Here is a 110,649-nt window from a genome sequence, read left to right on the forward strand (position 1 = left end):
TACACACACACACACTCCAAATAGTAAGGATTGGCAAACTTTTAATGCAAAGGACCCTATAAGAAATATTTAGAATTTGGACTAAGATGTAACTCAGTGATAAAGATCATGTCTTGCATGTATGAAGTCCTTCTGCTTGTTCCAAGCCCCACTACAGCAGCACTTGGTATGGTCCTGGTGGCTTCTGATCACCTCTGAGTATGGCCCCACTATTTATTTATTTATTTATTTATTTATTTATTTATTATTTTTAGTGAATCACTGTGAGGTACAGTTACAGACTTACAAATGTTCGTGTTTACGGTTCAGTCATACAATGATCAAGTACCCATCCCTCCACCCATTCTCCACCACCAATGTTCCCAAATCCCTCCACCACTCCACCCCCCCTTCCCCCGCCTCTGTGGCAGGCACATTCCGTTTTACTCTCTCTCTCTCTCTCTCTCTCTCTCTCTCTCTCTCTCTCTCTCTCTCTCTCTCTCCTTTTGGGTGTTGTGGTTTGCAATGCAGGTATTATGTGGCCATCATGCTAGGTCTATAGTCTACTTTCAGCACACATCTCCCACCCCAAGCGGGTACTCCAAGTATCCTTTACTTGGTTTACTCCCTTCTCTATCTGAACCACCTTTTCCCCCAGCATTTGAGGCCAGCTTCCAAGCCGTGAAGCAATCCTCCTGGTCCTTATCTCTGCTCTCCTAGAGTGTTAGTGTCCCATTCTGTTACTTTATATTCAATAAATGAATGCAGTCCTTCTATGTTTGTCCCTCTTTTTCTGACTCATTTCACTGAGCATGATACTCTCCATTTTGATCCACTTATATGACTTCATCTTTTCTAACAGCTGCATAGTATTCCATTGTGTAGATGTACCAAAATTTCTTTAACCAGTTATCTGTTCTCGGGCACTCGGGTTTTTTCCAGATTCTGGCTATTGTAAACAGTGCTGCAATGAATATACAAGTGCAGAAGTCATTTCTACTATACTTTTTTGCATCTCCAGGATATATTCCCAGAAGTGATATTGCTGGGTCAAATGGAAGCTCAATTTATAATTTTTGAGAAACATCTATACTGTTTTCCAAAAGGGCTGAACCGGTTGGCATTCCCACCAATAGTGAAGGAGAGTCCCTTTCTCCCCACATCCATGCCAACACTGGTTGCTTTTGTTCTTTTGGGTGTGTGCCAGTCTCTGTGGTGTGAGATGATATCTCATTGTTGTTTTGATCTGCCTCTCCCTGATGATTAGTGATGAAGAGCATTTTTTCATGTGCCTTTTGGCCATTCAGATATCTTCTTTGAGAAAGTTTCTGTTCATTTCATCGCCCCATTTTCTGATGGGGTTGGATGTTTTCTTCTTGTAGAGTTCAACGAATGCCTTGTATATCCTTGATACCAATCTCTTATCAAATGAATATTGGGCAAACATTCTTTCCCATTATGTAGACTGTCTTTGTATTCTGGTCACTGTTTCTTTTGAGGTATAGAAACTTCGTAGTTTAAGATAGTCCCATTTGTTTACCTCTGTTTCCACTTGCTTGGTCAGTGGCGTGTCGTCTTTGAAGATACCCTTAGCTTCAATGTCATGGAGGGTTCTGCAGAACTTTTCTTCAATGTACTTTATGGATTCTGGTCTAATGTTGAGATCATCAATCCAGTTTGATCTGATTTTTGTGCATGATGTTAGGCAGAGGTCTGAGCCCATGTTTTTTTTTTCACATAGCTGTCCAATTTTGCTAGCACCATTTGTTTTGCTAGCACCAAGAGGCTTTCCTTACTCGACTTCACATTTCTCGCTCCCTCATCAAAGATTAGATGATCATATATTTGAGGGTGTGTTTAAGGATATTCAACCCTGTTCCATTGGTCTGCGGCTCTGTCTTTGTTCCAATACCATGTTGTTTTAATTATTACCGCTTTGTAGTAGTTTGAGGTTGGGGAAGGTGATGCCTCCCATCTTCTTTTTCCCAAGAATTGCCTTAGATATTCGTGGGGATTTGTTGTTCCATATGAATTTCAGGAGCGTTTGCTCCATTTCTTTGAAGAATTTCATGGGTATCCTTATAGGGATCACATTGAATCTTTGGGGAGTATTGCCATTTTGACAATGTTAATTCTCCCAATCCATGAGCAGGGTATGTGTTTCCTCTTTTATTTCTTGAAGTAGCGTTTTGTAGTTTTCTTTGTACAGATCCTTTGCCTCCTTAGTTAAGCTGATTCCGAGATACTTGATTTTCTGAGGCATGATTGTGACTGGGATTGCTTTATTTTAAGTCACTCTCTTCTTTAGCATTATTTGCATATAGGAAAGCCATGGACTTTTGGGTATTGATTTTATAGCCTGAGACTTTACTGTACAATTCTATTGTTTCTAGGAGTTTCTTGGTAGAGGCTTTAAGGTTCTCTATAGCATCATATCATCTGCAAATAGTGAGAGCTTGATTTCTTCCTTTACAATCTGGAAGAAAAAAATATCTTTTTCTTCCCTAACCACTATTGAAAGGACTTCCAGTACTATGTTGAACAGAAGTAGTGAGAGTGGGCATCCTTGTCTTGTCCCTGATCTTGGAAGGCTCTTAGTGTTTACCCATTGAGGATAATGCTTGACAAAGGCTTGTGGTAGATGGCTTTGACTATATTGAGGAAAGTTCCTTCAATACCAATTTTGGTGAGAGTTTTTATCATAAACGGGTGCTGGATCTTGTCAAATGCTTTCTCTGCATCTATTGATATGATCATGTGGTTTTTGTCTTTTTTTGTTGATATGATAGATTATGTTATAGATTTCCCAATATTAAATCATTATTGCATTCCCAGGATGAATCACACTTGGTCGTGGTGTATGATCTTTTTGATGAGTTGTTGGATTCTATTTGCTAATATTTTGTTGAGGATATTAGCATTCCTGTTCATCAGGGATATCGGCCTGTAATTTTTTTTGTATGTGTGGTGTCTGTTTGATTTTGGTATTAGGGAGATATGTGCCTCATAGAAACTGTTTGGGAGAGTTTCTGTTTCTTCAATTTCCTGGAAAAGCTTGAGAAGAACTGGCAATAGGTCCTCTTTTAATGTTTGGAAGAATTTTCTAGTGAATCCATCTGGACTAGCCTTGTCCAAACTAGCCAAATCCATTCTTTTGAGAACAAAAGGGAATGCCCTGTCGCAGAGGCAGGGTGGGTGGTGGGGGATGGTGTGGGGGTGGCGAGAGGGATATGGGATCATTGGTGGAGGAGAATGGGCACTGGTGGAGGGATGGGTAAATGATCACTACAATCACTGTATGACTGAAATACAGACACAAAAGTTCATAAATTTGTAACTATCTCACAGTGATTCACTAATAAATTTTTTTTAAAAAATAGTAATTTCTTCTCTAAGATTTATTATTTCTTTCCTTCTGCCTGGTTTGAGCTCCTTTTGTGGGTCCTTTTCTGAGATCTTGAGCTGTGAAGTCAAATTAATTTGGTGTGGCTCCCACATTTTAAAATAATTTTAAATCTTAATTTATTTTGACTTTTGGGCCACACCTGGTGGTGCTCAGGGCTTACTCCTCACTCTATGCTCAGGGATCACTCCTGGCAGACAGTCTCAGGGGACCATTAGTGGTTTAAACCTGGGTTGGTCATGTGCAAGGCCAGTGCTTTTACCTGCTGTACTATCTCTCCAGCCATGATTTTTTTTTTCAAAGATGAGGAATATTCAGACTTTGTTGGTCTTGGGTGTTCGTTACAATTACTCTGCCTTCGTGGTATGAAAGCAGTCATGGATGTTTATGGGTATGGTTTTTCCCTATAAAACTTTATAATAGCAAGAAAAGAGCTTAATTTAACTCCGTTAGCAATTTATTAACACTGGAGCTAAAATAATTGCAAGTAGTTGACTCAGAAGCAAATATATATATATATATATATATTTATGTGTGTATGTGTGTGTTCGTGTGTGTATAGCGCAGTGGGTAGGGCATTCGCCTTGCACGCGGCCGACCTGGGTTTGATTCCTCTGCTCCTCTCGAAGAGCCCAGCAAGCTACTGAGAGTATCTCGCCCGAATGGCAGAGCCTGACAAGCTACCTGTGGTGTATTCGATATGCCAAAAACAGTAACAAGTCTCACAATGGAGATGTTACTGGTGCCTGCTCGAGCAAATCGATGAGCAACAGGATGACAGTGATACAGTAATATATATATATATTTAATTAAAGCAAATCAATGAGTACACAAAGAAATAGAGATCATTATCTAAATTTCTGTCAAGTGTAAATAACATTCTCTACTCAAAGAGCAAGCTCTGGAAACTAGGGTTAGTATTTTAGTTTAAAGGTGGTTAAACAAATTAAATCAGTATGCCTTGTTGATTGCTAATTTGCAGGTGATATCCACCCATTGGTAGTTAGGGGCTGTCTTTGGCTCTGTGTTCAAGAATGACTCCTGATAGTTCCTTGAGAAACCACATGTGGTGCAGGAAATTCAAACCAGGATCGCCTCTGATGTAGCCACACGCAAGGCAAGCACCTTATATGTCTATACTATCTCATGTATGGGCTAGAGTGATAGTACAGCGGGTAGGGCGTTTGCCTTGCACATGGCCGATCTGGCTTCCTCCATTCATCTTGGAGAGCCCAACAAGCTACTGAGAGTATCCTGCCCGCATAGCAGAGCCTGGCAAGCTACACATGGCATATTCCATATGCCAGAAACAGTAACAAGTCTCACAATGGAGACATTACTGGTGCCTGCTCAAGCAAATTGATGAACAATGGGATGACAGTGCTACAGTGCTATCTCATGTATATTATATTATACTATCTCTCTGACCTCTTGGTAGCTCATTTGAAAGCCATTTCCAACAGACCAATAGTATAGTTTATTGCTTGTCTTCTTGGAAAGTCAGATGTTTAGGGTGCTGTCAAGGATACTAAATCAGAAATTAGGACACATGGATGCTAGGAGTCCCTTGACTCTTACTAGCTCTTGTGACCTGGGTAACTCTCTGACTCTCAAAGTTTGTTTCTCCATTTATAAGGTGAAGATAATAGTGTTGAGACTGTCTACCTTACCAGCTTGTTGGGAAGATCAAATGAGGTAGTATGTAAAAAAAACACTTGAAATTAAAGCACCTGTGCAAATGAACAATATTAGTTAACTTACTTTCCACTTTAAGCATGATTGAAAAGGTAGCATTCTGAAAAGTTTTCTCCTCCTGCTGCCTAACATGCCATTTGTATTCACAAGTGAACTCTTTATAAGCTTGTTCTGAAGCCATCAGGACGTGTAGCTATCAGTTTAATATCTTCAAGAACATTTTTCCTAGAAATGTGACTGCAAATGCCCTGAAAAGTCCCCTTCCAAATATGAAACTGGCTTATAGGTTACAACTGGGCATGCGGTCATCCGAGAAATGAGGACTGTTAATAATACTGCCGTCTTATCAGAAAAGGTTAAAAGGGACCTCCAGTCTCAAATTACAAGCTGTTTGGAACACATCACATTTTGTCAACCAAATAAAGAAAATGAAGTTTAATTTCCCAAAATTTTATTAAAAATGGGCTCTGTCATCAGATATCTTATTGCAAAGATGAAATCTCACAAAAGTGCAGTAAAGTTTGCTGTAATAACAAGCTTTAAACAACTATAAATTCTTTTCTGCAGTTCTTGAACTTAAGAGACTTTTGTCATACAAAAAGAGTGTTTTACCCCCTCACCCACAACCACACACCCTCTAGGAGTATGGACATTTTCTCATATAAATTTCTATTCATTGAGTTGACTTTTAAGTTGTCCAGGTAAGTGGAGGGTGAGAGACAAGAAAGAGAAGAGGAGGTATTCATTTAATTCTTTGAAAAAATAGAAAAAATAATTCCCAGTTTTTCCTCAAAATCTTTATTATTACATGGTCTCTTTTTGATGTAAAAATTGTCTCAACCCCTGGACTTGTCTTTAATTTTACTTTAAAAGAGTAAAAGTTATTCTACCCAATAAACTGTAACAAGTCTTATTGCAGATATGAAGCTAAAACTAAAGGAAACTTTAAAAATATGTTCTATAACAGTCATGTGGTTATGGCTACCTAAATTGGATATTTTTTCAGATCAAATTTCTCTGTAGGTAACACTTTTCATTTTAGAAAGTGCTGAGGTAAAAGTCTGGGAGCAAAATCTGTTTATGTGGCACTTCCTTATAGTTGAAAATATTTTATAGTTAAACAAAACCAAGCATGACAAAAGTATTCTAAATATACTTCCAGTTCCATTAACATGTTACTGAATTTTAATTGGGGGATGGGGGGGACAATTCACCCAGTAGTGCTCAGAATCGCTCCAGGTTCAGGGACTCATGTGAGGTATTAGGCTTCCAATTGAGGTCAGACATCTCACTGGTGATAGAGATCTTACTGATGTCAGAGATCACACTGGTGTCATCAGGTTCCTTATTCCCTGCTCTCTGTATCCAGCATATTCCTGGCATTTTGGCATACATAGAGGAGTCAGCCTTGGAGGGCAATGGGGGTACAATAGCATCATTTAACTTTTCACTTAGCACCATGAGAGCTAAACAGATATGTATCCAGTGGTAGAGGTACTCAGTGATAATATTGTTAAACTCCCAGACTTCCGATCGAGAATGACCTGCAATAATAACAACAGAAAGGTGACTGTGGGTCATTTGATATTCTATAACTAAAATATAAGTTAAGACAAATGTTTATTAGTTCCGTTTGAGTCACAAGCAGAGCAGAAACTTCTTCAAATTTGTTGTAACAGGGCCGGGAATATGGCTCAGTGCGAGTGTGTGTGAGGTCCTGAATTTGATACCCAGCATGGAAAAATAAATAATTTCTTAAAAATTAAATTAAAAGGAGGATTTTAAAGAATATTGGAGCCACAGAGCTGGCTCAATAGGCTGAGTGCATGCTAGGCATGTGGCAGGCCTGGGTTCAATCCCTAGTAATTCACAGTCCCTTGTGCACAACTGGAAGCAACCCCTGAGCATCCACAGGATGTGGTCCATCAAAAAACCCAAATAAACAATGGGGGTCAGAGAGATAGTACGGCAGGTTGTGTGATTGCCTTGCATGGCGGCCAACCCAGGTTGGATCTTAGGTATCCCATATGGTTCTCCAAGCAGCAGTGCCACAAGTGATTATTAAATACAGAGCCAGGAGTAAACCTTGAGCATCACAGGGTGTGCCCCCAAAAACATAAACAAAAATAAATATGTGATTTCAGGAAAACATCAAATTAATTTTGGTATATTTACATCACAAAAGACTATATAGCATTATATATACATATACATGTATATAGATATATAGATATTTTTATGGCTAAATCTCAAAACATATTGATTCCCAAAAGCAATTTTTAGAATACCCTCTACTTTTGCATACAATTAAAAAGTAGTTAAGGGGCTCAGGGAGACAGCTCAAGTAGTAGAGCACATGCTTAACAAGTGTGAGGTCCTGAATTTGGTTTCTCATACTACATGGCCTCCCTAAGCTCTGATTATTGTGACCCTGGTAGCCCCTAAGCATCATAAAGATTAGCTCTATGTCCCCTGAATACACTGGAGATAGCTCCTATTAAAAAAATTGAATCTACAAAATAACATTATATTGTGGTCAAGGATGTGGCTCAAGGGCAGAGCACTTGTCTTATGTATGTGACACCTTGAAATTGATTCCTGGCACTGCCACCCATTACAAACTCTGTCCTGAATTCATACATATGTAGTATCACTGTATCACCGTCATCTTGTTGCTCATCAAGTTGCTCGTGCGGGCACCAGTAACATCTCCATTGTGAGACTTGTTGTTACTGTTTTTTGGCATATGGAATATGCCACAGGTAGCTTGCCAGGCTCTGCAGTGCGGGCGAGACACTCTCGGTAGCTTGCGGGGTTCTCCCAGAGGGGCAGAGGAATCGAACCTGGGTCGGCCACATGCAAGGCAAACGCCCTACCCACTGTGCTGGAGCTATACATATGTAGTAAGGAAATGAATTATGCACAAAACAAATAAACACAAAACTCATAATATATCCTCTTTAGAGAGGATGAAAAGAGAATGGAGTTCAAGAGTGGTACACAATCTCAATTGTATGTAATAATTTTAATTTGATCCCCCACACTGCATGGTCCCCTGAGCACCACTATAAATGACACCTGAAATGTAGCCAGGAGTAGTCCCTGAACGCTATTGAGTATGGCTTCTACACAAAAAATATATGACAAAATTCCACCATTCTACACCATTATGAATGTTTGGTTAAGTTTCAAACTTTTAAACTGACATTCATAAGCATTTTTCACAAAGACAATATCTAATATTCAGATAGGATGATCCAATGGAAAGAAAATATACTTTAGAGCTTGGGGTTACAATCTTGAGTATCAGACCAGTTTTGTGATCTTGAGCAGGTCACTTAATAGCTCTGTCTCTGTTTCTTTTTCTCTAAAATGTAGATAACACCTCAAAATTGTATGTGGGTTGATGAGAAAATATATGTAAAATTATGCCATGGAATAATAGCTCAGAAAAATATTTTCTTTCTCTTTCACCTTCAGGTCTGGTTTTTTTATACATTTATGTTACCTCTAGTATCTTACATAGTATAATAAACGTTTGCTGAGTTGAGTTGGATAAATTATTTAGTGACAACTATAATCTATTATTATTATTATTTTGACATACCTGGCAGTGCTCAGGATTACTCCTGGCTCTAAGCTCAGGGATCACTCCCCACTTTATGTAATTCCAGGGATCCACTTGAGGTTGGCTGTGTGCAAGACAAGTGCTTTGCCTGCTGTACTATCACCCCAACCCTGATACTTAAAATTAATGAGATTTTTTTTTTTTTTGTGGGCTGGAGCGATAGCACAGTAGTAGGGCATTTGCCTTGTACGTGCCTGACCTGGGTTCGATTTCCCCGCCCCTCTTGGAGAGCCCGGAAAGCTACCAAGAGTATCTCGCTGGCACGGCAGAGCCTGGCAAGCTACCTGTGGCATATTCAACATGTCCAAAACAGTAACAAACAAGTCCCACAATGGAGACATTACTGGTGCTCGCTCAAGCACAGTGACAGTGTTTCTCAGGGGTAACCACAGTCAGCTCTGGGTGTGAAGACTGCCTGTGATGATGCTCAGGAAACATGTGGGACTGGGGATGGAACCCAGACTCCCACATGTAAAACATGAACTTCAGCCCTTTGAGCTACTGATATATTACCCCTGTCCATTAACAAATGGTCTTACATATTAAATATTCTACTCAGATTTATTAACAGCAACGATAATTATATTACTAATATCTATTGAATAACAAATCAGAACTTAAAATTGTTTTTTAAATTTGGTGTGTGTGTTTGTGGGGGGGGTGCTTTGGGTCACACCTGGTGGTGTTCATGCTTACTAATGGCTCTGGGCTCCCTCCTGGCTGGTGCAGGGGAGTATATAGGATGCTGGAGATTGAACCTGGGTCAGACGCCAGCAAGGCAAGAACCTTACCCACTTCATTATTGCTCTAGACCCAAAACAAACTCCCCTATAATCAATTGACTCCCCTATAATCAATCAACACGAAGGAACAGGTTTCCTTGAATTAGCAAGGCATATCACTACATCAAAAGGTACAATTGTGGGAAAGGAAAGGCATGGAATGTGTGGAAAATGTTCACAGCTCTCAATTTTAATTTGAGGTTTATCTTACAACATTTGGGGACGGTTCTCTAGAATTCTCTATTTCAACATCCACAGTGATACAGTCTACTCTCAATTTTAAGTGTTCAATAAGAGTGGAATTGAAAGCAATAAATTGTTGAAATTTAAGTTGGGTTTTTCAAATACCAAATCGTTTTTTTCAGACATACCCTAGCAACATTAATAACAATTATGAATTCAAACCAAAAATAGATATTTAGTTGTGAGAACACATTAAAATATGTGTTATGTCATAAATATAAATCATGTTATATTTATGGACCAATAATATACATTTAAGATATTGAATTGCTTTTGTTACCATTCTGATTCTTTTTTGTATTCATTACCTTCCTGCAATGGTTTGAAGTTAATTCAATCAGTTGCAAAAATTATTGTGCTTATCTTAATGTCCCAGCATTATAAATCTAAACTAAAGTAGTATTCACCCTAGAACACTCCCAAAATCATTTCTAACCAATTTTCTAAAATACAACTCAGCTACCCTTCGCAGCTTTTATTCTGCCTTTCCCAGATCCCCATTAAGAACTCAGTTTCTTCAATAACTGCCACAGTGTTCTTATCTGAACAACCAAATGAACAGACCCCTATCTGCAGCTGTTATTAAGCTGCATTAGCCATAGCGTCTCCATGGTAATTCAAGGACAGGAGATGGGAGCAAGGTCGCTCCCTTTTACAAGCCCTCTTGCTTGTTTCCTGTCTTATTGTTACTGGAGATAGATAGAAACTCTGAACCTGCATCCACGGTGATCCTTATTTGCCAGCCCTTTCCAGTGAGAGATGGATGCTTTAGCAAGTGGCTTTAATGATTCTTCTAATGAAGCCTCTCTCCCTCCCTTGGGTTTGTGTTAACAATGGTTGAGTGCTGCTGCTCTCTTGTGGTGGAGTGAGCTCAGATCTTTGCAGCTTGGTAGCCAACCATAGCAAGAATTTGCACAGATATTTCAGAATTCTCTCAAGCAGACATAATATCTTTATTTTCTTCCTTACCACAGAAATTATGCTTCAGGGAGGGCTTTGTAAAGTTTATACTAAATGATCATTTATCTGAGCTCGAAAGAATTAGGTCAAGTCAGGGATGTCACTCTGTGGTAGAGTAAACATATGTCTTATGTTTGAGGCCCTGAGTTTAATCCCTGAACACTTCTCTCTACGACTCCTTGCACACACACCCCCAAGAAGGATAAGTCAGTCTTTGAATATTTGAAGTTGTTCATTTAGAGGACTTTCAAAGTGTTTATCTAGGTTCTGGTTTAATCAATCTTATAATTACATGAAGGATTGATTTACTATGCTGAAAACATGGGGGTTTCATATAATATTTCTAAAGTAAAATTTGATTTACAGATCCCTACTCTAGTACTGCTTTAGTTAAGTCCTTTGGGAGTTATGAGTAAAGTTAAAAATGGCAAAAACAAAACAAAACATATAGTACGCACTTAAGTTTCAAGTACAAAAGTATAAAATGTATAAAGTATAAAATGGGGCTGGAAAAATAGTTAAGTAAGGTGCTAGCTTTGCAGTGGCTGAGCATTGCCAGGGTGATCCTTGAGCATAGAGTTAGTTAGTCCTGACTGAAAACCACTAGAGAAAGAAATAAAGAAAGAAAGAGAAAGAAAAGAGAGAGAGAAAGGAAGGGGAGAAAGAAAAAAAAGAAAGAAAGGAGAGAAAGAGAGAAAGGAAGGGGAGAAAGAAAGAAAGAAAGAAAGAAAGAAAGAAAGAAAGAAAGAAAGAAAGAAAGAAAGAAAGAAAGAAAGAAAGAGAGAAAGGAAGAAAGAAAGAGAGAGAAAGAAAGAAAGAAAGAAAGAAAGAAGAAGAAAGAAAGAAAGAAAGAAAGAGAGAAAGAAAGAAAGAAAGAAGAAGAGAGAAAGGAAGAAAGAAGGAGAGAAAGAAAGAAAGAAAGAAAGAAAGAAAGAAAGAAAGAAAGAAAGAAAGAAAGAAAGAAAGAAAGAAAGAAAGAAAGAGAGAAAGGAAGAAAGAAGGAGAGAAAGAAAGAAAGAAAGAAAGAAAGAAAGAAAGAAAGAAAGAAAGAAAGAAAGAAAGAAAGAAAGAAAGAAAGAAAGAAAGAAAGAGAGAAAGAGAGAAAGGAAGAAAGAAGGAGAGAAAGAAAGAAAGAAAGAAAGAAAGAAAGAAAGAAAGAAAGAAAGAAAGAAAGAAAGAAAGAAAGAAAGAAAGAAAGAAAGAAAGAAAGAAAAAGAAAGAGAGAGGAAGGGAGGAAGGAAGGAAGAAAGGATGGAAGGAAGAAAGGAAGGAAGGAAGGAAGGAAGGAAGGAAGGAAGGAAGGAAGAAGGAAGGAAGGAAGGAAGGAAGGAAGGAAGGAAGGAAGGAAGGAAGGAAGGAAGGAAGGAAGGAAGGAAGGAAGGAAGGAAGGAAGGAGAGCTTCTTTTAACTAAGAACTAAACAATGATCAGGGGTATTTCTCCACAACCTTCCCTTCCTTTTGTTGTTTTATTGTTGTTGCTGCAAAGACTGGAGGTCACACACATTGGTTGTGTTGTAGGGGTTGTCTGACTTCTTGTGTTACTTGTGGGTTTTGCATGTTTTAGTGTCTTTCCCCCACAAATTCCAGTGTTTTGTTTTTTTCTTCTTTTTTTTCCCCTTTGGGTCACACCATCGATGCACAGGGTTCACTCCTGGATCTGCTCTCAGGAACTACCCATGGCAGTGCTCAGGGGACCATAGAGGATGCTGGGAATCGAATCTGGGTTGGCCATATGCAAGGCAAACATGCTACCTGCTGGGCTGTCACTCCAGCCCCACAAATTCCAGTGTTAATGCTCACCAGGAGTCCCGCACACTTGGTTACATGGCTCCAGAATCAGACCCTCTAATGGGGACCATGCCCAGTGCATGTGGGTTATGAAGGGAATCACGAGCCTCACATTCATGCTTTAGTGCAATAATATCTGGCCTGGTAATTTTTGTTTATTTGTTTTTTGGAGGGCCACACCTGGCTGTGCTCATGACTTACTACTTACTGGCTCTGTGCTCAGGGATGACTCCTGGGAGGGCGGGGGTAGGGCAACATAGATGGTGCCGGGATCAACCTGGGTCAGCCACTTGCAAGGCAAAGAGCCTTACCTACTGTACTATCTCTGGCCCAGCCAGCAGTGTTTTTTTTCACTGCCTTGCTCCTTCATCAGTAGCGTTTATAGTTTTAAGTCTCATTTCTATTGTTCTGCATACCTTATCTCACTCCCTAGCCTTACTGCAATGTGAAAGAATTGAACATGCAACATTATTCACTGAAGCAGGCTTGTGTGAAGATTTCAATCTATTTTTAATGAGGAGCCAGAGGAACAGAACAGCAGGCAGGATCCCTATCTGCAGCCGACCTCAGTTCAATTCCTGACCCACATAACATCACCAGGAGTGATCTCTGAACACAGAAGCAACAGTAATCCCTGAACACTGTCAGGGATTACTCCCCCCCCCACCCAAATTAGGCAGAGGAACTCATATTTGCCATAGCAGGTGGGCATTTAAGTTACTATTAATTTAAGGTGCTCCCAAAGGCATTGTAGAGTGCAGTTTATCAGGAATTAGTATTTAATAAGGGAGGTTAAAAAGGCAAAATTTGTTTGTTTGTTGTGGGGCTACACCCAGTGGTACTTGAGGCTTACACCTGACTCTATGATCACGGGTCACTCCTGACTGCACTTGGGGGAAATATGCGGTGCCAGGATCAAACTGAGATTGGCCCATAAAAGGTAAGCGTCTTAATCTTTCTGACCCTAAAAAATGCAATTTTTCTTCATTGGAGAAAAGTGAAGCTGTTAGCTTTGCATCCTATCAACTCCCAGTTTTATCCCTGAGCACCACCAGGAGTCACTTCTGAGTAAAAAGCCAGTAATAATCCCTGAGTCCACAGGGTGTGGTTTAACCTCTCCCTCTGCCAAATCAAACAAATCAGAGTTCCAGGTTGAATACTGAATTTTTCAGGTATATTCGTTTCATGCGTATTGCAGGGAAAATTTATGTACAATATCACATTATTGGCTTTTTTTCATGACATAGCTAAAAATCAAATCATGTATAGATTGAAATAAGTATAATTCATTTCTTATTTTTCATTTACTAGAATAGCTTTAGAGAAATATAAGAGAGAGAGAAAGAGAGAGAGATACATGCTCAAGAGAGAACACTATCCAGAGTGATGAGAGCGGAGAGTATATATCTCACATTGAGATGGTGATGAACCCCCAAGTTGTAGAAAGTACAATGCAATTTACTTTATAGAAATTCAGTTTAATACAACAGTGGCATTTTTTGATCACACACCTAAGTTGATAGCAAAAGTAGAGTAGGGCTCCCATACATGTCTATTAATTTATAATTTATTTTTAAAAATCTAAACAAAAAGTCAAAATTAAACAATGAGAGAATAGATCATTAAAAATGAAACTCACATGATATTTTTTGTGTACTCCAAATATATATGTGTGTCAGTTATTTGCTCCTTTGCTTGCTTTTTTTCTTTTGGAGCTTGAAAAGGGAAGTTTATAAAGGTTCCAGTCATCAGCGTATGTACTTATGTTATTTGTTTGTACCATGACACTCTTTCCCTCAACTATATCTGATCTCCCCCATTTTGGAGACTTTATATCTCCAAGGAATTAATTTCCAGGGCATGGAAGGGAGTATACTAGTGGCATGATGTAAAGAAGATGAAATACAGAGACAGAAACAGTAAAATAGAAACAGAAGCAACAGGGAGAAAAAAACTTCCAAAAAGTCATCATGGGCCAGGGAGATGACTCAAGGACTGGAGTGCATGCAGGAGCCCCAAGCACCACATGGTTCCTTGATCACCCCTAAGAGCCCCCTAAGCACCGGGCTAAATGTGTTCAAACTCCTGCTATCAGTTATTATGAATGTCCTCAGAAAGAGAAGGCATTGCATTCATGAAACATGAACAAGGTGTTGTAGAAAGTAAATAATTAGAGAACAGTAATAGAAGTTCTAAATCCTAACACATGCAGAAACAAAAATTAGTAGGATTAGTAGGTAAGGTTGACACTGCAAAAATCACCACCATGCCTCCAGCTGGACTCAGGATTGAGCCTCACCTAGAAATTAACCTACTGAAAATTTAGGTTTGCGGGTCTTTTAGACTGAAATTTCCAGACTTTCTCAGGGTTGGGATGGGCTATGATTCCCCCAGCTCCCTGTACTTCTGAAAACCTTGGCAGCCATGCCAATCAACCACCTCCAGTGCCATGTAAGCTCATCTGCTAGCCTTGCTCCAGAGACTCATAAATAAATCTTGAAAAAGATCAACTTGCCACAAAAAATCTTATCAGCCACCTACTCAGGCTGAGACATCTGGGGCACCTCGGAGAAAGGCAGGTCATCTGCCCAAACAAAGTCCCAGCAGACACTTGCTCTGCTCATGGGACTCATATCGAGTCATTGTCTTCATATCGAATCTCACCCAGAAATTAACCTGCTGAAAATTTGAGTATGGGTCTTTCTGACTGAGATCTACTTGCCTTCTTGGGGTCAGGATAGGCTACCTCCCTCCCCCTATCTCCTTTACTTCCACAAGCCCTAGCAGTCATGCCCACACCCCAAAGTCACCATCCAGTTAAAAATTTAACTCCAGCTGTATCACGCAATTAAAAATTCTGAACTTCCTGGAGTGTATGTCTGTGAAGACATGCCCAAACTCTACAACAGTGATAATACAGTAGTACCACACCAGATTGGATGGGATGTAACATAGAAGGCAACCAATCTCAAGTAACCAGACAGTAACACAGAATGCTTAACCTGTAATGACATCTTACATCTTGTAACCCCTCATACAAGAATTTAAGGTTTCCATAATAAGATACAACAATTTACACTACTTTTCTTCTAAGGAATTTTAAAAATTATTCTGTTAGCAATTTATTGATAACAAACAATATAGAATAAGTTATTGTGGGCATGTTATGGAGGCAGGCTTGAGAAGTGGTTGGTAGAATTGGAGACAATAATGGAGAGACAGTGACAATGATGGTGGGACTGGTGTTGGAATGCTTATAACGAATCTTCATGAACAAGTTTGCAAGTCATATGTTTATATAAAATGTAGGGGTAAAATTTACACAAGTAGACTTACCTATTTCATGTGAACTCCAAAATATATTGTCATAATTTCTTTAAAAGTTTTATTAATGACAGCTAGGGAATGGTTCATACCATAACAAGATCCAAATAGAAAATGAAATTTAATTCAATGTATAAAAAAGAAGATAAGGTTGAGACAATGTCTCAGAAAGTTAAGCAAAAAGTTAAACTGATGAAAAAGCAGGAGATAAAATAAAGGAATCTTTGGAAACTAAATCTAGAAAATTCAGTATCTGAATAACAGGGGCTCCAGAGAGGGAGCACAGGAAGAGGAGCACAGGGCCACTACCACTCTAGACCATCTGTGTAAATGAGAAAAGACAACTATGATGGACGAATGCTTTCTGTGAGCACACAGTATAGGGAGCAAAAGATGTGTCTCCTTTAGGCATACAGTTTTTTGTTTTGTTATTTTGGCCACACCTGGCTGTGCTTAAGACTTACTTCTGGTTCTGTGCTCAGGGATCACTCCTGGCAGTGCTTGGAGGACTGCATTAAGTGTTGGGATTAAACTGGAGTGGGCTGCATGCAAGGCAAATACCTAAATCCTTGTACTATGTATGTCTCTGGCCCCCAGATAGTGTTTTAAGCTAAGACATGAGTTTAGTGAATAGAATCTTTGTTGGACTGAAATTCAATTAGGGCATCTTGTGCAGTTCACAAATCATACTAATGTAAGTAGCAACCTTGATGTTGTGGAAGAAATTCTGCAGGACATAACTAAAAAGATTCAGTTAGTGTTCATATCAATGCAGGAAAATATCAAGGAATAGTATTATGAGATTTCTAATTAGGGGGTTAAAAGAATGATTATATAATTTCTAGAGAGAAATTAACCACACTGAAAATTTAAAGTACACAGGCAGAGAGAATCAGAAATCATAAACTCTTCATCTTTTTTTCTTGTTTTGTTTTGTTTTTGTTTTTGGGTCATATCCAGTGGTGCTCAGAACTTACTCTTGGCCTTGCACTCAGGGACCACTCCTGGCAGGGCACAGAGGACCATATGGGGTGCTGGGGATTGAACTTGGGTCTGCCACATTTAAGGCAAATGCCCTATGTGCTGTACTGTCGCTCCAACCCAGCATATTTTTTTAAAATAGAAATCAGCACAGCAGGTAGGGCGTTTGCCTTGCACACTGCCGACCCAGTTTCCATTCCTCTGTCCCTCTTAGAGAGTCCGGCAGGCTACCAAGAGTATCTTGCCCACGCGGCAGAGCCTGGCGAGCTACCCATGGCATGTTCGATATGCCAAAAACAGTAACAAGTCTCACAATGGAGACATTACTGGTGCCCGCTCGAGCAAATCAATGAACAAAGGGATGACAGTGTTACAATGATACAGAATAGAAATCCTGGATATTGTCAAGTTTCTTCTGACGATTAAAGTATTTTCTTAAGAAACATACTATTCTGAAACTGTATGAAAATTAGATGAATCTCACAGGGAACTTATTTACAAACTGGATAAAGTTAAAGGCCAAATCGGTTGGTCTCTTTGGCATTCTTTGATTGTCAAGCAACTCTTAATTATTACATGTTAATTATTTATCTTGAATTGTTTCATATTACTTGGTTGGTTAAAATACATCCATGATCACTAAATGTTTCACATCATTCTCCTTTTCACGGTTTTAAGCTGTCAAAATGATTCCCATTTTTATTTGGCTCCAAAAATAAGTGTCACACCAATACAGAATAAAATTATTCTCGCTCTTACTGTCAAAAAAAAAAGTATTTTCTTAAGAATCTAAATATAGATGGGTCCAGAGGAGATAATACCCTAGCTCAGTGCCCAAGGGTAGAGTGCTTAACTTGATTGTGGCTGATCTAGGTTTAGTCCTAATTACTGCATGTGGTCCTCCAAGCATTTCTAGGAGTGATTGCTGAATGCAGAGCGAGTCCTGAGCACTGCCATTGTGGCCACAAACTCCACCTCAAAAAAAAAATGTCAAACATAGTTTCCATGGGGCCCAGGATTTTCACTCAAAGACTGAAAACATATACTCACACAAAAATTATAAGCAAATGTTCAAAGAAATATTAGTTATATGACCAAAAAGTGGAAACTAACAAATGGATAAAATGTGGTATAATCATAATCACTAAGTCATAAAAAGGAATGATATATAGAAACATGCTAGTATAAGGTTCATCAGGCAAAAAGTGAAAAAGATCAGTCTCCACAGGCTAAATTCCAACAGGAAAATCTCCACAGGCAGCTAAGGGTCAGGAGTAGCTCTGAGGTAGAGGACATGCCTCACGTGAGGCCTGTGGTTCAGACCCTGGCATCTAAAGTAGGGTGGGGAGAGGAGAGTAACTAGGCAGGTACTGGGCTTCTCTTTGGAGTGATAAAAACGTCCTACAGTTAGATGGTGAAGGGATGACTTCAAGAGAATAGGAAACTGGAACTAAGACACCCCCCGCCCCCGACACATGATAGAACTGACCTTTTGGGGCTGGAGAATTGTACATCGAGTAGGGTGTTTGCCTTGCTTGTGGCCAACTCGGGTTCTATCCTAGCATCCTATATAGTCTGCTGAGCACCACCAGAAGTAATTCCTAAGTGCAGAGCCAGGAGTAATCCCTGAGCATTGCCTGGTGTGACCCCCAAAAGCTAATAAATAAATAAATAAATAAATAAATGTTTAAAAAATAGAAATCAAACTAAGATCTTAAAAATGACCAACAAAAAAGCCTAAACTAGGCAGGAAGAAAGAAATAATAAAACTTAGAGCAGAAATCAATGAGCTGGATTTCCAAAAAACAATCCAAAAGATCAATGAAACCAAGAGCTCATTCTTTGAAAAAAATAAACAAGATTGATTAACCACTAGCAAGACTCATAAAGAAACAGAGAGAATCCTAATAAACTGAATCAGAAATGAAAAGGGGAACATCACAATAGAAACCAAGGAAATTCAAAAGATCATCAGAGATTACTTTGAGAGTCTGTAGCCACGAAACAAGAGAGCTTAGGGGAAATGGATAAATTCCTGGATTTTTATAACCTACCAAGACTGAATCAAGAAAATTTGGAATACCTGGATAGACCTATCACTATCAAGGAATTTGAAACAGTAATCAAAATTTTCCCCCCAAACAAAAGCCCAGGTCCAGATGGATTCCCTAATGAATTCTTCCAAATCTTTAAAGAGGATCTACTGCCAGTCCTTTTTAAGTTTTTCCAGGAAATTGAAGAGGCAGAAATACTCCTCTATGAGTCACATATCACCCTGATACCAAAAGCAGACAGAGACACCACAGAAAAAAGAGAGAGAAAATTACAGGCCAATATTCCTGTTGAACATAAATGCAAAGATTCTCAACAAAATATTAGCAAATAGAATACAGCAACTCATAAAAATGGTGATTCATTAAAAAAAGAAAGAAAAATAAAATTGAGATTAAAGAAAGAGAAAAAAGGTTATATGTAAAAATTTTGAAGGAAAAAAGATCATACACCATGACCGAGTGGGCTCATCCTGGGGATGGAAGCATGGTTTAACATTCACAAGTCAACAAACACAATCCATCATTTCAATAAAATAAGAGATTAAAAACCATATGATCATATCAATAGATGCAAAGAAAGCATTTAACAAGATCCAGTACCCGTTTATGATGAAAACTCTCAGCAAAATGGGAATTGAAGGAACTTTCCTCAATATAGTCAAAGCCATCTACCACAAGCCCACAGCAGCATTATTCTCAATGGGGAAAAAATAAAAACCTTTCCTCTAAGATCAGGGACAAGACAAGGATGCCCATTCTCACCACTTTTATTCACTATTGTATGAAAGTACTTGCCATAGCAGTTAGGGAAGAAAAAGATATTTTTTTTTTCTTCCAGATAGGAAAGGAAGAAATAAAGCTTTCACTATTTTCAGATGACATGATTCTATACTTAGAGAATCCTAAAGCCTCTACCAAGAAGCTCCTAGAAACAATAGGTTTGTTTAGTATTTGTATTTATTTAGTATTTGTTTACTATTTGTATAATAAATTGGCAGCCTACAAAATCAATACCCTAAAGTCCATGGCTTTCCTATATGCAAATAATGAAAAAGAGAACATGATACGCAAAAAAAAATCCAATTTCATTCACAATCATGCCTCAGAAAATTAAGTACCTCAGAATCACCTTAACTAAGGAGGTAAAGGACCTATACAAAGAAAACTACAAAATGCTACTTCAAGAAATAAAAGAGGACACAAGGAAATAGAAACCCATCCCCTGCTCATGGATTGGGAGAATTAACATTGCCAAAATGGCAATACTCCCCAAAGCATTATACAGATTCAGCACAATCCCTGTAGAATACCCATGACAATTTATATGTCAATAAACCTCCATGAATAGCTAAAGCAATTTTGTTTTTGCTTTTTGGGTCACACCCGGTGATGCACAGGGGTTACTACTGGCTTTGCACTCAGGAATTACCCCTGGCGGTGCTCAGGGGACCATATGGGATGCTGGGAATCGAACCCGGGTCAACTGAGTGCAAGGCAAACGCCCTACCTGCTGTGCTATTGCTCCAGCCCAGCTAAAGCAATTCTTGAGGAAAAAATGATGGGAGGCATCACCTTCCTCAACTTCAAACTGTACTACAAAGCAGTAATAATTAAAACAGCATCATATGGGAATAAATACAGACCCACAGACCAATGAAATAGGGTTGAATATCCTGATACACTCTCTCAAATAGACGATCATTTAATCTTTGATAAGGGAGCAAGAAACATGAAGTGGAGCAAGGAAAGCCTCTCTAACAAGTGGTGCTGGAAAAACTAGACAACTACATGCAAAAAAAAAAAAGGCTCATACTTCTATCTAATTCCATGCACAAAAGCCAGATCAAAATGGATTAAAGATCTCAACATCAGACCTGAATCCATAAGGTACATTGAAGAAAAGGTAGGCAAAACCCTCCACAATATTGAAGCTAAGAATATCTTCAAAGAGTAAACACCACTGACCAATCAAGTGGAAGCAAAGATAAACAAATGTGCTGCCTTAAACTAAGAAGATTATGTACCACAAAAGAAATAGTGAGGGGCCGGAGCAATAGCACAGTGGATAGGGCGTTTGCCTTGCATGCAGCCAACCTGGGTTCAATCCCCAGCATCCCATATGGTCCCCCAAGCACTGCCAAGAGTAATTCCTGAATACAAAGCCAAGAGTAACCTCTGTGAATTGCAGGGTGTGACCCAAAAAGCCAAAAAAAATAATAGTGACCAGGATACAAAGACAGCCTACAGTATGGGAAAGGATATTCACCCAATATCCTTCTGATTAGGGGTTATTATCAAAGATATACAAGGCACTGGTTGAACTCTACAAGAAAAAGAACATCAAATCCCATAAGAAAATGGGGCGATGAAATGAACAGAAACTTTCTCAAAGAAGAAATTTGAATGGCCAAAAGACACGTGAAAAAATATTCTTCATCACTAATCATCAGGGAGATGCACATCAGAACAAACAATAATGAGATATCATCTCACATCACAGATACTGGCACACATCCCAAAGAACAAGAGTAACCAGTGCTAGTGCAGATGTGGGGAGAAAGAGACTCTCCTTCATTGTTGGTGAGAATGCAGAATGGTCCAGCCTTTTTAGGAAACAACATGGACATTCCTCAAAAGACTAGAAATTGAGCTCCCATTTGACCCAGCAATACCACTTTTGGTAATATTCCCAGGGGGGCCAAAAAACACACAACAGAAACACCATCTACACTCCTATGTTCATTGCAGCACTATTCACAATAATTAGAATCTAGAAACAACCTGAGTGCCCAAGAACAGATGAATGGATAAAGAAACTATGGCATATCTACACAATGAAATACTGTGCAGCTGTTAGGAAAAATAGTCATGAAATTTGCCTATAAATGGATGAACTTGAAGAGTATTATGCTGAGTAAAATAAGTTAAAAGGGGAGGAACAGATATAGAATGACTGCATTCATTTGTGGCATATAAAAAATAATATAGTAGAGGACTAATGTCCATGACCAGGAAAAACAGGGGCTAGGAGGACTGGTCAATGACTGGAATCATCAAGTGTGTGGGGGGCAGAGGGTAGAGAAGAGAACAGTATGACAATAGCTGGGAATGATAATGCTAGACAAGAGCTGAGTGTTAGAAGTAGAAGAAGGGATATTCTTGATAACCTTTCAGTACCAATATTGCAAACCACAATGCCAGAGAGAGACAGACAGCAGACAAACTGAAAGACAGAAACAGAAAAAAAGTGCCTGCCATAGAGGCAGGTGGGGTGGGTGGTGGTGGCAGTGGTGATGGGAGGGAACCTGGCGACACTGGTGCTGGGAATTGTACAGTGGGGGAGGGGTGGGTGTTGGAGCACTGTACAACTGAAACTTAGTGATGAACAGTTTCTTAAGGGTCTCGCTCACAGTGATTCAATAAAAAATAAAATAAATAAAATAAAAAAGAAAGCAAGTATAAAGTGAAAAAGGAGCAACCTAATAAGTGGCAGTGCTCAGTTGTGGCTAATAATTATATAGGCAAACTCGTGTAAGCGTTGTGTTTAGTTAATCCCAAGTTGTAATATAAGAGGAAGGTAGGTAAGAAAGCAGTGATAGAATAGAACTTTCATCTATAATAGAGAAATCATTTAACAGGATTTGTTTTGGAGTTTACACCCAGTGGTGCTCAATGTTTGGCCAACCGTGTAGTGCTAGGATTCAAAACTGGGCATCCCACCTGCAATGCTTGTGCTGAATTGGGACTATCTCCTTGAACTCAATTAACAAGCATTATATCTGTTAATTGAAAGGTAGTGATGTTGGGTCAGGGCTATGGCCCTGTGTTAGATTCCCTGCAACACAGAGTGGGGGAGGGGGCATGGAGGGAAACATTGGTGGAGAATATACAGAGGATCTAAATTAATCAGATAAAATAATGTTCTTAGAATCTTGTTGCCCGTTTCACTCTGGTTCACTAAAAATAACCCAACACAGTCTCACAGTTGTCAATTCAGTTCTGTGCTATATTCATATTTGATATTTCTGGATGGCTGGTAGAATTCTCTGAAAGGTTCTAATGTCATCTTCATCTGTTCTGTGGGGAGTGAAGAGAGAGTCTTATGCCATATTTGGAAGGGAAGGGGACAGAGAGCAGTGCTTGCTAGCCTCGTCACTTGTGCTGGCAGCAGATTCCCTTGGGAAGGGGAATTTTGGTAGTTGATCAGTGCTGTGACTCTAATGTCCTTGCCCTGATGGTGGGGCAGCTCCCTCCATGTCATCCATGGAAGAGTACGGTGGTGAATTCTGTTGACTGGTTTTTTGGTGCCTGGGATCAAACCCAGGACCTCTCACATGCAAGGCAAGGGCTATTTTGCTGAGCTTTGTTTCAGCAGACCTGTTTTGTGTTTTTCTTTGGGGCATGTGTAGGCATAGGTGGGGAGGGGACAGGGGAGGGCTCTATAGCAATGAAGGTTCCACTAACTTCCAGAGGTGCAAAGGAAGGTCATGAAATGCCAGGGATGAGATTTAATGCTTTGTGCATGACAAGAAAGTGCTCCAGTCCTTTCCTTCAGTTCCCCAGCCTCATGGAGGTGCTTTGAGTATGCTGCTGATTTTCTTTTTAGATGGTGAAAATACTAAGGCTCTACTAATTTGGTAAAGCGCTCTGGGGGCCTTGCATAAAAAGTTGAAGGTCTGTGAACTCATGCTAGGACTGGTGTCTGTGGACTGAGAGGTCATGGATTTATGTGTGGGGAGGAAGTATGATTATTGGGAAGAAATACAGATTTTAGTCTGTGCCGTGATTCTGGTCACACTTGGAAGACAGTCTTCCTACATTTCGATCTGAGAACATCTCCTGGAGACAATCTGTGAAAACTCCTGGTAGGGAGCCATGGGGCAAGTTTGGAGAGAGAGAGAGATAGAGAGAGGAAGAGAGAGAGAGAAAGAGAGAGCAGGTATGTTTGGCAGCTTGACAGAAGGAGTCCAAGTGGAATGGAGAGAAGGGATATTTGAGAAGATGAGAAGATGATCAGGGCATGGTCTTCAGATAGAAGAGGTCAAACTCTGGGCAGAATGACTCTAAGCAAACTATTTTAGGATAAGTGACAGTGGGCAACAGATGATTGATGCTACAGTATGCCAGGGGCCTGAGGGTAATATATCAGTAATATTCACATACAATGACATAGACCTGGTATTTAAGACAACTGAACAAAGCTGCCCGGTACTTCTACATGGAGGGTACCTCAATCTAAAGGTGGGGTACGGTTCAGTAGTTCCACCAGAATGTAAGTGCTTCTTTCTAAAAATGCAAACCAAAGCCACAGTGAACTCTCACCTGTTAGAAGAGTTATTACCAAAAAGATTTTTAAAAATCACAAGTGTTGGATAGAGAATTTGTGAGTACTCCTAATGGGAATGTACATTGGAAACAGTAGGGAAGTTCTTTTAAAAAGTTAAAAATAGAGGGGGGGGGGCTAGAGATATAGTACAGCAGGTAAGGTGCTTGCCTTGTACTTGGTTGATCCAGGTCAATCTCCAACACCACATATGGTCCCTCAAACCCTCCCAGGAGTGATCCTTGATTATAGAGCGTGGAGTAAACCCTGAGCACCAGTGGGTGTCACCCAAACATCAAAACCCAAAGAAATAGATCTACTATATGATCACTAATTATACTCTAGCGTACAAGTATATAAAGAAAATTAAATTGCTATTTCTAAAAGGTATCCACAGCCCCATATTCATTGCAGAATTTTTCACAATAGCTAAGATATAGGAATAATTTGTGTCCAGCAATGAACGAAAATGCTTGAAGTGTGGTATGCTTGTGATGTGGGTTCCATGCCTGGGTTGATAGTCCCAATGGGCTATATGGTCTTGTGTATAGTAGAGTACACTCTGTAGGCTTTGTAAATTATATTCTGTGATGGTCCTGCAATATTTCTTAGAATGTCTACCTGTCATTGAACAATTTATGATTAATGCAATAGAAAATTATTCAGCCATAAAAAGAAGAAATTCTGTCATTTGTAGCAATATGATGGATCTCAAGAGGATTATGATAGGTGAAATAGGTTAGACCAGAGAAAGACAAATACTTTATTATTTAACTTATATAAAGATTGTTGTTGTTGTTGTTTTCTGGTTTGGAGGCCATATCTGGCATTGCTCAGGTGCTCAGGAGACCACATGGAGTACTAGGGATTGAACCAAGGTGGCAGGTAAGGCAAGGGTCTTATACTCTATACTATCTGGCTATTTAAATGGAGTCTTAAACACTGAGCAGCAACTAACACGGCTCCAGGATTCGGGACTGGGACACATCCGAGCTGCGGGGGGGCACTGGAGTGGGGTGGCGCCAGCCCAAAACTCCAAGTGGTCCCGGCCGCCGGAAGTCACGCCCTCGACCCACCCTCGGCGCCATCTTGCCACCATCCACAGAGAAGCGGCAGGCATTCTGGTGAGCAACGCGGCCCGGAAAATGCTCCGGACCCGAATTGGGGCCAGCAACACCGGGGTGCCGGAAAGAGGAGGTACCGCCAGCACACCTTCTCCAGATGGAGCCCTGGCGACACTGAGCAGCAACTAACACGGCTCCAGGATTCGGGACTGGGACACATCTGAGCCGCGCGGCCGCAAAAACATACAATCTTTTAATGGAAAACAAATTATCAAATGCTTCCTTGTTAGGGTTATCTTTGGGTATAACTCCCACAACAATAGTGAGTTTTGTGTTGAAATATGGAACATAATCAAGGTGAAGAGAAAATGAAGTGAAATTCATCAGTTATACAGTTGGGGTGGGGGGTAGGGGGTATACCGGGGATTTTGGTGGTGGAATATGGGCACTGGTGAAGGGATGGTGTTTGAATACGGTATAATTGAGACATAAACCTGAGAACTCTGTAACTTTCCACATGGTGATAAAATTAAAAAAATAAATAAATTAAAAAAATGATGAACAAAAATAAATAAATAAATAAATGGAATCTTAAAATATGTATCAGAAATGATGGGCATTTAGATAGTTTCCAGAGGTGGGAAACAGGAAGTGGGGAGAATGAACATAAGTGTTGAAAGGTACAAACTACAGTTATATCTTAAATTAGTTCTGGAGCTGTAGTGTATATAGTATCATGAGTGCAGCAGACAATACAGTATATTTTAAAGTTGGGCCAGGGAGATGGCTCAAAGACCTAGAGCATATTTTTTCATATGGGAGCCCAAACTCAACTCTGGCATGTATGATCTCCTAATCACAGTTGGTGTGCCCCCCAAATCTTGGACACACACCTCCAAAGGGGAGAATGGAGGGGCCTGCTCCTTATTCCCTGCTCCCTTCTGTCTCAGAGATGGGATTGGACACTGGTACATACCCAGGATCCCCATTCAAGAAGAGGAGCACCCATCTGAGAGGGCGTAAGTGACTCTGTCTACAGGATCTGGCTCTAAGTCAAGGGGTTGGCAATATATGTGGGGACAAAAATGGAGCAGGGCTCAGGGAGAAGGTTGGTTAGATGAACAGGTCACACAAGGAGCAGAAGTGTTGGGGCTCTTGGCAGGAAACATTCTCCCCCTTTCCCTTCAAAGGAGCAGCAGTCAATCACTGACAGGAAGGATTTCTTCTGGATATTTTGTTTTTATTTTTGCATTATCATCATCATCATCCTCATCATCATCATCATCCTCATCATCATCGTTATTTATTGTGGACTACTCCCAACTTCATCTGGCAGTCCTTAGGGGGCCCTATAATGCCAGAGATGGAACCTGAGCATTCTGCATGCAGAACTTATGCTCCAGTTCTTTGAGTTATCTCCCCAGTTTTTTCTGGATTTTTAAATCCTCAGTCACTCATAAACAAGTGTGTAAGTATGCAAGAGTATAAGTAGTGTAGACTAGTACATAACACAGGTATAATAAACATTTTTTTGCTGTTGCTAATGTTATTGTTTCCTTTCAATGGCACCTTTGCAAAAGTTAAGTCAATGACACCTATGAATGCCCGTGGAGCAGCCATATAAACAGACACAACAAAGTCCAGGAACCCTGGGTGTGGCCAGAGTTGCTCTTCAAAGAGAGTAGGAAGTTGAAAAGAGGAAGAGAGGGGTAGTCATAGAAAGGTTCTACAGAGTCATTTTCCCCAATGAATGATTTTTTAAAAAATAAATAACAAAAAGAAATAATTAAAAGTCATACCTTCAACACTCACATAAACCACCAGAGGTCTCTAGTGAAGCATTAGACACACCACTCACTCCCCCACCCAACCCCGAGAAGCACAATGAACTTGTGTATCTACAGGCTCAAATGTGGCCAGTTATTTTAATTAAAAATCAAAAACAAAACATTTTTTTGGGGGGTGGCCATTGGTGGACTTTAATCAAACCCAAAAAGGCCAAATAAAGTGGCAGCTAAATTCTCTCTGGTTTATTAATACATGTTACATTTAGAAACAAACCTATCCCAGGGCTCGAGAGATAGTATAGCAAGTAGGATGCTTGTCTTGCATGCTGCTGAACCCGTTACAATGCCCTGCACCCCATTGTGGGACTTCTGTCCCTCAGTTGTGATCTCTGAGTGCATAGCCAGGAGTAAGCCCTAAGCACTGCCGGGTGTAACCACAAAGCAAAGCAAAATAAATGAATAAATAAATACAAATTTGCCCACTTGGTGTTTAACTTCTGCACTTCCCTCCCCCCCCCCCGCCCCCGCTCTGATAGTCTTATCTGTTCTGTCCTCTTAGCCTGACTCCCTACCCCCCAAACTGCTGGGTCATTGGAGTCCTGGACAATGGGCCAGGACTGAATTGTTTGGGGCCACTACTGGGCTCCTACTGGGGCAGATAGGCCAGGCCCCATCATTCTCAGCACTACACACTTCCCTGGTTTTCCTATTGCTCAGCTTTGCTAAACTAATACTTCCTTATGTTCATAGAACTAACTGCAAAGTGTATGGCTAGTCTTATGTGCATATTTAAATTATTTATTTATTTATTTATTTATTTATGGACTGGAGTGATAGCACAGCGGGTAGGGCGTTTGCCTTGCACGCGGCTGACCCGGGTTCAATTCCTCCATCCCCCTCAGAGAGCCTGGCAAGCTACCCGTGGCATATTTGATATGCTAAAAACAGTAACAACAAGTCTCACAATGGAGACGTAATTGGTGCCAACTTGAGCAAATCGATGAACAATGGGACAACAGTGCTACTTTGCAGTGCTATTTATTTTTGACTGGGTATGCATTCCAACACCTCAGCTATCACCAGTGTGCCCACCTCTCTTCCCCCAAGGATTCCAATGCTTCTTCCCAAGAAACCCATTCCCCTCCACCCCCACACCCCCCTAATTCAGTTCTGTGCATCAGTTCTCTCATTGTGTTGCCTTTGGCCCTTTGTTGTGGCCTTGCTAGTTGGAGTTTTTTTTTTTTTTAATTGAATCACCATGAAATACACAGTTACAAACTGTTCATGGCTAGGTCTCAGTCACACAACACCCATCTCTCCACCAGCTTACAATTCCCATCACCCATGTTCCCACTTTCCCTCCACCTCCTTCATCCCCCACCAGTCTGCCACTATGGCAGGCACTTTTCCTCTCTCTCTCTCTCTCTCTCTCTCTCTCTCTCTCTCTCTTTCTCTCTCTCTCTCTTTTTGGGCATTATGGTTTGCAATACAGGTAATGAGAGGTAATTCTGTGTGTTCCTTTTTTCAGCATGTGGCTCTTTACCTACTCTCAGCATGCAGTTCTTTACCAGAGTGATTATTTCCAGTTATCATTATCATAGTGGTTTCTTCACTATCTCAGATTTTTTAAATTATATTTTAGGCGACTTTTTGTTTTTGGATGCAGAGGACAGATTTAGGGCTATCTACTAAAGTTCTCAGGAGCCATTCATGATTCTATGCTCAGGAGTGAATCCTGGAGGTGCTGCATTCAGATATCACCTCTAGCATGGGGCGGGGGGTGTTTGGGGGACCATATGGAGTGCTGTGCTAGGGATCAAACCCAGGTCAGCCACATGCAAGGCAAGTAAACTGCCCTCTATATTATTTCTCTGGCCCTTGCTTTTGTTTTGTAATGAAAACACATGTAATCCACGAGTGGGAACTGGATATGCTTCTGAATCCTACCTGTGGCTCAGATAGTCATTAGGAGAATGCAATCAATTGGAGACAGTGCCTTTTAGAAGACTTAAAATCAAAATTATTTTTATCCAAACATTGAATTTACACACCACATGTTTTATTCTTTTTTCTTAGATTTTGGGCCACACTTGATAATGCTTAAAGGTTACTCCTGGCCCTGCACTCAGGAGTCACTCCTGATGGTGCTTGGGGGACCATATAGAATGCAGGGATTGAACCTGGATCAGCTGCATGCAAGGCAAGAGCCCTACCTGCTGTTCTATCTCTCTAGCCCACATGCTTTTTTCTTCTTCTTTCTTTTTTTTTTTTTGCTTTTTTTGGTCACACCTGGCATTGCACAGGGGTTATACCTGGCTTTGCACTCAGGAATTACTCCTGGCGGTGCTCAAGGGACCATATGGGATGCTGGGAATCGAACCCGAGTCGGTCGCGTGCAAGGCAAATGCCCTACCCGCTGTGCTATCTCTCCAGCCCCTCACATGCTTTATTCTAATAAAAAATTCTGAAATGAAATTGGTTTTTTTTTGCTAGTACAGATTTAGATCATGATTAAGTGGAAATTTACCTCTGATATATTCATCAATGAGCTGTAAATTAACTTTCTGATACTCAGCAGTTGGATCAAAGACACAAATTTTCTCAACTAAATATTTGTCAACATGCTGTGAACAAAGAATAAAAATCAGAGGATTATTAGCAAGCTTAAGGAAAGGGCCCAGTTCACCAGTTTGCAAAATTCTATTTACATACATTCTAAAATAGGCAAAACCAATCTCTGCACAGAAGTCAGGATTTTGGCTACCCTTGAAGTTAGAATTTGGGTACGTTGGTGAAGGGGAGAAATGGTAGAGGGCACAATAGGGGAGTTTGGGGGGTATACTAATGATATTTCTCAATATGGAATGCTGATTTTTAATGTTTATTCTGTAAAAGTTCTTGCATCTGTGCTCTTTGATTTGTACACTTATGATTTATATACTTCAACTTGCATGGTTTATTCTTCAATTAAAGGAACATTAAACAAAAACTTACCAGTTTACACTTTTCCCAACTTTCTGTGTCCAAATCAGGATGAAAGAACAGGAGAATTGCCATTAGGATGTTATGGACTAGCTTTGCATGGGCTTCTATCTCCTGGGACATAGGAGAGAGAAACAGGGACAAGAAATCCATGAAGGAGACCGTCTGGAGGCCTTCCTGTAGTTCTTGCAGCATGATGCGAAAGAAGAGAATTCCTGCCCTTTGGACTTCTCCATTTCTCTCAATGGCTGGAATAGCAGAATGGTAGTACACATATATTACTTCTTTAAAAATAAATTTCGGGGTGCACTATAGTCAAAATCTTCAGGAATAAAGACCTCACTTTAAGGTTTTAAACAGTCTTCGTTTTTTTAGGGAGGGAGAGATAGTACAGAACACCAGTAGTGTGACCCAACTTTTTTTGAGGAATATATTTAAAGTAGTTGATACATACCAGTGAATTTAATAAATGCTAGTTCTTCTTTTCCTTTATGAGTCCGTTCAGTTCTAAAACCATATGACTCTAGCCCAGAAACTGTGATTTGCTCCTCTTTTACATACCATATGCATCATCTAAAGACTGAAGAATTCCTTATGCATAATATTGATAATTTTATTTTTTAATTTAATTATTATTTTTTTATTTACTTTTTGCTTTGGGGTACCATATGTGGTACCAGGGATTAAAACAAGGTCGGCTGCATGCAAAATAAGAACCTTACTTCCTGTACTATCTCTCTGGTACAGATAATTTTAAAGCGCTCATTCTAGAAAATGTATTCTTCATTGCATTGTCACCTCCCCAAATGGATTAAACCCATGCACCTAGAGTTAACGCATTTACAATACCTAAGATATACTTTTTCTTTATCTCTCCAGATAATTCGCCCAGTATTTCATTGCAGGCAGCTTGGATCACCTTCACCATTTTCTGTAGATCTTTAAATTCTCGATAGCACAACATCTTTTTCTTGCCAAAGTTAAAATCCAAGACTCCCAAAACCTCTCCTCTTATTTCACGTAGTGGAACTGCCATGTGGGTCTCTCCACAAGCAGAGGTCAAAATAACTTCTGAAGTATCTGCACACTTAAACAGGAAATCTCTGAAATCAAAACCAAGAAAGCAAAAAGACACAAGACATCAGCCGGTTTATCACACTCTACCCAAATACACTGAATCCCTCTCTTCAGTGCCTACTATACCTCAACCACACCAGCCCATATTATTTTTTCATTTGCCTGCACCACTCCACCCTTTGATCTCACAGGTCTTTCTCCCCCAGCTCACTCACCTCAGAGAGGCTTCTCTAGCTAGCAATCCAGAGTAGCAACCCCTGACTCCATCTAACCTGACACTTACTTGAAAGTATCTGTCTTTTGATTCTGTTTCCCAGCAAGTTATGGTTGAATATGTGAAGTGTGCTGGGTTTGCTAGCTTAAGGGGTTCGGGCCTGAGATGGAGTTGCTTATCCAACATTCTGGGAGCAAGGGATACAGGTCAGTTGGAGGGCATGTTTAGCACTTATGAGGTCCTTGCTTTGATCCCCAGAAGCAAGTTTGTTTAAAGTTTTTTTTTTTTTTTTTGCTTTTTTGGGTCTCACCTGGCGATGCACAGGGGTTACTCCTGGCTCTGCACTCAGGAATTACCCCTGGCCGTGCTCAGGGGACCATATGGGATGCTGGGATTTGAACCCGGGTCGGCCGCGTGCAAGGCAAACGCCCTACCAGCTGTGCTATCTCTCCAGCCCCGTTTGTTTAAAGTTTTTTAAAATAAAATTTTTAGGGCTACTTCTGGAAAACAATATGGACGACTCTCAAAAAATTAGATATTGAATTCCCATTTGACCCAGCAATACCACTGCTGGGAATATATCCCAGAGAGGCAAAAAAGTACAATCGAAACAACATCTGCACATGTATGTTCATCGCAGCACTGTTTACAATAGCCAGAATCTGGAAAAAACCCGAATGCCCCAGAACGGATGACTGGTTGAGGAAACTTTGGTACATCTATACAATGGAATACTATGCAGCTGTTAGAAAAAAGGAGGTCAAGAATTTTGTAGTCAAGTGGATGGGCATGAAAAGTTTCATGCTGAGTGAAATGAGTCAGAAGGAGAGAGACAGACATAGAAAGATTGCACTCATCTATGGTATATAGAATAACAGAGTGGGAGACTAACACCCAAGAACTGTAGAAATAAGTACCAGGAGGTTGACTCCATGGCTTCGAGGCTGGCCTCACGTTCCGGGGAAAGGTCAACTCAGAGAAGCGATCACCAACTACATTGTAGTCGAAGGCCATGTGGGGGAAGGGAGTTGCGGGCTGAATGAGGGCTAGAGACTGAGCACAGCGGCCACTCAACACCTTTATTGCAAACCACAACAGCTAATTAGAGAGAGAAAACAGAAGGGAATGCCTTGCCACAGTGGCAGGGTGGGGTGGGGGGGAGATGGGATTGGGGAGGGTGGGAGGGACACTGGGTTTACGGGTGGTGGAGAACGGGCACTGGTGAAGGGATGGGTTCCAAACTTTGTATGAGGGAAGTATAAGCACAAAAGTGTATAAATCTGTAACTGTACCCTCACGGTGATTCTCTAATTAAAAATAAATAAATTAAAAAAAAAATTTTAGGGCTAGAGTATAATGAGAAGGATGCTTACCTTGCATGCAGCCAGCCTGGTACCCCATATAGTCCCCCAAGCCTTGCCAGGAGTGATCCCTGAGCACAGAGGCAGGAATAAAACCTGAGTACAGCCAGATATGAACTTTTCAAAACAAATAAATAAAATAAAAAATAATATTCTCTACCTCTTCCCCAACTATGTTCCAGTCTACCTTTTATAAATATAAAATTCATATTTACAGGCTAACTAACATAGAGACGATGAGCTCTGAGAAGTGATGTGGACGTAATTTTCTATTTTTATTTTCAGTTATTGGGCCATGCCCAGCTGTGCCCGAGCTTTCTCCTGGCTCTGTGCTCAGAAATCACTCCTGGAAGGGGTCAGGGAACTGTAGGGACTAAGCCTGGGTCAGCTGCAGGCATTGCAGGCATATTTCTGACCCTTTCTATACTATCTCTTGAGCCCTGGGTATGTTATTCATAATCACAGTTGGTAGTTGTTGAATTCCATGTTTATAAGAAAAACATAGGAAATAGAATATTAATATGCTAAAATGCAATTTTAATGTAAATTATAAGTGGAAGTTGTTTATTTTATTTGGTTTGGGGACCATACCCTGCTGTGCTCTGCGCACAGGAATCACTTCTGATAGTCATTGGCGGACTAAATGTGATGCTGGGGATTAAACCTAGGTCAGCCACATGCAAAGCAAGTGTCCTATCTGCTATACTATCACTCCAACAGGAAAACTATTTTTAAGAGAACTTGAAGGGAAAGGAGTTAATATACCCTACGTAGACAGGACTTTTTTTACTTAAATCTTCAATCAGAATGAGAGTCATTGTATATGAATAAGAGGCAGAAACTGTCGCTTAAATCTGCTCTCACACGAGAACTGAGGTGGGGGGTGGTGAGTAGAGGGCTAGGGTTTTGGGAGTCAAATAAAACAGACATAGCCACTTCTCATACCTGAAGATACATGTCTTCCTGAAGATGGTAGGAGGATTCTTGTAGATATCTGTTAGACCTTCGTTCCTTGTTGTCATCATATTGCGTAGCACATAGTCTGCATTCTTGAAAAAAAGGAGATTTCATTACAGAGAGGAATGATAGTACCTTACACTCCCATTAAGGTTTTGGGGCACAAATAAAGAGAAACAGAAAAGTTTATATGACCTCCAGCTTTATACTGATATTATACTTATTTAGAATCATTAAAGAACAAAGTTTCCACATATTATTATCACACTCCACACTATGTGGATAGTGATCTTTGTCCTTGCCACTTTACCAGTACTGTTCTTACCCAGGTTACAGTGACTCTGTCAAACATTTTGTCTCCAATTCTCAATTTCTTCTATTTCTTGACTGTTTATGACACAGTTTTGGGGCCACTTTTGGTGGTGCTCTGAGGTGACTCCAGGTGGGCTTCAAGGGGACAATATGAGGTGTCATGGATCAAACTCAGGTCAGCCACATGCAAGGGAAGGGCCTTACCCTCTGTATTATCTCTCTGGCCTTTATGCTTCTTCTTCTTTTTTCTAAATATCACTTTATATTGTCCTCATTGTTGTGAAGTCCAGGGGTCACATACCTTGTTCACTTGTTTGCAGTGTCCACCAGGGGTAGAACCCCTGGCAGTGCTCAGGGACTACTTCCAGCTTGCTGCTTGGGGGTTGATTTTGACAGTGCTGGGATTGTGATCTGGACCTCTGGCATGCAGAGGTCCACTAGCTTTCTCCCTGGCCCTTAAATATCTTCTGAAAAAAGACCCAGGGGGTGGAGTGATAGTACAATGAGTAGGGCATTTGCCTTGCACAAAGTTGACCTGGGTTCAGTTCCGGCATCCCATACAGTCCCCTGAGAAACTCCAGGAGTAAATCCTGAATGCAAAGCCACGAGTAACCCCTGAGCATCACCAGGTGTGGTACAAAAGCAAAAACAAAAAAACCCAAAACCACATACAGCTTTATTGAAGTATGACTGGCACATGAAACATAAAGCATACATATTATACTTTAGATACTTATTTATATTATTTAAGTTGAAGCATAAATATTATTTCAGACACTTATACTATTTATATAAGTATAATACTTTATACTATGAAGTATTGAAGGATTAGTCTAGAAGCATATATAGAAAATAAGGGACTTTAATAATAATAAGCCTGAAAACGAAGTTTTTCATGTCATTTTACTTAGCCCAATAAACTATAAATTCAGCAAGTGTATTAGCAATAATCAGTAATACAATAATTGCTTCTAGTTAAAACTTCCCAGAAAAGTCCACCTCCCACAGCCATTGCCATGTCCATTTACCTGCCAGCCCTGCTCTTCTGAGTCATAACAAAAATATCTAAGGAGATTAGAGTCAAGCAGTTAAAATTCATGGACACACTGGCCTCCTAGTTGAAAACTCTGGGTGTCCCCAAGAGGGGTTAGGTCAAGTCCCAGCCTGCTGAAGCCCTGACAGCCCACCTACACCCTACTGCTGACCCACCATTCCAATGGCTCACCTCTACCACTTCACTAGTAATCTCTGCAGACACAAAACTAAAATTCCAGGTACTCAGATGTCCAGGATGAGAACTCTGGAGTCTCCTCGGAGTGGGGCAGGTAGCCTCCCCCACCCCACCCCTCATATTTCAACAGCCATTCACACTTCCCCTAGCCAGCAACATGTCAACTCATTGGCTCAGTTTTACAGATCCTGAAGTTTTGGGAATGGGTGGTCTCATATGCCAAATATGACACCTACAAATTCCACAATACTGAAATTCCAGTAGGAGCACACAAAATTAGATGGGAAAGTAACACATATGCCAACTTAATTCAAAAAACAGAAACAATGCCATAGAGAGCTGTTGGTCTCATGAAAGGAAGACACTGTTTCATCCATTATCATCAAACCCAAAATTCTAACATTAAAAGTAATTGTAGAAACCGGAGAGATAGTACAGCAGATAAGGCATTTGCCTGTGTGTGAGAAGTCTGGGTTTGATCCTGACATTGTATATAGTTCCCAAGTACCTCCAGGAGTGATCCCTGAGCACAGAGTCAAGAGTTAGCCCTGAACACTGCTGGGTATAGCCCAAACACCAAAAATTGTTAATCAAGTAAGTGTAAAGAAACAAAACAGGCTGGGGTGTCCTAGGAGTTAGGTTGCATGTTATGCACCCCAACCTGGTGCAATCCCTCTCACTGAACTATAAATTCACTGTGCACTGCTGAATATGGAGGTCCCTGGCACCACTGGATGTGGCTCTGGAAACCCCAAAATCACAGGACTGAGCAGCACCCAATTCACCAAATATTTCTAGAAGTGCCCTCTAGGATTCCTGAGCACACTTGGGAGGCCTCTATCCCCCTAAAAAAGAATCAAAGTGAAAGTTCAAAAAATATTTTCACATGATAGATATGGAACTTTAAAAAAAATGGAGTGATGTGATGTGTCCCTCTAAAACAACAGTACCTCATTCCTCCCCACTTCATTCCTAGGAACCTGAGGCTGTTCCAGTCACTGTGAACTCCCCACCTTGGCCAGGGAGGCTTACACCAAGATAGATCAACAAGAGTTTTCTTTGGGGGGTTTCCAAATAAGAAGGGAAAAGAAACATTCTTTTCTAGTTATTAAGCATCTGGCTTGCCTGTAGGGAAAAATATCATGAGCCGAAGTACAGAGGGAAATAAACCTGAAAATTGGGAAGAAAGAACACAAGAGAGCTGTGATGGTTTTGAGAGCCCAGATCTGGTTATCCCAGAAGCCAGCCTGACTCCTGCCCATTCTTTGTTCTGGTTACGTGAACAAATCAATTCTTCCCTGTGCGTTGGGCAGCTGGATAGGAGTCCTTTCAATTCCCGCCAAGGATCTTGAGGTGGAATCATGGGAACTAGGAGAGTGAACTGCTAAGCAAACTGGATGCAGTTTTAAAGATATAAACACCAAGAAATACTCTGGGGTGGGCCAACACTGCCCATCCTTGCCTACTTTCTCTGGACTGGGCTCAACGAAATATGTAGTGATGGAGGTGATGTTGGTTGTGATGTTGTAGAGCCATCCGATGCCAGTGATCACAACATGCAGAATGTGCTCCCGGCTGTGGACATAGTGGTAAGCAGTACTAAAGATATTGGTAACTCCCTGTAGAGACAAAAAGTTTAAATTACACCTTTTTAAAAATAACAAAATCAGGGTCAGAGTGACAGTACGGTGGGAAAGACACTTGCCTTGCATGTGGTTGACAATACTTCAATTCCCAGCTGTACATGTGACCCCTTGAGCACTACTAGGAGTGATCCCAGAGCACAGAACTAGTAGAAAACCCTGAGCACTGCTGAGGTGTTGTCTTTTTTTGTCAAAAAAATAAAAAAAGCATTGTGATAAAAATGAATAGAATAACAGTAGTGGGAATCTGTTTCCTACAAGTTATTCATCAGCTCTCAAAAGGTAGAGTTGAGCTTTGACTATGAAAGAAGGATCATCAAGAAATCCAAGGCGAAATCTACCATAAGACCCACATAATTGTTTTTGATAATTACCAATGAAATCTGTGACATGTGCTATCATCAGAAAATACTGACACAGTAAGATAAACTCTGAAATGAGGAAAAAAGCCAAGAACTAAAATCAGTGTTGAAGACATGTGTGCAAGTTGACCTGCTGTGTTGCAATATTAATATTTCTATCTTTATATGACAACTGTCATCAAATCAGCAGTGGAGGATGTGCTTGGTTCCAGGCCTGCATACATGCTAACTTAAGTCTTATAGACATAAAGAGAGCTTGTTCCGCAGACATATGTGGGGCTTCCTTAGAACCCACATGTGGTCTTCTTGTAAAGAAAACTCTAGGGTCCACAAATTCGTTTTCCCCCAACAAATTCTTAAAAAACATATGCACCTTCTATTAGAACCCAAGTGTCTTATTTTAAAAATTATTATTATGATGATGATCGACCAGAGTAATAGCACAGCGGGTAGGGTGCTTGTCTTGCACACGGCCGACCAGGATTCAATTCCTCCGTCCCTCTCTCGGAAATCCCGGCAAGCTACCAAGAGTATCTTGCCCACACGGCAGAGCCTGGCAAACTCCCCATGGCGTATTCTATATGCCAAAAGCAGTAACAACAAGTCTCACAATGGAGATATTACTGGTGCCCACTCAAGCAAATCGATGAGCAATGGGATGACAGTGATAAAGTGATTATTATTACGGTTTGGGGGACCATACCTGGTGGTGCTTAGGGATTACTTCTATGCTCAGGGATCACTCTTAGTGGAGTTTGAATGATCATATATGGTGTCAGGAATCAAACTAGAGTAAGCAATGCTAAAGGTAAGCATTTTTTTTTTTAAGAATTTTTGTTGGGGAAAAACTAAGAGCATTTCCTCTAAGATCAGGAACAAGACAAAGATGCTCACCCTCACCACTTCTATTAAATATAGTACTGGAAGCATTTGCAATAGCAATTAGGCAAGAAAAAGATATTAAGGGCATCCAGATAGAAAAGAAGAAATTAAGCTTTCACTATTCGCAGATGATATGATACTATGTTTAGAGAATCCTAAATCCTCTACCAAAAAACTCCTAGAAACAATAGACTTGTATAGTAAAGTTGCAGGCTATAAATTCAATATCCAAACGTCCATGGCTTTCCTATACGCAAATAATGAGAGAGAAAAAAGTGACATCATAAAAGCAATCTCTTTCACAGTTGTGCCTCAAAAGATAAAGTACCTCGGAATCAGCTTAACTATACGAGGTAAAGGACTTGTATAAAGAAAACTACAAAATGCTACTTCAGGAAATAAAAGAGGACACGAGGAAATGGAAAGATATTCCCTGCTCATGGATTGGAAGAACTAATATAGTCAAAATGGCAATACTCCCCAAAGCATTGTACAAACTCAATGCAATCCCTATAAGGATACCCTTGACATTCTTCAAAGAAATGGAGCAAGCACTCCTGAAATTTGTATAAAACAATAAGCCCCCACGAATAGCTAAAGCAATTCTTGGGAAAAAGAAAATGGAAGGAATCAACCTCCCCAACTTCAAACTCTACTACAAAGCGGTAGTAATTAAAACAGCATGGTACTGGAACAAAGGCAGAGCCGCAGACCAATGGAACAGGGTTGAATATTCTGACACACAATCCCGAATATATGATCACCTAATCTTTGATAAGGGAGCAAGAAATGTGAAGTGGAGCAAGAGAAGCATGTTTAACAAATTGTGCTGGCAAAACTGGACAGCTACATGCAAAAAAATAGGCTTAGATCTCCACCTATCACCATGTACAAAAGTCAGATAAAAATGGATTAAAGACCTCAACATCAGACCAGAATCCCTAAGGTACATTGAACACAAGGCCGACAAAACCCTCCACAGCATTGAAGCCAACGGTATCTTTAAAGCTGACACGCCACTGGCCAAGCAAGTGAAAACAGAGATAAATAAGTGGGACTATCTTAAACTAAGAAGCTTCTGCACCTCAAAAGAAACAGTGACCAAAATACAAAGACAGTCTACAGAATGGGAAAGGATATTTACCCAGTACCCATCTGATAAAGGGTTGATATCAAAGATATACAATGCACTGGTTGAACTCCACAAGAAGAAAACTGCCGACCCAATCAAAACATGGGGTGATGAAATGAACAGAAACTTTCCCAAAGAAGAAATCAGAATGGCTGAGAGGCATATGAGAAAATGCTCTACATCACTAATCATCAAGGAGGTGCAGATCAAAACAATGAAATATCATCTCACACCACAGAGACTGGCCCACATCCAAACAACCCAAAGCAACCGGTGTTGGAGTGGATGTGGGGAGAAAGGGACTCTCCTTCACTGCTGGTGGGAATGCCTACTGGTTCAGCCCTTTTGGAAAACAATATGGAGAATTCTCAAAAAATTAGAAATTGAGCTTCCATTTGACCCAGCAATACCACTCCTGGGAATATATCCCAGAGAGGCAAAAAGGTATAGTAGAAATGACATCTGCATTTCTATGTTCATTGCAGCACTGTTTACAATAGACAAAATCTGGAAAAAACTGGAGTGCTTAAAAACAGATGACTGGTTAAAAAAACTTTGGTACATCTACACAATGGAATACTATGCAGCTGTTAGAAAAGATGAAGTCATGAAATTTGCATATAAGTAGATCAACATGGAATGTATCATGTTGAGTGAAATAGTCAGAAAGAAAGAGACAGACATTGAAAGATTGCACTCATATGTGGAATATAAGGTAGCAGAGAGGTACGAGCTTGCAATGATGCAACTTCTGGCAGAAATTTCTCTCGACTTAGTTACTAAAGTACTAAAATACAGAAATCCAAAACTGTGTGGCTACTATTGTGGCTGCACGACCTCATATCTCTTCATTCTCAGCAATGGAAAACAAATTATCAAATGCTTCCTTTTCAGCAGGTCTGACTTTGGGAGGGGAAACTCCAAACAATAATAGTGAGTTTTTTGTTGAAATATTGAATGTAATCAAAGTAAAGAGAAAGTAAAGTGAAATTTATCAGCTACACAGGCGGCGTTGGGGTGTGGGGGGATGGGGGGAGGTATACTGTGATTCTTGGTGGTGGAATATGTGCACTGGTGAAGGGATGGGTGTTCGAGCATTGTATAACTAAGACTTGAGCCTGAAAGCTTTGTAACTTTCCACATGGTGATTCAATTAAAAAAAAGAAGAAGAAAAAAAGAAAAAAAAGGGATTGATGTTGAATCAGTGTCTGAAACAGTATGTGTCTGAAATTATGAAGTTAATAACTTATATTTATTTATTTATTTTATAATAAATAATTTTATTATAATTAAAAATTTATTGTTCCATATGAATTTCCTGAAGAAGTGTTTTGTCTATTTACTTATTTATTTTGAATAAATTTTATTTATTTATTTTTGAGTCACACCTGGTGATGCATGGGGGTTACTCCTGGATTTGCACTCAGGAATTATTCCTGGCGGTGCTCAGGGGAACATACGGAATGCTGGGAATTGAACCCGGGTCGGTCGCATGCAAGGCAAATGCCCTACCTGCTGTGCTATCGCTCTAACCCCTAATAATTTTTATTTTTGGTTTTTGGGTCACACCCGGCGATGCACAGGGGTTACTCCTGGCTCTTCACTCAGGAATTACCCCTGGCGGTGCTCAGGGGACCATATGGGATGCTGGGAATCGAACCCAGGTCGGCCGCGTGCAAGGCAAACACTCTACCCGCTGTGCTATTGCTCCAGCCCCTCTAGCCCCTAATAATTTTTTTAAAATATAGACCAAGTTCATCTATCATTGTTCTTTAAGAATTCTTCTTTTACTTACCTGATAGAAATTAATCTCATGATGTAGAAAGATATTTATTTTCTGAGGATCTCTTAGGGTGTCAATAGCCATGACCCCAAAGATCCTTAGATGTGCATCTTGGAGAGGGAGAGCCAGGAAGGACCCGTTACAATCATTCATCTTCCGGGAATGGTTCCAAAACATTATGTTTCCATGGTGCTGAACTTGGGGGACATGTATTGGCTTTCCTTCATCGATAACTGTAAAGCTGAGAAATAGGAATATGAAAACAGGAGAAAGGCACAGGAGGGGCTTTGAATTAAACCCTGCAGGAAACTACATCAGTCCTTTGTCCATGATCATTTCATTATATGCTAGCAAATTAGACTAAAATAAACGACCAATTTGAAGAGTCTGACTTAAAAGGAGAACTGAAAAAAAATAAACAACAAAAGCAAGCTTAGATAGAAACATAGAACATAAATTAAGTTAAGAAGACATATAACTTACAGAGCAAGTAGAAATAACTAAATAGAGAGTGCTGAGCAGAATCCCTACCTTGTGCATCAATGCCTAGAAGTAAGCTCTAGAAACAATCAGGAGAAATAAATGGTAAAGCACTGGTAATGTGACACATTTCTCTCTGGAAAATCTCAACAAGATTTCAGTGTTAATTTACTTCAGAAAGGAAAAATACTTCTTAGAAGGATAAAACCAGCTTCAAGAAATTCTTACTTTGGGGTGAAAGAGATTGTATAGTGGGTAGGGCATTTGCCTTGCATATGACCAACCCAGGTTCAGTATCTGGCATTCAATATGATCCCCCCAAGCACCACCAGGAGTAATTCTTGAGTGCAGAGCCAAAAGTCACCCCTGAGCTTTGCTGGGTGTGGCTCCAAACAAAAAACTAAAAACAATAACAACAAATATTCTTACCTGATACCCTTCATATCCCTATAGAGCACTTTGTTCAGGACAAACGGTGCATCATCCAAAGTACAAGCCACATTCCTCAATAGAACAGTCCCTCGATCGGGCAGTCGTTTGTTTTCTTCCAAGAGGGAAATATGGGCACTGATTATCTTGTTTCCATGGGCTCCAGCATCCTATGGCAAGGTGTTTTGGACCAAGTATTTGCCAGTAGCCAAAAATCTGCCTTCTAATCATTTCTCCCCTTAACCAAATAGTCAATTTGAGCTTCTTCCCCTAGTGATTTATTTTTCCTGAACAACAGAGGTAGATATTAGCATTCACAGACAGTGAAGGAAAGGCTGGCACCACAAATCAGAGTTTTGGTGAATGGAATAGATTCACTGTGTTACCTAGACTAGTTTACTCAAAAATAGAGAAGAAGAAGAGGAAGAAGGGGAAGAAGAGAAGGAAAAAATAAGAGGGGGAAGAGGAGGAAAAAGCCCCTTAGTCTGCCCAAGTTAGAGCTCTAAAACTTGGATCTATTTGAACTATAGCCAGGGTGATACTGTCTGGGTTCCAGTGAAAATTATTTTTTTATGGGCCAGAGAAACAGCACAGAGGTAGGGTATTTGCCTTACACTTGGCCAGCTCAGCATCTCATATAGCCCCTGAAGCACCACCAGGAGAGCAGAGCCAGGAGCACCACTGGGATGGCCCCCAAAACAAAACAACAACAAGAACAACAACAAAATAAACAAACAAAATATCAACAATAAAAATGTACTTAGGTTTCTCTTAGGGCACCATAAATCTCAGAAGCAAGCTTTGCTTGATGGTTTTTCCTATTTCTGAACACATAATTTTCAACTATATTGAAAAGTTCAGCCATTCAGGGAGATGATTCCAATTAGTAAATTGTTGCTATTTAACCGAGATGTAATGACACTGTTTCCCTGGATGAATGTAATCTGTGATATATGTGGAAGACAACCAGGCTATTTCCGCCCAGGGGAAAGAATCAAGTTATGTGTTTGGTGTGATGGCAAAGCTGTGGGCAGTGGTCCACCAGTGCATATGTTTTCACTGACAGAATACTGAAATAGTCTCAGGTTGTTTCTATGCAAGTTTGTAACTTTTGGATTATACTTTATAATTACTTTCTGATTTAAAATAGTTCCCTTTAAAATTCAACCACAAAATATCATGCAAGGAAATTACAGTTGAACTGCTTGTACATTTCCTAACTGGTATTTCCCAATATCAGTTGAGTGTCTATTTTAGACTTATATAACTCTCAGTATAAAGAAAGTTAGAAAGCCCAGTATGTAATTCTGTTATTTATTCCTTTTCTCTATGTTCTACCTAACTGACCTATAATCATTCCAATTGCATCTTTCCTGGCTTTGGGTCACTGTAATGTACTTAATGAATAAAACATCTATAGGAGCCTGGGGGTTACATTGAGTAATGTGCTTGCCTTGAATGTGGTGGACCCAAGTTTTATTCTAGGCCCTACTACGCACTGCCAGGAGTGAGCCCTGAGTACAGAGCCAGGAGTAAACCCTGAGCATATCCAAACATAGGCCCAAACCCATACATTAATTAATTAGATAAAACAATCTATAGAAGTACACAATGAGGACCTGGAGCCTATAGCGGCCTTGTACACAGCCTACTTGGGTTCAGTCTCCTGCACTTCTTGTGGTCCCTGAGCCCACAAGGAGTGATCCGTGAGCACAGGGCCAGGAGTAAGCCCTGAGCACCACTGGAGGTGATCCCAAAACAAGCAAACAAAAAAAGAAGTACACAATGATTTTTTAAAAGAGAATTTAGTTGCGTACTTCCTCTAAAACCACTGTGTATTATCTACTATGAGGAAGTTTTTTTCTCTTACATGTTAGGAAACATACCTGGGTGAGGGCCCTAAAGGTTTGATTGTAAACTGGTTCCAGGGATACCCCACTTGTCTCAGCAGCAAGTTGGATTTGGTGCAGCCACTTTCTCCTGATCTGATTCCTGAGATTTTCAACATGGGTCTTTTGCAAAGAATTCATCAGAAACTCCACAAGGTTTTCCAGAACAATATCTTCATTACCCCTGAGCTCAGATACAACCAATTCTAAGTATTTCTGAAACTGTTTTGAAGATAACTTCACTTCCTGCCCATTGTGTGGTTTTGGAAATGCAATGCGTAGTTTAGCTAAAAGACATAAAAATAAAATAAAGAGTTAATGAAATGTTTATTCATTGTGGAAACTTATTGCAAACAGAATCCCTGAATATAGCACCCATAGAAAACCTAATCTCTCAAAGGTCAGGTGAAGTCCGGGAGTCAATTTTGACTTCTTGCCTTTGACTTAATCCTATCTTGTCAGCCTTTAGCATTGTAGCTTGTGATCACACCTCTCATTTTCTACTTAATTCCAAACTACTATTAATTACTCTTAAATTGGATTACCAGAGGTCAGAAAGATAGTATAGGGCTTAAGACATTTATTTTTTTTTTCTTTTTTGGGTCACACCTGGCAATGCACAAGGGTTACTTCTGGCTCATGCACTCAGTAATTACTCCTGGCGGTGCTGGGGAGACCATATGTGATGCCGGGGATCAAACCCAGGTCGCCGAGTGCAAAGCAAACACCCTACCTGCTGTGCTATCACTCTGACCCCTTAAGACATTTATCTTACACATGGCTCACCCCATATTGAATTCCGGCACCACCAGGACTGATCGCAGAGCATAAGGTAGGAGTAAACACTCAGCACTATGGACTGTGCCCTCTAAACAGAAACGACCATGATTACCAATAGACTAACACATATTTATATTAAATTGCAACATAAATTGCATTATGAAATTCTGATTTAAAGTTGCACGGAAGGGGGGCCAGAGTGATAGCACAGCGGGTAGGACGTTTGCCTTGCATGCGGTCAACCCGGGTTCGATCCCTGGCATCCCATATGGTCCCCCAAGCACTGCCAGGAGCAATTCCTGAGTGCAAAGCCAGGAGTAACCCCCGAGCATCGCTGGGTGTGACCCAAAAAGCAAATAAATAAATAAATAAATAAATAAATAAATAAACAAATAAATAAATAAAGTTGCACTGAATCTTTGAATTCAGCTCATTTTCCAATAATATCTTTCCATAATACTAGATAGAAACTATTTGCTCCGGTACCCTCAACTCTGCTCATGGCTTCTGGCCATGTTTTGCACACTGCTGCGTCCACAGTTCTTTTTAAATTTTCCTAAAAATTAGTGATAATGAACTTCTTTTCATATACGTATTGACCATCTCTTTAACCTTTGAGGGTTTGCTGTTGTTGAGCTTTGCAAGGGCTTTATACGTTTTAGAAGTCAGCCCTCTGTTTGATGTATGGTATGCAAATATTTTCTCCCCGTCAGTAGTCTTAATTTTTGGCCTCATTTCTTTTACAGTACAGAAGATTTTACTTTGATATAGTACCATTTTCTTATTTCTACTTTTGTCTCTGGGATCAACATCTTAGAGAGGGTTAGAAAGATAGTACAGGAAGCAGGGTGCTTGTCTTGCATGTGACTGACCCAGGTTTAGTCTCCTGTACCACATGTGGTACCCTGAGCACCACAAAATCCCCTTAGCCTGCCACTAGTGATCGATGAGTGCAAAGCAAGAAGTGAGCCCTAAGTACAGCTGGGTGTGCACTCTCCCATCCCAAAAAACAATCCCAAAATAAATTAAATAAAAATGAGGTCTTGAAGATAGTAAAAGGGTTAAAGCACATAAGTTTGATTCCGAGTACCACATGGTTCCCCACCACCACCACCACCACCACCACCACCACCACCACCACCACCACCAGAGTGGGTGAGGTATCCTGGGCACCACAGGGTCTAAGCAGTATTACTTTGTCCAGCCCATGCATTGAACCACCTACCAGGTTGGCAGAGAATTACCACTGGAACCCATGGATCTCCCGTGCAATGCTTAGTAGGCTGCCCTCCTGAATAAATAAACTAAAATAATCTAAAAAATGAAAATACTATATGATTTTCAATACTAGTTCTAGTCATCTGAAAAATATGAAAAAATACTTTCAAAAATATTAGTACATTATGCTCATGGTAGTATTATGGATGACTAGATAAAGAAGCTGTAGTACATATACCAATGGAATACTATTCAGCAGTTAGAGTCCAGGGATGTGTCTTAGTGGATGATTCAGCAGATGTAACCAAACTTGCACCCACAAGACCACAAGTTTGATCCCCACCCAGTAAAGTTCTACATTGCCAAATGTGATCCCTGAATCCTTGGTAGGGTAATTGAGTGTTTGACCCTTGGCATGTTAACTGCAGTCAAGTCTGTAAGTCCCAGGGCACCATAAATGTGACTTCAACACTATCACCACTCCTACCAAAAATAAAATTAAAATTTTGCCATTTATAACAGCATTGCTGGAACTAACCTGATTATGCTAAGTGAAATAAGTAAGGAAGTGAAAGACAGTTATCAGATTTTTACCCATATGTAGACTATAAATAACCAAAGCAAATGAATGGCCAAATACAACAAAAATAACTCTTAGATTCTGTGAAAAAACATGACAGTTAACAGAGAAATGGAAAGCGAGTGGGAGGAATGGGTAAAATGAGTCATTTTGATAGTGTTGGCATTAGAACTTCGGTGGTGGGTGTGATGAGGATATATGCATATATACCAGCAGTGTATATGTGTTATGTATGTACACGGTTATGAAGTTGCATACCCCAAATTTCATGATATTGTAACCCAATGGTAAATTAATAAAATGTATCAAAGTTCACCCATAAGTATGTATATTATGAAAGGAAAATAATAAATTAAAAAGGGGAGGGTCTGCCAGATATCTTGTTATCTTGGAGTTTCTAATAGGATTTGATGAGAGCACAATATTACTTATATGTTAATCATAACAAAGACTAGTAACCTGGTGGCTGGAGAGGTAACACAGGGGTTAAGGCACTTGCCTTGCATGTAACTGACCCTGGTTTGATTCCCAGCACTGCCTATGGTCCTCTGAGCAGCAACAGAAGTGACCCCTGCTGAAGCAGAGGGTCAGGAGTAGCACCTGAACACAACTGAGTGCAGCCCCAACCACCTCTCACCCCCCAATTAAAAACCCAAATTTAATAATGAGAAAACATACAAATGTAAAAGATGAACGTGCTATGGCCAGCCTATAATCTTCAGAAGTGTTAGTCATAGAAATCAAGGAAAGACTGGGTAATTTCTTTAAGATCCTTGAAGAACAAAGAATTAGCCTTTGTGTTATACTATCACCTTGTCCAATTTCCAGCTTCATTAGAAAATACATTGTGAGGTTTTTTGTTCTTCATCAAGACTTTCTAAATAAATGTGACTCTTAAGGCTCACAGTTTCTTTAATTCACCCAAAGAACATATCACACCAAAAAGTTTTTTTACTGGGAGCTAAATATTCTAGTTCAGTTGAAATTTATAAATTAAGGCAACTCTGGACATTTAACAGAAGATGAGAGAACACAACCAACCAATATTAATAGTTTTTCTATGGGAAATAATGGGAAAAGAGTGATTCTTTTTCCACCTCAGTACCAGAGAGTACAAGGGCCAAGACACACTTGCACGTGACTGACCCCAGTTTGATCTCTAGCACCACATGGTCCTGTGAGCATTGCTGGTATATCCCCAGAGTTCTCAACCACTGCTGGTGTCATCCATGTTGTTCCCCAGAATTGCAAGGCCCAGGCAGCTTTTGCATTGAATCATTAGGACCTGCTGGGCTGAGAATTGTCAGAAGTTCCTGAGTACCAGTTGGGTGACCCAAGAATAAAAAAATAAAAGCAAACTGTTCCACCAAAAATATAACTGTAGACTGATCATATGCTCTAGTTTTTCGTTTATTCTCAAAAGATTGGCTATATTAGAAAGGAATAAAAGAGGGGAATTACAGGGCAAGAAGCTTTAAGTTGTGCCTTCCATACAGAAAACTTGCTTTTTGGACTAAAGTGACAATATAATGGATAAGGCACTTGCCTTGCTTGTGGTCAGTCCAGGTTTGATCCCTGGCATCTCATATCAGACCCTGAGCACTGTCAGGAGTAATTCCTGAGTGGAAAGCCAGGAGTAACTCCTGAGCATTGCCAGGTATGGCCGTAAAACAAAACACAGACAAAAGAAATATATGAACCATACTCAATAGTTCTCAGGGACCAGAAACCACTCCTGGTTTACTGGGCCCAACGGGACAGGCCTGATGACTCAATGCTTGTGCCGGGTACTGAGGTACTCAGGCTTAATGGTGCTGGAGGTGGAGGGAATCAGAGAGAGAGGGTGGGTGTGAGGCACGGGTATATCCGTAGTGCTTTTTCTCTCTTTTTTTGGTCACACCTGGCGATGCACAGGAGTTACTCCTTGATCTGCACTCAGGAATTACTCCTGGTGGTGCTCAGGGGACCATATGGGATGCTGGGAATTGAACCTGGGTCAGCCACATGAAGGCAAATGCCCTACCCGCTGTGCTATCGCTCCAGCCCCTATATCCGCAGTGCTTAGAGGTGGAGGAGCAGCTCGGGGATGGAATACAGGCTCTCATACATGCCAAGCATTTGCTCTATCCTGTTGAGTCTGTCAGATCCCCACCCGAGTCCTTCCTTTTTCAGGAAACTAAATTTGCTTTTCCTCTTCATTGTGGCTATCAGCTCAGCAATCATCTCTGCAGACCAGGTGGCTGACAATATGTGTTCTGAGAGATTCATTTTGTATACCTACCCTCCGGGAGAATAATTTGTTCTCCCTGCTTGGAGACATTCTTCTCGCAGCAGAGCCTGTCTCCTCACGGCTTTCCTCTTTCTTACTTGCTGAGATTAACTCATTTTATACTCTCTGTCTGTTCCCCTTGCTCTACTCCATTCATATCTTGAAACCTTCTTATATCATTGTCATTGTCGTGTTCATTCAGCCCTGGATTTTGCAAGGCTTAAGTCCTTCATTTACAAATAAGGAGCTCTGGATGTACAGGGGTTCATCAACTTACTTCATCACATGATCATTTTGTGAAAGATATGGTACAAGAACCTAGTTCTCCTGGCAAGAAATATGTTATGAAATTTACCCGCCTTGTAGATGAAAACCAATTTATAATGCCTTTTGAAATTTCATTAAGTTCTCCTTTTTGTATGCAGCCTAAGACAAGTAATGTAGTATATTGTAAAGCTTTCAGAACACCGTTAATGAAGAGACTATGACAACTAATAAAGAATTAATTGAGGCCAGAGTGATAGTACAGAGAGTACAGAGAGCATTTGCCTTGCACAAGGCTGACCCAGGTTCAATCTCTGGCACCCTATATGGTCCCCCAAGCCCATCAGGAGTAAGCCTTGGGCACTGCTGGATGTGGACCCCTCAGAGAGATGGGAGGGGTAAATGGCAGAACTGGATAATTGAATCTTTAATGCCAACTGAGACTCATCAGAATAATCTTATGGAGACACAAGGTGCAGACAAAGCACTCAACAACATCTTCTACTCCTGATGACACTGACATTTTCTGCAAGCCCACCAGCAAAGCACAAGGGTTCTGATTTCCCAACATCTTTGTTTTCCATTAAAAAAAATTATAGCCATGTTACATAGCAAACAAAAGAAAAACAAGTGGGACTACACAACACCAAAAAGTATCTGCACAAAATGGTTCTGCACAACAAAAGAAACAATCAATAAAATGAATGGCGACCCATCAAGTGGCAGAAATATTTGCAAATCATACTGCCAGATAAGGGGTAGCTATTCAAAACATAGCAGGAATGCATACAACTCCATAGTAAAAACTAATTCAGTCTTTAAAATATGGGGAGAGGCACTTGTCGTGCATATGGTTGACCCGTTTGATCCTAGTACATTTGGATCCCTGAACACCACCAAAAGTAAGCCTCAGCCCCAATCCCATGTAAGCCAAAATCCCTTCCTGAATAAAGAAAATAAGTGGGAGACAGAGGAATTGAAGAAACGTTTTTCCGAAGAAAATATGCAAATAGCCAAAAGCTGAATGAAAAGAGGCTTAATATCTAACCATCAGAGAAATACAAATCAAAACCATTGGAACATAGCTCAATGGTAAGAGTGTGTGCATTGCTTGTAGGAGACTCTAGGTTCTTATCCTCTCAAAATAAATATAAAGTGAGATTACCTCGCACACCTGTTAAAATGGTTCTGCAAAATGCAAAAAATAGAACTAATGGACAGGAGAGATAGAATATGGGTTAAGGTGTTTGCTATACATGCAGCAGACTGTTGTTTCATCCCTGGAACCACATGTAGTGCCTTGAGCACCACCAGGTGTGACCCCTGAGTGCAGAACCAGAATAGCCCCAGGGGTTGCCCAAAACCCCCTTTACCCTTGAATAAAAATGGAACTTCCATATGACCCAGCAATTCCACCATAAGGTATATGTCCAGAGCAAATGAAGTCACTGTGTCAAGGAAATAATCTGTATCTTCGTGTATATAAATGAAGTATTCACAATTAATGAAGATATGGAAAAAAACCAAAGTGTCCACTGATAAATGCAAGAGTAAAGGATATGTGAGGTATATATCTCACACATCACAATAGTAGCACTTTTTCTTTTTATTTTATATACTCAATAGAGTATTACTCAACATGAGAAAAATAAATATGATGGCTTTAAGGATTACTATACTAAGTAACTTATGCTGTGTTACTAAGTAAAATAAGTGGAAGCTAAGTACTGCCTTACCACTTATATGTGGACAATTTTTAAAAAGTCAAACTCATAAAGCTAGAGTACAATTGTGGTTGCCTGGGACTAGAGGTGGGGGAATAGGGAGATGTTGTTCAAAAGGTACCTTTAAGATAGATACATTCCATTTATTTATTTATTTATTTATTTATCTTTAGTTTCCTACTATTTTGTATTTTTGTACTTGGAAATTAGTATGAGACTAATATCCAAGGCCAAGAAGAACAAGGGCCAGGAGGACTGGTCAATGTTTAGTAATTATCACAAGTGTGTGTGGGGGGTGGAGAGTAGTTAAGATAGAGGAGGGGGGCACGGGGCACATATGCTGCCTGAGCCCATGTGCTGCTTGTGTCCACATAGCTGAGCACATCTGGTGCCCGAGCACATGTATCATTCGTATCTCCTCTCATGAAATGTGAGGAGATAATTTCTCACATTTGAGAAATTTTCCTATCCAATGTTGGGATGTGTGTAGGGGCTCTCTCTGTCCTTGGAAAAGCCCACACTCTCTTCTTGAGCGCATTACACACCCTTTACAACTTTATTTTCCTCCTCTCCTTCAAAAATCCTCCAAATAAAATCTGTTTTACTTAAAAAATTTTTTTTAAATGATAGAGGAGAGTCTAGTATGACAATAATAATTGTAATGATCATTCTGGACAAGAGTTGAGTGCTGAAAGTAGGTAAAGGAATTTTCAGTATCTGTATTGCAAACCATATGCCCAAAATGAGAGAGAGACAGAGAGAGACAGAGAGGTGCAGGCTGTGTGTGTGTGTGGGGGGTGGGAGTTGGAAGAGGGCAGGTGGGAAACTGAGGACATTGGAGCTAAGAAATGAACACTCATGCAGGGATGTGTGCTGGAACATTGCATGACTGAAGTCAATGATGAACAGCTTTGTCATGCTCCATCTCATGGTGATTCACTAAAATAAACTAACAAATAAGTAAATAAATAAAAGATAAATTCCATGAATCTTACTGTGCAGTATGGGGGCCAAGGATGTTACTCAGTAGTAGAGCAATTGTGTTGCATGTTTGATTCTGTTTGATTCCCAGCACAACAAAAACAATGTACAACATGGTGATTAGAAGCAATGATACTCTATGAGATACCTGATAGTTGTTAATAGTTGTTCTCACCATGAAAAGGAAATGATAATTATCTGGAGTTATGGAGTTAACTAACATTGCTATGATAATCATTTCAAAGTATTTTCTTTATTTCAAACAGTACACTATTTTTTATAGATTTTTTTTGTTGAATCACTGTGAAATAGACCCTTTCAAAACTGTTCATGATTAGGTTTCAGCCATACGGTATTCCAACACCCATCCCCCCACCAACAAATAGTACACTTTAAACTTACACAATATTATATGTTAACTGCTTTTGGTTAATAAACCAAAAGAAAAAAATACAGCCATGTTAGTAGATTATAAAGTGGTATCTCATGGCCTTAAAACAACCAGTGTGTATTTGTTTGGAGGCCACACCCAGCTGTACTCATGACTTACTCCTGACTCTGTGCTCAGGGATCATTCCTGGCTGACTCAGGAGACCATATGGAATGCCCGAGATCAAATCCAGGTGACTACATGTGAGACAAGAGCCCCGCCCACTGTACTATTGCTCCAGCCTCAAACAACCAGTGTTTTAACTGTGCGTCACTGTAGTGAGTAATTTAAACCCCAATATTACGGTAACTTAGGTAAGATAGTTGTATTTTTACCCTTTTTCATGGATTCTTTTTCCATTCCTTCTTTGTATGTATACAAGAGGTTATCAACTTCATTCAGATTCAGGAAGCCTGAGGCATCACTATCCCATTTCTGAAAGAGAGCTTCTAGAAGAAGTTCCCGTATGATTCTGGCAGTCTTTCGTTGAGCCTAGCATACAAGAGGATGACAAAACTTATATGGCTCATTGTGCTTTCAGTTGTCCTGTATTTAGTTCCCCTAAAGTGCGGCACTTTTAATCTCACACACACACACACACACACACACACAGAGCAACTTTGGGACTAAGCTTTCTATTAAGGGGAAAACAAACTATTCAATCCTCTACCATTTCTTTGTTTCACCTCTAAACCAAAAATTGGACTGTAACTCATTAACTAAGGAAAAGGTTTACACTTAAGAATTTTGATCCCGTATTGAGTGGCCATCATGTTCGGTCTATAGTCTATTTTTGGTTGTTGCAAACTACAACACCCAACAGGAGAGAGAACAAAAGGGAATGCCCTGTTGCAGAGGCAGGTTGAGGTGGTGGGGGTTGGGGTGGGGGTGGTGGGAGGGATACTGGAAACATTGGTGGAGGAGAATGGGCACTGGTGGAGGGATGTAAACCAAATGCAAACATGAAAGTTCATAAGTTTGTAGCTGTACCCCACAGTGATTCATTAATTAAAAAAAAAAAGAGAAAAGAAAAAAGAATTTTGATCCCTTCCTCTCCATGACTTTATTGGCAGCTCAGGAGAGGACAGACACCTTGAGAACTCTGCTTGGTGAGCACAGGGGGATGAATGACAATACTCAGTTACTGAGCTCAAAGATTCTTTTTCATATTGAATGTTGGCCTAGTTGGCACTGATTCTATTTACCTTTTACTGCATTCAAGTAAATAACACAATTAATCAATTAAATAACATCATTAATGGCTAGGTAGATTTAATTGCCCTCCCAGCAAATAAAAAATAAATGGATACCATTTGGTTAAATGAGGGGAGCAGAAATCCAAGAAGCAAAGTGCTACCAACTCTATAATGAGGTTGAGACCAGTTATAAGTCTGGTGGGGTTATTTAAGATGCCTGGTGAACCTAATTTATATTTCATACAAGAGCGCATCATTTAGTTAAATGTGTATATTTATTTATCACCCAAGTAAATAGAAGTTTTTAGGAGGCATATACTACACATGAGTAAAAATACATATTTGAGAGAAATTGGTTTGTGCATTTGTAAATGCACTCACACAGCAGACAAACAGTGAATAGACAAGTCTTGGCAAAAACAGAAATTCACTTCTCAGTATTTTCTCTTTAAGTTTCTGGGGATAAAAAAAAAAAGCTGTACAATAATCCATCACCTGAACCAGCAATCATTAGGGGAAGGAGTTCTCTGGTGTACGTTCTTAAAATATTTGACAATAAGATAAAATGTTAATGGATATTAAAAACAGAGATCAACAAATGGGACTACATTAAACTAAAAAGCTTCTGCACCGCAAGAGATACAGTGACCAGAATACAAAGACTATCCACAGAATGGGAAAGGATATTTACACAATACCCATCAGATAAGGGGTTGATATCAATGGTATATAAAGCACTGGTTGAGCTCTACAAGAAGAAAACATCCAACCCCATCAAAAAATGGGGCAAAGAAATGAACAGAAACTTTACCAAGGAAGAAATACGAATGGCCAAAAGGCACATGAAAAAGTGTTCTACATCACTAATCATCAGAGAGATGCAGATCAAAACAACCATGAGATACCACCTCACACCACAGAGACTAGCACACATCCAAAAGAACAAAAGCAACTGCTGTTGGAGAGGATGTGGGGAGAAAGGGACCCTTCTTCACTGCTGGTGGGAATGCCGACTGGTTCAGCCCTTCTGGAAAACAATTTGGACGACTCTCAAAAAATTAGATATTGAATTCCCATTTGACCCAGCAATACCACTGCTGGGAATATATCCCAGAGAGGCAAAAAAGTACAATCGAAACAACATCTGCACATGTATGTTCATCGCAGCACTGTTTACAATAGCCAGAATCTGGAAAAAACCCGAATGCCCCAGAACAGATGACTGGTTGAGGAAACTTTGGTACATCTATACAATGGAATACTATGCAGCTGTTAGAAAAAAGGAGGTCAAGAATTTTGTAGTTAAGTGGATGGGCATGAAAAGTTTCATGCTGAGTGAAATGAGTCAGATAGAGAGAGACAGACATAGAAAGATTGCACTCATCTATGGTATATAGAATAACAGAGTGGGAGACTAACACCCAAGAACTGTAGAAATAAGTACCAGGAGGTTGACTCCATGGCTTCGAGGCTGGCCTCACGTTCCGGGGAAAGGTCAACTCAGAGAAGCGATCACCAACTACATTGTAGTCGAAGGCCATGTGGGGGAAGAGAGTTGCGGGCTGAATGAGGGCTAGAGACTGAGCACAGCGGCCACTCAACACCTTTATTGCAAACCACAACAGCTAATTAGAGAGAGAAAACAGAAGGGAATGCCTTGCCACAGTGGCAGGGTGGGGTGGGGGGGAGATGGGATTGGGGAGGGTGGGAGGGACACTGGGTTTACGGGTGGTGGAAAATGGGCACTGGTGAAGGGATGGGTTCCCGAACTTTGTATGAGGGAAATATAAGCACAAAAGTGTATAAATCTGTAACTGTACCCTCACGGTGATTCTCTAATTAAAAATAAATAAATTTAAAAAAAAATAATAAAGTTATAAAAATTAAAAAAAAATGTTAATGGATAACCAGAGAGAAAGTACAGAAGGTAAGCACTTGCCTTACTGTGATTGACCCTGGGTTAGCCTGCAATGCTACAAAAGGTCCACCAAGCACCACCAGGAGTCACTCCTGAGCACAAAGCTAGGGATAGCACTTGAGCACTGCTGGGTGTAGCTCTCCCCACCTTCCCCATCATAACACTTTAATGGCCTTACTCACTGAAATGAGATGATAAGCTTTTTTGGTAAATGTTTTAAGAAAAGTCATACTAGGAACAACTGAGTCTGAGAGGTTTACTAAAAGTAGTAAACTTATACTTTATTGGTAATATTACTTACCCCTTCTAAATCACTCATCTTCTCTTCTCCTGTTTCAACATAGCTCAACATAAAGAAGGAGATGAGATTCTCACTGATACTCAAGGGAGCATCTTCACCAACAAACGTCTCCAGGAGTTGCACAAATTGGAGCAAATCGAAAGAAACTCGATTGAAGGCACTCCTACCTTTTATGTTCTTGTAAGACTGAATATTTCTGATAATTGGATGTAGACCTATCAAGCAGAAAACATACACTGTAAAGAGAGAAATTGTCTCACAATAAAGGGGAAAGTACTTAGATACTTACTGTGATACTATTTCTTTCTGATTTTTTTTTCTGCCAGAAAACATATGTCTTCTCTTATTTATTGCTGGATGATGGGCACACTGTGAGGTGCCCAGAGATTACTCCTGACTCTAAATTCAGGAATCCCTTGTGGTAGGGTTGGGAGCTACTTTGCTCCCATGATGGGCTCAGAAATTACTCTGCTCTTAGGAATTACTACTGCGCTTCTTTTGCACACAACTGACGCTGGATTCAATTCCTGCCACCACATATGGTCCCCTGACAACCACCAGGAATTATCTCTGAGCACAGAGTCAGGAGTAAGCTCTGAGTCCTACCAGGGATAGCCCCTGCCAGTGGGGGAAGGTAAGGAAGGGGGAAGTAGTCACTCATGTGAATTTTATTCTTGTACTTGAGGCCACATCAAGCTGTGATCAGGTCTGATTCGTGACTCCATGCTCAGGGGTCCCTCCTGGTGGTAGCAATGCCCAGGGGGTCATATGTGGTATAGGGGATTGAATTGGACAAGCTGCATGCAAGGCAACAACCTTAGTCTCTGTACCATCTCTCTTGTTCCACAATTTTTACATGATAAAGCAAAAAAAATCAAAATTAAGAAAATCTAAGACTAGATGAGTTTGTTTGGGGGCTATGCTTAGTAGTGCTCAGGCTCTGTGCTGGACTGGGGAGTGGGGTGTCATTCCCAGTGGTGCTCAGGGGTCCACATGCAGGGGATTGAATTGGGCTTCATGCATGCAGACCATGCACTTAGCTCATTGAGCTATCTCTCTAGCTCTCAGGACACATGCTAAGAGTATGAAGGCTGTTATTTCACACACACTTGAATGAAAAAAATAGTAACAGAGAAGGAAAAATATTCATCTAATTAATTAGTTCTATTACTTGTTAATGAAAAGTAAATGATAAAACAGCATAGTAGTAAGATATGCTGACTTTCAATACATAGTTTTCTGAAAGTAAAAAGTTACTATTTATTCTCTGTATTTATTAGATGCTTTGTAAAATAAATTTTATTTAGAGAAATATGGAGGAAAGAGAGAGAGAGAGTGTGTGTGTGTGTGTTTGTGTGTGTGACAGTGAGTTATGTACTCAAATGAGAGCATGGGCTTTTGTAGAGGGGAGAGAGCTGAGAGTTTCACATGTCATTTCACATTGACATGTCTGTCCAAAATAGAGAATGTGATGTTCACTCAATATTTCTTTATAGGTATTTAAAAAGGAGTATAGACTTCACCTGTCTTACATGTCTGAATATGAAACTACCTGCAAGAGGAATAGCTGAAGATACAGTGCAGAAGGTACACAACTGATCCAGGTTCAATCCCCCATCCCATGTGGTCCCCTGAGCACTTCCAGGAGGGATTCCTGAGTGCAGAGCCAGAAGTAAGCCCTAAGCACTGCTATGTGCCTACACCCGAAACCCCCATCCAAATAAATAAAGAAAAACTAGGGAAAATCCCAGTTAGAATAATTTGTATTGATTTATAATATCTAACATTCTATTCCCTTGGTTAAAGATCATAAATTTGACAGAGGTTGTAGTGACTATATTCAGTGATGCATATGTTTTAAAAACAAAAGAGTATTTATCAATAGCACATTCTTATATGTGTACTATAGGCAAAAACATTCATCTTGTGTTTAGATCCATCATTTTAGGGACAAAATAAGATCAGCTTTCCATTACGTCATAGAAGTCCAGCCTTTAGCAAGGAGTAAGTACATCACAGAAACTTAAATTAATCAGATTGCCATCTATCTCTGTTAGTTTTATTCATAAAACATACTTTTGAAATTGGTGTTTTTGCAGATTAAATTTGCCTGTTCCTCCTCTTCGTCTTTGGCATACTTCATCTTCCAGTTACAAGTCCACAGTTCCCCTATAAAATACACATTTTGTAACATTGCCAATATAACTTAACATTCACACTGTTTGTTCCAGAATATAAACGAAAGGATAATTAAATGGAGTCACCTGCCCATGACTTTCCTTCTATTTGGGAGTACTTGGGTTCATAGGATTTGTCTTCTGTTACTTTCACAGTTTCTAGAAGGCAGAAAAGAAAATGTCTATAAATTGGACAATATACATTATATAACTGATGAATAAAGAAATACCTTGCATAGTGAATTCCAAAAATGTTCTTTTTTTTACTTTTTAATTGAATCACTGAGAGACCATTACAAATCGGTTCATGATTGGATTTCAATCATACAGCATTCCAATACCCATCCTTCCACCAGTGTACATTTCTCAGCACCAGTGTCCCTAGGTTCCCCACCACCCCCACCCCGCCACCATGGCAGACACTCTCTCCTCTCTCCTTCTCCTCTCTCGTCTTTCCTCTCTCCTCTCTCTCCCTCCTCCCTCCCCCCTCACCACCCACCTTTTGTTCTGCATTATCCAAAAATGTTCTTCAGATGCCTTCCTAGAGATGTTGTGTCATAATCAATCCTAATCAATTCACTTGATCACTAAATCTGTTGTGAGTAGCTCTGCACTCTGTACTGTTGGCCACACAAAATGAGAGGTACCTTTCTGATGATCCTCCCTTACAACTAGGAATCCCTAGTTGTCTAGATTCTGACTGAGGAGTTGTGAAAGGAAGTGTAATATGGTAGCTTTCCTTTTTTTTTCAGGGTGGGCAGGGAGGGGAGAAAGGAAGGGAAGAGAGAGAAGGGAGATGTATCTCTCCCTTCTTTCTCTCTACCTGCTGTTCAGAATGTGAACTTAATGGGGAGCCAGCATGGACCATGTGATTGGAAGAGACACAAGACAGAAAGCAGCTGAGCCACTGAGGATTTCATGGGTCTAAGCGTTTTGGATTTTGGATTTGTTTGAGAAATAAAGAAGAAAACTCTATCTTGTTTAAACAGATTTTGTTTTGGTTTTGTTTATGGTTTGTTTTTTCTTTTTAGACACTATCATTTTGGATCACAGTTGCACCTAGCCAAAATTAAGTCCTTACTAATATAATGTCTGAGTCACTTCTATAATTTTTAAAGCATTCCTTCTCTGGACAAAGAACTGAAATTAGTAATCACAATCTGTAGAGAAATAAATATAATGCTAATACATTGAGCTATTTCAAACTAGTTAATCATAGTGTAAATCGAGGATACAGGTTACTCATCTCTGAGGGATTTTAAATGAGAATTTTTGTTGGGTCTGTGGACTATAGAACAGAACTTCAGAAAATGGTATGTGCAACAGAGATCTCAAATGGAATTGAAATTCGCTTTCAAAAGAGTTAAAATTTTTCAACAAAAAGGCATAAATTAGCACAAATAATTCTCTCTTGAGAAATCAGCTACCAAGTAACTAGTTGATATACAGGATATTTCTGTTTTAAATATGACTTTCAGGGCCATCGTACAAGACTTAAGATGCTTGCCTTGCCTGTGGCTGGGCCCGGTTTGAATCCCAGCAGCACCTATAGTGCCCCAAGCACCAAGAGTTGTCCCTGAGCACAGGAGTAAGCTTTGAGCACATATGTAAATACATATATTCATATAAATATTTATAATAATTAATTTCATAAATGACTTTTAGAAACTTTTGGAGCACATATATAAGTATAAAAAGCAGGATCAATTAAAAAGTTGAAGTAAGAGAAAAAATTTGCAGTAGTTTTAATATCAGATAAAAACATACATTTATTTACTTTTTTAAAAAATTTGTAGTTTGGTGGCCACATTCTGTGGTGTTCAGGATCTACTCCCAGATCTGTGCTGTAGCTCTCTGACCCCCATATTAAAGTAAATAGGCTTCTCTGAATTTTCAGAGGTTCAATGAATATTTCAATGTGTTATATTATTAGATAAATTTCTTACAAGTGGACTTGTGCTATAGTTCCATGCGCAAAATTCTAGGTAATTTGACAATGGATGCATCTTGGTTTGCATCAACTGATTGTTTAAGGTCTAGTCTCAAGATCAGAAGCCAGATATATCTGAGGTTTCCATGAACTGATGTGCCAGAGAAGATCTTGGCTGAAATAATAATTATTTTGTTAAGATTTGAAAAGCCATGGCACAAAGCAGGTTTTGCTTGTAGAACTACCTTATCACCTGAGTGATGCCCTTTTCTACTTGTTATTGAAGCATCCTCTTTGAGCTCAGAACTCACATCTAACTCTTTTTCACCTATCTGCTCTCACTTCCTGTGAAGAGATTTCATTGGATTTGTAGGGAGTAGCTTTCTCAAATTTATTACCCTCACCTGAGATACTTATTGATGGCAAGTTTGAATCTATGTCCTGTTCTGGGTCTGTGTCTGGAACGGTCTCTCCGTGTGGTTCTTGTTCTATCACTGATTCTTGTTTGGTGTTTGACCCTTTGTGTGTTTCTGGTTCTGTTGTTAACACTTTGATTTGTTCGGGGGATGTTTCTAATTTTCTGGCAAGTCTGTCTTTATCTAATTCTCCATAGGTCAACGGTTCTGGCATTGATCTTCTTTTTTCTGTTGAACTCTGTGGAGGTTCTCTGAGTAAAGCTGCTGACTTTACTCTTGGTACTGATTCTGAACCTGACTGTGCTTGAATTATTTTTTTTTGTGATTTTTGCTTCAGGTTTTCTTCTAGAGGCTGACTGCCATTTTCTTTTTGGTTCCTTGAACTTCCATATGTTTCTTGTTCTATACTTGTCTCTTCCTGCTGTTCTGGCTTGCCTAGTGCTAGTTCATTATATTTATGCTCATCTTCTAAGTAGCCTGAAAATTTACTTTCTTTATAATGTTTTTGAGGAATGTCTAAGAGTAGTTCATTAAAGTCTTCATAAATGTGTTTCTTATTATCCTTGTCTCCCCAGAACTCAGACAATCTTATCTCTTCAAATTCAACAAATGGCCCTGTACAGAAAAAAAAAACAAAAAGCCTAAATAATTGATCTTATAATGCACAATCAGTAGGTAGATCATAAATGCAAAAACTTTGTTCATCCTCATTCTGGGTGTCACATTCATATCTCAACAGGGGATGTCATTTCTTTCCTTTACTTTATGGAGTACCCTTGGTTCTGTCCCCTTTGGTGAAACTGGTGTTTTTTCGTGAACACTTTTTTTTTGTTTGTTTTTGGGTCACACCCGGCGATGCACAGGGGTTACTCCTGGCTCTTCACTCAGGAATTACCCCTGGCAGTGCTCAGGGGACCATATGGGATGCTGGGATTCGAACCCGGGTCGGCCATGTGCAAGGCAAACGCCCTACCCGCTGTGCTATCGCTCCAGCCCCGTGAACACTTATTTTTATTCACAAAAAATTTTTCTACTTAAAAATTTTCTACTTTACTTTATCTAAAAACTTATCACAGTGATTTAAATATATGCCTATTGGATTTTTTTTCCCATCTCCAATACTTTGGGATGGTCAGAATTGCTGCACATGGACACTGAGCCATCCTCCAGGTCCCTTCTTACTGACAGCAGGACTGTTTGGACTGACCCAGATAACTGCACACAGCATCAGAGTTTGCACTCATGACCTTGAAGCGAAGAGTCATCTTCTGGACCTCCTAGGTGGATCAATTTTTATTATGTTTTCTCTGCAACGTAATAAAAAGAAAACATTTCCAAAGGAAGATAAAAGATGGCCATGACTGTAAATTAGAAACCATCTGTAAAAGGAACTAGAGAAATAGTACAGTAAACAGGGCATGTGCTTTGCATGCAGCCAAGCAGGGTTCAATCTCCTGCATCCCATATGGTTCCTCAAGCCCATCATGAGTGATTCCTGAGTGCAGAGCCAGGAGTAAACGCTGAGCACAATCAGGATTGGCACACACACACACACACAGAAATATACCATCCATCCTAAAAGATACAGCTTTAGAAATTTTGTATAGTTCTTCTGTTGCAACTTGGAGAGCTGTTTAAATCATATGAAATACAAAAGAATTTATTCTTTACTTTTGGTCCCCATATTAATTGTAGCATGGCCAAGATCCAGAGACTATAAAACAAAGCTCTCAAAAGAGAGTGACACAATTTTTCCTGGAGTCTGTGAGGATGATTAGAGTGCCCCCCCCCCCCCGCCAAGAGCCTCCATCCCTCTCAGAGAGCCTGGCAAGCTACCGAGAATATTCTGCCTGCAGGCAGAGCCTGGCAAGCTACCTGTGACATATTTGATATGCCAAAAATAGTAACAGTAACAATAACGTGTTCTTCATGTTCCTGGAGCGAGCAGATGTCATTGGGCTATACTAGCACTCTACAGGGACTAATGAAGACGTTACTGGTGCCCGCTCAAGCAATCAATGGACAACAGGATGACAGTGACAGTAACAGTGATTAAGTGTAACATAGGAGGAAGAAGAGGACACATGTCTTCGACCTTAATATCTACAGTAGCAAAATAGAAGCTGGCCTCTCTCTATGGCAATCTTTCCCTGGCTGTGTTTTTCCAATAAGGATTTGTCTCCCTTCCTCACCCTCCTTTCCTTACTATCTTCTTTATTTACTCCTTAATCATTTCCCTTCACAACTGGTTTTAACACCTGATGCAAAATTCTAAGGAAGGATTTAGAGAGACAGTGCAGGTATTAAAGCACTTTCTTGCATGTGGTCAACACTGGTTCAGTTCCCAATACTGTGTATGGTTCCACGAACCCTGCCTGACTCAGTCATGCTAGAGGTTTCCCCCACTGAACAGCACTTACATTGTCTTGGGTTTCGGAGTAAGCCTCTAATATTTTTTGGACTTCCATCATAGTATATTTCCAGCAAGGCCAATGTCCTCTGCCGATTCAAAAACCCTACCTAAGCAGAACACTGTGATTAGTTGTTGGAGAAGATTTCAGACTTTTAAGTAGCTGAAATAGTACCTGTTGAAGTTTTTATCGTTACCACCACTACCATCAGCAGCACAGAAGTAAAACCTGCATCTTATCTGTAATTTGTCAACTGCCTAGCACTTAACAGATGTTTAACAAATTTTTATTGGTACCAATTTAATTTCTAAATACAATATGTTCAATTCTTGTTTGTTTGTTTTGGGGCTATACTCAAATGGTACTCAGGGCTTAGTTTGAGTTCTGTGCTCAGGGATCAGCCATGGTGGTGCTGAGGGCTTGAATTGGGTCAGCTTCAAGCAAGGCAAACACTTTATCCCCCTGTATTAACTCTCCTGCCCCCGCACCACTTCTGATGACAAGGAATTCAGAGATGTTTACTGGCGCCCCTTCGAGCAAATCGATAAACAACAAGATGACAGTGATAATATATATAACATCATCATCATCATATCATCATCATCATCATCATCATCATCACCCTGTTGATCGCCAAATTCCTTGAGTGGTCTCAGTAACATTTCCATTCGTCCTAGCCCTGAGATTTTAGAAGCCTCTCTTTCCTCATCCTTTCCAATGGTGCCGCATTGGAGGCTCTTTCCAGATCAGGGGAACGAGACCCATCATTTTTACTGGTTTTGGCATATGAATACACCATGGGGAATTTGTGAGGCTCTCCATGTGGACAGGAAACTCTCAGTAGCTTGCCAGAGGGAGAACTAGACTATAAGATGTCACTTCCGGGAGTTTGGTTTTATAGTCTCTGGATGTTTGCCATTGGTGGGTTATGGGGTGCCAGGGGCAGTCCCTGGGTGTGACTGCCTAGATACTGGAAAATGGGGAATCTGGGCAGAAGAGGTTCAGTCCCAATCCGAACAGCCTTGGAGGTCTCAGCCCTGGGTCCCACACACCTGGGTTCCTCTGCCGGTTCCTTCATGCGTGAGGCTCATCCAAATTTGTGGAGAGGGGCCTTGAGCATGGCTGTGGCTAGGCTCCAGAGGTCTTGGGCCATGGGAGCTCTGCTTGGGGCAGGAAGGGAAACTGAAACTCAGCCCCTCCGAGGGACCCTGGGGAAGGAGCCAGGCTCGGGGAAAAGAGACTCTTTGTCACTCTCTTTTGGAAGCTTGGTTTTATAGTCTCTGGATGTTGGCCGTTGGTGGGATTACAAAGGCGCCAGTGGCATATATATGTGTGTGTATATATATATACATATATACATATATATGTATAAATAACATATTTATATACTTTATAACAATTTTTAAATATCTTTATATTTTATTTAAAGATAAAGTTTTAACTTAATCCAAATGTAGTTTCAAGTCTCAAAGTCCCTCAGTCTAGATTATATTTTGTGTGTCCTTTGCCCCACTCATAATCCAGTTTTAGTCCATAACATATTGGAAAGTTAACACATCACCACTATCAACAACCATCACTTACAGATGGATCCTTCACAAGACACAATTTGAGAAATGCTCCTTTGAGAATCTTCTCCTACCTTCCCATGTTCACAGTACAGAAAGAGTTCAGCAAACATCTGCCTCTGTATGTCAGTTTTTACAACCTGCTGGAACTCATCTGCATAGTGACAAAAGTGCTTCAGCAGTTCCTTAAACATTTCACTTTCAAGGTCTGTTGCCTGCGAAGAGATGTACTGCAGAGGAAAAGAGGATCATTAATTCATTTAAAATAATAATTTTATGTGTTGGAGATCCCACGCGGGACGGGAGATGCGTGCTGAAAGTAGACTAGAGACTGAACACAATGGCCACTCAATACCCCTATTGCAAGCCACAACACCCAATTGAAGATGGAGAGATCAAAAGGGAATACCCTGCCACAGAGGCAGGGTGGGGTGGGGGGGAGATGGGATTGGGGGGTGGGAGGGATACTGTGTTTATTGGTGGTGGAGAATGGGCTCTGGTGGAGGGATGTGTTTGTGAACATTGTATGAGGGAAAAACAAGCTCAAAAATGTGTGAATCTGATCTGTACCCTCATGGAGATTCACTAATTAAAGAATAAAATAAATTTTAAAAATTACTATTAAATAGAAATCCTAATGTTTAAAAAAATAAAAATAAAATAATAATTAAAAAATCTTATTTTAAGTTCTGCATTACCTGGGTTCCGTGGAACTTCGCTCATGCGTGAGGCTCGCTTGGCCACCCTCATTGGCCACCCTCTAGAACTCACGGCTGCTTTTCCCAAAAGGGAGAATAAAATGAGGCCCCATAACCATGCCACCAAACTCCGCACCAGGGGTGCCCCGGAGTGGAGCAGGTGAGAGCCCTACCTGGTCCAAGGGACCCAGCCCCGCCAGCAGACCTCCATTACCCCACTGCCGCCATGCTCCAGGTCACTTTCCACACTCTCGGGCCAAGCCTCACGCATGAGTGAACATATTCCTGGACCAGGTGGCCGCATCATAAAGGGAAATATATATATGTATATATATTTATATATGCCTCTTGGAGAGCCCAGCAAGCTACCAAGAGTAACCCGCCCTCATGGAAGAGCTTGGCAAGTAGCGTATTTGATATGCCAAATACAGTAACAATAACAGGTCTCATTCCCCTGACCCTGAAAAGAGCCTCTAATCATAGGGAAAAACGAGTAAGGAGAGGCTGCTAAAATCTCAGGACTGGGATAAATGGAGACGTTATTGGCACCTGCTTGAGTAAATCAATAAACAACGGGATGACAGTGATGATAATGATGACAGTGATCTTATTTTAAACACTATGATTTACAATACTATTCACAGTATGGTTTCATGCATAAAATATTCCAGCACCATACTGTCCACTGAAGTTTCTGCTTCCCTCCACTATTGTTCCATAAAATCACAACTTTGCATTTTTGCTTTCGATTTGGGAACCACACCCAGCGATGCTCAGAACTTACTCCTGGCTCTGTGCTCAGCGATCACTCCTGGTGGTGCTCAGGGAACACATGTAAAAATCATAAATTAAAAAATATTTTTTAAATCCTAGGAACTGAGAAATAGCTTAAAAGACAAAGCATATGCTGTGCATGTGGGAACCCGAGATTCAATTCCTCGGACCACATGTTCTCCTGAGCACAACAAGGAGTCACCTCTGAGCAATCTTGCCCTTCCCTCAAGATTTTCCTAAGAATTCCTTCAGTGTGTTTGAGATCCTAGCAATGCTCAGAGACTCTTGGCTCCGCTTAGGAATAATCCCTGGATGTACTCAGGAGACCATATGTGGTGTGAGGGATTCAAACCAGTATTATCACTCCAGCCCTTGGCTGCAATTTCTCCCCCTATCATTTGTCATTTACTTGAGGCATTTAAAAAAATTTTTATTGAATCACCGTGAGATAGTTACAAGCTTTCATGTTTGGGTTACAATCACACAATGATCAAACACCCATCCCTCCACCAGTGCACATTCCCCACCAACAATATCCCGGGTATACCCCCCCTTCCCCCCTGCCTCCATGGCAGACAATAGTGACCATACTCTATCTCTACTTTGGAGCATTATGGTTTGCAGCACAGACACTGAGAGGTCATCATGTTTGGTTCATTATCTACTTTCGGCACACATCTCCCATTTCTACTGATTCCTCCAGCCATCATTTTCTTAGTGATCCCTTCTATATTCCATCTGCCTTCTCCCCTCTGCTCACCAAGAATTTTTTCATGTTCTTCTATTCTATAGGGTGTGCTGCAGAGAGAAGTGGTCAATAATATTCTGGAGGGACAGTTCAAAGGTGCTTGTTTTACATGTAACTGACCCTGGTTTGATCCCTAGCGCTGCACATGGTCCCCTGAACACTGCCAGCAGTGACCCCTGAATGCAAAGCCAGGAGTAACCCCTGGGCACTGCTGGGTATGATTCCCAAAACAACAATTTTTTAGAAAAAAATTCTCAACACCACTGGGCCTAGATGTGTGTCTACTCACTCCAGACAGTTTTCCGGGGCTAAACCCAGTGGTGCTTAGGTGGAGAGGCCTGGGGTGCCTCAAACTCAGGGCTTGGCACATGCAGTTGAGCCAAATCCCCAGCTCATAAAGATTTTTTAATGTATTTACTTTAGTTTGGGGACCACAACCAGCAATTCTAAGGGGTTACTCCTGACTCCCCACTCAGGAATTACTTTTGGTGGTGCTCAGGGAACCATATGGGATGCCAGGAATTAAACCTGGGTCACCCACATGCAAGGCAAGTTGCCCTACTCACTATACTATCACTCTAGCCCCTGAAGCCTCTTTTTAAAATGCAAATGTAGACATAGGTCTGTTTGATGGTCTTAGACAATGTGATTGATATAAAAGACCAGTATAATAAAGTGACCTTTTCTGGGCAGGCCACTAGAGAACAAGAGCAGAATGATAGATATTTAAGTATCTGCATAATAAATAAGAGAAACAACTTTTTTAGATGTAAAAGATCATCTGAATAGACATTAGAAGGACATTAATTATTTAAAGAGTATAAAACCCTTACCAAGCTATGAATAACAAATCTTTCTTAATATAGTAGAGAGCAACTATAAGCACCATGAATGAATGAAATAGCTTAACGGAGAAATCTTGAGAAGTTTGTCTTTTTTTTTTTTTTTAAAAAAAGTTCCTTTAAGGCTTCTTGCAAAACTGGTTTCAAGGCCATGAACTGTCTAAACTGTTGCTTGTCCATGAAACCTTACATCATTCCTTCGTATTTGAATGATTTTCTAGCTGGATAGAATATTCTTGTTGAGGAGTTCCTTGATTTTTTTTTTTTAACTCTATCAGGTAGGGTGTTTGCCTTGCACGTGGCCAACCCAGGTTCAATTCCTTCGTCCCTCTCAGAGAGCCTTGCAAGCTACTGAGAGTACCCCGCCTGCACAGCAGAGCCTGCAAGCTACCCGTGGCGTATTTGATATGCCAAAAACAGTAACAAGTCTCACAATGGAGATGTTACTGGTGCCCGCTCGAGCAAATCGATAAACAATGGGACGACAGTGCTACAGTGACAGTGCAGTGCTACTCTATCCCATCATTCTCCTCTGGCCTGTAGAGTCTCATTCAATAGATCTGATATGAACACCCAGCTTACTCCTGGCTCTGTGCTCAGGATTCATTCCTGGCTGTGTTCATAGAACCTTATGTATGTGGTGCCAGGGATCAAACCAGGATTGAACACATGTAAGGCATATGTTTAATCCCTGTTCTAATCCCTGTTCTAACTCTAAAAATCTACTGTGATTCTCATGGGTATTCCTTTGTATGGGAGTTATTTATTTGATCTTGCTGCTCTCAATATTCTATCTCTGTCTTTGATTTTCAGCATTATGACTATAATGTATCTTGGAGTTTTTTTAAGTTAAGGGTCTATTTTTACTGAAATACTTCAGGCCTCTTGGATCTGAGTGTGAACACTTCTCAATACTGGGGATTCTTTTCTATGATTTCTTTGAGTAGTGTTTTTTTTTTTGTCAAATTCACTTCCTGTTCCTCAAGGACTCTCATGATTCTTATATGATTCCCCTTGAACTCATCCCATAGTCTCTGGTGTGCTGTTCATTTCATTTTCAGACCCTCCCTCCCCAAATTTTTGTTATTTTCTAGAGGTTTACTGAATTGCATCTTGGAGCTCATGGATTTTTCACTCAGCAGCTGTTACTCTGTTGCTGAGGCCTTCTACTGAGTCTTGAAATTCCATCTATGATGCTCATCATTTCTGTCTCTGTCACTTCTGATTGTAATTTTCTCATTTCCAGTCTCATCTTTTCCTGTGCTTTCTTGTGCCATTGGTTATGGGAGCTCATTGAATAACCTCATCATGGTGTCTGTATAGTCATTTTCTGAGAGGTAACAGAGCTGGTTGTTAGCGGCTTAGCTGGTTGTTAGTGAAGATTGATTCTATGCAATCATCTTCACTCTACTTGGTAGGCTACTTCAGGGCTGTCTGGTTGTGTCTGCTGTGCTCTGAGGGTGAATTATTGCAGAGAGCCCTGCAAGAGCTCTCTGAATGATTAAACTGAGGTTTTTCCTTCCATACTAGTCCTCACCCAGTGTGCACATACTGAGGTGTGGCCATATGATTCAGGGTACAAGCAATGATAAGCAAAGTTACAGGCACAGGACATGGATGTGGGCCTAGAAAGTTGAATGAGGAAGCAAAGGCTCTGGGAGATGGCCATGAGTCAAGTGGAAGAGAGGAGAATCCTCTTCCAGTTCTGAGAATCTCCCCAACCCCAAGAGATATCAGTGGGAGGTCAACCTCACTTAGAAAGTAGAGTGAGCACTGGGATGTGGATGGGATAGGATGTGGATGTGGTCTGGATGTGGGATGTGGGTCTGTGGACACGGAAGAGGTTTGTCATAGAGGCTGCTGGGACCTAGGTGAAATGCCAAGTCAATGTCTTTTTTTAAATCACTATATAACTGTATCACTATAAAACATTTGGGCTGGAGAGATAGATCAGGAGTTAAGGCACTTACCATGCATGCAGCTAATGCTGGTTGGATCCCTGGCACTATGTACATTGTTCCCTAAGCACTACTAGGAGTCACCCCTATGTATAGAGCCAGTAGTGATCCATGAGCACTGCTGGGTGTAGCCAAAAAATAAATGAAATGTTCAAATATAGATTTTGCTTTTTCCTTTTTAAATAATTAAGGAATGAGTGAATAATACCCCCAAAAATGAATTGACATGTACGTTCCAAAGTATCAGTCCAATTCTAAAGAAGCAGGATCTAAACTTTTACTTTGAGGGTAGGCCCATCTCTCTCTCTCTCTCTCTCATACACACACACACACACACACACACTCACACACACATACACTCTTAATTGGTGTAGTACATTAATGTTTGTATTGCAACCTTGCTAATGTATGGTCATGAGTTAAAATTCCCATTAACTCATCTGCCCTGAGCACGATGGGGGACCATGGCAGTCTCTTCTCTCCTTCATTTCAAGATACCTTTCCTTCTCACTCCATGAACTCCCTCCCTGTCACAATAAATTTCTTATATGGGGTCATCACTAAGAATTTGGACATAGGAGCTGGAGCAATAGCACAGCGGGCAGGGTGTTTGCCTTGCATGCGGCCGACCCGGGTTTCAATTCCCAGCATCCCATATGGTCCCCTGAGCACCGCCAGGAGTAATTCCTGAATACAAAGCCAGGAGTAACCCCTGTGCATCGCCGGGTGTGACCCAAAAAGAAAAAAAAAGATTTGGACATAAAGTTTCTCTCCCTGTGGTGTATTACTATGACCTTTTCCTCAGGGATCATTCCCTCATCCATACCCCAGAAATAACCTCTCTTATTAAGAACCCTCTTTTAGATAAATTGAAACTAAGAACTCTGGCTCCTATATTAAATATTGTTTCTATTTGGAAAATGAGTTCCAAGTTTCAATCTACTTAGAGAAACTTTTTTTTGAGAGGAACACACAGCCATTTATGAGACTGCCATTTAAAAATTATCAGCACTTTAACAACTAAAGATAACCTTTGCCTTAAGCTATGCCAAGAAACATTTAGATATGCTTATATTTCTTTTGAATTTCTCTTAAAGTAGATTACTAAGAAGTTATTTATCAAAACTGAGGAAATTTATAGAGACTGACAATTCCAGGAAATTTAAAAAGACTATAATCTAAAAATTCAATTACATTTTCTACTGCCACATAAATAATGTTTATTTGGTTTTGGCCACACCTAGTAGTTCTGAGGACTTACTCTTGGCTCTGTGTTCAGGGATTACTCTTGGCAGGCTTGGGGAACTATATGGGATGCTGGGGATTGAACCTCGGTCAGCTAGGTGCAAGGTGAGAAGCCTACCCACTGTACTAGTGCTCCATCCCTTATATTATGTTTAGATAAATGAATATATCTGAAGTGGTTTTATTTTGTTGTCATATTGACCAACCAAGTAGTGAAATAAAAAGACAGATCCTCTGTAAGACTGAAACCTAGAGATTTTAGGAAGAATGCACCTAATAGCACTGGCTTACTCCTCGATAAAACACAAGATAATGGAGTTCTTTTTGCCAAAGGAAGTCCACCTAAGTCTAAGAATTAAGTCTTATGTTTCTTAAAAATTTCTGTAGAGCAGGGGTGGGGGGTGGGAGGTGAAGGGTTGGAAATACAGTACAGCAGATAAGTCACTTACCATGCAGTCAACCTGGGTTCAATCGTCAGCATCATATACAGTCTCCTGACCACCACCAGGAGTGATTCCTGAGTGCAGAGCCAGGAGTAGCCCCTGAAAACTTTCAGGTATGGTGCAAAAAACAAAATAATTGTGTGGGAAACATAGTATGTATTTGAACCTCTTAGCACCAGTGGTAAAAATGTCTTTTGCTGGAAGAGGTGGAGGAATCACACCCAGCAATTCTCGGTGCTTATTCTTCTCTCTGTGCTCAGGAATTATTCCTGCTGGAGATCAGGGAACCATATGGGATGCTTGGAATCAAAGCCCAGGTGGCTGCGTGCAATATAAACACCTTACCAGTTGTGCTATCTCTCTGACCCCAACTTTAATGATGCATATTTCCTGGATATCTTTTGAAAACAATAGTATCCTGAAAATTGTAAATGAGCTTGGCATATTCCCAAATGTTTTTCTATGTCTAAATGCTTACAAAACAAAAATAATCTAAAATAAACCAGCACACTCTACATTTTAAATAGTTTCTGTTAATATAAAAGTATCTGAAGCATTGTTATTAAGATTGTTTTGAAAGGAAGGAAGCACAAGGCATGGCAAGTGGAAAAAATAAAAAACTTATGAGCACCAGATGAGTTTCCTCCATGAAATGTGTCGCCATATGTTTTTTTCATTTAATTCATCCCTCAATGGTGATGAATATAGTACATAATGTTTTGCACTTGTTCATCGCTATTTGTCTTTTTATGATGTGTGTTGTCCTTAATTTGCATATATTTTAATCCTTCCACTTCCTGACCCTTTCCAATTTTATCCAGCTTTTTGTGATTTTAGAATAGCTTTCATGATACGTTCAATTTCAATAATTCCATACTTTACCTCACTTTCTCTTTATTTTGAAAATATACTAAAACACGAATTGCACTTTCTTTTGTGGTTTATTTTGGGGTCACACCCAGCATCATTCGGGGGTTACTCCTGGCTCTGCACTCAGGATCACTCCTGGCGGTGCCTCGAGTGACCTTATGGGATGTCAGGAACCGAACCCACATCACCACATGCGAGACAAGCACCCAACGTGCTGTACTATCATTCTGGCCCATTGAATTATACATTTTATAAAAATTGAAGCAACTCTCATTATGTTTTTATATCTCAGGTATGCATCATTACAAATCAAGATGTAGACATACTACATTAAGTATAAACCCACGTGTAAGGGGCCGGAGCGATAGCACAGTGGGTAGGGCGTTTGCCTTGCACGCGGCCACCGAGGCTTGATCCCTGGCATCCCATATGGTCACCCAAGCACCGCCAGGAGTGGTTCCTGAGTGCAAAGCCAGGAGTAACCCCTGAGCATCGCTGGGTGTGACCCAAAAAGCAAACAAAACAAAACAAAAACCCACGTGTAAGTCCATTCTAAATCTAATTCTACTCATAACCATATAATTGGTCCATTTTGCCTGACTTACTCAGTCCCCTTCCCTAATTGGTTTTATAGTCTAAATGTATTTTTTTTATTTATCCATTTCCTTAATATTCTGAATGAGTGGGCTGGAGCGATAGCACAGCGGTTGGGTGTTCGCCTTTCAGGCAGCCCACCAGAGTTCGATTCCTCCGCCCCTCTCGGAGAGCCCGGCAAGCTACCGAGAGTATCCAGCCCTCGAGGCAGAGCCTGGCAAGCTCCCCGTGGGTATTGGATATGCCAAAAAAAGTAACAATAAGTCTCTCAATGAGAGACCTTACTGGTGCCCGCTCGAACAAATCGATGAGCAACGGGGTGACAGTGACTGAATGAGTGAAAATTATACGATCTCTTACTTATTTCGCTAAACAGAATACTCTCTGTGTCCACTCATGTTGTAGCAAATAGCAGAACCTCATCTTTAAAAAAACAATACAGAAGACAAGCATTCCATTGTGTTTATAATACAGTTTTGTATCCAGTGATCAGTAGATGGGTACTTAGGTTATTTTCAGTTCTTTTTTTTTTTTCTTTTTTTTTTTTTTCTTTTTGGGTCACACCCAGCGATGCACAGGGGTCACTCCTGGCTCATGCACTCAGGAATCACCCCTGGCGGTGCTCAGGGGACCATATGGGATGCTGGGATTCGAACCCGGGTCGGCCGCGTGCAAGGCAAACGCCCTACCCGCTGTGCTATCACTCCAGCCCCTATTTTCAGTTCTTGGCAATTGTAAATAATACTACAATAGACAATCTTGCCTTTAATGTGTCTATTATAATGTTTCTAATCATATGATTATTTTTGGTCTTTTGTAGTTTTTATTTTTGTTCTTAGGCCACTCCTGGAACTGCTCAGGGGTAACTCCTACCTCTGCACTCAATAATAACTCCTGGCAGTGCTCAGGTGACCATGTGGTATATTGGTGCATCAAGTTTATTGATTTGTATGTATTGAACCATCCTTATATCACTATAATCAATACAACTTGATCGTGGCAAATGATTCTCTTTATGTATTGTTGAACTTTAATATTTTGTTGAGGATTCTTGCACCTTGATTAGTTAAGGATACCCATCTTTATCAGGTTTCAGAATCAATATATTATTAGCTTTATAGAGTATGTTTGAACACTTTCCCTCCTTTTCAGTTATTCAAAAGAGTTTGAGGGTTGGTATTAATTTTTCTTTCAAAGTTGGGAAGACTTTACTAATGAATTAATTTGGTACTGACCAGTGTCCCTCACCTCATCTTAATTCCCCCCTCCCCATGTGGAAAACTTCCTACTGAATGCCAGTTTTTGTTTTTGTTGCCTTTGGACATTTATTATTCCATTACTTTTTTTTTCATATCCCACATATGAAAGAGATCATCCTGTGTGTCTCTCTTTCTCCTTCTGATTCCACTCAGCATGTAGCAGAAAATTGCATGATTGTCTTTTTTGGAAGGTGAGAGAGGGGTTGGGGCTACATCTGGTGATGCCCAGGACCTATTCCTGACTCTGTGCTTAAGGATCACTCATGACCATACTCAGGGACCATATGCGTTGTGTTGCAAGGTTATCAAACCCAGGATGACTGTATGCAAGGCAAGTGCCTTAAACCCTTGTACATCTCTTGCCTAATTTCTCCTTTTCTTAGCTGAAACTTGAGTTGTTGAGTTGTTTTCAGATTTTGACTATGGAGAACAGTGTTGCAATGAACAAAGAGCACAATGCCCTTTCTGAATGGAGTTCTTGTGTCCTTTGGGTAGTGGAATTGCTGGGCTATATTGGAAGCTCATTATATATCTTTTTTGTTTTGTTTTGGGGTCACACCTGGCGGTGCTCAGAGCTTACTCCTGGCTTGGCATTCAGGGATGACTACTGGTGGGCTTGGGGGACCATATGGAGTATCAGGGGTTGAACTCTGGTCAGCCATGTGCAAGAAAGGCAAATGCCCTAAATGCCCTCTGTACAATTGCTCTGGTATCTCATTACTGATATTTGAAATTTGGGTTTTTAACTTTGTTTATTTCTGCTGACTTCTATTACTTCCTTTCTTCTACCTATTTGGTTTTTTTTTTGTCTTTTTTCCCCCTCTGGTTTGTTTAGATGCAAACTATGTCATATATTTTATTTGTAATTCTTCTTGTTTCCTGAAACAGATTTTTTTAAATTTCAGACTTTATTTTATTAAAGAACCACAAATTAAAAAATTATTCATAGTTGGGCTTTTGACATATAAAGTTAAATCTCCAGTCCCCTGAAGTAGATCTTTATTGTTATAAACTTTCCTCTTAGTATACTGATTTTTAGGGTTCTGATAAATTGTGTCTTCATTTTCTTTCATTTTTCAGGTTGTTTTCCTTATTCTCCTTTTTAAAAAATATTGAATCAGCATGATGTACAGAGTTACAAAGTTGTTCATGATTGCATTTCAGTCACACAATGTTCTACCACCTGTTCCTTCACCAGTGTACATTTATCACCACCTATGTCCCCAGTTTCCCTCCTGCTCTCCTCCCTATAGCCAACAGCTATGGAAGGCACTTTTCTTCTTTCTCATTTTGCATCTTTTTTAGAAGCAGGATCACACCCAATGGTGCTGAGGTGCGGGGGGAGATGGTGGTGCAGGCACCATTCCTGGAAACGTCCAGTTCAGTGCCACAGGCTGACAGTCCACAGCCTGGGCCCCCACACTACTGAGCTCTGGACCTGATGGTGCTGGGGGCTACCAGGTATCCCAAGCAGTGTTTGGGGGATCCATGCAGTGCCAGGGACTGAACTCACAGTCTCCACTATTTGGCCCATATCTTCAGCCCTCAAGCTATTTCTTATTTCCTTTTCATGTGGGTTTTTGGGACATACCAGCATGTGCTCAGGGTTTATTACTGGTTTTGTGCTCAGAAATTACTCCTGTCAGGGTTTGGGGGACCATAGATCAGACCCCAGTCAGAAGTGTGCAAGGCAAGTGTCTTACCCGCTGTACTAACTTAAACCCCAGAATTAATTTTTTTAACATTTACTCATTGACCCAAATTGCAAGTCGTTTAATCTTTGCAATTTTTCAATCTTTCTTCTTTAAACTGATTTTTAGTTTCACACAATATGAGCTGAAAAGATGCTTGATATGGCTTTAATCTTTGTAATTTTATTGAAACTGTTCTAACATATTTCCTGTCTTTGAGAATATTAGCTGAGCACTTGAGAAGAATATGTATACTATTGTTTGTGCATGAAATGCTCCATAAATACCTGTCAGGTTCATTGATCTAATTTATCACTGTCTCCATGTTGATTTTCTCTGTCCTGTCCAACACTGTGAGTGGGTGTCCCTTATTATTGTGCTGCTGTCAATGTCTACTTTAAGTGTGTTAATATTTAATCTCTATATTTCAGTACTACTATACTGGTGCATATATTTATTCCTAATTATTGTGTGTTCCTGCTGTATTGATCCCATTATCATTACATAATGTTTATCCTTGTCCCTAGGTTGCTTGCTTCCTTTACTTGCAGAAAGTTTGCACTGTAGCACTGTCGTCCCGTTGTTCATTAATTTGCTCAAGCGGGCACCAGTAACGTCTCCATTGTGAGACTTGTTACTGTTTATTTGCATATCGAATACACCAAGGGTAGCTTGCCAGGCTCTGCCATGCAGGCAGGATACTCTTGGTAGCTTGTCGGGCTTTGTGAGAGGGACAAAGGAATCGAACCTGGGTCAGCTGCATGCAAGGCAAACGCCCTACCCGCTGTGCTATCGTTTCAGTTCACAGAAAGTTTATGTATCAAAATAATAGAGTTCCTTCCTTTAAAATATTTTCACAAGTTTGGAATGCAGTTTCCATACCATCACTTTGTGTCCTTATAGCTAAGCTTAGTCTCTTGTAAGCAGCATAGAGTCAGATTGGTTTGTTTGATTTTTTTTTTTGGTGCCACACCCAGCTGTGCACAAAGCTTACTCCTGGCTCTATGCTCAGGGATCACTCTTGGCAGTGCTCAGGGGACCATATGGGATGCCAGGGATCAAACTGAACCATGGGTGATCACATGCAAGGCAAATGCCTTACCCTCTGTACTATCACTTTGATCCCCTGGATTTTTTAAAATCCATCTGCCACTTTGTTCCTTTTGTGGGAAGGCAGGGATATGGGCCAGTCTCTGTGGTGCTCAGGGGCTCATCCTGGTTCTATGCTCAGGAGTAACTACTTGGGGGTATAAATGGTGCCAGGTATTCAAATAGGAGTAGTCAGGATGCAAAGCAAGCAACTTTAACTTCCATACTATCTCTCCATCCCTATTTATTTTTTACTGTGTGGTTTGATTGGTAAGTTTAGTTCATTTACATTTAGAATAATTATTGATACATGAGGGTTTGCTATCATTTTGTTTTATATACTGGTTGTTTTTATTTATTTTATTGTTCATTTTTTAAAGTAACTTTATTTAGACAGAACTTTCAGAATATTACATTTTATTTTATTTATTTTATTTTGGGACCTAGTGGTGCTTAAACACTGCTCCTAGTGCAGTGCTTTGGGGACCATGTAGTGCCAGTGATCAAGCCTGGGGCTCCTGCAGACAAAACTAGTGTTCTGGCTCTTTACACTACCACCCCAATTTATACATTTTAAATAAGTGATTTGAAAGGTTTTTATAGGAGGCTAAATAATGCCCTCCAAAAATATCATATCCTGAATTGGAACCTATAAATATTGACACATATGAAAAAAAGAGTTTAAGGTGAGATGAGATTATCCAAGATTACCCAGGATTATCTAAATGTAATCACACGTCTTCTTGGAAGAAAGTTCTCAGAAGAGGAAGGAGCAGAGTGATCACAGACACAGAGTCTTTGATACAACTCAAAGAATATCTGCAGCATCCAAACGTGAAAGAGGAATTTTCTCCTACACCCTTTAGTAAATTAAACTTGGGACTCTATATTTACTAATTCATTTAACCTAATTACCTTCTATAGGCCTTATTTATTTGTTTATTTGTTTGTTTTTGGTTTTAGGGCCACACTCCGAAGTGTTCAGGGCTTCCTCCTGACTCTGTTCAAGGATCACTCCTGGTGGGGTTGGGGGTTCATATGGGGTCCCCCATATGGAGATAGAACCTGAGTTAGCTGCATGCAGGGTGAGTGCCCTACCTGCTGTACTATTGCTCTGACTCTATATATCTTATTTCCTAACAAAATCGTGTTAGAAATAAGAGCTTCAAAATGTGAGTGAAGGATATAATGGATATAAATATGTATAATATATAAATCAAGCTGCAAACAAGATTTACATGCAGATATTATACTATATTTATGATGAATAATAAGAAACCAAAAGTCCAATAATAAATTATTTTAAAAATTATGATATAATTATGTAATAGGATATCATGTAGCCATTAAAATTAATTGTGAATTAAAAAATTTCTCTTTCTGGGGCCAGAGTGATATGCAGAGGATAGGGCACTTGCTTTGCATGTGGCTGACCTGGGTTCTATCCCCAGTACCTCTTTTGGTGCCCTGAACACTGCCAGGAATTATTAGAGTACAGAACTAATAATAAACCCTGATCAAGCCTGGTATGGCTCATAAAACCATCCCCAAATTTCTCGGCCTTGTATTTCTTACTTTAAATTTTATAAAGTGAATCTAATATTTTCTTATTTATATATATAAATTCTTCTGACCCTCTCAGAGAGCCCGGCAAGCTATGGAGAGTATCGAGCCCACGCGGCAGAGCCTGGCAAGCTACCTGTGCGTATTGGATATGCCAAAAACAGTAACAATACGTCTCTCAATGAGAGATGTTACTGGTGCCCGCTCGAACAAGTCGATGAGCAACAGGATATATATAAATAATAAAATTTATGTCACTTTTATATTTTAAAAATAAGAAAATTTTTATCTCTACACATAACCTCAAATGTATGATCATCTAATCTTTGATGAGGGAGCAAGAAATGTGAAGTGGAACAAGGAAAGTCTCTTTAACAAATGGTGCTGGCATAACTGGACAACCACATGCAAAAGAATGGGCTTAGACCTCTGACACCATGCACAAAAATCAGATCAAAATGGATTAAAGATCTAGACATCAATCCACAAGGTACATCGAAGACAAGGTCGGCAAAACCCTCCATGATATTGAAGCTACAAGTATCTTCAAAGATGACATGCAACTGACAAACCAAGTGGAAACAGAGATAAACAAATGGGACTATATTAAACTAAGAAGCTTATGCACCGCAAAAGATACAGTGACCAAAATACAAAGGCAATCTACAGAATGGGAAAGGATATTCACCCAATACCCATCGGATAAGGGGTTGATATCAAGGGTATATAAAGCATTGGCTGAACTCTACAAGAAGAAAACATCCAACCCCATCAGAAAATGGGGCGAAGAAATGAACAGAAACTTTTCTAAGGAAGAGATATGAATGGCCAAAAGGCACATGAAAAAATGCTCTGCATCACTAATCATCAGGGAGATACAGATCAAAACAACTATGAGATACCACCTCACACCACAGAGAATGGGACACATCCAAAAGAACAAAAGCAACCTCTGTTGGAGAAGATATGGGGAGAAAGGGACCCTTCTACACTGCTGGTGGGAATGCCGACTGGTTGAGCCCTTTTGGAAAATAATATGGATGCTTCTCAAAAAATTAGAAATTTCCAGATTTTTGGCTATTGTAAATTGTGCTGCAATGAACATACAAATGTAGATGTCATTTCTACTATACCTTTTTGCTTCTCCGGGATATATTCCCAGGAGTGGTATTTGTGGGTCAAATGGGAGCTCAATTTCCAATTTTTTGAGAATAACCCATATTTTTTTCCAAAAGGGCGGACTGAAATGCAAACACAAAAGTTCATAAGTTTGTAACTGTACCTCACAGTGATTCACTAATAAAATTTTTTTTAAAAAATTAGAAATTGAGCTTCCATTTGATCCAACAATCCACTTCTGGGAATATATCCCGGAGAAACAAAAAGGTATAGTAGAAATGACATATGCACTCATATGTTCATCATAGCACTGTTTACAATAGCCAGAATCTGGAAAAAACCTGAGTGCCTGAGAACAAATGACTGGTTAAAGAAACTTTGGTATATCTATACAATGGAATACTATGCAGCTGTTAGAAAAGATGAAGCCATGAACTTTGCACATAAGTGGATCAACATGGAAAGTATCATGCTAAGCAAAATGAGCCAGAAAGAGAGGGACAGACATAGAAAGATTGCACTCATCTGTGGAATGTAAAATAACAGAGTAGGAGACCAACACCCAAGAATAGTAGTATATAATACAAGGAGGTTGGCTCCATGGCTTGGAAGCTGGCCTCACATGCTGGGGGAAAGGCAGCCCGGATAGAGAAGGGAACACCAAGTAAAATGTGGTTGGGGATCCCGCGCGAGAAGAGAGATGCGTGCTGAAAGTGGACTAGAGACTGAACACGATGGCCACTCAATACCCCTATCTCAAACCACAACACCCAAAAGGAAAGAGAACAAAATGGAATACCCTGCCACAGAGGCAGGGTTGGGGGGGGGATGGGATTGTAGGGTGGGAGGGATACTGGGTTTATTGATAGTGGAGAACAGACAGTAGTGGAGGGATGGGTTCTCGAAAATTGTATGAGGGAAACACAAGCACAAAGATGGGTAAACTTGTAACTGTACCCTCATGGTGACTCACTTATTAAAAAATAAAGAAAAAAATAAATAAGAAAATTTTCTAAATTATCAAATCTTAGGGAAACTAGTATAAGACAGAAGCATCAAGTATATACATCAAGACCATAAATGTCAAGACCTTGTAAACATATTGCCTTAACTATAAATTAAAAAAATATATAAATTATGTTTATTACTATATTAAAGTAAGTCTTCGGGGGTATGGTGCCGCCAGCAGGTAAACTTTTAACTGTAGGGCGAGTACATCAGTAACTTGATGATGACTTCAGACTTCCAGATACCCCAAAATTGCTGCTGTGCCTTTGGCCAGACCCCAACAACTTGGGGCCAAGTTTACCAAGAATTAAATGGCCAAGAGTTAGGTATGTGGGAGACACACCCACAAACCACCTCCAATTCAGCTATATGAGCTCATTTATTTGCCTTATTTCAGAGACCCAAGCAGAGCTTTGACAGTTGAAGACTTCCAAAACCCAACCACAGCCATGCTCAAGGCCACTCTCCACACGTTCGGACAAGCATCATGCATGAAGGGACTGGCAGAGGAACACAGGTGTGCGGGACCTGGGGCTGAGATCTCCAAGCCTTCTTGGATTGGGACTGGGCCTTCTCCACCCAGACCCCCCCATCTTCCAGTAGCTTGGCAACTACACCCACAAACTGCCCCCAGCGCCGTGTAATTCCACTAATGGCCAACATCCAGAGACTATAAGACCAAGCTCCCGGAAGGACACGGCCGCAAAGCTTCCCTCTTGGGAACCTGTTCTTGTTCTCCCTCTTGGAGAACCTGACAAGTTACCAAGAGTCTATTGCCTGCATCGGAGAGCCTTGCAAGCTCCCTCATGGCGTATTCATATCCCAAATATAGTAAAAGATATATACATACCTCTCGAAGAGCCCGGCAAGCTACCAAGAGTATCCCGTCTGCACAGGCAGAGCCTGGCAAGCTACCCGTGGTGTATTTGATATGCCCAACACAGTAACAATCGGTCTTATTCCCCTGACCCTGAAAAAGCCTCCAATCGTTGGGAAAGACGAGTAAGGAGAGGCTGCTAAAATCTCAGGGCTGAGTGTAATAGAGATGTTACTGGTGCCCGCTCGAGTAAATCGACCAACAATGGGATGACAGTGACAGTGATTTCAGAGACCCATAGATCTCTAAAGAGATCAAAAGATGCAGTTAGGACCTGTAGCACAGAGTTAGGTGAGAACCCATGATTGAGAGCCCTAGGCTTCCCTGAATCGGCCTCGGCCTCCCAGTTTTCCAGTAGCTTGGCAGTCACATCCAAAAACTGCCCCTGGTACCGTGTAATCTCATTAATGGCCAAGACTCAGAGACTATAAACTAAAGCTCCCAGAAGAGAGTGCCACAGAATTCCCTGACCCCGCACCAGGCTGTCTTCACCAGGGCACCTCAGAGAGGGGGCCGGGTTGAGCTTCCCTCCCTGCCCCTAGCGGAACCCCGGCAGCCGAAAACCTCCAGAACCCAACCACTGCCATGCCCAAGGCCTCTCTCCACATGCTGGGAGAGCCTCACCCAAAACGGGATGAACCTTGCCAGAGAGCGGACCGGCAGGAAAACCCAGATATGTGGGAACCCGTGACTAAGACCTCCAAGCCCGCTTGGATTGGGACAGGGCCTCCTCCCCGCAGGTCTTCAGTTTTCCAGTACCTTGGCAATCACACTCACAAATTACCCCTGGGCCATGTAGTCTCATCAATGGCCAAGATTCAGAGACTATAAACTAAAGTTCCCGAAAGAGAATAACAGAATTTCCTGGACATTATATTCTATCCATAACATGCAATACAAAACAAATCGCTTAGCATTGCCTTTTCGGTAGGTTTGAGTGGTGGTGAGACTGGTGTTGAAATATCGAATGTAACCAAAGTAGAGAGAGAGTATGGGGGAAATTGTCTGCCACACAAGCAGGGGAAGGGTTGGAACAGGGTGGGGGGGTGGAATACTGGGGATCTTGGTGGTGGAAGTGTGCATTGGGGAAGGGATGGGTGTTTGATGATTATATGACTGAAGCTCAAACATGAAAGCTTTGTAGCTGTATCTCACTGAATCAAAAAAAAGGGGGGGAATAATAATAAAATAAAGTAACATTCAGAATAGAATTTTAAAAAAGTACTGTGGAGTTCATGCCCAATTCAATCATCTTAATGCTGAATAAATAGTACTCCTACATTATTTAAAAAAATAAAGTAAATCTTGACTTTTTTGAAATATTTTAATATTATAGCTTGTTTTTCTGCATATCATCCCTTAAATAACTTGTTTATTTTGTGTTTTTCGTGTTTTATTTTAGTTGACTGAATGACAACTTGAAGACACCAGTGCCATTGAAAGGAAATCCTTAACATGCATGGTTTTTAGGAGATAACACCGCTCTGCACCAAACCATAGAGAAAACAGAGACAAAGCAGAAAGGGAAAGCCATAATTGCAGTTTCCTCAGGAAAAAAAGACAGGGCAGGGTAAACAGTTTCAAATTGGCTAGTTTGAATGATTCTGGTCTCTGGGGCATAGGAACTGTCTCTCATTGTGTGGCAGTTGGCCTTTGGGTTGATTTAGAGCAGAGGAAATATTAGCCTCATAAGTAAGATTTTGATAAGATGTTTCAAGTAATGACTTTGAATTGTGGGAGTAATTTAATGGCCAAACTAATTTAAAATTGTTTAAATTACCCCCCACATTAGTTTGACCTTATGACTAATAGACAAATATTAGATATAGGAAAATGAAAATTAATATTTGCTTAGTTATTTTCTATCTAGTAATTATTTCAAAAGGAGTTCCAGAAATGATTGCTGTAAACCTTTTAATTACATATAATGTAGCCATTACCACCAATGGAGTCAGAGGTAAGGATAGGAGAAGAAAAGGAGAAAGTTATATTGATTCTGGAATTCATTAGGGAAAACTAATAGGAATTAAGGAAAACATATGAAAATATAAAATATATAAAATCAAGCTCTGAAGACTCAGGACTCTGACACCAAATCATTGCTTATTTTGCTTATTTCATTGCAAGTGAATCATACCCCTTCACATGTGACTGGAGACTTCAAAAAAAAGCTGCCTGAATATTTTTCATAATTGCCTGAAATTTCCCAGCTCCACTAATCATGAGCACATATTTAAGTTATTTAATTTTTCTGCATCTCATTGTTTTCATCTGTAAAAGCCAGAATAAAGAATTCAAAGATGATTTCCAGACAGACAATTACTCAATAATCATAGGACAGTGCCTTACCCTGAAGAATTGTTTTGTCAGCTATAGATCTCAGTATTATTTCTATAACTACATTTCATTGGACATAAAAATCTGAGTTGTTTCTCTTACCCAGGAATGTCAATGGAAGTTTTTCTTACTTTCACATTATGTGCAGAAAGAAATGCTGAGATAAAATGTAAAACCAAGTGATTATAATTTATAATTACTATATCACATATTTAAAAGTTGCTAAGATAATATATTTAAAATATTTTCATCTCTTGGAGCAGTAGAGCTAGTACTAGATGTGGCCCCAGGACAAACAAGTTCTCATCTCTTGGGGCTGAAGGAATAGTACAACAGTAAAAAGGACATTCAAATGCAGGTAGACTGTGTTGATTCCCCAGCTGCATATTGGTCACCTGACCCCTACAATTTTGATCCCATAACAAAACAAAAATATTCATCTCAAGAAAAAAATCATACTGCTCCGTGGTATTGAATGTTAACTAGATTAATTTGTAGTAATCATTTTGTACATAACAAATATCAAATCACTAAGTTTATGTGCTTAAAACTAATATAATGTTATGCATCAATTATACCTAAATTTAAAAAGAAATTGCAAGAATATTTGATATAAAATGAAGCCTAATTTCAAGAAAAATTAAGATATTTTAAAGTATACATATTGGAATCAATAAAAGAAGTTCACACAATTTAATTCTAAGTAATATCTATGTGATTTTCTTCAAAGATAACTGATAGCAAAGTAATTTGATCCAAATATTGAATAACATAAATTCTTACTTCTGCAAATTCCATTTTGTTCAATTTTTGTTCCGTTGAGTAATCAATGGTCATTTTCGGGTATTGTTGTTCTATTTATACAAAAGGGTTATTTGTTAGTTTAGTTTTAATAATTTATATTAAACCAAATTTTATTGAATTTTATATTCAGATAATAAAATAGCTATTCCAAAAAACATTATGTCTTAGCTAATATCTGTCAATTTTTATGATAAAGTTACTGACATGTAATTGCATTGCATTCTAATTCCTACCAAAATTATTTTTTTTCACTTTTTTTCCAAGTAAGAAAAGTATTGAAATTTACATGCCTGCATCTGGGGTGAGGTAGCTCCCAAGTGAGAATTCTTGGACAACAGGACTAACAATTCTTGGTCAATAGGACTGGTGATATTACAAGGGCTCAAAGGTGCAATATTGCTCAATCCCCGAGGGAATTACCTGGACCACCCTGGCAATGCCCAGTGGTCTCCAGGGTTCCATTTGGGGCTGATCAGGGAATCACGTGGTGTTAGAGATAGAACCAGGATCAGCTTCATTCAGTGCATGCATCCTAACCCCTGTACTATCTCTCCAATTGCAACATGTTTCCATTTTTAATGTCCAGGTCAAGACAAAGCTGAAATAGGCACACCAATAGTATAAAAGACTGTTTAAAACCATTTGTGTTGGTTCATGCTAGAATTTATTCTAGTAAGTCCTAAAATGCAGCACCTTTATGAGCTTTTTCTTGCATATTTTATCTTGCCTTTAATTAAATGGAATATGAATATGTTCTTTTAGCAAAAGACTCAAATAACACAAAAATATAAGCAGTAAAATATGAAAACCTACCTTTTTTTCCCTCCTGCTAGCATGTCCTCCTGCCCTATAAATCACTACTGCCAACAGCCTGTTGTCATCCTCCCCAGCATTTTTATGCGTGTCTATATGCATGTATAAACATATGTGCATATATCCTTTGTTTTCTATACATAAACATAATTCTATTGACCTGTAACTTGCCTTTTCCATTTAACTACTCTTCTTATAGTAGTTTCATATAAGATCTGGAGCTCACAGATAGAGAAGGGACCACCAAGTAAAGGCTGCTAGGCGGCCCTGCTCAGGATGGGAGATGCGGACTGAAAGTAGACTATAGACCGAACATGATGGCCACTCAATACCTCTATTGCAAACCACAACACCCAAAAGGAGAGAGAGCGCAAAAGGGAATGCCCTGCCACAGAGGCAGGATGGGGTGGAGGGGACGGGATGGGAGTTGTGGGAGGGATGCTGGGACCATTGGTGGTGGAGGATGGGCACTGGTGAAGGGATAGGTACTTGACCATTGTATGACTGAAATGCAAACATGAAAGTTTTTAAGTCTGTAACTGTACTTCACGGTGATTCACTAATAAAAAATTTTTTAAAAAATCGGGAGCTCATGGGGAAGTTTCATGATGTCAGTATAGATAAGAATCAGCAACTAAACTCATAGATTTGAATAAGAGAAGTCCAGGAATATGGATATGGTGCTGCCAACAGGTCAACCTGTACCTGCGGGGTGAGTGCATCAGCAGCCTGATGGTGCCTTCAGGCTTCATGATACCCCAAAATTGCCGCTGTGCCTTTGGCTGGACCCCAACAACTTGGGGCCAAGTTTACCAAGAAATTGAGCAGTCAAAAGTTAGTTATGTGGAAGTCACACCCACAAATCATCTCTGGCTAAGCTATATAAGCTCATTTATTGGCCTTATTTCAGAGACCCATAAATAAATCTTGAAAGAAATCAAAAGCCACAATTAATCTCAGACAAGCACATGGTTGAACACACTGGGGTAAATCAGAGGGAGGTGGGTTGGCCTGGTGCCCGCCCAGGCAGAACCCCCAGCAGCAGCTTGCTTCCATAATCCAAAATTGCCATCATACCCCCAGCCTGACTCTACTGTCTCAAGACCTCACCAAGATATAATCTGCTGAAAATTCAGATACATGGGTTTTGTGACTGAAATCTCCAGGCTTTCTTGGGATTGGGATAGGCTACCTCCCACCATCTCCCTGTACCTTCAGAAGCCACAGCAGTCATATCCATACCTCAAAGTGGCCACCCAATTGAACAGCTGCTCCAGCCTTACTGTCCCAATAAAAATACCGAATGTTCTGAACAAACACCATGACCTCTTAGAACCTGTACTACAAACCATAGTGCACAAAAGAAAAAGGAGAGAGAGAGCAAGAAGGAAAGTGTCTCCCATAGAGAGAGGCTGGGGATGGGAGGATGGGGTGTTGGGGAATGGTGGTAGGGAAACGGGACATTGGTGGTGGAAAATGTACACTGGAGGAGGGATGGGTGCTCGATCATTGTATGACTGAAACCCAATTATGAACAGCTTTGTAATGGTCTATCTCACAGTTATTCAATTAAACTTTTTTTAAATGTAATGTAAAGTTCATGCCCAATTCAATCAGCTGAATCAATGACTGAATAAATAGCAGTACTCCTACATTAAATTTAAAAAAAGAAAAGTCCAGGAAATATATACTGTGTATAAAATCATAATACAATAAAAATAATAAATTGGAATAATAAAAGGTTTATGACTAATAGTATGATGAATAATTGTGAAAGAGGCAGTTAGTTTAAATTTTTAAATTAAAGCTTATTTGACCTTATTATGAGTCAAATATGCAAATTGTATGAAAGCTAGTGACAAAAGACCTAATACACAGGCTTCTTCTACTCCAACACTATCTCCTGCTTTTTAGGGGTGAGTATTTAAAAGATTCTTTAGGGACCTGGGGAGAAAGTGCAAAGCACTGATTACATGTGGAGTCCCTATGTTTAAGCATCACTGGGATTAGCCTTCTCCTATTTATGCCAAGTGTCACTCCCAGCCCCTCAAAACAAAATTCTTTGGTCACTCTTGATTTTTTTTGTAACTGCTTGTTATTATCAGTCATTGTGGTCACAAGAGAGCTGCATTGATAATATATAAGCTTATACATTAACTATTTTTATTTTGAGATGAGAGGGCTGGCAGAGCAATGCAAGGGCCTGGGATGCAGTGCTGAGGGATGAGTCATCAGATCAGTTAAAATTAGGGTTGGCCAAAAGCAAGGCATGAGTCTTAATCCCTATACTGGTCCCCGGGGCCACAGATGAGCTGGTTTCTAACAGTAAAAGTGAAGAGCATCTGCTCTTTGGTTTGACTTTGAGCAACCTAGGTCAGGAAGCTAAGTTCTCTTCTCATATCACACAGTATCCGGAACTACCTAAGGGCTATTGAATTAAATAATGGTAGATAAACAAGTACATGCAGTATTGAAGGTAAGAGAAGAAACTAGCATCAACTAATTGCTCTAAATAAAATAAACCACCATTTCCAACAATGGCCAAACTAGTTAAAAGCTCAGCCAAACTAGGTAATAGCTCTCTTAACTAGCTCTGGTTATAGCCTATCAAAGAATACATGAATGAAAGTAGTTATTTCAATCTTTTTTTTTTCTGAAGCTGGGACAGTCCTCCTAGGGTTATCGAGCAAACTGGAAGGTATGAGGGCATAAGTTAGATGCCCAGAACTGACTGTGTTCCCCACCTCCACCTCTGGCCACTGCTGAGTATGGCCCTTGTACACCTTAACTTCCCAAACTTGGGGGTTCTCAGCATCACTGGCCTGAGCCAGGTCCTAGCACAGAACCATCAGGGCCTCATCTCTGCCCAGCCGAGTAAGCCAATAGTGGATCTGAGGCCCCCAAGCACTGTGAAAAAGGCCTCCCTACTTTTTTTTCTGAAAAGGGAATTGAGGTGGAATTGACTATGAAAAAGATCATTTTTGGTATGAAAGCAGGCAGAAGTTGAAAAGGTTGTCAACAAGGCACCAATCACTGTTTGGGGACCAGTACTAAGAATGGTGGGAAATGCTGTTTTTGTGTATCTTTATAAGAAATTGGTCCAGTGTTGTTTAGAGCTCAGTGATGCTCAGTCCAGCACTGTGGCCCTGATAGATTCTGTCCTCGACCTGGAGGTGCTTCAGGGCCAGGACTACATGCGGTTGTATGTGTGTTGGGGTGTGGGTGGTGGTCAGAAGGCGCTGAATATGGAATTCAGGGCCTTGTTCTTCCCCTTACGCACTCTTCCCCATTCCAATCTCTTTTATTCAAAAATGTGAATATAGATTCCCTCTCCCCACAAGGAGCATGGTGGAAGTTTGAAGAGTTTTCTTGTTGCAGTGATGGGGAGCTCCTGCACAATACTCTCTGCCATTCTAGCCAGATACGGATGTTAAAAAAAAAAACCTGACTTAGAATGATAATTTTGCCACTAGAATCTAACTCTATTTTCAGGTAAACACAGGCTATATTTGCTGTTGAGTCTTCCAAGAATGTAGCTACTATGAAGATGTGAGAGGATTGTGTTTTGCCTCATTGTGGAATTTGACCAAAAATTTGTCCCATTTTAGAAAATTGTATAATAGGAGATGATCCCACCCATTGAATCTGAGCTCCAATGCACAACACCTGCTCATGTTCACAGCTCTTCTAGTCATGAAAACTTTACATATACAAGCAGATCCATCCATTGGCCTTTATATTTCAAAATGTCAAACATACAGGAAGTAGTCAATTCAACACAAATTTACTTAAAAAAATATTTGGGGCCATGCCTGGTGACGCTCAGAAAACCGTATATGTTGTTGGGAAGTGAACTGGGGTTGGCCACATGCAAGGTAAGTGCTTTATGCTTGTACTATCTCTCCTGCCCAAAATGTGCTTTTCTTGTCTCTAAACATTCATTATAGGTAGATTTCAAATATCTGACTATTCCATTGTTTTCTAGTGAAGTTGCAACCAGTTTTTATACATTGAAATATAATGCATGTTTTTATTCCTTATGTTTCTCCTTTAATTCCCAGTTATGACAATTTTACTTTAAAATTCTGTATATTAACTTCTGGTGATTATTGATCTAAGATGAAACAAAACCTCTCATGTCAAGTTTTTCTGGCAACTTGCTAAGTTTTTTTAAGTTACTATAATAGGTTAATCTGTGCATCAACCTTTCTGTAAATTCACTCCCTTAAATATCCACTCCACTTTATCTTATTTTTCACAATACTAAAGTGCCTTGTGGCTAAAAATAAATAAAAAAAATAAAATTCTGTATATTTAAGTAATATTTTCTATAAATAGGGGAATAAATGGATATTATAGGATATTCATTACAAAATGAGGTATTTGACTAAAAAGATTGAAAATAGCTAATTGCTTCTCTACTTTTCTACACTCTCCATCTGGAAAGAGTAGGAAAGCCTACATCTATGAGAGCTTTGAGTAACATCTCTCTCAACATTGACTTTTCATCTTAATTCAGAAGGTAGGAAGAGAGGGAGTTAGGAAAGAAGGAAGGAAGGGAGGGAGAGAGGAAAGAAGGAGGGAAGGAAGGAAGAGAATAAAGAAGGAAGGAGGGAAGGAAGGAAGGAAGGAAGGAAGGAAGGAAGGAAGGAAGGAAGGAAGGAAGGAAGGAAGGAAGGAAGCAAGGAAGGAAGGAAGGAAGGAAGGAAGAAAGGAAAACTGCAACAACAGACGGACTTACCAAGCTGGAAATCTGGATTTTTAAAAAAGTCATGAAGAACGTTTTGAATCTGCAAATCAAAGAAACTATATATTACTCATCAACTGTCACATATTTAATATTTTAGACCAAAATCTAAAATATCTTAGACCTAAAGGCCTATTTCAATTTAAGTGTGGATAATCCATCTAACTCAGCATAAAAATAGCAACAACAGGGGCTAGAGACCTAATTCAACCTGCTAGAATGCTTTACATCCTTGAAGCCCAGGTTCAATCCCAGGACCAGCTGTTCCCCCAGCGTGCTGGGAGCTAACCTCAGCACAGAGCTTGCAATAGTCTTTATGTACTGCCAGGCTTTGAAACAATTAGTGATAATTAACATTTATTTTATAAAGTGCATGAAGGGATAAAAAATGGTTCCTCACAGATGTCGGACTGCAGCTGAATCTCACGAAGACAATGTTCATGAGAAACGGACTAGTTCCTGATGTTCCATTTGCCCTCAACGGAACGAACATCTCCGAATGCAGCAGTTATGTGTACCTAGGTCAAGAACTCAACATGACAAATGACCAAACAACCTGGCACCTGAACTGTGCAAGAGGAAGAGAGCAATGTGGAACACCTTCAAGAGCGTCAAAGAAGTGGTTAAGAGGACGAAGAACCTCTGGCTCCGGGCACATCTTTTCGACTTCACTGTTCTTCCTGCACTAACATACACCTCAGAGACCTGGGCCCTACGAAAACAGGATGAGAACGCTATTCGGGTCTCCCAAAAAGGAATCGAAAGAGCTATGCTTGGAGTATCTTGTTTCACTCCAGTGAAAGAAGGAATCCGGAGTTCCGACCTCCGTCGATGATCAAGAATCAGGGACACTGTCTCATTTGCCAAGCCACTGAAAATCAGATGGGCCGAACATGTAATGTGATTTAGAGATGACAGCTGGACTAGAGCTGTTACCGAGTGGATTCCATGGAAAGTCAAAAGACCGCATGGCCGTCCACCTATGAGATAGTCAGACTTCTTCATCAAGACCCTGAACGGACGGTTTGAGGCTCTTTGTGGAGCCAGCAGATGCCATTGGGCTACACTAGCACGCGACAGGGATGAATGGAGACATTACTGGCGCCTGCTCAAGCAAATGAATGAACAATGGGATGACAAGTGATACAACATTTAGCTTATAAAGTGCGTAAAGGGATTAAAAATGGTTCTTCACAAATGTCCTTGATAGTTTAGCCTTCCTGTGTGTAAGGGGAATGCTGAAAATGTCCCTTTCAAACCCTTCTTAGTGCCCCCAGAGATCTAACTTGGTTGCTTTTGAAAACTAGGACTGATTTTCTCACAAACATGTTCTTGGGGCAGTTTTTCATGTGCTTATTTGGTGAAATGTTGTTCAGGTCTTTTGTTCATTTTGTAATCAGTTCATTGTTCATTTATTGCGGAGGTTTAAGAGTTCTTAATATACTTTGTAGAATAGTTGTTTATCAGATGTCTTTGCAAGTATTTTCTCACAGTCTATGGCCTGTCTGCCTTATTCTCCTTTTAATAATTAGTTTTAAACATAAACTATACCTGACTTGTATCTATTTTCTTTCTTTTATTATTATTTTTGTTTGGTTGGTTTTGAGGCCATGCTTGGTAGTGTTCAGGACCTTGGTGATTGCAGGCCTCCCTGGCATTGCTCAGAGGATTGAACCCAGGCCCTCCAGTTCAGGCCCCCTGCACTTGTCCTATGAACTTGTCCTTGATTTCTCTTTCATTATTACTTTTTTGAATAGGGGTACACCTATGCAATGTAGGGTCTGAACTCAGTACCTCATTAATATTAGGTTTGTGCTTTATCACTTAAACCATATCCCTGCTTGACTTGTACCTTACTGATAAATATCCTCACATTTATATATACTTAAAAGAAAACATCTAATTATTGGAATATAGTTGTTTACTGGAAATAAAAGATATGATCTATTAGTACACACAGTGATTAGTTTTTCTCTCTCTCACACATGCAAAGACACACACAAGAACAAATGGAAGCTATGTCTGTTTATAATGAACAGTTTTGGAACTCTAGCCAGTGTCAATATTTCAGGAGCTTAACCATGATGTAGGGAGTTCTGTTGGGCTTCACCAAGCAATGTCCAGGGCTTATTCCAGATTCTGTACTCAGGAATAACTCTTGACAGCACTTGGGGGACTATATGTGGTGCCAAGGATTGAATCAGCCTCAACTGGGTGCAAGGCAAGCACCTTAAGTCCTGTACTGTCTCTCCAGCCCATATTTTGTAATGCTCAAGAAAAACATGAAGAAATTGACTCCATGGACACATGAGTCAAAAATCTACCTCAGCAGAACTGAAAATTCAAGGAAGTTTCTAGTGTTTGACTCATTAATCTGGCAGTCACGCTTTTATCTACCCTACCTTCCCTTCACAGATAAATGATTTTATTACCACTAATATAGGAATCATTCCATTGGGGTCTACAATCCATTCTTCAAACAGTTCCTCTAGGGCCTGCTTCCGTGTGCTGGTCACCTTGAATTTAGCTTCGTCTATCCTTTCTTTTTGTTGCCGTTTCTCTCTAATACTCTCCTTCAGTTTATTCACTCTGAAGAATACAGAAAGACAAGTTAAGACCATTGAACTAGATCCAGATTTGATTCAAACAGCACAACAAGAGTTCTGCTCCTCATTTAAACTTTGACTTTATTTCATGTCTTCGTTTATTTGACATAATTGAGCAGCTCCCAGCAATACCTGACCTGAAACTCTAGAGGCCTGATAATTCAGTATTTGGTCTGACAATTCTATACTGTTCAGGCTGGGGTCCTCAGAAATATTGGGGAACACAAAGGTTACACCTGGCAGTGCTCAGGGATCATTGGATACCAGGAATTAAATTTGGGACCAAGCATATGCAAGAAATAATTACTCTAATCCTTCGAGCCATCTCATCAATCCTCTTGTCTTTATTTTAACATTATTATTTTCTTTTTAAAACTCAGAAACAATTTTATTTAAAGAATAAACAGGAAAAGAAAGCAGGGAAATTCTGGGATTATGGGAGGGGTCTCTTCAAGCAGGATTCCAGAGAAAGGCAGAAATCTTTTCCCATTTTAACAAATGGGCAGGTTTGAGTGAGCATTTTTAAATTTTAAAGTAGGTGGGCTGATAAAACACAGTAGGATATTGATATGATTATCTCCTGGTTGTTCTGTTGTAGCACAAAATTTTGGAGCAGAAGTGGGAATCTAGATGCAGGACCTCTGAATGACCCATTCTAGGAGCTGGGGAAAGATAACTATGTCATAAAGTTCACCAGAATTGAGCACAGAAGAGCCAGATGCATCTGGTTGCTTGAGCAGAAATAAAAGGGGGCCACAGAAACAATTAATAAATGTCTATATGGGACTTAAAACAGAATGTATTAATCTCTAATTGTACCAAGCATTGATAGCACATCGGGTAGGGTGTTTGCCTTGCACATGGCTGACCTGGGTTCGATTCCTCCATCCCTCTCAGAGAGCCCAGCAAGCTACCGAGAGTATCCCGCCCGCATGGCAGAGCCTGGCAAGCTACCCCTAGTGTTTTTGATATGCCAAAAAAAGTAACAAGTCTCACAATGAAGACGTTACTGGTGCCAGCTCGAGCAAATCGATGAGCAACAGAATGACAGTGATACAGTGACACAGCGATACAGCGACTATTTTGTATGTCAGATGGAAAAGATCATTCCCATAGAATCAGTGTACCCTGTATCTAACGAATATAAGCTCTGTATGAACTGCATTCATGGCTCAACTCATTTTGGCATTAGCCAGGTCTAATCTGCATGCTTACCTTCAAGTTGGCTTTCCCTCAAATCCCTCAAGTGTTTGCTCCTATTTCTTGATCAAATTTCTATAGCATTGAGTGGAAGCAAACACAAACAAATGGGACTACATCAAAGAAGCTTCTGCACTTCAAAAGAAACAGTGACCAAAATACAGAAAGAGTCCACAGAATGGGAAAGAATATTTACCCAATACCCATCTGATAAGGGATTAATATCCAGAATATACAAGACACTAGTAAAATTGTATAAGAAAAAACCTCCAACCCCATCAAAAACTGGGGAGAAGAAATGAACAGAAATTTCCTCAAAAAAGAGATACAATGGCCAAAAGGCACATGAAAAAATGCTCCACATTGCTGGTCATCAGGGAGATGCAAATCAAAACAACAATGAGATATTATCTCACACCACAGAGACTGGCACACATTCAAAAGAACAAAAGCAACCAGTGCTGGCATGGATATGGGGAAAGAGACGCTCTTTCACTGTTGGTGGGAATGGTCCAACCTTTCTGGAAAACAATATGGACAGTCCTTCAAAAACTAGAAATTAAGCTTCCATATGACCCCACAATACCACTTCTGGGAATATATCCCAAGGATACAAAAAAGAAAGCACAGTAGAAATGACATCTGTACCTATATATTCATTGCAGTACTGTTCACAATAGCCAAAATCTGGAAACAACCTGAGTGCCCTAAAACAGATGACTGGTTTAAGAAACTTTGGTACATCTACTCAATGGAATACTATGCAACTGTTAGGAGATATGAAGTAATGAAGTTTGCTTATAAATGGATAGACATGGAGAGCATCATGCTAAGTGAAATGAGTCAGAAAGAGAGACAGACATAGAAGGACTGCACTCATTTGTGGAGTATAGAATAACATTACATGAGGCTGACATCCAAGGACAGTAGATACAAGGGCCAGGGGGATTGCCCCATAGCTGGAAGACTGCTTCACAAGTGGAGGGGAGAAGGCAGATGGAATAGATAAGGGATCACTAAGAAAATGATGGCTGGAGGAACCAGTTGGGATGGGAGATGCATGCCTAAAGTAGATAATGGACCAAACATGATGCAGTGTCTGTTGCAAGCCATAATGCCCAAAAGTAGAGAGAGAGTATGGGGAATATTGTCTGCCATGGAGGCAGGGGGAGGGTGGGAAAGTGGGGACATACTCGGGATATTGGTGGTGGGGAATGTGTACTGGTGGAGGGGTGGGTGTTTGATCATTGTGAAATTGTAACCCAAACATGAAAGCTGTAACTATCTCATGGTTATTCAATAAAACAAAATTCTATAGCATTGTAATACAGGTCATTTGATATAGCCTAGGTTAAATCACTTTAAACCTATCTTTTCTCCATGAAATCTTTCTTGATTTAACCTCTCGTCCTCACACCTGAGCACTTGCTGAACTAAACTTTTGTCATAGATTGCCCTCAACTATTATATGACTTTTCATTGAAAAAACCTTATTTTCAAACTAAGTAATATTTCTGAAAGTATAATGAGGCTAGAGAAATAGGTTAAGTTTCTAGCCTTGCGTGTGGCTTCCCCAGTTTATCCCTTGCACTGCATATTGCCCTGAGCCAGAGTGATCTCTGAGCACAGAGCTAGGAGTAACTCTAAACACTGCTTGGTGTGTTCCAATCTTCTCCCCTTCCCCCCGAAAAAGAATAGTCTAGAGGTTATCATGTATATACTAAAAGCAAGAATGCACTAAGGCCTTAGTAGTGATCATCTCTCTTCTCTAGACCCAGAAAAATCACCAGGAGGAACTTGATTCCAGCTCTCAAGAGGGAATCTAGAAGCTGCATCCATAATAAGCACCTCAGGTTCACTTTTAGCTTTCTGTCTCAGAATATATATATATATATGTATATATATATATTTCCTATATACATCCAGAGTAACAGTTTCACAGTGTCTGACCAAAACAGTCATTCCTGGGACCAGAAAGAACACCATGCGGGGCATTTGCCTTCAACTGAGTTGATCCGGATTTGAGCACCAGCACCCCATATGGTTTCCTGAACACTGCCAGGAGTGACCCTGAGCACCGAGCCATGTTAATCCCGGAGCAATGCCAGGTATGAACATCCACTCACCCCACCTCAATATAATTTTCCAATAATGTTTGAAACAGGTCTCCACTTTTCAAAGAGGAAAACTAAGACTGCCTGGCAGATTTTGAAATGCAAAGCAATTTTCAGTTAGAATTGATAAATTTAGAATACCTCTAATAATCCAAAAGAAACAACTAAAATCTAAGTTGCATGTCCATATATGGCTTTCAAATTTCTTTTTTAGAGAAAAATACGCCTCCAAAAATAAAATTTGAGGCTTGAAAATGAAACAGGCAAGTTAATAGTGCAGAAGGGCCTGTTCCTGAATTGCAAAGAGTAATTAGTATTTAAAGGAAGTGTTAAGTTTCTCTGATGCAACTGCTAAGCAACAAAACTCCACTTCCATTTGTCTCAGAGTCCCTAATTCTTTTCTCAGTTTCCTTTCCTGCTCTTCCGCAGCTCTTTCCCCCACCCTTCTTTCTAGTCAGTCTTCTTCCACTTCCTCTCCTTCTGCCTCTCTCTATTCTTTCTCTTTCCCTTCCTCCCTTTCTCTACACAGCATTTGTACCAATTTATGTCTGCACCATTCTATTCTGTTTTTTTTCTAGCCCTTTCTCATTATTCATAAATTCACTTTTGTTCATCCATTTAGTCACTACATTAGTACCTTACTTATTGCATCTCCATTTATTGGATGCCTATGGGGATTCTGCACTATCAGGCTTATTGCTCAATGCAGAACAAGTAAACAGTTCTGCATATGAAGTACTGGGCTTCTCCAGATTCCCATGTTTATTAATCACTAATATATAACATTGAACTCACAAAAAATAGTGCGTATTAAGAACTGGGTATCTCCATATTAATATGTGTATTGATCACTAACACATAAAAATGAATACACAAAATTGAGTTTATTTCCATCTGCCTGAAATACTTTCCTTCCTTTCTTTGTGTGACTATATGCTCCACTTTCTTTAGCTCTCAAGTCAGATATCATCTCTTGCCCCTTATTAATGCCAACATTTAGAAACAAAACCTAGTTTTTGCTCTAGGGCTGCTGTACATGAGACTCCAAATATAATTCAAATGGATTTTAAATCGATTATGTAACTCTTTTGGAAGATGCATAAAATTTTTCTTCCATGAGCTGCATTTGATCTTAAAAATATCTGTATCAACAGAATTTTGTAGCAGCCAAAACTCTTAGTTTTGTGTAGTATAGAATTCTAAATATAAATTCACATTTAAGAAGACTGGGAAGGAGAAATATATATAGTGTGGTAACATGCCAAGCTGGTCACACTGTCTTCCCATTCCTATATGTATGTCTGTTTGTTATGCAATGTTACTTTGCAGCTCCAAAATCAAGCAATGCACCTCTAATTTCTGACTACGGACACATAATTTGCTTTGGCCAAAGTCCGTTGGAAAATATGATGCCAGCAGAAAGTTAAAAGTTGCTACCAATTATATCACAATAAGATTATGGAGAAAAGTATTCCTACATTGACAGTTGTCTTCTTTTATTGAATTTAGGAACCCTTCACCACTCACTGCCTTAGAAATGAACCTAGGTTTGTCAGCTGGATGATCCAGTTACTTCTTCATTGCTTTTGCAAACAACCAATAGTAGACAAGTTGTTATGCCATGAATTGCCATCTTACTGCAATGCATGAGTGAGTCCAATTGGTACCATCTGAAGCAGAGATGAGCCACGGACCCAACACAAAGCTATTAACCCACAAAATTATTATAGCTTTACTTCCTTGCATTTTTTTCTTTTTTGGGGGGGTCACACCCGGCGATACACAAGGGTTACTCCTGGCTCTGCACTCAGGAATCACTCCTGGCGGTGCTCAGGGGACCATATGGGATGCTGGGAATCGAACCTGAGTTGGCCGCGTGCAAGGCAAATGCCCTACTATGCTATCATTCCAGCCCCACTTCCTTGCATTTTGAGGTACTTTGTTATGCAGCTAACCAATAAGTTTTCCCATCTTAACAAATGTTTTCAGGTCTTTTAAAGAAAGACATGTATATATCAATTCAAGAATAGAAGCTGGAGAGATAGTACAATGGGTAGTGTGTTTGCCTTGCATGCGGCTGACCGAGGCCTGATCTCTGGCATCCTGCATGGTCCTTCAAGCACTTCCAGGAGTAGTTCCTGAGTGCAGATCCAAGAGTAACCCCTGAGCACCACTGGGTGTGGCTACAAAAACTGCCTCCAAACTCCACAAATAAATAGAAGTAAAATTATTCTCTACACTGGTTGTGACCATCTTAATTCTACTGTTCATTCGAATTATGTAAGAAAAATTTCTACTTAATAATGTTTGTCTAGATTATTATGTAAAAATTTGAATGTTGTGTTTTATCAACATGATTTTAAGCAGCTTACATGGATAATTTGCCAAGAGTGGGGTTCTTTCTAGTCACACACAGCAGTGCTCACTCACTATTCCTGGCTCTGTTTTTAGGAACACTCCTCGTAGTGCCTGGGAGTACATGTAATGCGAGGGTTGCACCAGGGTCACTTGCATACAAAGCAAGTGCCTTACCCCCGGTATTGTCTCTCTACCCCCCTTACATGGATAATTAACTTTGACCCTACTACACACACCATTACTGGATCTAACAAGAATTTCTTTGGATACTGTGAAATGTTTTAAATAGTTATGTACAAACGTAAGCACTTACTCTTTGCTATATAATATGATATTTTTGAGTTGTTACGCACATAGTGTTTATAAAGTTCCCTTCCTAATACTTTAAAATCAATTAATTTTTCATATTCTACAAATCATTTAGAATTTTTCACTAGGCTACATTCCCTTGCCTGGCAAATTAATGATCTCAGGTTTTGTTTATTAATAAGTTTGTAAGCTCTGGTGATCCTTGTTTGACAAAACTAAAGCGAACTTTTTGTCATCCCTGGGGCTTGTCTGTATTACTCCTGTAATGAGTATTCCCACAAAAATTCACATATGACTTGTCGTAATACTATTTATTACATTACTTAGTTCTTAGAGATTTTGTCAACCTATATCCTATAGTTAAATAAAGTTCCTGACAAGATAAAGTTATTTAAGAGAAATCTGTTACTGACTTAACAATGATATTTGAGCAGATAAATTAGGTCTACTTGTAATTTTATAAAATTGAAATAGACATTTTTCATAGCTTCCCATTATGTATTGATGATTAATTCAGAGACTTCAAAATTATTCAATTACCCTAAATCATGATATATCTCACAGTAATATATAAATTATTAACAATCTAAAATTAAAAACAAAAAAGTAAAAAAAAATTGACAAACACAAGAAAAATTTCATCATGAAGACAAAAGCCAGATTAAAATAGATTCCTCATCTTGACTTGACATTTAACAAATATTTAATGAGCATTAATCATGTGACAGTGTGGCAGATGCTGGAGACACAGGGTAAGAATGATATAGTTCCTGCTTATATCACAGACAGGAGAATGGCTGTTATAATTGTTATAGATTACAATAAAGAGAAACACTGGGTGCAATGAGAGCATATAAAAGCAAGTCCCTACATAACTTCACGATGAAGTACTATTTGAGTTGAGCAGTGAAGGGTTGGTTGGATATGGTAAAAAGAGAGAATAGCAAAGGGGAAAAAACATGGTATCATATAGTACGAATTATCTTGTGGACACAGAATGAAACTTAAAAGTGAAAGAGGAAAAAGCAAGGCTAGAAAAAATGTCAAGAACCATTAAATAAATAAATAATAGATATAGACAGGGGTTGGAGAGATAGTAGAGCAAAATACTTGCCTTACATCTGGCTAGCCCAGGTTCAAGTCCTGGAGTCACATATGGTCCCCTGAGTCCCACCAGAAATGCCCTAAGCACTGTCAGGTGGGGCAAAAAATGAAAAAACTCGATGTGTATGGATTAAGAGACTGTACAATGGTGCAGGTGAGAAGTGGTGGTTATCGGATGGCAGCAGTGGAGAAGTTCAGATATAACACTTGAGAGAAGCCAATAAAATCAATTAGGAACAATAATTTACTGGAAGTGAGCAGTGAGGAATGAGAAAGTGTCAAGGCTGATGACTTGGTTTTGGATTAAGACTGGATAGATAAGCAAGGAAGAATGACTTGTTGAAGTTCATTCTTGTTGAAGATGCTTTCGATAGGTACATTCAAATTCCTATTTTGAATATATAGTTGCATAAACCAATTTTCAGTTCAAAATGGGGTTTTGGGCTACAGATACAAGAGCTGTTAGGATCAGAGAGATAGTACAGTGGGTAAAGTATATGCCTTGCATGTGGCCATCCCGGGTTCAATTCCTGGAACCTTATATAATCCCCTGAGCCCTGCCAGGAGTGATCCCTGGATACAGAGTTAGAAGTAATCCCTCAAGCACTGTCCTGTGGGCGTGCCCCCCAAATAGAAACAAAAAAAGCAACAAAAAATTATGAGTATTTAGTGAATAACTGAAGTCATGTGTCGGACTTTAGGACTTTCCAGACATCCTAGATAGTCTAAGGTGTTTAGACTCAGAATCCCCATCCCCATCAGGCATCCCCATCTAATCAGCCCGAGCTGAAGTGAGTTTATCTCACTTTTTTAACATTAAGAGTATTATATGCCACTGAAGCAGAACCAGAGACTCATTTGACATCATTCAAGGTGTATGTGTAGGCTATTTGAATAACATCCAGGAAGATCATAATTTGTTAATCCGTAAATAATTCAATTTTCAATTATCTCATAGAAATTAACAACAGAGTATGATTTAGAGGTGAATAAGGAAATAGTTCATATACATTACTACTTTGCTTCAGAAGGTTGAACAAAAGTAGATGGTATCTAGATAAAATCATAAGGGGATAACCAGATATCATAAAGAGATAACAGTCATTCATAAACTTCTATAAACATTCTCAGTCTGTCTCTACTCACTTTTTGCATAATCTCTCTTACTGGATTGATAAAATGATTTGTCCAGTATAGATTGATGGAAAGATTGGCATTAATATTACCTGAGAAAATTACCTGTGGGACTTCCTAGCTTCATATAAGCACAAGAATTTGGCTCATAAAGATGTGGCAGCCGGTGTGGGGTAGGAGCAGACAGCCATCTGTTTAGCAAGTACTGTCTCCAGGCAACTGAGGAAGACCAGTATCAAGGAGGACACATCCCCTCAATGTTGCCAAGTCCTCACACTGGAATCTTATAAAGATGGTTGGTTTAGACATGTTGAGGTTGATTTTTTTTTCCTTTTTGAAACACAAAAGGTACTTTGAAGTAAATTTTCAAAGACTTTGCAGATACCACATTCCAATAGAAACATACGTGGTCTGTGTAAGCTGCCTGAAAACTGTACAAGTGAATTACAGGGACACTACATAAAGCCCGTGTGTCTTTCCCTTTCAGTTTTTAATTGGTTTGTGCATCCTTACTGCTTGAGTATTTACACTGACTTATCTTTCTTTGGTATGTAGCTGTGGTAAAGAAAATAACTTTGGGCTGGAATTATAATTTAAGACATATAACTCATTCCTTGCACATGCAAGGCCCTAGATTTAAAAGATTCCTGGTTCTGTATGGCCCTTAGAGCACCCCTAGTTTAGCCCTGGTACTCACTGAGTACCACTAGAAAGTGGTCCCCAAATGATTATATTAATATGAAATACATCTTCAGAGATGGGTTAAGTGTTGCATTATGAGTCCATAGTACTAATAAAGAAGAACCACAGGTAACATGCACCAAAGAGATCTTCTGGTGCAGGACAGATGCCAGGCTGTTACAAGAAATCAGCAACATAGGCCAGAGAGATGGCTCAAAGGACTGGAACCATGCTCTGCGTGCAGGGGCCCAGATCTGATATTGGCACTGCATGTCTTGAGCACCTCTGGGTATAGTTTTGCTCTCAGCTCTACCACCGGCCAAAAAGAAAAGTAATGAACAACAGATGTAGGCAAGTCAGAACTGGATATACATCACTACAACTGCTACACACACACACACACACACAAAACAGGCCCCAGATTTTGCCTTGGGTCTCTTAGATCTACTTCATGTTTCTCATTCTTATATTGGGACTATTTATGAGACTTGTGGAGAAGAGAAGGTATTTATAGATTAATATGCCTTGCTTCGCTGGAATGTGTAACTATCACATAATCAGACTTTTGAAATTTTGTAATCCTATTTTAAGAGCAAATCTTTGTCATTATCAGTTCATGGTAAGACAGCAGCAATTTATAAAACAAACATTCCCAAGTGCTGGAGGAATCAGGAGTCAAAGAGAAAAGATATTAAAAGAAATCTGTTGGGGGACAAACAATAGTACAGCTGGTCGGGCATTCGCCTTGCAGGCAGCCAACCCAGGTTCAATGCTCAGAACCCCATTCGGTCCTCCAAGCACTATCAGGAGTAATTCCTGAGTGCAGAGCCAGGAGTAACCCCTGAGCACTGCCCAGTGTGGCCGCAAGGAGAAAAAGGAAAGAAAGAAAGAAAGAAAGAAAGAAAGAAAGAAAGAAAGAAAGAAAGAAAGAAAGAAAGAAAGAAAGAAAGAAAGAAAGAAAGAAAGAAAGAAAGAAAGAAAGAAAGAAAGAAAGAAAGAGAAAAAAGGGAGGAAGGGAGGGAGGAAGGGAAGGAGGGAGGGAGGAAGGAAGGAAGGAAAGAAGGAAGGAAGGAAGGAAGGAAGGAAGGAAGGAAGGAAGGAAGGAAGGAAGGAAGGAAGGAAGGAAGGAAGGAAGGAAGGAAGGAAGGAAGAAAACTCGGGTTGGAGAAACAACTCAACTGGTTGAGTGCTTTGTATACAAGACATCTAGTTTGTGATTTATTCATATGCTTTTATATACAAGAAATAAAATTAATCTATATTTGCATTTTCTTATGTATGTGTAATTAATTGCCCAAAGGATCTATAGAAAACTAAGAATAATTTCATGGAAGAGATCGAGTACAGGGTAGATGAAGGGTATAAAAGGAGGAAAATATGTTCACTGTAGAAAATGGTGTATATTTTGGCTTTTGAACTTTTGAATAGGTGAACATATTGTCTATCTGAAAAGTTAAAAAATATATATATATGTCTCTACTCTCACATAACTTATTTTCAGTGTATATATTTGTTTGCTTCTGTGTTTATATTTGAGATATATATGTAAGTATATGATTCTAATGGTTTAACTAATGACTCAGCAAATATTTGTAAAATTATCATCAAATTACTTCAGTCTTGTTTGTGTGGTTATGTTATTGTCCTATTTTTCAGTGTAAAGAGCAAGACCATTAACTGGAAAAGTAACAAACTATACCTGTGGCAGACTGTATCAGGCACATGCACCTTCATTTGATCTGTGACTTCTTTCATTACCCTCTGGTAGGCAGACATTCCCCTGTGTTTGACATGATAAGGATTGTTTCTCATCAAGTATTCCCCCAAATAAATAATCGGATCAAACTTGATGGGAATATCACTTTCTTTCTGAAGCTTCTTCTTTTCCACTTGCATTAACATTTTTTCCATTCCAGGAACTAAGGTGGGGAGAAGTTTGTCAAGCAAATACGCACGAGTATCCAGGGTCATGTGTTCTATATCAAACCATTCTTTGGCCAACTCATCCCTCAGGAGTTTTTTGGTGCTCTTTTGCTCTAGTTCCTTCCTGAGATTATCCTCTTTGATCATCGTCTGTTGCATTGCCTGTGCTCGTGATTCCGCTTTTTCAAAAACAATTTTCTTCCATGGTTGTTCCTGTTGTGATGTTGTGGCATTTTCCTCTAAATTAAAAATCAGTTTTGCAGGTTTTTTAATGCCATAGTAAGAGTCCTCTATAGAACTAACTGAGGACTCAGGCATCCTCAGATCTGATTCTGCAGGACAGGGCAGGGAGCAAAATGTAAGGAACATTAGATAGAAGCAGATTCAAACTGTTACTCTAGAATACTATTAGAAAAATAAAAGGGATTTACGTTCACTTACCTGATATATGGGAACACAGCTGGAATTATAGAAAACCAGATCACAGTGACTTTACCGGTAAAGACCTTTATTGTTTATTTAACAGGCAGTCATTCAGTAACTCTGTTTTACATTAATTACCTAGTGGGTTCCTATTGTTTTTTATTCATTTCCCTTTCCCCTTCCCTGTGTTGCTGTTGTCTGCAGGTCTAATATTGCCAGTTGTGGTGCTTGCTGGGGTTTCTGCAGGGAGTCCATGTACTTCCAGGGTTGTAAGTACACCCTTGAGTTGCTGTGCTCGCCCTGACCTGGCTGTGCTCAGATCTCACACTCAGTTATGGTGCTGGGAGTCACAGACTGCAGAGCCCCAGGGATCTTGCTCGGCTGCACCAGCGGGGAATCAAGTCCTGCTTTTAAGGCAGGTCCTTGCAGCCATTGAACCATTCTGGAAACCCCTCCCCTTTATTCAGGTTTTGTGCTTACACATCACAACCAGAACATAATTATTGCACAGCATTTCTTATATGAGAAAAGAATGAAGAAAGTCTTAAGTTTGTTATTCTCCAAGAAAAGGAGCCTTGATTCAAGACTTTCCTTTATGTTTTATTGGCCCTAATTAGGGTACAGGGCCCAGGGCCATCTCCACACCACTAGTTGGTAAAGGGATAAATGATTGCTCTAAATAGTTTTAATAATTTATTCTCCAAGTCAAGGTTTAGATAAAGCTCTCTGATATCAAATCAAGTGGTTGCTATCTGCTACAAAATTAAGATTCCAGGTGGATGCCAATTAAGGTGGGAAATACCTGCTGAATAAGTAGTTGAAGAAAGTCTACCACATTAACATATTAAAAAACAAGTTCCACTTCTTTCCACTCTCATAGTTTCAGTCTTGTTCAGGTTTTCTTTTTTTAATGGGAGGTTTCGGGGCAAGAGTAGGAGTTGGAGGTAGAAGATAGCTAAAGGACTGAAGTACAAGTCTGTACCAAGTCCAAATTCCATCATCACCATGACCTCCCGAGTCTCTTGTCATCCCAGCCTTGCTGGTCCAAGCACTGAATAGTCAGGTCCAACAGCTAGGCAAAGTGTCACTGGGAATATCCTCCCGAGATTCCTCGAGCACTGCTAAGAACCTCTCACAAAAAAACATGTAAGAGGGAATATTAAACCAAGATAGTAAACTGAAATCAGGTATGGGGTGTGTGTGTGTGTGTGTGTGTGTGTGTGTGTGTGTGTGTGTGTGTGTAGCTGTCCCCTGTTTTAAAAAAGAAACTGGACATTGGGTTGGGCTGGAGAAATAATACAGAGGGTAGAGTGTTTGCCTTGTACACGGTCGACCTGAGTTTGATCCTCAGCATCCCATATGGACCCCTGAGCAACTACAGAAGTAATTCCTGAGTGCAGAGCCAGTAACTCCTGAGCATCGCTGGGTGTGACCAAAAAACAAAACCAAAATAAAAGAGTGTGGAAGAGTGCAGGGCTCGGAATTGGACATTGAAATCAGAATACTAGGGTTCAAGTTCCAGCACTAACTGTATGACTTAGAACGAGTTGCTCAATTTCTCAAACTAAGTTTCTACTCCTGTAAAATAAAAACAGTAATTTTTTTCCTTTGCCATTTTCACTGAGGTGCCATGGTGTACAATATTGTTAGTTATACTTTTCACATTTGCTTTCCAACACCACATATCACTAGAGAGCCCGCATCCCACCACCAGTGTCCCAGTATCTCTCCCAGACACATCCCTGCCCCAGAGTAACTCAGATCTATGGACAAAATCTCGTGATCCCATGCTTTTGGCCATTTGTTATTCCCTTTATATTCTACATGTAAGAGAGATTATTTTTTAAAACAATTTTAATTTATATGATAGTCACAGTGATAAAATAATATTTAATATATTGCCATTTAATATCAATACATAACCTATATTAAATATTAAAATATATTTAAATATCTTATTATATTAGTAGCACTGTAGCATTGTCGTCCCATTGTTCATCGATTTGCTCGAGCACGCATCAGTAACATCTCCATTGTGAGACTTGTTGTTACTGTTTTTGGCATATTGAATACGTCATAGGTAGCTTGCCAGGCTCTGCTGTACAGGCAGGATACGCTCTGTAGCTTGCCGGGCTCTCCAAGAGGGATGAAGGAATCGAACCCGGGTCAGCCACATGGCAAGTCAAATGCCCTACTCGCTGTGCTATCGCTCCAGTCCAGTGATAAAATTATATATTTACTAATATATTATTAACTAACAATTATTATTATTGGATGAACCCATACAGAGTTTCTTCAATGAGAGGAAAGTCAAGGAAGGAATATTATGCAACATTTTAAAGAAATGGACCGAAAAAAAATTTATACAGGAATCTGAGAGTGACCAGGAAGTAAAAGAAAAATATATTAAATTTTTTATTTTAAAAAGTTATAACAAAGGATTCAAGAAGGATTATTATCAAAGAAAGCTTCATTATTTATTAATAAAAAATCATCTCAAAGAGCCTAAAACTGAAAATAAAATGCACTGGGCTTGAGAGTACAGTGGAAAGGGCATTTTTCTTCCATAAGACCAGCCCAGGTTCTATCCTCGTTACCTCGGAGTGATCCCTGAGCACAGAGCCAAGAGTAAGCCCTGAGCACCACTGGTTGTTCTACCCCCTCCAAAAAAAGAAAAAATGTTATTACCCTACACATCTATAATGTCTAGAGATATACCTATTTTTAGGCAGAGTTAAAATCCACCTTGAGTTTCTACTTTGGCCTATTAATATTAATGTTTAGGAAGGTTGTGCTCAGTATTGGTTAAAATGGTCACCTTGAGACTCATTTACATAATTCTTAGTCATTGACTTTCTAAAAATTTTCCAGTTTTTAAAATCTGGAAAAGGTTTTCATTAACTTGGCATAAATTACCTGTCCATATTCCTGAACCATCTACAACATTGAAGGGGAGGCCAGTATTGTGGTTGGTTAGGTTTATATAATCACTCTTTCCTGGATCCTGTTCAGGTCATTTTCCCTCTTTTTTTTTTTTTTGGAGGTGGGGTGGGCATTCCCGGCTGTGCTCAACGTTAACTCCTGGCTCTAAACTCAGTGATCACTCCTAAGTATCGGCATCTGTGGTACTGAGGATCAAAATGGGTCTGTGGCATGTAAGGCAAGTAATTTATCTCTGTAGCCCTGTTATTCCCCTCTAAGTCAAATGAATTAAGGAGAGAAGGTTGGTTCCCCAAAGAGATGTTGAAAAAACAAAAATACATGTCACTACAGAGGAAGATGTCACAATATCAAAGGCTTCAGAGAAAATCAAATGACAAAAGTAATGTAAAGTATACATTGAACTTTATAGCTAATATTTTTTTTCCTTTGCTAACTTAAAGGAGAGCAATTTATGTGAAGAGAATAGAACCTAGAATGCACAGGGCTGATATGGAGATAAAGAGTAAATTGGATAAGTGAATATTATTTCAAGAAGTGTGGTTGCCTAAAAAAGAGCTTTTAAGAGTGGGCAACAAACTTGACTATATTTTAAAATTGAGAAGGCCTGAAGAAAGAGTACAGTTGACAAGACATTTGCTTTACACTCAACTAGCTGATCGGGGTTCTACACTAGTACCACATATGGCCTCCCAAAAAACCACCAGGAGTGATCTCTGAATACAGAGATAGGACAAAATAAGCCCTGAACACAGGCAGATAGTTGTAAGTAGGGTTAGAGAGATAGTACAACAGGTACTTGCACACGACCAACCCAGGTTCTAAGCAATATGCAAAGTACATCTGAAACGAAAAATCTTTTTGGACTGTTCTCCCAAACAGTGCTCAGGGGACCCAGGGGTCACTCCCAGTGATACTTAGCCAATTCAGTTGGACAGTTCACCGTTACAGCCTGAGGATATACAGCTGAGGGGCCAGGAACCTACAGGGTCACCTCACCAGTGCTCTGGTTGGTGTCTATATAGTTGCGGAATTCAAACCTGATTACTGAGCTATCTTCCTGGCCACTAAAGACTTTGTTTTGTTTTGTTTTTCTTTATTTTGGGGCAACATCCGGCAGTGCTCAGGGCATAGTTCTGGCTCTGTGCTCAGGGATCACTCTTGACAGGGTTCAGGGATCCATATGGGGTGCTAGGGATTGAACTCAGGTAGACTGTGAGCAAGGCAAGCACACTATCAGCTGTACTATTATTGGGGCCTCCGAATACTAATTTTTTTTCTTTTTGGGTTACACCCAGCAATGCTCAGGGGTTACTCCTGGCTTTGCACTCAGGAATTGCTCCTGGAAGTGCTTGGGGGACCATATGGGATGCAGGGGATTGAACCCGTGTTGGCCACGTGCAAGGCAAACACCCTACCCACTGTGCTATCACTCCGGCCCCTCCGAATACTATTTTTATTGGCACAAAAAAATGTATAACTTTTGCCAACAGAACAGGCTAGCTAGCTCAGGCTTAAAATAAGCTATGGGATTTTTTTTACACCCACGAATGCTGAGGTGATAGGAATGAAAAACAACACGGAGCTTAAGATTTTTTGTTCTGATTTGGCCGTGAAGAAGTAGTTTTAGGTCTTTGAAAATATTCCTTCTCCATTGGTCAATTTGCTCCTGTGTACTAAAAAGACTACCAGTGCCAGTTGTACAATAGGATCAGGATTGAATGTTGATGCTTCTATTACTTTGTGGGCACATAAGAAGAAATACTGAAATGATTTTATACTCATTATTTTTAACATGCTAGAAAGGAGTTATTCAGTCATGCCTTGATTTAATAACTCTCAATATCAGGGCAATTAAATGGTAAAAAAATATAATCTCCAGACATCAATATAAGTCAGAGGGAAAAGGATCAATACAGAATGATCTCACTCATCTGTGGAAAAGTCAAAATAAGAACATAGACAAGTAATGCACAATGACAGATCCTTGACATTGAAATAAAAACCCACTCTAATTTATTTCATTTTACTTTTGTAAAGTTGTTCACACTAATTGATTACAGTTAATATTGGAACATCAATCCCACTATCATTACACTTCCCACCACCATATTTTGAACGTTTCCATCCTGAACACCAAACTCTGCCCTCAAAGCAGAACTGAAGTAATTTTGTATTGCTTGTTATGAATAATCCGCTAAAAATGATAGCAAAAGTTTTCTTAGAGGAAAGTATATGAGGATTGTTATATTTCACCCAGGAGTCATTCCCTTATGTAAGAGATTAGTAACATGTTGTTAAAGGTTGAGCCTTGTGTGCTTATATATGTATATATACATATATATTTGTGTATATATATACTTATATACATATATATATATATATATTTGCCCCTAAGATTAGTTGCTTTCTACTTGAAACCCTATCAAATGTGGTGTGCTACTCTTGGTATATCATGGTGTAAAGTATGAGATGTCCAGGAATAGATTCACTCGTAGGTGAGGCTCGTCCGAGCGACAAAACCAACTCTAAACAGAGAAGAGAGGGGAAAAAGAAAACTAGACTAGAAGAGATGTAAAGACTGTGGTGGTGGGGGATGGAAATGAACAGAAACTTCCCCAAAGAAGAAATCCGAATGGCTGAGAGGGACATGAGAAAATGCTCAACATCACTAATCATCAGGGAGATGAAGATCAAAACAACAATGAGATACCATCTCACACCACAGAGACTGGCCCACATGCAAAAAAACAAAAGTGACCGGTGTTGGTGCGGATGTGGGGAGAAAGGGACTCTTCTTCACTGCTAGTGGGAATGCCTACTGGTTCAGCCCTTTTGGAAAACTATATGGACGATTCTCAAAAAATTAGAAATTGATCTCCCATTTGACCCAGCAATACCACTCCTGGGAATATACCCCCCTGGAGAGGTAAAAAGGTATAGTAGAAATTACTATACTATATTTGCATTTCTATGTTCATTGCAGCACTGTTTACAATAGCCAGAATCTGGAAAAAACCGGAGTGTCCAAAAACAGATGACTGGTTAAAGAAACTTGGGTACATCTACACAATGGAATACTATGTAGCTGTCAGAAAACATGAAGTCATGAAATTTGCATATAAGTGGATCAACATGGAAAGTATCATGTTGAGTGAAATGAGTCAGAAAGAAAGACAGACATAGAAAGATTGCACTCATATGTGGAATATAAAGTAGCAGAGAGGTACGAGCTAGCAATGATGCAACTTCTGGCAGAAATTCCTCTGGACTTAGTTACTAAAATACTAAAATACAGAAATCCAGAACCTCTCAGCCGCTATTGTGGCCACACAACCTCATATCTCTTCATTCTCAGCAATGGAAAACAAATTACCAAATGCTTCCGTTCCAGCAGGTCCGACTCTTGGGGTGGAGGGGACTCCAAACAATAATAGTGAGTTTTTTGTTTGAATGTAATCAAAGTAAAGAGAAAGTAAAGTGAAATTTATCAGCTACACAGGTGGGGTGGGGCACTGTGGGGATGGGGTGGGGGTGGGGGAAGGTTTACTATGGTTCTTGGTGGTGGAATATGTGCACTGGTGAAGGGATGGGTGTTTGAGCATTATGCAACTGAGACTTAAGCCTGAAAGCTTTGTAACTTTCCACATGGTGACTCAATAAAAAAAATTTTTTTAAAAAAAAGACTGTGGTGGAAGGGCCAGACATATAGTACAGCAAGTAGGGCACTTGCCTTGCACACAACCAACCCTGATTCAATCCCCTATATACAGTTCCTGAGCACGCCAGGAGTAATCTCTGAGCTCAGAGCCAGGAGTAAGCCCTGAGCAACACCATATGGGGCCCAACAACAAAACAAATTTAAAAAAACCAACCAACCAAACAAACAAAAAAACTGTGGTGGAGGGTTGTGGGCACTTTGGTGCTGGTGAGGGATAGTAAGTTTGTAGCGCAATACCACAATATTTAATACTATGGTAACAGTCTAAACTCTAATAAAATTAATTAAAAATAAATTTAAATAATACAGAATTTTTAAAAGAGAAAATGAAAACCTCGTACTAAGAATAGTGTTTTTTAAAAAATTTTATTCAATGGGAAACATTCAAGATTTGTAAGTATGACTATGTAAGTAACTATAAACTAATAGTTTAAGAAAAAAGTATTTGTATTTAATGCAAAAATTATAAAACGTGCGTATATTGATAAATGAGACTCTAGTTCATTCATTTTTCACTGCTTCACAATATTTTGTTATATGACTGTTAAGCAAAATATATCCATTTTCAGTGCTGGAGAGATAGTATAGCAAGTAAGGTACTTGCCTTGCATGCAGCAAACACAGTTTCGATCCCTAGTACCCCATATAGTGCCCCATGGCAAAAAAAATCCATATATGTGTGTGTACATATAGACATATATATATACACATGCACATATATTTTTTATACACACATAAAGAGGAATTG

At 39.9% G+C, this 110,649-nt stretch overlaps 1 protein-coding gene across 1 annotated transcript; it reads right to left on the minus strand.

The window, feature by feature from the left end:
• Nucleotides 1-6,301: 6,301 nt before the first annotated feature.
• EFCAB5 (EF-hand calcium binding domain 5) lies at nt 6,302-103,135 on the minus strand. Its single transcript, XM_055132217.1, is given in 21 exon segments — nt 6,302-6,621; nt 29,540-29,636; nt 30,007-30,242; nt 30,844-31,097; nt 33,592-33,695; nt 36,613-36,765; nt 40,961-41,189; nt 41,858-42,027; nt 43,744-44,033; nt 52,328-52,484; nt 55,408-55,622; nt 57,484-57,576; nt 57,672-57,743; nt 59,768-59,853; nt 59,855-60,545; nt 62,351-62,450; nt 63,984-64,139; nt 83,808-83,878; nt 89,383-89,431; nt 91,821-91,977; nt 102,594-103,135. Coding segments are annotated over 21 exon segments (4,242 nt in total).
• Nucleotides 103,136-110,649: the final 7,514 nt, after the last annotated feature.

Source organism: Sorex araneus, chromosome 3, assembly GCF_027595985.1.
Source record: "Sorex araneus isolate mSorAra2 chromosome 3, mSorAra2.pri, whole genome shotgun sequence".
Classification (NCBI taxonomy): domain Eukaryota; kingdom Metazoa; phylum Chordata; class Mammalia; order Eulipotyphla; family Soricidae; genus Sorex; species Sorex araneus.